At 45.7% G+C, this 144,179-nt stretch overlaps 2 protein-coding genes across 5 annotated transcripts; both read left to right on the top strand.

Annotated features, from left to right (window-relative positions):
* The first annotated feature begins 22,781 nt into the window (after window positions 1-22,781).
* HSPB3 (heat shock protein family B (small) member 3) lies at window positions 22,782-23,213 on the top strand. Its single transcript, XM_088469489.1, has one exon. It carries the CDS (start codon window positions 22,782-22,784, stop codon window positions 23,211-23,213), a length of 432 nt encoding a protein of 143 aa, XP_088325615.1.
* Window positions 23,214-48,885: 25,672 nt separating this feature from the next.
* Window positions 48,886-118,118, top strand: SNX18 (sorting nexin 18). 4 transcript variants are annotated; one of them, XM_088469424.1, is made up of 2 exons: window positions 48,886-50,521; window positions 118,051-118,118. In XM_088469424.1, the coding sequence occupies exons 1-2, from the start codon at window positions 49,018-49,020 to the stop codon at window positions 118,074-118,076; spliced, it is 1,530 nt and encodes a 509-aa protein (XP_088325550.1). In that variant the 5' UTR covers window positions 48,886-49,017; the 3' UTR covers window positions 118,077-118,118. The 4 variants fall into 4 exon arrangements, with proteins under 4 accessions (XP_088325550.1, XP_088325549.1, XP_088325551.1 ...); XM_088469423.1 differs by lacking the exon at window positions 118,051-118,118 and adding an exon at window positions 83,221-84,005; XM_088469425.1 differs by lacking the exon at window positions 118,051-118,118 and adding an exon at window positions 75,607-75,949.
* The last annotated feature ends 26,061 nt before the right edge of the window (window positions 118,119-144,179 follow it).

A 144,179-nucleotide genomic window follows, 5' to 3' on the forward strand; every position in this document is an offset into this window, starting at 1 on the left:
CACACACACAACACTGTTACCCCACTGGACACTCAATTAAGAACAGCGACAGACGGGCAGAAAGGCGGAAGTATAGGGAGCGATGGGCAGAAAGGGGAAAAACGGGGAGACAGGAGGAAACAGAAGAATAGGGGGGAGACAGAAGGAAATGGGGGAAGAACAGGGGGAGACAGAAAAACAGGGAAGAACAGTAGGAGACAGAAAAATAGGGGGAGATAGAAAGAACAGGGGGAGACAGAAGGAAATGGGTTAGTTAGTACAGGGGAATACAGGAGGAAAGGGAAGAGCAGGGGAGATGGGAGGAATGGGGAAGTTGTTATATACAGGACCAGATCACCCTTTAGGTGAAGTATGCTCCTGCCTAGAGTCTGGTGGCACCAAGAACCAGCCCAACAGCTTTTTTTTATATATATATATATATATATATATATATATATATATTCTGCTGTGTCACAGTCTGCTTATTTTGTAGATCTGGCTCGGGACCCCAGGGTCTGGCCAACGTGCTTTTGAAACGAGATGGTTTGATCTAGCTCTTTAGCAAATAGGAGGTCAGACACTATTGGAAGTGTAAGAACCACAGACTAGTGATGTGCAGGGATGTTAAACTGGAACCGGGGTGATTACCCAGGTAACTGGGCACTCCCTCGCCTAGTGACCACGGAGGCCTATAGACCAGGAACATGCTCTAACCTCAAGGGTGACCCCGGAAGAATAGCATAGTACTGGTAGATAGGAACTTAGAACTCAGGGCCTGATTCAGACCCGCTCGCGAGCACTAGTGATGTCAGTGGGAGTGCTTTTGGCTCTGATAGAGCCAAAAGCACTCCAGGGCTTGCAGCAACGAGACCCTACCACAAGGGTCTCGTCGCAAGCCCGATGGTCACGATGGTCTTGACCATCGCGACCATAATTTTGGCCGCTCGCTATAGCTGTGGGTGGTCATGCTACATTACCATATCTGCAAAGGATCACAATTGCAAAGCTGCATGAGTGCATACATCATATATCTATAGCCTGCGTGCATACATCATATATCTATAGCCTGCGTGCATACATCATATATCTATAGCCTGTGTGCATACATCATATATCTATAGCCTATGTGCAGCTTTGCAGTTACGATCCTTACAGAATCAGGCCAACAGTCTGAGGTTGTAGGAAAGGTCTGTGCAGTACCCGGTGCCCTGTTCTCAGCAGTAAGGGATTATCGGGGGCAGCCTTGGACTAAAGAGGGCTGGTCCTGATTTGGCTATGCTTCCTCATGGTTGGCTACCACCCTGGGACAAGACAAAATTGAGTAGCATTATTTTTATAAGCCTGCTGCTAGGTAACATACTGATTCGGAGCTCCCTTCCCCTTCTCTGTTTCTCTAAAAAAGAACACATAAAAGTGTGTAAGAGTAATCTGGGCCTCACAATAACGACATGGCCCTAAGCAGGAGCCTAGATTGGCTAATGGATGATCTGGTTGTGCTAACCCTCTCCTCAAGGCCAAACACAGGATTTCTAGAGGGGGTTTCAATGACGCATAAACCCCATCTTCATCCTCTTTTCTCCAACCCACTCTTTTTACACTTCCCCACCTCACTTAAACAAATTTTACAGGAGATAAATATCGGAGCTCTGACCGGCACAATGTGACTAGGTCAATGATTCCCAACCTTGGTCCTCAAGGCACACTAACAGTCCTGGTTTTAGTGATATCCATGCTTAAGCACAGATGGTTAAATCAAAATCACTGAAGTGCTAATTAAGTCACCTGTGCTCAAGTATGGATATCCTTAAAACCTGGAATGTTAGTGTGACTTTTCCCCTTAGGAAAAAAAAAGATTTGCAGCGCCGCTGCGAGCTCAGTAGGGGGGCACTGTGAGCCCCTCAGCCCGACACAAATCCAGGGGTGCGATCAGTGTGATTTGGTTCATATTCATGTTCCAAAGCACCATGGACTGACTGGTGTGCAATGAAGATTAGGAGATACTGGCATCACAGCATACTTGCCTACTCTCCTGGGAGCCTCTCAAAATTTTGGGTAACCCCCTGCACGCCGGAAAGAGTAGGCAGATCTCCCGCATCCCCTCCACTTCCTTGTTAAGTCGGCAGGATGGGGAGATTTTACGAGAAATTTGTGTGTCCGTAGGGAGGGGGCGTAGGGAGGGCCGTAGGGAGGGGGCGAGAAATTTGTGTGTCCGTAGGGAGGGGGCGTAGGGAGGGCCGTAGGGAGGGGGCGAGGACCCCGCCCCCTCCTCAAGTACCAGCGAATCGCAGGTTTTTCTGTAAAGGAGGTGGGGCCTAATGACGGCTATAGTCTGGCCCTGCCCCCAAAGCTGAGAGCAGCTCTCTGGGATGCTCCTGGGAAGGATTTGTAAAAAGTCAGTAAGTATGCATCACAGTCCCTCCCAGCAGGACAGGCAGTAGTAGTAAAGTTTTTGTGAATGGCCGCAATAGTGTCAGCTGACTTCAGGCAGGATGGTGGCACCCATGCAGCGCTGGATTGCAGAAACAACAGGGGTATCCTGAGATGACTGGCCAGCAGAGACATGCCAGCCAATAAATCAGCAGCACAGGGTGTGGTAAGAGGGTCTGAGTAGCCGCCGTGTGACAAAGCCACAAGACTTTGGGGTCTATTTATTAAGTAGTGTTAGGAGACAGAGTGAAAAATGATAAGAAAGTGATAAGATGCCAGCCAATCAGCTCCCAACTGTCATTTTTCAAACACAGCCTGTGAGATGACAGTTGGGAGCTGATTGGCTGGCACCTTATCATTTTCTTATCACTTTTCACTCTGTCTCCTAACACTGCTTAGTAAATAGACCCCTATGGGTCTATTTACTAAGACTCTGCGTTAATGCCACTCCTGCTTCGCCTGCTACCGCTGAGAAGCAGGAGCTGGCTAACGCAGCAGTTACTAAAAATAGACCAGCCGAGGAGGGTGAACGTTAAGTCACCCCCCGGCGGTAACAGCTGAGACCCCCTTCCCCTACAGCCCTGTGTTACCATCACCGGCCGGCAGCAGCAGCGCAGCAGTGACTTCTTTTTTTTTTCAACAAACTTTATTTACACAACCTGACACAGCTCAAGTCCTGCTTCTCCAGTGAGGAGAAGCAGATACCTGCAGCTACAGGAGGCGATATCAGCGTTGGAAAAGCCTACCCTCCAACATGACCCGTTCCATTAGGTACAAAACACTCTGCTCCTGGACTTTCCACCTAATGTATGATTGCAGTCACCTGTGTTGAACTAGGTAATTGATGAGACAGGTGTTTCAGCACAGGTGTCTGCAATCATAAATTAAGAGGGAAGTCCAGGAGCAGAGCATTTTGTACCTAATGGAATGGGTCATGTTGGAGGGTCTGGAAAAGTCAGCAGACGGTAAGTGACATCTCCTCTTAGTAATACCTGGGACGCTTAGCGCTGCCATAAACACCTATGTGCCCCATGTGCAGTGCGATGTTGTAGCCTGCACTTAGCGCTGGCAGGCTGCAGGTAGAGAACATCCCTTTAGTACATACTGAGAAGCGCTATGTACAGGGATTTTCTCTTGTCTTTAGCGTTTTTCCCCCTCTTCTCCCCTTAGTAACTAGACCCCTATATCCTTATGCTGGGCATCCACTATCCAATTATCGGGCTCGATCAGCTGATAATCGGGCCGATAATCGAACGGTATATTACCATGACTGATCAGTAATTATCGATCTGTCATACATGCAAAATCATCTAGCATGTCCGATAGATTGAGTAATTGGTCAACCGCACGCACCCGAACAACCGACATTTCTCACAGTGTATCTGATCAGTGTTTCAGGCGCTTGTCAGATAAAGGGCCAAATGTAATAGGGTGAGAGTTTAGAAAATGTGAGTTTTCTCACTTTTTAATCTCGGCTAATGTAATGGAGTATGACAACATGCAAATGTGCATATTTTTCCGACTCAAAAAACTCTCACGATTTAAACTCTCATCCATATGTTTTCCCATTTTGAAGATAAAACTCGACCAATGTAGTAGTGTGAGAGTTTACTGCTAAACTAGCTCTAGCTATTCATAAAAACAGGGACAAACCATAAAAATCAGCTTGAATAAGACTTAAGGAGGACACCGGAGCGAGCACTGAGCATATAATTGATTGCCTTTGCTATTTATAGACATAGCTTTCTCTGCTACCTTTTAGACCGGCACAGCTAATGCCCTCCGAGGATATAAAGTGAACAGACGCACTGTAAAAGTATCCCGTCTGTAAGCAGCCTCTGACGTCAGCCTGGCACTAACATGGGGAACCAGCCACTGCTGATATCAGTCATCCTATATATAGAATCAGCTCTGGGAAAGGGACTGTAATATGTCTGGAACGTTAGTGACAAGGTTAAGTAGCTGCTTATAGGCCCCCATTATCTTTTGACTTGAACTTGATCACTTACGCTACAAAAAACTTAATTGAAGAATGGGATACATTAATAGAAAGCACTGATACTAATTCCAGTATAGCTTATCACAGGACGGAGCTTCCTGTAGGTGGATGTTCTGTGTCAGCACAAGGTGGTCAATTGCTCTAGAAACCCTGGCAGTGACTCAAAGGGTTACCATGTAAATTAATTAACCAGAATACCTTTCACCTTTTGAAAATATTACATTGCACAATTCCTAATACTCCTTTCAGACATGAGTCGGGCTCCAACATGGTTTTTGAACAAGGCTGCAACCTGTGTCTTAGCTAGGGAGTCCCTTTTACACTGTATACAGTGTCCAGTATACAGCAGCTGCAGCGGCCGGCAACCCCTTCTACCTCCAGTACAAAGTAGCCATAGGATTCCCCCCTCCACCCCTGCAGCACTCACAGCAGCCATCAGAACCCCCTCCCCATCAGCACACACTAGAAGCCATTGGATCCCCAACTGCACACAGAAAGCAGCCGTCCGATCCCCCCCTCTCTTCCCCTGCAGCACACACTAGAAGCCATCGTATCCCCCCCTTCCCATGCAGCATAGCACTCACAGTACTGTTGCAACTGTTCGATTCCCCCTCTCTCCCCTATTGCCTGTCTCACCACGCACACACACCAGTGCTGTCTCCTCCTCCCTCCCAAATCACCGCAGCTACTCTAGTGAGAAGTAGATCGTCTGGACAGGCTGATTTCGCTTCGCCTGTCCCAGGAGCAAAATTCATATAAATATTGTGATATTAAGCGATAGTTAAGGAGAGAGAAAGTTATGTTTATTAAATAGCCCCCTTCGACTGAAAGGAGTAAACTATTCTCATTGCTCTGAGTCTACCAGTCATTTCAGATGATAACGGTTTGCTCACGTTCACAGACGTATATCACACGTTTCCTATGATTGTTTATTGATTATAGGTTAACCATTGATGGTCGATGGTTTTAAACCATAGGAGGAAAACTATTGATGATCGAACCACTTCTGGTCGCCGGTTGAGCAGACTACCTACACCATCCACCATTGGACTTCAGCAGCCGATGTTCACCAGTGAACATCTATTGATGGTGAAACAATTTTCCATCAGGATCAGACCATCGATGGTTGAGAACCACCAATGGGTGATGGCCATCCCTAATCAGGGCTTACTGCACCATCTTTATTTTGAAAATAAATAATATTTCCTTTGGGCACCCCTGGCTAATGCCATCCAGGTTTAAAGACAGACATTGCAGTGATGAAGCCACATAACAGCATATGCCTATGTGCACGCACAGAAGAAGTGGATGATGCTGTAGTTTGCCTGAGGCCGATGTCAACGGCTACACAAATTCTTGCTCCTTCTGCTGTAGGTGCATTAGGGCTTGATTCAGAGGTGCAGGCAATGCTGATTTTCATGCAGTTGAGCGATTAATTGCTACTGCGCATGAGCAAAACATTTGGAAAACCAATCCGATGCATGCGTCACACTGTGAGTACTCACAAATGCGCTGATGCCTACAGAAGCGCCGGTATCAGAGATGGCAAGACAAAACCATGGGCCTTCCTGGGTGGTGACTGGAAGGTGGCCTGAAGTGTACACCAAAAATTCAGTTGTGCGGGCGTGTTATGGGAGGATCGCAGGCGTACCAGTGAAAGCCGTTCTTAGACGCAGCCACAGAGGCCATATTCAGACGGAGGTACTGAACCTGTCTTAGGGCTGGTGCAAGTATCGATGGTGGAGTGTCTTGAATCATCAGCGCTTTTACACCGGTCAGCAATGCGAAAGTGGGTGTGTCGTTGCTTGCACATACAGGTGCACGCTAGTACACGGGGAAAAGCACCGCTGCCGTGGCTCCACAAGAACACACAGCCGCAGTGGTGACTGCGTGCACCTTACGCCCTAACTCATACTTACCGATATCTGAAGTTTGCTCCCAGGGAGAAGTAGGCAGTGAAGGGGGCGGAGCAGGACTATCGTGTCATTAGGCCCCACCCCCTCACTGTAAAATGATGTGAATCGTGGATATTTGAATAGGGGCAGAGCCAAATGATGCGATTCGCATAGATTTGCGTCATTAAGCCACGCCCCCTCCCTGCAGATCACGTGACCATGGTAAGATTCTCCCCAATTTGCCCACTACACTAGGAAGTAGGCTAAATGCCCGAGAAGTGCCGACTCTTCCGTGGCTGTAGGGGGCTACCAGAAAAATCGGGAGCCTCCCGCAAGTTCTGGGACAGTAGGCAAGTATGCTTTCTTCTGTCTCCATGGCTCTTTGTGCGTTTAAATTGCAATCTGTGTATTACTTCATGTACTGTTTATATAGATCGCAAAGTAAAATATGTTTTCAGAATTCTCTGATGTTTAAGACCTTTTGATTTGGAAGGTTTTCTTTCTACCCCTATAGATTTTACAGGTTGTCTCATGTGATCTTACAAAGCGAGGCGAGCACCTCCATTATTGTCATGAGGTCCGACACCCCAGATTCTGTGCTAGATCTTTAGTACAACAACAGTTTCTATTTGCTTTGACAAAGTGCTGGCTTTTTTTCCTATTTGATAGACTGTGAAATGCATCGTACTCTATGGTAAGGAAAGATCATACTTGCTTAAAGGCAGATATATAAATACTTCATGTCATATGCTGCAAGTGGTGTCAGTTTATCTTAACGTATGTGACTTTCTTATCTGTCATTTCATTACCGGCATTGCTGGCAGGGGTGTATCTACACATTGGCCAGGATGGCACTCGCCAGGGGCGCCGACCAAAGGGGGGGGGCGCCGTCCGGCAGTGCCACCAGCAGCCAAGGGGTGGACTAGTCCCCCGGCCCCACAAGTGTAGGGCAGACCGGTCTACACTTCAGTTTACAAACACACAGCCACCAGCGGCGGCAGTGTGTTTGTAATAGCAGCCAGCCAATGAGTGTCGGACAGACTCATTTGCTGCTGTGTCGTCCGTGGAGGGAACCAGCTGGAGCTCACTCATGAGCTCCATCTTCCGGCTCCCCCCCGCAGCATGTGATGGGAGAGACGTCATGACGTCTCTCCCATGCAGGAGAAGAGCGGGCCAGGGCTCAGAGCGGACAGCAGCGGTCGAGTCATGAGCGGGGTCGGGTAAGTTGTATTTTTTTTCTTTGTGTGTGTGTGTAAGCCTAGCACATTAGGCGGGGCACTGATATAGGGGGTGGCCGCTACTGGGGGCACTTTATGGGGGAGAGCCCACTACTGGGGGCACTGTATAGGGGTGGCCACTACTGGGGGCAATTTAGGGAGGGAGGCCACTTCTGGGGGCACTGTATAGGGGTGGCCACTACTGGGGACACTGAATAGGGGGGACTACTTGGGGCACTGTATAGGGGGACTACTTCTGGGGCCACTGTATAGGGGGACTACTACTTTGGGCACTGTATAGGGGGGACTACTACTGGGGGCACTATATAGGGGGACTACTGGGGGCAATGCAGCATTGGAGGGACTGCTACTGGGAGCACTGTATTGGGGGACTACTACTGGGGGCAATGCTGCATAGGGGGCACTACTACGGGGGCACTGTATAGGGGGGCTACTTCTGGGGGCACTGCATAGGGGGGACTACTACTGGGGACACTGTATGGGAGGGACTACTACTGGGGGCACTATATAGGGGAGACTACTACTGGGGGCACTGTGTAGGAGGACTACTACTGGGGGCAATGCAGCATTGGGGGGACTACTACTGGGCGCACTATATAGAGGGGACTACTACTACTGGGGGCACTATATAGGGGGGACTACTACTGGGGGCAATGCTGCATAGGGAGGACTACTACGGGGGGCACTGTATAGGGGGGACTACTATTGGGGGCAATGCAGCATAGGGGGATTACTACTGGGGGCACTGTATAGGGGGGACTACTACTGGGGGATTACTACTGAGGGGCACTGTATAGGGGGGACTACTACTGGGGGATTACTACTGGGGGCACTGCATAGGGGGGGAGGGGGCGCCAGTTACATTGCCAGGGGCGCTTGGATCCCTAGATACACCCCTGATTGCTGGTTATTAATAATCAGCAAAAATAACTACAGATAGTTCACCCTGACATTGTCTTGCTCTATGGGCCTGATACAGAGATGGACAATAATACATAAGCAACGGCATATTATCACAGATCGAAGTTGCTAAAATATGCTAATGCTTTCCAAAGCCCAGCCCAGCATAAGGACGCCCACTGCTGCCTTCTCATATTCATACAACGACGTACATAAGCGTAAACATCAGTAACATCTATGCACAGCATGCAACCATACTTCATCTGCGGCAGGTCTGACCAGCCGCAGACTCGGCAGTTCTCCTGACAATCAGTGAGCTCTCTTGCCGCTAAAACACCATACGGTGTTTAATCGGTCAAACACGCCTGCGTTTATCTAACCCGCAGACGCAGCATCGGAACCCCAACATAATCATCAACCGTGATGACTGCAGTCATCAGACATCTAAGTATGGCCGCTGGAACTCCTTTGCCGGGACCAGGAACTCTGTGTGGGTAGACACAGACCCTGGCCTCAGCATGCCTACAAAATGGAGATGACACACCACTGTTTTGTAAAACGTACCCCGTGGATGCCCCCTCCCAGGCCCCAAACGGCGACAGCCTGTCAAGCAGGCTGCGGCTAAGGGGGCACTGCATGATGCACTCGATGGATTTGAAATCAAGTTTGTGTCTTCTCTCCTTAGGTACATGAGTGTAAACTCTACTTCCAAAAGCATGTAGATGACTGATATTTTGCTTGTTACCAATGGTGTCATCTACTTGACTGCCAGTGTAGGTGACCGATTCTTGTGATAAACAACTGTTCTTACTGCTCCAGCCCAACATTTCTTGTCAAGATTTGAATCATTCAGCATCGAGTTATCTCAACTATTGTTCTTTTTGCTCTTTCACGGAAACCATTTTGTTCTGGTGTACAGGCCATAGGCCCTGATTCAGAGCCGGACGCTCTGACCAGAGCGCGACGCTCTGACCAGAGCGCTCGCTCTGAATCAGAGCCCACCTCCATTAAAATGGAGCGTCCTCCTGGATGCTCGTATACCTGTGGGTCACCACCCACAGCATATACGAGCGTCCAACAAGATGGTCGCGATGGTCTTGACCATCGGACTTGCAAGAGAAACCCTGTGGTCGGGTTTCTCAACCACAAGGCCAGGAGTGATTTTGGCTCTATCAGAGCCAAAATCACTCCCACTGACATCACTAGTGATGTCAGTGGGGCCGGCTTCAGACGGTAGGCGTTCCCATAGGAACGCCTCCGTCTGGCAGGCACGCCCCGGGACGCCCACCAAAGGCGTGCTGTCAATCAACATCGACAGCACGCCCCCTTTGGTGCGAGACCCGGAGCGATGGAAAGTCCTTCGCTCGCCGGGTCTCGCGCATGCGCACGACGGAGCTCCCTCCGTCGTGTGCATGCGCAGTGGGGAACATCGACCCACTTGTGAGTGGACTGCCGCTCGCGAGTGGGTCTGAATGACCCCCATAGTTCACTGATGCTGGATGCCATTTTCTTTCAGGTACTTGGTTAGTACTCTGGGTCTGATTCCGCAAGGATCGCTAATCTGCTTATATGCATGCAAAGCAGTTGCTAACATCAGCGGTGATATGCATATGCCTGGATTCACATTGCGATTGCAGCCTGACATAAGGACGCCCACTTCCCCTTACTCACATCCATATACTTGGCCAACAAAGTGAAACAATCGCTAAAAACATTGAGTAACATCGGACCCAGACACACAGGTAAGGCAGGTCAGACCTCACTCAGGAATTGTTTACTTCGGCGTACGCTATGAGAACTCAGGCTGCCTATGGCCACGCAGTGGATCATTTATGCATGCCCATGCAATGCCGTTGAAATGCACTGGCACTCCTGCGTTCATGAGTGATGTCAGTGGAGAGATTCCGGCTGTTAGAGCCGAAATCTCTCTGGGGCTTGCGGCCACGAGACCCTACCACAAGAGTCTCATCGCAAGCCCGATGGTCGCGATGGTCTTGATGGTCACCCACAGCTATGCGAGCGTACGAGATTCTTGTACACTATGATCTAACTTGTTACTTCACTTCTGTTTCTTAGGAAATAAATGTGTTATCCTTGTAGCATTGTCGATAAGTTTCATAACGTAAGGCCTGCCACTAATTAATTCAACCTCCATTGGTCTACACACATCAGTATGCACTAACTCCAATGGCACTTGTGCTCTGGGTGCAATGTTTGCCCCTCACACAGCTCTCACAAGCTGGTCTTACAGGACTGTCCATTGACATCCCAGTCACCATACCACTCTGAAGCTTCTGTACATTGCCATAGCCTAGGTGTCCTAGCCTCCTGTGCCACAGTTTCATTGATTAATTGGATTCATCGGTGACCATTGCATGGCACTCCACAGTGTCTAGGGTACAGTACAGTGGTCGAAGTGGGGCGGTATGTGGCGGTATGACATACCGCCACTTCCCGGCCCCACTTCATTTTGCATGTAGAAGAGATTGCACAAGCGCTGGGATCCAGTATGGGATCCCAGCGCTGGAACAGTGGCGGCAATGTGTTAAGATGTGTCCCGCAGGGGACACATCTCAATCGGGGCAGTGGAGGCGCTGACATGTAGCCGGGACAAAGTACCTGGTCCCGACTGCACTGTAAGCACGACGTACTGGGCGGCTGCCAGCCAATCACGAGGCTCGCAGCCCGCCAGCCAATCGCAGGGCTCGCAGCCGCCAGCCAATCGCAGGGCTCGCAGCCGCCAGCCAATGAGAAGCTGCCAAATGGCTGCTTCTCATTGGCTCGCAGCCGCCAGCCAATGAGAAGCTGCCAAATGGCAGCTTCTCATTGACTAGCAGCGGAGCCAGATAAACTGCAGGGAAGACCCGAGGATCCCGGTGGCTCCACTTCAGCAGCGCAGGTAAGAGAGGATTAGAGAGAGGGGAGGGTGTGATAGAGAGAATAGAGAGAGGGGCAGACAGAGGCAGGCTAGCTATTGTAGGGGGTGAAAGAGAGAGGGAATCAGTAAGGGCAGGGTGTGAGAGAGGGGAGCAGGCAGGGAGAAGTGTGTGTGTGGGGGGGGGGGTTAGAAGTACAATGGAGTGATATGGAAGCAGGGGCCTATGGGGGGGGAGATTCAATCTCCATACCCCCACCTCTAAATTACCACTTCGAGCACTGGTACAGTATATAGGGGTGATTCAGCCTCAGACGGTATCACAGATCACATCACCTGCAAAATGGAAGGCGCAATTTATATGCGGACAGACGCGGACAATTTATATGTGGACAGTACGTCGGACAGACGAAAGGGAAGATTAAAAAAAGAATATCCGAACATATCTACAATATGAAGAGAGGACTGACCACGCATAGCGTATCCGCACATTTTCTGGAACATCACAATTAAAACCCCAAAGGTCTGAAATTCAGAGGCGTTCAAAAGGTAGTAACAGATTGGAGGGGTGAAGACATTGTAACAAAATTGAATAAGTGTGAAACCAAAAGGATTTTTTTCCTTGGAAACCTTGAGCCAAATGATATAGAGCTGAAGGCTTTCCTATATATTTTTTAAGTTTTTATTTTTTTATATATATTTTACATATAGTTGAGTATATATATTATTATATTCTTATATATATTTTATGTGTTCTTGAATATAGTTTTAACATACATAATATTTATGATCTCAAAAATTGCTTGTTCTTCTTATAACACTTTTTTTTCAATACAAGAGAAAGCATAAAAAGAGGCACATTTTCAGACATTTCTAATTATTTTTAATCATTTAATTTTTTTTCAAGTTAATGGAGTCTCAAAAGAAACATGCGCAAGCCGCCAATTTTTAAGTACTTCCGGTTTTATCATTTCCATTTTTTATATAGAGTTATCCTATATAAGGAAATCAAGTGTATCCCCCACCTCTTCTTGACAAAGCACCCTAAGTGGTCCAAAGTGCTTTAGAGTGAGTAGGGAGAAAGAACGGGACCAAGCGGTAATTAATAGAAGCACTGGCAATTTGATCCGTCGGTGTCTGACGCCATCAGAGGGCTCCGCGGTTCCACACGCCAGACCTCCGGCAAAAAACACCGAAGCACACGGTCTGAAGGAGAATCCAAACCCTGGACTGAGGTAGGATATGTGAGGGTCAGTAGTAGCCTCACTTAGAAGACTGTCACGATCCGTGGTACTGAAGTCTCCTTCTTACCTCTCCGGTGCCTATTCAGATTGGCACAGAGGGCACTTCGGGTCGCGCACCATGCACGTAAAGTGTCAGGATATACACAGTGCTCTGCGGCCTTCTACTACAGGCAGGTTTCTCCAGGTTGTAGACATATAAATGCATGCTGGATCTTCCTCTAGAACATAGACAAGGGGGCACTACCAGAGCGGGAATATTACTACTGGGGGCAGTACCAGGGGGGGATTACTACTGGGGCAGTACCAAGGGGGGATTAATACTGGGGGCAGTACCAGGGGGGGGATCACTACTGGGGGTACTACCAAGGGGGGTATTAATACTGGGGGCACTACCAGGGGGTGATATTGCTACTGGGGGCACTACCAGGGGGGAATATTACTACTGGGGGCAGTACCAGGGGAGGGATTACTACCAGTAGCTGCTGCATATCCCACCCTAGGCTTATACTTGAGTCAATAAGTTTTCCCAGTTTTTTGTGGTAAAATTAGGTACCTCGGCTTATATTCGGGTCGACTTATACTCGAGTATATACGGTACGTTATATATATATTTGCAAATACATGCATACGTATGAATTATTAATTATGATTCCAGTGAGTTCAGACGTAAAGCTCAAGCTCTGATTTCTGATATTTATTTACAGTCAAATCAAATTATACAGAATGAGATATACACAGTAGTGACATATATACTAGTTATATTTATGCTTCCTAAGACATGAAACTTAACAAACAATTAACAAACTAGACAATTAATAATAACAGAAATTCTATACTTGCAAGTATTTATAGTTACCGTATTTCCTCCTGCACAAACTTTATGTTTCCCTGGACTTCTGTGTTACATTGTGCTGACCTCTCTCCAGACTGACTCCTATACTCACTACACCTCACTGACTTTCCATCTCCTCTGTCCTCTCCTCCAACTAACTAAACTATACTTCCAGTGCTGTCTTTTATCCCAAATCTGCAGGTTGAATTTTGCCATCTCCCACTCTATCCAATGTGGCAGATAATTGCGGATTTCCCTAAAACCAGATTCTGAAGTGTTGTAAAAGTGTCAGCTGGACCAAGTTGGCTATTTCTGCTCAAACAACCATGGTGTCATAAAATTTGGTATTTCTATTCATTAATATTCCTTTGTGTTTGATGTGTAAATAGATCTGTTAAAATATCTATAAATATAGCAGCCATATTGCCCTATTATCATTGCCCCTGGCTTGGACAATGGATGAACTGGTTTTATGATTGCCCCAGGTCTGTTATAGGGCCCATACACTATGATTCTGATCTTAATTGTATGCATACCAGTGTCTGTAAGCAGTAAAGACCTGTTTCTTGTACAATTACTAAACCTTACAATTAAAGCAAATATTTAAATACCTGTTACTAAACATTTAACTTATACAGTATATTCAAACCTATTTAATGTATTTCTCACTTTAAAATATATATATATCTATATATATATATATATATATATATATATATATATACACTATGGTGTAAACCACATTCAATCATTAATGGTATTTTATTCAGGCAATGTCTCTAATCCTCATATTCCTAATATATGAATAATTACTGAAATGTCAACAGTTGGCCCCTTGTGGCCATGAGAAATTATTTTGATTGGCCACCCATAAATCTAACGTAATTATTCCCAATACATTTTGAAACATTTCTTTAAACCATACTTTTCCTTCCCTAATCTTTATTTTAAACCATAAAGATAACAGTAATAACCATTGTGATGGTTGCATATATGTTTAAAGTCTTTAAAATAGCTAAACTACTCTATTTATCCTATTGTAATTAAATATTACCATTACTGCGGTTTTATTCAGTATTCATGAGGGAAATATATGATCAGTCATTTAAAATACCATAGCATAGCTTGATTGTAGATACAATATCCTTTTCTCTATCTGTGCTGATGTCTTTAAGATACATCTTCTGTCCTGTGCCAACAACAATTTTGCTCCTGTGTGGACTGTCATCAGTGTGTCTGGCGTGCCATTGGAGACGCGTTACCTTTGCAGTATGAGACAGTAGAATTCTTTGTGGAAGCTGCCATTCTGCTTGCTGTGCAGAGGGCTGTGTACGTTGAGTGCTGTGGTCTTTATTCATTATTTCCTCTTCACCACAATGCTATAACACTCAGTACCTTCAGTGTCACCTCGGTAATACGGTCTTTCGCAGACGTGCATTGTGCGTCCTTTACGATTATCCAATGATGCAGTTATGACAACTGTCCATATAATAGTCTTTTAAGGTTTTGGTGTTGAATAGAGAGCAGGTATATATATGAAACAAAGTCTCTTCTCCTTTCTTGGTTGTAAATAATCCATCTCAATTTTCTTTGGCCAATGGCAGTCCAAATGACTGGGGTAGATAATGTCTACCATATTGTATTTATTCTATATAATTTTCATCACTGAATAAACTTCAATACTGTAAGGTCACCTTCTTTCTCCTATATAGGATCTATTTTATAACTTAAAACTAAAATAAGGTGTGACTACTTTTATTCTTGTTTATTTTAAAACTAAAATAACCCTACACCAGAAAAACCCTATTCAATGGCTTTCTATATTTAACCTACAATAAGATTAGCAATACTATTTGGAATGCTTTGATGTGTTTATCATAACATCCTATCAATAAAATAAATATATATGCTCCATACAGGCTGGTTGTAACATTTCTGTGTGTGCAGACTGCTCTCCTTCCCACAGTGATTAGCCACCTGGACTCTCCTCTGTCTGTGAGCATTGCTAGTCTTAATTGGAATCGCAGGTGTGGTCCTGATTCTCAAGGGTTGCAGAGATGATTACTCCCTCTGCATGTTGTGCCTTCCACCACTCAGACTACTGCCAGACCACCTGTCTGTATCGTTCAATTGCTGCCAGACCCAGGGTATATATATCCTGCCCTGATAGCATTCTGAGCCTGAACATCTCATTATGTTCTGTGGTGTACAGCTTATGCTATAGCTGTACCTCTGAGTACAAGTGTATCCCAGGCTCCTGCTGGTTCCTAGACCAGTTCTATCTGAAAACCTGCCGTGTCCAGCAATCCTGCTACCGCCATCTCCATTTGGCTTCCCAAGCCATAACCAGTAGCTTCCACGCTACCATCTATCAACTACGACTCCCAAGCTGCAACAAGTAGCTTCCACGCTACCATCTATCATCTATGGCTCCCAGGCCACAGCCAGTGGCTTCCACGCTGCCATCTATCATCTGCGGCTGCCAAGTCGCAACCGGTAGCTTCCATGCTACCATCTATCATCTACGGCTCCCAAGCCACAAGCAGTAGCTTCCACACTACCATCTATCATCTATGGCTCCCAAGCCGCCACCAGTAGCTTCCACGCTACCATCTATGAACCACGGCTCCCAAGCAGCAACAAGTAGCTTCCACGCTACCATCTATCATCTACAGCTCCCAAGCCACAACCAGTAGCTTCCACGCTACCACCAACCACCTATGGCTCCCTAGCAGCGACAAGTAGCTTCCTCGCTACCACCAACCATCTACAGCTCCCTAGCCACATCAAGTAGCTCCCGTGCTACTATCGCTCACCTCACGGTTCCCTAGCCGCTCCACGTAGCTCCCGTGCTACCATCAGTCTCTACAAGGCTTCCAAGCTGCACCAAGTAGCTCCCGAGCTACCACCGCTCACCTTACGACTCCCTAGCCACTCCACGTAGCTACCATGTTACCATCAGTCTCTACACGGCTTCCCAGCCACACCAAGTAGCTTCCGTGCTACCATCCATCTGCAAGCCCATCTACTAGTACCCCATCCAGCTCCTTCTGGTCCCACTCCAACATTTCAAATTTCCAGTTCCAGTCATTCATCATCAAAGGCAATTCTCACTACATAATTCTTATGTTAAAAGAGCTATTCACATTACCCATGGTTCCAGTCAAGTCGGTCTCCGCTGAATCCGGTTCATCACCAGAGTCCGGTAAATCACAAACACCAATTGTGACAATGTGTAACCCCATTCAGCATTATGCAATATGCCACAATGTGCATATGATTACAATGACCCTTTTTGTGCTAAAATTAAATTCTCTTAGACTCCATGCGGTCTGTATTAAGAGAATAATAATTTCTCCCAATTAATAAATTTGTCCCAATAGGGTATACCATCTTCACTAGATACTTAATTTATGTTTGAAGCCTTAAAGACGGAAGCATAAATATCCTACTGTGTAATACAAAATAAAACAAAATAAACTATTTACAAAGTATGTTCTGATAAAAAATGTACAGCGGACATATATACTGGCATGTGATTTCAAAGGTATATGTAAAAATAAAACAATTTTGTATAATTGCAGTGATGAAATGTACACTGTCATTGGTGTGTACATGTATGAGTTGAAAACAATTTGACAAAAACAATTTTAAATGATTGTAGTGATGAAAGGGTTAATGGAAACTTCCCCTTCCTGGAACTGAAAACTGATTTTGGGATTTGTTCATGTGTCAGTATTTATGGCAGGTATCGACTGCTGTGCTAATGATCTTCTGTTGTGTCGCCAATCACCGACATCATGGGTTCTGCAGCGAAGCTGAATTTGTAAACTAAAATTCAAACAAACAAAGAAATACAATGAATATAATGGCTATTTACAAAGCGATTTAGCATTGCTTGCTATGCGTTCTGTCCTGTCTCCTGCATGTTATATGAGGTACAGAATTTACATTTCTGGGTATTTAAAGATTTACTAACATCCAGTTTCTTTTATCTCTGTAATATTGTGTATCATTGACAATCCAAAGTTTGCAGTAGGAAATCTGCAGGTTGAATTCAATCATGAAATGAGAGATTATTTTACCATGTGGGATTCCTATCTCTAATTTCAAACCCCATGGTGAGTGCATTTGATCTAAAAGGTAAGCCAAGTAACGAAGTGATACTACCATCTTTCCTTGTGGACATACTCTCCCTTGTGGATTAGTCAGGATCCAGCCATTCTCCAATCGTGGATTTTTCTTGTCAGTGGGACTCCTTAGCCATGACAAATTTTGGATATCCTGGAAAATATTCTCATGCGATGAAAAATTTATTAGACTGGGCCATATATAGTTTGATGGTTCCAGGGCTTTGTCCAGAACCGCAATAAAATGATTGTGGCCCAAAGGCACAAAAATATTTTTCCCCTGGTGATTCTTTTTGTCATTTGGTGTGGTGTTTTCAGAATGACACTCTGCATGTGGTCTCTCTGAGAGACTGCAAACATTTGCTCCACCACTAGATGGCTCTGAGTGCTGTGTGGGGTTTACATAGGAGTTGGAGCTATGTGTCTGACTAGATGTCTGCACTTCTGAATTAATTTTATAGCTCAGCTCTGTCAACATGTTTGTGGCTGAACTCATTTCAGGGATCTGCACTTTAGAAAATGTATCTACCCCTGTGTGCACTTCTTTGCTCTTGTCTGTGTTTAAGACTGTCTGTTCCATTTTTCCTAATGGTGCAACTAATTCTTCAATCACATTGGGGCCTGTGAGTGTGTATTCAGTAAAATCACTCTCTTTCTCACAATCTGAGCTCCATTGATCACTCACTTCAGCAAAAATTGTATAGGAGACATATGACATTGCTCCTACCTTCTTTGCATCAATTTGCTCCCTTTGGATTAATACATCCTGCACCATGATTCTCTCTTTCTCAATTACAGGAACCTGATTGATTATATTAATCCTGACTCCAGTAGACTCTGTGTACAAAGTCTCAAATAAATCTACAATATTCTCTTCTGTAGTTTTGGGTGTTTCTATAATCTCATCAGAGGTCTTGACAGTTTGAGTACAAACTGACAGACTTTTTGCTTCCAAATGTTTCTGTTTATTTCTCTTCCCTTTGCCCTTGAGGCATTTTAACAATGAATGTATTTTTACATTAAGTCAGGCATACTTTATAAAGACTTGAGCCTGATTTCTCATTACATTTCTGTTTAGCCTCTTTGGCTGAATTAGCACTTTGGTGCATTTTACTATATGCCACAATAATTTTGTGCATATTTGAATTAGCATTAATTTTACAATGCTATATTTATTCCCTCATATAATTTCTATATTTTATATTTATACCATGGGTTGTCGATTATTGAAGATGGAGTCTCCAATAATATTATTTCTTTACTATATTTATAAAGATATTATAAATATAAAGTTCAATTAACATACATCATCTATATATTTGCAAATACATGTCAACGTATGAATTATTAATTATGATTCCAGTGAGTTCAGACGTGAAGTTCAAGCTCTGATTTCTGATATTTATTTACAGTCAAATCAAATTATACAGAATGAGATATACATAGTAGTGACATATATACTAGTTATATTTATGCTTCCTAAGACATGAAACTTAACAAACAATTAACAAACTAGACAATTAATAATAACAGAAATTCTATACTTGCAAGTATTTATAGTTACCGTATTTCCTCCTGCACAAACTTTATGTTTCCCTGGACTTCTGTGTTACATTGTGCTGACCTCTCTCCAGACTGACTCCTATACTCACTACACCTCACTGACTTTCCATCTCCTCTGTCCTCTCCTCCAACTAACTAAACTATACTTCCAGTGCTGTCTTTTATCCCAAATCTTCAGGTTGAATTTTGCCATCTCCCACTCTATCCAATGTGGCAGATAATTGCGGGTTTCCCTAAAACCAGATTCTGAAGTGTTGTAAAAGTGTCAGCTGGACCAAGTTGGCTATTTCTGCTCAAACAACCATGGTGTCATAAAATTTGGTATTTCTATTCATTAATATTCCTTTTTGTTTGATGTGTAAATAGATCTGTTAAAATATCTATAAATATAGCAGCCACATTGCCCTATTATCATTGCCCCTGGCTTGGACAATGGATGAACTGGTTTTATGATTGCCCCAGGTCTGTTATAGGGCCCATACACTATGATTCTGATCTTAATTGTATGCATACCAGTGTCTGTAAGCAGTAAAAACCTGTTTCTTATACAATTACTAAACCTTACAATTAAAGCATATATCTAAATACCTGTTACTAAACATTTAACTTATACAGTATATTCAAACCAATTGAATGTATTTCTCACTTTAAAATATATATATATATTCGCTATGGTGTAAACCACATTCAATCATTAATGGTATTTCAGGCAATATCTCTAATCCTCATATTCCTAAAATATGAATAATTACTGAAATGTCAACTCCCCACCTCACCCAAAACGGCAGCAGACTGTCAATCACTGACAGTCTGCTGTTGCTCTGCGAGCGGAATAGCAGACCCGTACTGCACATGTGCAGTACCAGTTGTGTGCCTTCTCACTGCACTGTCCATCGGAGATGTGTGCTAGCCATTGGGTTAGCGTGCATCTCTGAATCGGCCCCATAGTTGTTGGTAGTGGGTTGCTGCAGCATTTACAGTCCCTCTTTGGTTTCTCTCCTTTCAAGAACACTTATGGTAATTAGATTAGTTCCTAGGTTAGGCACAAATAGTACACCTTCCACATCAGTGATAACTTCCTTGCCTTCCACTTTTAAGCACAATGTAATTGTCCCAACATTAGTGCAATTAGGACCTTGCCTCCAATACCTTGGACTTTGATTGACTCACATGGCTTTAATGACTTGAACCAACTTTCATTACAACTGAAATGCCTCATCTCTCCTAAATACATGTACCAGCAGTCCTTACAGTGGCTATCTGTAAGAGACATTGCATTGCATATACCGGCCATTTCCACTGAGATTTTAAGAGACTGGATTTAATCCAGTAACTAATTGGTTTCTGTGGCACGTTCCCTATGCTGGGAGAATCACTAACAAAGGTCTTGAAGATCTGACATTAAACCAAAACAGTGCCCCCAGTAGTGCCCAGTATATAGTGCCCCTTATATAGTGCCCCCTATGCAGTGGCCAATATACAGTGCCCCCAGTAGCAGTGCTTTTGACACATAAAACATACAGACACAAACACACACACAAGAATATTATACTTACCAAAATCCCTGCTTCTGCGCTCACCACTGTCCGCTGCTCCCATTCCACTCGCACCCAGTGTGGGAGCCGGAGTGCATGTGTGAGCTCCAGCCCGGCTCCGGCCCTGGGTGCAGCAGTGCATAATTTATGCATGCCTCTGCAACAGCGTTCAAACGCACTGGCATGCCTGTGTTTTGCCGACCACCCCTCCCCTGTCACCTCCTCCAAACTGCACTTCCTGTCAATCACTCTGCAATGGGCCTGCGTAGTCACTGCGATCGCAGTCACGATTGCAGTGTCTGGTTTGCGCACTGCGATGCATACGCAGAATGCAACAATCAGCCGATTGCGTGAGTAATCACATAAAGAATCAGGCCCCAAGTTACATGTGGTGTTGAATATGTAATGCAGTTGTTAGTGCTAGTGGTGGTTAGTCCAAACGTGGTATAACTCAACAAGTTCTTAGATTCTTTGAATCAGGTAGAACAATAACTAGCATAAGTCTCAGGGATGTCACAGGTATACCAGGGGTATATATTTATAAAAAATTAACCTCGTGGAGCTTAGGGAGTTGCTGGGTGTTGTAGTGTTCTGGGCGTTATAGCAGTAAGTACACCGACAGGTGGTGATGATACAGTGTACTTGTGGGTTCTGCTTGGCTTTGTGGGCATCTCCTGAGTCTGTCCATTCTCATGGAACACCAGGGAAAAGACATCCGGAGACGCTAAGCATGCACATGTCAAAGGCTGGGGGGATCTGGCTGAGCTCAGGCAGGTCCTAGCAACCACCGAGTCCACTTACCTTGCAGAGTACTGGATAGGGGGCAGCACAGGAGTGTACTCCTACCAACAGATCAGAGGTCACATGACAGCCAGATGATCACATGACAGCTGGAACCCGGAAGCCGTCAAGAGCAGGCAAGTGACAGATAGGCCACCAGGGACTTTAGGTCAACATTCTATCATGTCAACATGTCATCCGTGATGGCATGTTGAATGTCCACATGATCACTGTCGACACTGCATGTCAAAATTGCGACCATGTCGACATGAGAAATGTCGACTTACCATACCACACCCGTGTTGAGAGGCTGAATTCTTACAAATATTGATTCAGTCCACAATGTGGAAGTCTCCACTATGTGTAGACAACAGGTATATTTTGAAGAAAACATGTATTAAAGTGGAATCAGTATGTTATACCGCCGACCGTATGGCCGGTGGTTCAAATCACGACAGTGGAAGCCCGACAGGGGTGAAGATCCCGACAGCGGATTAAGGTAAGTAACCATAATCCTCCCCCCCCTAACATTCCCTAACCCTAACCTCCCCTCCTAGTTTCTAACCCTAACCCCCCCTAAGTGCCTAAACCTAATCCCCCCGTCCCCGCAGCCTAAACCTAAGTCTCCCATTGGGTGCCTAACCCTAACCTCCCCTGTGGGTGCCTAACCCTAACCCCCCCTTCCCCTAGCCTAACCCCAAGTCCCCCCAGGAGCCCTAAAACCTAACCGTCCCCCCCTCCACGGCAATCCGCACCCGGCGCCCGGCTTACCTTCATTCGGTATGCAGGGCATTGGGCTCTCGCTGTAGGTCTAATGACAGGCATCGGAATTTCGACGCCTGTCATTAGTGCCCTGCCGGGATTTGATAGTCAGGAAGCCGGCGGTCGACATTTCGACCATCGGCTTCCTGACTGCATCCCATTAAAATAACTAAATAATAAAATTAGGTAACTAATTAACAGGCTTATCTAGCAAGGTAACAGTAAAGTGCAGACATTTCCTCTTTGCCTCTAGCACATTACAACAATAACTGGTTTAGGAGCTATGTATATTTGCTAAATATCCTGAACAATTGTATAGGAAGTATGCCCCAACTACCGTAGAAGCTTTTATTATCCCTGCCATCGCTGACAAACTAGGCTGCACAGCAACCAACAGACTCTGCCAGACAATAGCTCCAAGTCTTAGAATAGAATTTCCATGTATTGTTTATAAATAATCAATGTTAATCCTGATGGCTGTAACTGGGTCCAGGAAGACATGGCAAAAGCTCATTGTCTATAAATAGAATAGCTTAAATGACGGGTATTGCGAGTAGCACAGCTTATTTTAATTTCGACAACGCAAACACTATACTTGCTGACTGTGGTCCTCTTCTAAACCATGGAAGGAATAACCATTAGACACTGGATAGAAACCCCAGTACGACACAAGGACATTTTTGAGAGAAGAGATCTTGAAGATTGTGTACTGGATAATGTGCTGTATGCTCTACCAGGACCTCAGTGCCCTCCTCTGCATAGACCGGTCATGCTGGAAGGAAATGAAGAGCCGGAATATAAATCCAGAGGCGAAGGCACCGCTCCCTTCCAGGTCTTGCTGGATCTGGTCCAGTTCCGTCCAGAAGACATCATTATTCAGATACTGGAAGGATGGCTCATAATCAAAGCCGAGCATGGGCGCAGAATGGATGAGCACGGCTTTGTTGCAAGAAGCGTTACACGAACATATAAATTACCTTCTGGAATTCAGTCAAAGGATTTGTCTGCCACCTTCTGCCATGACGGAGTTTTGGCTGTTAACATTCACCAGTGACTTAGAACTGCTTAAAGTCAACCCATCACCCGCACCCACCCTTCATGGGCTGACTCAATGCCTAGGGTGTATATATATGTATAGGAACTCCTTCCTCACTGATATCACTGGTTCCTGGGAGAGTGATGAGAATAATAGTGATTTAACCTCCACTGCATGTAGGTGATGGGCACAAATTTATAACAATAATGATCAGCAATTTGCTCCTAAATTCCAGAAACAGATGAAAATGGTCGTCAGACAAGTTTGATCTAAACAATTTGTTCAAACAACAGTTTTTGTCCATTTTCTGGCATTTAGGAGCAAATTACTGATCATCAGTTACTCCCATACGTTACCAGATCTTCATTCCAACCAATCAACTAGTTGGCTGGTTGAACAGATAATCTTTAGATGTGTGGCCAGCTTAAGTGATGATTGCAGCCACCTGTGTTGAACTAGGTAATTGATGAGACAGGTGGTTCAGCACAGGTGGCTGCAATCCTCAATTAGGTGGGAAGTCCAGGAGCAGGGCATTTTGTACCTAATGGAACGGGTCATGTTGGAGGGTCTGCATTAGGCTGAGAATTTGGTTAATATTGCATCAAATAGCTTTCTTTGCTCAGTTTTACATGATATATGGCAGTGATTCTCAAACTCGATCCTCAGGGCCCCCAAACAGGTCACTTTTTCCAGACCACTTAGCTGGTGCACAGGTGTATTCATTACTCACTGAAACATTTTAAAAGATCTACAGGTGGAGATAATTATTTCACCTGTGATTCTGTGAGGAGACCTTTAAAACATGCACTGTTTGGGGTCCTGAGGACCGAGTGAGTTTTTTTTTTTTTGCTTTTCTTCCAACTCTGAACGAGCCGCATTGTGCGTAATATGTACAATGCCTAAGTTCCTGCTGCTTCAGGGTTTAGATGGAGGCTCTATGGAAGTGAAGATCAAGAAAACCAGGATAAAAGACTGGTGGTTGTGAGAGAAACAGCTAAATTCATGGTAAGCACACCTCATAGGTGTATGGGGAAAACAGTGTTGTATGTAATCTAGCTGTGCACAATGGAGTATGTACACTGATGATGTTGAAGTGATAGTTAATGTTATAATTTTGCAGTGTACTTACTGTATATAACATGCTGTGTATTAAAATGTAGTCGACTTGAGAGTAAAAGCAGCTAAAGTTTGTATCTGTCTTGCTTAATATATATGTTTCAGCACTGACACCTTCAATATGACACTCACACTGTAACTTTGTTGTATGATTCGGCTTTGTCAGGACAAACTCAAACAAAACAGTATCTTTCATGGTGATCTCAGGTCCGGCAATAATCATTAGTAGGGGAGTCCTCATGACTGAGGATTGGGGGGAGAAGGACTGTACATATGGACTGGCGCAGCACAAGCGTAACATGAACATTTTGTTGCCTGAATTTCACACATCAAAATTTGTTCTATTGTGAGATTTTGCTGCAGCTTTGCTCATCTCTATTGCTGGAAAAGGAATCCGAGGGAGGGAGGGTAAAGGCCCCCATACATCAGCAATCTGAAAACCACAATTCAACAATTTGAAGATTTATTGCCCGATCTTAGGATTTCCCAATCGAGCAATCTGCGCCCATACACTACAGATCTTTTTCAGTGATTTGCAGATCGATTGCAGCAAACACAGATCTGGCAATCTTGAAAGGCCCATCATTTTACTAGTAATGGTCTGCAAATCTGCTGATCATGTCCATACACTAGCAATCTACAGCCCCAATCGATCTGTGAAATCCAACATGTTGGACAATCTGATTAAACAATTCCAATCACTTTTTGCAGGCAGATTTTTAGACACAATCGATTGCAAATTGCACGCTTGCTGCAATCCATCTCTGATGTATGGGGGCCTTTAGAGCCATAACTTAAGGCCCCCATACATCAGAGATGGATTGCAGCAATCGTGCAATTTGCAATCGATTGTGAATAAAAACTGCAATGTATGGGCTTCACAGATCGCAGATTGCAACCAAAAAGTGATTGGAATTGTTTAATCAGATTGTCCAACATGTTGGATTTCACAGATCGATTGGGGCTGTAGATTGCTAGTGTATGGACATGATCAGCAGATTTGCAGACCGTTTCTAGCAAAATGATGGGCCTTTCAATATTGCCAGATCTGTGTTTGCTGCAATCGATCTGCAAATCACTGAAAAAGATCTGTAGTGTATGGGCGCAGATTGCTCGATTGGGAAATCCTAAGATCGGGCAATAAATCTTCAAATTGTTCAATTGTGGTTTTCAGATTGCTGATGTATGGGGGCCTTAACTTTGTACAACAGCTGGATTCATCAGAAAACCAGCAGTTAAGACATTTCTAATATGTGCTGTATTTCTACCTGAAGGCTTTTACAAAACTAATACATATATTAAGCAATACACATTACAGTCAATAATGCAAGGAGCATATTCAATATCACTTAGGGACCTGTTACACATGCGTATGTTTTAATTAACATTGCCATTCATTATTAGGGGCCCATTGTAGCCAACCTATATTTAGCAAACTCTGAAAACATGCCACTGATACCCCTTTTACACCAGAGCTAAAACCCGGGTTATTGCAGGGTTAACCAAGGGTTTTCTTGGTGAAAAAGGAGACAGGGTTGGATCCCCGGGTCGAGTGACCCGACAATCCAACCCAGGTAACTTGCAGGGTTTGACACGGGAATGACCCGTGAAACCCTGCAGTGTAAACGGCGCGATCCGGGTCACAATGACCTGGAGCACACCACATGCCTGCTGATTGGCCGACTTCAGTGACGCTTGGAGATAACGTCGTCTCCAAGCGTCCACTCCACGCCGGTAGAGTCACTGCAGACCCGGCTCCGGTGTGAACGGTGCTGACTTGGGAATATCCTGGGTCCGCGCTAGCTAAATTGTTTCCCCTCGGTTATACATAGACTGCCAAGGAACAAAAACGGGTGATAAATGAGGTGTTTTTTTATTTTTATTGCTCAGTTAATAAAAAGTTCATCACAATAATTTATAAATTTTTCCTGCTGCCTGAAAAAAAACAACCTATTAAAAAACACAAATGTTATAGCTTTTTCCATTGAGGATTAAGGGCCTGAAACAGAACTAGCCACAATACTGCATCCTTATAACAGGTGTTAATCACACTTTCCAGAGGCGGTTACAGCACAAATAAGTTCTGGCATATAGATGCGGCCGGAATAAAGATACACCAGCAATTATTAGCATCTTCAAATTAAATGACGGCCATATCTTTACTATTATAAATACAAGAACCAGTATGCCCAAGTCAATGACTGTTCCACACTAGTACTTACATTTTTATTTTTTTTATTTTATTAGTACTATTTTTCGCTATTACTTTCTCACCCATAGCGGTGCCTGCCATAGCCCACGATTACGCCCCCATAAATATAAACTAGTTGCAAAACCAGAAGGCAGCAGAAAACTGCATTGTTAACTGAGGAAGGTAAAGTTACCAATGGATAGAACTGATTTTAAAAGCATCACAAAATTATATATTTCAGTAAAAAAAATACACTAGGGTTATATTTACTAAAGTGCTTTTTTTTTAGAACTGGAGATCAGATTTTAGTTATTATCTTCTAGAAGGTGCTAGCTGAATGATAAGTAGAGTGTGGTTGTTATGGGCAAAAACTCTACAGTACTTCTATAAACCTGCACTTTAGTAAATATACCCCTAGGTGTCAGTATGTAGTTTCTAATGTGTATATGTTTATACATTAAAGAGCATCCAAGTATTCTCTCTTTGGGTGGGATGTACTAAAGGTAAAAATGCGGTAAAACCCCCCAAAATTCAGTTTTCGGGGGTTTTACCACATTCCCTGAATGTACTAAGCACTTGGAATGCAATGCATTCTGGTGCTTTGTCCCAATGGGTAACGCCACCTTCAGGTGGCATTACCCAATAGAAGCCTATGGGCTTCTTATCGGGACGCTCCAGGCTGGGAGGGATCTGATCGAATCCCCCCCATGGCCGCCGTCTTTCTGCGCATACGGACGCCAAAGGGACTTCTGGGTGTGTGTTAAACCCAGAACTCCCTCTGCACTGCAGCATCACAAAGGACAGCTCTTATCGGGAGAGCTGTCCTTTGCAAAATTATTGGTACATACCTCGGTAATGAGCCACAGTATGTACCCGAAGTCAGGGGGGATGTACCACATTGTGGAAGCGATGCTTAGTACATTCCGCCCTCTGGATAAGAATTTCCGTTTCCGGGGTTTTACCGCATTTTCCGTACATGTGCCGACGGCGCTACGATGCGGAGGGTAACGCCAGCTTTTGCTGGCGTTACCCTATAGAAGCCTATGTGCTTCTACCGCATCTCAGTGGTATGAAGGATCCGATCGGATCGCATATGTGATCAATACAAATGCGGTATCTGGCGGTAAGTAGTGCACTATCTTAGTGCATCCCGCCCTCTGAGTGCTGCCATCAGCACTGCTGTTGAGGTGTGTGTGCGTATATACACACACGAGTGGTTATTTGTAGCCCGCACTCAAATGCTAATAATGAATATTGGCATCCAGGTATTTAGATTTTAAAAATACCCACATGATGACAGAGATGATAATGATTCTAATGTACTAGCCCTGGGTCTCTGGGTATATTATAATGCAAAGTATAAAGTAATAGTCCGCACAAGTTCAATATAATTTTAGAATAATGATTATCAATATGAAGTATTCAATAGATACATAGAAAAACCAACATTTAGGTCTATCCCAACTGTAGAATTCATTTGATGACTCCAGGTTGGTGGTGCACCCACACAGTTTGCGTAAAACACATAAAAGGGGGTTTCGAGATATTTCTATGCAGAGAGCACAGAAGTATATCCAAAAAAAGACAAAAAAGCCTAGGGTGGGGCACCCTTGAGAAAAACAATATAAGTAATATAAACAATCTGAAAGTGATATGGTGAAATAAATTAAAACTTAATGTTTATTCTTACCTAAAATAAGACTCTCTCCTAGCAGTAATTGCAATGTATCGCAAATAACAAATGACACAATAAGCACCTACAAAGGGTGTATGAGAGAGATGAAAGAGTAATTGTTAACCAGGATCAAAAAACAATTAATAAAAACCTTGTATATGATGCAATCAATGGTTGCAAAGATAATTGATATGTAATATATATATAATATATATATATATATATATATATATATATATATATATATATATATATAATGTTGTAATCACTGTCAATATACAGGAAGAATTAACTTGGTGTGAGTAGATATTCAAGTAAATGAGCAACCAGAAGCATATAATCTTAACAAGGTAATATGGGCGAATATATAAGAAGGACCTCAAATCTCTAGTTCTCCAATGAAAGTTCACAGAGAAACTAGACAGACCACCTTAAAGATTTAAGTACAATTGTAATGATTCAGTACATCTTAATAGGGGAACCTAGATAAGTGTAAGTACCCTCGATTGTGTGCAGCCTGGTGAGCTATTTTTAGCAAAATCAAAAATACAGGTAAGATAATGTAGTTGAGAAAACCCATTCAATAGTTCTTGTCCATCATATAGGACAAATTACACATATAACCACCTTTTTAAACAGTGCTAGGGTTCTAAATGTGGGTTTATGACATATACCACGTCGAGATAATATGGGGTAAATAAAAATTACACACAAGTTATAGGCACAATAAAGGTGAGTAATTATGAAGTGTCAATAAACATATTGAGTCAGCATACAAATGAAGAGTCTCTGTCACCTGATTAAAGAATAGGGTTAGTGAAATCACATAAGGTCCCAGCAGTGACTTTACTAGTTTAGTTGTGCTGTATCGTAATTCTGCATTCATTTATGTATGACATAAAAAAATCACAATCATAATTGGTTATTATATGAGGATATCAAATGCCTAAACCAGAGATGGTAATGAAAAAAGTAAGGTCTGGAATAAATGGACGCAGCGTCACTTCTGCTATCCCCTCTCTGGATCAAATAGGGAATGAGAGAGTGACAGCAGCGTATATGCCAGATGAAACAACAGACAGCGCTTCTGCTGTCTCAGATAATAGCTGCGTCTCTCCCCTGATACCAGTTGACATTGCAGGGGAAGTCAAGCGCTAGGGACTCAGATGAGAGAGCACTTATAGAGCGATAGAAAGATACCTGTAGGTAAAGTCTTATTCTGTAGGGCTGCAGTGAGGTGCGTATGAGGTCCTTGCTGCTATGAGCACTGGAACGGACGCGCGTTTCGCCGGGAAGGCTTGGTCACCTGATCACCTGATCACCCCTAGGCTTTTTTGTCTTTTTTTGGATATACTTCTATGCTCTCTGCATAGAAATATCTCTAAACCCCCTTTTATATATTATAATGCACACTGTATGTTACAATATGGATCAAAAGCCATAGGATCATACACCGGAAAAACTGCACCCCCCCCCCCCCCTTCCTGTAATTTGCCAGAACAAAGGGGGCAACCCTATCTGGGACTGAGGGGCCTAGTCATCAAACAATAATTGTCCCATTAATCATGTGGAAACGCTGCATATTTAGGTTACTGGGCCATTCATCATCGTGGGTCCAAATAGAACCACCTGATATTCGGCAAACTCTGAAAACTGATGGTTTTCGGAGTTTGCCTGTGAGAACAAATGACATCTTCACTGTGAAACCACTTAGCGCATCTATGTGCGCTCCCGATCCATGACCAATTGAAATAAGCACATGCTTGATAATTCTGGTTGTAAATAGCCATGTTAAATGTTGAGAAAAATGGGAAAATCAGCTTGTACCCTAAAAAAGTGCAAATAAATATTGGCTAACAGTAAAGGGTGAAGATTCAATTATTTTTTGCACGCCGCTCAGTAATGGGCTGAGCAATTAAATTGTTGAAATAAATTGAGGAACTACTTTCTAAATGAGACTGTACATAAATATTTTATACTTAGGGGAAGATACGGTGTTAGTAGGGAGATATAGGGCTAGATGTATCAAGCATCACATTATAGATGCAATACATCCCGCCACCTACTGCATGCATACCAGCGTTAATAACATTAATAATGACAGTATGTGATTAAAGGACAGCTCTTCCGAAATCAGCTTTCCCTTGTGAAGGTGGGTCTTTCAGGTTTATGACCCAGAAGTCCCTCCACACATGAGCTGAAGCGTGAGCCACAGGCGCCCCTGGGAGGGTTAAAATTGGCAGTGGCTTCACTAGGGCGTGTGGGCACACCGGGTGATGCCATCCAAGGGGATGACACCAAAATATCAGAGCTACACCCCATCGGATGGTGTCACCAAGCAGAGCAGCTGCAGTGATGGATGACGAGGAAGGAGCATGATAAGCAGTCCTGCCCCCTAACTGGCACACATCAGGGGGCGTGACCACGCGGAAACAATATCACGTGCCTTTCTGAGGGATCTGGAGGTGCCGCACCGGATGTCACAACCCATTGTGACGCCTCTGGCTATGGGATATCTCTAACTCCATCTATAGATGGCGATGCCAATCGGGTACAAGCTATGGAAAGTTTTGGTTTCCAGAGCTTTATACATATGGGGAATGCGGTTAATACTCAGAAAACAGCAGTTTTCAGAGTTTTGGCTGCATTTTCACTTTAGTACATCCCGCCCACAAAGAGATGCAAAAACAATAAAAAGGTTGATTGAAAGTGGCTAAATTTATGTGAGCCTTTGCCTTATTAAAATTTAAGATTCAGGTGCACATTTATTATCTGGTTCTAGATCCGATTATTAACGTTTCTTATCGACGCCATTCGTGGCAATAAGAAATTATTGTTCTCCAGAACGTAATAAAAATCACATGCAGGCTTACAGGGACTCCAAAGGGAGCCTGACCCTGCAATATTAAGTGACTGCTAATGCGATCTCTTATGCTGGGTACGCACTATGGCCCTGATTCAGAGCCGGACGCTCTTTGTGAGCGCTCGCTCTGAATCTGGGCGGCCTGTTTGTTTTTTTTGGGGCCGGACTCCAGGCCGCTCACTAAGCTGTGGGTGACCACCCACAGCTTTTGCGAGCGGCCAGGTGATGGTCGCGACCATCGGGCTTGCGACGAGACCCTTGTGGTAGGGTCTCATTCCCGCAAGCCCCAGTGAGCTTCCTGCTCTAATAGAGCAGGAAGCTCACTACTGACATCACGAGTGATGTCAGTAGGGCCGCCCTCAAACGGCAGGCGTTCCTTCAGGAATGCCTCCTTTTGGCCAGCCACCCCTCTTCCCCGCCTACAAAACGGGGCGAGCTGTCGATCAACATCGACAGCCACCCCGTTTTGTTGCGAGCCCCGGAGGAAGTGATTTCTCACTTGCTCCAGGGCGTGTGCACGCGGCGTGTACGCACTGCCTGGCCATCGACCCGCTTGCGAGCACATAGCGCTTGCGAGCGGGTCTGAATCAGGCCCTACATAATATGTCGTCCGATCCGGACAGCCTCTCTGGGGCCTATCCGCGTTTTCACAGAATAACCACACATGCAGGCTGGAAGCGGCCATCTTCCTAACACATTCACCACATGCCTGATCATGGTCTGATTGGTATTAGATTATCAGGCACCGGCTTAGAGATAGATTAGTTAGTGATAATGGCGTTCTTAGGGGAGTTAAAGTGGCTGCAAATAATGAAATGAGATATACCATTGGGTACATTATAGTGGCTTTAGTTTATACAGATTTGCTGAATCCTGGGATTAGTTCAGGAGAGACAAAAGGCGCGGCTTGCCTTATATAGTGGCTGTAGAGACGGGAGATCCTGCAGAGGTATAGTGGCTTTGCAGACACAAAAGAGATCTGTGAATGGCATATTGTCAGACTAGTCAGAAAGAATACAAAGTACAGGAGAGGAAACCACATATCCCGAAGCGTGCACTGTACTTTAATTACAGGGTGCTAAATTGGATTATGAAAGTTGCTAATAAAGAAATGGTCTATTAAAAAAAAAATTATATTTAATATACAGTAAAATATTAAAATTCTCACTTGAATTAAAAGGTCTTCATATATTGGGGCCATTTACGAAGAGCGGCTGTAGTTGTGGGCATCTGCGTTAGCCTGATTTACTACCTGAAAGACGTCGTTCACAGACATATCGTGTCGGCTGTGCTGCGCAGCCAATGCCCAATATATTGCTGCAGAAGTAGCAGGGAGGAGGTCGCGACACCCCCCCGACCAGAGGTACCCGTGGCCAGATCACAGATGATGGTTGGTCAGCGTGTATGAACAACCATCATCTGCAGATATATCTGTAAGGTGCTTAAGACAGATCATGAAAAGGTCATAGAGGAATTGAAGAAATATACTGAGGTTTTGGGAGTGCTGCGTAAGTTAGAGAAAGTGGAAGACCCCAGGATATTGGAAAAGGAGAACCAGAGGGGATACAAGTATACAGCTTGGAGTGGAGGAAGACCCTGGAAAGGAGTGGAAGCTAGGAGGGATACCAGAGTCATGGGAATAGAAGAAAATCCCAGCATATTGGAGGAGGATGATGAGGGGGAGAGGTAGCATAGGGGGCACCTGGTTACTAGGAGTGGAAGAAGATCCAGGGATATTGGAGCAGGAGGGAAACAGAATAATGTAGTGGAAGGAGACTCCAGAAAATTGGAGAAGCTGGGGGAATGCCCGAATAATGGAAAGGAAGAAGTCCGGGAATATTAGAGGTGGAGAAGCTAGGCTGATACTGGGATACTGGGAGTGGAGGAAAGCCCAAGGATATTGGATGTTGATGAGAAGCTGGGGATATACTGGGATACTTGGAGTGGAAAAAGGGATATTGGATGAGGAGAAGCTGGGTGATATTAGGATACTGAAGATGTTCCCAGGATATTGGAGGAGAAGCTGGGGGTGTCCGGTATACTGCAGTGGGAGAAGTTCCTGGGATATTGGATGAAGAGAAGAAGCTGGGGGTAGAAGAACCAGGAATATTAGGAGAGATGCTGGGGAATACTGTGGTGGAAGAAGTCCTGTGATGTTGGATTAAGATGAAAAGCTGGGGTATACTGGGAAGGGAAGAAAACCCAGGATATTGGATGTTGATCAGAAACTGGACAAGGAGCAGCTGGGCGATACCAGGTTACTGGAGTGGAAAAAGTCCGCAGACGATGCTTGGGGATGAAATAGAGGAAGAAGACCCAGGGGTTTTGAATAGGGAGAAGCTGACGAATACTGAGAGTAGAAGAAATAAGCAGTGATTCTCAAACCCGGTCCTCAGGACCCCAAACAGTTCACGTTTTCCATGTCACCTAGCAGGTGCACAGGTGTATTCATTGCTCACTGACTTATTATAAACGATCCACAGGTGGAGCTAATAATTTCACTTGTGATTCTGTGAGGAGATCTGGAAAACATGCACTGTTTGTAGTCCTGAGGACCAAGTTTGATGTGAACTAGAATAACGGAGGAGGAGGAGGAGGAGGAGATGCTTGGAGATAGTGGACTGGAAGAAGAGCCAGAGATAATGGATGAGTAGGAGAACCTGAGGATACTGGGAGAGGTAGAAGTAACTGGGTTAATGTAGGGGAAGGAGATGCTTGGGGATAGTGAACTGGAAGAAGACCAGGGATATTGGATGAGGAGAAGCTAGGGAAAGAAGTAACTGGGATAATGGAGGAGGAGGAGAAACTGGGGATACTGGAGAGGAAGAAGTAACTTGGATAATGGAGGAGGAGGAGGAGGAGAAGCTGGGGATACTGGAGAGGAAGAAGTAACTGGGATAACGGAGGAGAAGAAGCTGGGAATACTGGAGAGGAAGAAGTAACTGGGATAACGGAGGAGGAGGAGAAGCTGGGGATACTGGAGAGGAAGAAATAACTGGGATAACCGAGGAGGACAAACTGGGGATACTGGAGAAGAAGTAACTGGGATAACGGAGGAGGAGGAGAAGCTGGGGATACTGGAGAGGAAGAAGTAACTGGGATAACGGAGGAGGAGGAGAAGCTGGGGATACTGGAGAGGAAGAAATAACTGGGATAACGGAGGAGGAGAAGCTGGGGATACTGGAGAGGAAGAAATAACTGGGATAACGGAGGAGGAGAAGCTGGGGATACTGGAGAAGTAGTAACTGGGATAACGGAGGAGGAGGAGATGCTGGGGATACTGGAGAGGAAGAAGTAACTGGGATAACGGAGGAGGAGGAGAAGCTGGGGATACTGGAGAAGAAGTAGTAACTGGGATAACGGAGGAGGAGGAGAATCTGGGGATACTGGAGAGGAAGAAGTAACTGGGATAATGGAGGAGGAGAAGCTGGGGATACTTCAGAGGAAGAAGTAACTGGGATAACGAAGGAGGAGGAGAAGCTGGGGATACCGGAGAAGTAGTAACTGGGATAACGGAAGAGGAGAAGCTGGGGATACTGGAGAGGAAGAAGTAACTGGGATAATGGAGGAGGAGAAGCTGGGGATACTTCAGAGGAAGAAGTAACTGGGATAACGAAGGAGGAGGAGAAGCTGGGGATACCGGAGAAGTAGTAACTGGGATAACGGAAGAGGAGAAGCTGGGGATACTGGAGAGTAAGAAGTAACTGGGATAACGGAGGAGGAGAAGCTGGGGATACTGGAGAAGTAGTAACTGGGATAACGGAAGAGGAGAAGCTGGGGATACTGGAGAGGAAGAAATAACTGGGATAACGGAGGAGGAGGAGGAGAAGCTGGGGATACTGGAGAGGAAGAAGTAACTGGGATAACGGAGGAGGAGGAGAAGCTGGGGATACTGGAGAAGAAGTAGTAACTGGGATAACGGAGGAGGAGGAGAATCTGGGGATACTGGAGAGGAAGAAGTAACTGGGATAACGGAGGAGGAGAAGCTGGGGATACTTCAGAGGAAGAAGTAACTGGGATAACGAAGGAGGAGAAGCTGGGGATACTGGAGAAGTAGTAACTGGGATAACGGAAGAGGAGAAGCTGGGGATACTGGAGAGGAAGAAGTAACTGGGATAACGGAGGAGGAGGAGAAGCTGGGGATACTGGAGAAGTAGTAACTGGGATAACGGAAGAGGAGAAGCAGGGGATACTGGAGAGGAAGAAATAACTGGGATAACGGAGGAGGAGGAGAAGCTGGGGATACTGGAGAGGAAGAAGTAACTGGGATAACGGAGGAGGAGGAGAAGCTGGGGATACTGGAGAGGAAGAAGTAACTGGGATAACGGAGGAGGAGGAGAAGCTGGGGATACTAGAGAAGTAATAACTGGGATAACGGAGGAGGAGAAGCTGGGGATACTGGAGAAGAAGTAGTAACTGGGATAACGGAGGAGAAGCTGGGGATACTGGAGAGGAAGAAGTAACTGGGATAACGGAGGAGGAGGAGAAGCTGGGGATACTGGAGAAGTAATAACTGGGATAACGGAGGAGGAGAAGCTGGGGATACTGGAGAAGTAGTAACTGGGATAACGGAAGAGGAGAAGCTGGGGATACTGGAGAGGAAGAAATAACTGGGATAACGGAGGAGGAGGAGAAGCTGGGGATACTGGAGAGGAAGAAGTAACTGGGATAACGGAGGAGGAGGAGAAGCTGGGGATACTGGAGAAGTAGTAACTGGGATAACGGAAGAGGAGAAGCTGGTGATACTGGAGAGGAAGAAGTAACTGGGATAACGGAGGAGGAGGAGAAGCTGGGGATACTGGAGAAGAAGTAGTAACTGGGATAACGGAAGAGGAGAAGCTGGGGATACTGGAGAGGAAGAAATAACTGTGATAACGGAGGAGGAGGAGAAGCTGGGGATACTGGAGAGGAAGAAGTAACTGGGATAACGGAGGAGGAGGAGAAGCTGGGGATACTGGAGAAGTAATAACTGGGATAACGGAGGAGAAGCTGGGGATACTGGAGAAGTAGTAACTGGGATAACGGAGGAGGAGGAGAATCTGGGGATACTGGAGAGGAAGAAGTAACTGGGATAACGGAGGAGAAGCTGGGGATACTTCAGAGGAAGAAGTAACTGGGATAACGAAGGAGGAGGAGAAGCTGGGGATACTGGAGAAGTAGTAACTGGGATAAACGGAAGAGGAGAAGCTGGGGATACTGGAGAGGAAGAAGTAACTGGGATAACGGAGGAGAAGCTGGGAATACTGGAGAAGTAGTAACTGGGATAACGGAAGAGGAGAAGCTGGGGATACTGGAGAGGAAGAAATAACTGGGATAACGGAGGAGGAGGAGAAGCTGGGGATACTGGAGAGGAAGAAGTAACTGGGATAACGGAGGAGGAGGAGAAGCTGGGGATACTGGAGAAGTAATAACTGGGATAACGGAGGAGGAGAAGCTGGGGATACTGGAGAAGAAGTAGTAACTGGGATAACGGAAGAGGAGAAGCTGGGGATACTGGAGAGGAAGAAATAACTGGGATAACGGAGGAGGAGGAGAAGCTGGGGATACTGGAGAGGAAGAAGTAACTGGGATAACGGAGGAGGAGGAGAAGCTGGGGATACTGGAGAAGAAGTAGTAACTGGGATAACGGAAGAGGAGAAGCTGGGGATACTGGAGAGGAAGAAATAACTGGGATAACGGAGGAGGAGGAGAAGCTGGGGATACTGGAGAAGTAATAACTGGGATAACGGAGGAGGAGAAGCTGGGGATACTGGAGAACAAGTAGTAACTGGGATAACGGAAGAGGAGAAGCTGGGGATACTGGAGAGGAAGAAGTAACTGGGATAACGGAGGAGGAGGAGAAGCTGGGGATACTGGAGAAGTAATAACTGGGATAACGGAGGAGGAGAAGCTCGGGATACTGGAGAAGTAGTAACTGGGATAACGGAAGAGGAGAAGCTGGGGATACTGGAGAGGAAGAAATAACTGGGATAACGGAGGAGGAGGAGAAGCTGGGGATACTGGAGAGGAAGAAGTAACTGGGATAACGGAGGAGGAGGAGAAGCTGGGGATACTGGAGAAGAAGTAGTAACTGGGATAACGGAAGAGGAGAAGCTGGGGATACTGGAGAGGAAGAAATAACTGGGATAACGGAGGAGGAGGAGAAGCTGGGGTTACTGGAGAGGAAGAAGTAACTGGGATAACGGAGGAGGAGGAGAAGCTGGGGTTACTGGAGAGGAAGAAGTAACTGGGATAACGGAGGAGGAGGAGAAGCTGGGGATACTGGAGAAGTAATAACTGGGATAACGGAGGAGAAGCTGGGGATACTGGAGAGGAAGAAGTAACTGGGATAACGGAGGAGGAGGAGAAGCTGGGGATACTGGAGAAGTAATAACTGGGATAACGGAGGAGGAGAAGCTGGGGATACTGGAGAACAAGTAGTAACTGGGATAACGGAAGAGGAGAAGCTGGGGATACTGGAGAGGAAGAAGTAACTGGGATAACGGAGGAGGAGGAGAAGCTGGGGATACTGGAGAAGTAATAACTGGGATAACGGAGGAGGAGAAGCTGGGGATACTGGAGAAGAAGTAGTAACTGGGATAACGGAAGAGGAGAAGCTGGGGATACTGGAGAGGAAGAAATAACTGGGATAACGGAGGAGGAGGAGAAGCTGGGGATACTGGAGAGGAAGAAGTAACTGGGATAACGGAGGAGGAGGAGAAGCTGGGGATACTGGAGAAGAAGTAGTAACTGGGATAACGGAAGAGGAGAAGCTGGGGATACTGGAGAGGAAGAAATAACTGGGATAACGGAGGAGGAGAAGCTGGGGATACTGGAGAGGAAGAAATAACTGGGATAACGGAGGAGGAGGAGAAGCTGGGGATACTGGAGAGGAAGAAGTAACTGGGATAACGGAGGAGGAGGAGAAGCTGGGGATACTGGAGAAGTAATAACTGGGATAACGGAGGAGAAGCTGGGGATACTGGAGAGGAAGAAGTAACTGGGATAACGGAGGAGGAGGAGAAGCTGGGGATACTGGAGAAGTAATAACTGGGATAACGGAGGAGGAGAAGCTGGGGATACTGGAGAAGAAGTAGTAACTGGGATAACGGAAGAGGAGAAGCTGGGGATACTGGAGAGGAAGAAATAACTGGGATAACGGAGGAGGAGGAGAAGCTGGGGATACTGGAGAGGAAGAAGTAACTGGGATAACGGAGGAGGAGGAGAAGCTGGGGATACTGGAGAAGAAGTAGTAACTGGGATAACGGAAGAGGAGAAGCTGGGGATACTGGAGAGGAAGAAATAACTGGGATAACGGAGGAGGAGGAGAAGCTGGGGATACTGGAGAGGAAGAAGTAACTGGGATAACGGAGGAGGAGGAGAAGCTGGGGATACTGGAGAAGTAATAACTGGGATAACGGAGGAGAAGCTGGGGATACTGGAGAGGAAGAAGTAACTGGGATAACGGAGGAGGAGGAGAAGCTGGGGATACTGGAGAAGTAATAACTGGGATAACGGAGGAGGAGAAGCTGGGGATACTGGAGAACAAGTAGTAATTGGGATAACGGAAGAGGAGAAGCTGGGGATACTGGAGAGGAAGAAGTAACTGGGATAACGGAGGAGGAGGAGAAGCTGGGGATACTGGAGAAGTAATAACTGGGATAACGGAGGAGGAGAAACTGGGGATACTGGAGAAGAAGTAGTAACTGGGATAACGGAAGAGGAGAAGCTGGGGATACTGGAGAGGAAGAAATAACTGGGATAACGGAGGAGGAGGAGAAGCTGGGGATACTGGAGAGGAAGAAGTAACTGGGATAACGGAGGAGGAGGAGAAGCTGGGGATACTGGAGAAGAAGTAGTAACTGGGATAACGGAAGAGGAGGAGAAGCTGGGGATACTGGAGAGGAAGAAATAACTGGGATAACGGAGGAGGAGGAGAAGCTGGGGATACTGGAGAGGAAGAAGTAACTGGGATAACGGAGGAGGAGAAGAAGCTGGGGATACTGGAGAAGTAATAACTGGGATAACGGAGGAGAAGCTGGGGATACTGGAGAGGAAGAAGTAACTGGGATAACGGAGGAGGAGGAGAAGCTGGGGATACTGGAGAAGTAATAACTGGGATAACGGAGGAGGAGAAGCTGGGGATACTGGAGAGGAAGAAATAACTGGGATAACGGAGGAGGAGGAGGAGAAGCTGGGGATACTGGAGAGGAAGAAGTAACTGGGATAACGGAGGAGGAGGAGAAGCTGGGGATACTGGAGAAGTAATAACTGGGATAACGGAGAAGCTGGGAATACTGGAGAGGAAGAAGTAACTGGGATAACGGAGGAGGAGAAGCTGGGGATACTGGAGAAGTAATAACTGGGATAACGGAGGAGGAGAAGCTGGGGATACTGGAGAACAAGTAGTAACTGGGATAACGGAAGAGGAGAAGCTGGGGATACTGGAGAGGAAGAAGTAACTGGGATAACGGAGGAGGAGGAGAAGCTGGGGATACTGGAGAAGTAATAACTGGGATAACGGAGGAGGAGAAGCTGGGGATACTGGAGAAGTAGTAACTGGGATAACGGAAGAGGAGAAGCTGGGGATACTGGAGAGGAAGAAATAACTGGGATAACGGAGGAGGAGGAGAAGCTGGGGATACTGGAGAGGAAGAAGTAACTGGGATAACGGAGGAGGAGGAGAAGCTGGGGATACTGGAGAAGAAGTAGTAACAGGGATAACGGAAGAGGAGAAGCTGGGGATACTGGAGAGGAAGAAATAACTGGGATAACGGATGAGGAGGAGAAGCTGGGGATACTGGAGAGGAAGAAGTAACTGGGATAACGGAGGAGGAGGAGAAGCTGGGGTTACTGGAGAGGAAGAAGTAACTGGGATAACGGAGGAGGAGGAGAAGCTGGGGATACTGGAGAAGTAATAACTGGGATAACGGAGGAGAAGCTGGGGATACTGGAGAGGAAGAAGTAACTGGGATAACGGAGGAGGAGGAGAAGCTGGGGATACTGGAGAAGTAATAACTGGGATAACGGAGGAGGAGAAGCTGGGGATACTGGAGAAGAAGTAGTAACTGGGATAACGGAAGAGGAGAAGCTGGGGATACTGGAGAGGAAGAAATAACTGGGATAACGGAGGAGGAGGAGAAGCTGGGGATACTGGAGAGGAAGAAATAACTGGGATAACGGAGGAGGAGGAGAAGCTGGGGATACTGGAGAGGAAGAAGTAACTGGGATAACGGAGGAGGAGGAGAAGCTGGGGATACTGGAGAAGTAATAACTGGGATAACGGAGGAGAAGCTGGGGATACTGGAGAGGAAGAAGTAACTGGGATAACGGAGGAGGAGGAGAAGCTGGGGATACTGGAGAAGTAATAACTGGGATAACGGAGGAGGAGAAGCTGGGGATACTGGAGAAGTAGTAACTGGGATAACGGAAGAGGAGAAGCTGGGGATACTGGAGAGTAAGAAATAACTGGGATAACGGAGGAGGAGGAGAAGCTGGGGATACTGGAGAGGAAGAAGTAACTGGGATAACGGAGGAGGAGGAGAAGCTGGGGATACTGGAGAAGAAGTAGTAACTGGGATAACGGAAGAGGAGAAGCTGGGGATACTGGAGAGGAAGAAATAACTGGGATAACGGAGGAGGAGGAGAAGCTGGGGATACTGGAGAGGAAGAAGTAACTGGGATAACGGAGGAGGAGGAGAAGCTGGGGATACTGGAGAAGTAATAACTGGGATAACGGAGGAGAAGCTGGGGATACTGGAGAGGAAGAAGTAACTGGGATAACGGAGGAGGAGGAGAAGCTGGGGATACTGGAGAAGTAATAACTGGGATAACGGAGGAGGAGAAGCTGGGGATACTGGAGAACAAGTAGTAACTGGGATAACGGAAGAGGAGAAGCTGGGGATACTGGAGAGGAAGAAGTAACTGGGATAACGGAGGAGGAGGAGAAGCTGGGGATACTGGAGAAGTAATAACTGGGATAACGGAGGAGGAGAAGCTGGGGATACTGGAGAAGAAGTAGTAACTGGGATAACGGAAGAGGAGAAGCTGGGGATACTGGAGAGGAAGAAATAACTGGGATAACGGAGGAGGAGGAGAAGCTGGGGATACTGGAGAGGAAGAAGTAACTGGGATAACGGAGGAGGAGGAGAAGCTGGGGATACTGGAGAAGAAGTAGTAACTGAGATAACGGAAGAGGAGGAGAAGCTGGGGATACTGGAGAGGAAGAAATAACTGGGATAACGGAGGAGGAGGAGAAGCTGGGGATACTGGAGAGGAAGAAGTAACTGGGATAACGGAGGAGGAGAAGAAGCTGGGGATACTGGAGAAGTAATAACTGGGATAACGGAGGAGAAGCTGGGGATACTGGAGAGGAAGAAGTAACTGGGATAACGGAGGAGGAGGAGAAGCTGGGGATACTGGAGAAGAAGTAGTAACTGGGATAACGGAAGAGGAGAAGCTGGGGATACTGGAGAGGAAGAAATAACTGGGATAACGGAGGAGGAGGAGAAGCTGGGGATACTGGAGAGGAAGAAGTAACTGGGATAACGGAGGAGGAGGAGAAGCTGGGGATACTGGAGAAGTAATAACTGGGATAACGGAGGAGAAGCTGGGGATACTGGAGAGGAAGAAGTAACTGGGATAACGGAGGAGGAGGAGAAGCTGGGGATACTGGAGAAGTAATAACTGGGATAACGGAGGAGGAGAAGCTGGGGATACTGGAGAACAAGTAGTAACTGGGATAACGGAAGAGGAGAAGCTGGGGATACTGGAGAGGAAGAAGTAACTGGGATAACGGAGGAGGAGGAGAAGCTGGGGATACTGGAGAAGTAATAACTGGGATAACGGAGGAGGAGAAGCTGGGGATACTGGAGAAGAAGTAGTAACTGGGATAACGGAAGAGGAGAAGCTGGGGATACTGGAGAGGAAGAAATAACTGGGATAACGGAGGAGGAGGAGAAGCTGGGGATACTGGAGAGGAAGAAGTAACTGGGATAACGGAGGAGGAGGAGAAGCTGGGGATACTGGAGAAGAAGTAGTAACTGGGATAACGGAAGAGGAGGAGAAGCTGGGGATACTGGAGAGGAAGAAATAACTGGGATAATGGAGGAGGAGGAGAAGCTGGGGATACTGGAGAGGAAGAAGTAACTGGGATAACGGAGGAGGAGAAGAAGCTGGGGATACTGGAGAAGTAATAACTGGGATAACGGAGGAGAAGCTGGGGATACTGGAGAGGAAGAAGTAACTGGGATAACGGAGGAGGAGGAGAAGCTGGGGATACTGGAGAAGTAATAACTGGGATAACGGAGGAGGAGAAGCTGGGGATACTGGAGAGGAAGAAATAACTGGGATAACGGAGGAGGAGGAGAAGCTGGGGATACTGGAGAGGAAGAAGTAACTGGGATAACGGAGGAGGAGGAGAAGCTGGGGATACTGGAGAAGTAATAACTGGGATAACGGAGAAGCTGGGGATACTGGAGAGGAAGAAGTAACTGGGATAACGGAGGAGGAGGAGAAGCTGGGGATACTGGAGAAGTAATAACTGGGATAACGGAGGAGGAGAAGCTGGGGATACTGGAGAAGAGGTAGTAACTGGGATAACGGAAGAGGAGAAGCTGGGGATACTGGAGAGGAAGAAATAACTGGGATAACGGAGGAGGAGGAGAAGCTGGGGATACTGGAGAGGAAGAAGTAACTGGGATAACGGAGGAGGAGGAGAAGCTGGGGATACTGGAGAAGAAGTAGTAACTGGGATAACGGAAGAGGAGAAGCTGGGGATACTGGAGAGGAAGAAATAACTGGGATAACGGAGGAGGAGGAGGAGAAGCTGGGGATACTGGAGAGGAAGAAGTAACTGGGATAACGGAGGAGGAGGAGAAGCTGGGGATACTGGAGAAGTAATAACTGGGATAACGGAGGAGAAGCTGGGGATACTGGAGAGGAAGAAGTAACTGGGATAACGGAGGAGGAGGAGAAGCTGGGGATACTGGAGAAGTAATATCTGGGATAACGGAGGAGGAGAAGCTGGGGATACTGGAGAACAAGTAGTAACTGGGATAACGGAAGAGGAGAAGCTGGGGATACTGGAGAGGAAGAAGTAACTGGGATAACGGAGGAGGAGGAGAAGCTGGGGATACTGGAGAAGTAATAACTGGGATAACGGAGGAGGAGAAGCTGGGGATACTGGAGAAGAAGTAGTAACTGGGATAACGGAAGAGGAGAAGCTGGGGATACTGGAGAGGAAGAAATAACTGGGATAACGGAGGAGGAGGAGAAGCTGGGGATACTGGAGAGGAAGAAGTAACTGGGATAACGGAGGAGGAGGAGAAGCTGGGGATACTGGAGAAGAAGTAGTAACTGGGATAACGGAAGAGGAGGAGAAGCTGGGGATACTGGAGAGGAAGAAATAACTGGGATAACGGAGGAGGAGGAGAAGCTGGGGATACTGGAGAGGAAGAAGTAACTGGGATAACGGAGGAGGAGAAGAAGCTGGGGATACTGGAGAAGTAATAACTGGGATAACGGAGGAGAAGCTGGGGATACTGGAGAGGAAGAAGTAACTGGGATAACGGAGGAGGAGGAGAAGCTGGGGATACTGGAGAAGTAATAACTGGGATAACGGAGGAGGAGAAGCTGGGGATACTGGAGAGGAAGAAATAACTGGGATAACGGAGGAGGAGGAGAAGCTGGGGATACTGGAGAGGAAGAAGTAACTGGGATAACGGAGGAGGAGGAGAAGCTGGGGATACTGGAGAAGTAATAACTGGGATAACGGAGAAGCTGGGAATACTGGAGAGGAAGAAGTAACTGGGATAACGGAGGAGGAGAAGCTGGGGATACTGGAGAAGTAATAACTGGGATAACGGAGGAGGAGAAGCTGGGGATACTGGAGAACAAGTAGTAACTGGGATAACGGAAGAGGAGAAGCTGGGGATACTGGAGAGGAAGAAGTAACTGGGATAACGGAGGAGGAGGAGAAGCTGGGGATACTGGAGAAGTAATAACTGGGATAACGGAGGAGGAGAAGCTGGGGATACTGGAGAAGTAGTAACTGGGATAACGGAAGAGGAGAAGCTGGGGATACTGGAGAGGAAGAAATAACTGGGATAACGGAGGAGGAGGAGAAGCTGGGGATACTGGAGAGGAAGAAGTAACTGGGATAACGGAGGAGGAGGAGAAGCTGGGGATACTGGAGAAGAAGTAGTAACTGGGATAACGGAAGAGGAGAAGCTGGGGATACTGGAGAGGAAGAAATAACTGGGATAACGGAGGAGGAGGAGAAGCTGGGGATACTGGAGAGGAAGAAGTAACTGGGATAACGGAGGAGGAGGAGAAGCTGGGGTTACTGGAGAGGAAGAAGTAACTGGGATAACGGAGGAGGAGGAGGAGAAGCTGGGGATACTGGAGAAGTAATAACTGGGATAACGGAGGAGAAGCTGGGGATACTGGAGAGGAAGAAGTAACTGGGATAACGGAGGAGGAGGAGAAGCTGGGGATACTGGAGAAGTAATAACTGGGATAACGGAGGAGGAGAAGCTGGGGATACTGGAGAAGAAGTAGTAACTGGGATAACGGAAGAGGAGAAGCTGGGGATACTGGAGAGGAAGAAATAACTGGGATAACGGAGGAGGAGGAGAAGCTGGGGATACTGGAGAGGAAGAAATAACTGGGATAACGGAGGAGGAGGAGAAGCTGGGGATACTGGAGAGGAAGAAGTAACTGGGATAACGGAGGAGGAGGAGAAGCTGGGGATACTGGAGAAGTAATAACTGGGATAACGGAGGAGAAGCTGGGGATACTGGAGAGGAAGAAGTAACTGGGATAACGGAGGAGGAGGAGAAGCTGGGGATACTGGAGAAGTAATAACTGGGATAACGGAGGAGGAGAAGCTGGGGATACTGGAGAAGAAGTAGTAACTGGGATAACGGAAGAGGAGAAGCTGGGGATACTGGAGAGGAAGAAATAACTGGGATAACGGAGGAGGAGGAGAAGCTGGGGATACTGGAGAGGAAGAAGTAACTGGGATAACGGAGGAGGAGGAGAAGCTGGGGATACTGGAGAAGAAGTAGTAACTGGGATAACGGAAGAGGAGAAGCTGGGGATACTGGAGAGGAAGAAATAACTGGGATAACGGAGGAGGAGGAGAAGCTGGGGATACTGGAGAGGAAGAAGTAACTGGGATAACGGAGGAGGAGGAGAAGCTGGGGATACTGGAGAAGTAATAACTGGGATAACGGAGGAGAAGCTGGGGATACTGGAGAGGAAGAAGTAACTGGGATAACGGAGGAGGAGGAGAAGCTGGGGATACTGGAGAAGTAATAACTGGGATAACGGAGGAGGAGAAGCTGGGGATACTGGAGAACAAGTAGTAACTGGGATAACGGAAGAGGAGAAGCTGGGGATACTGGAGAGGAAGAAGTAACTGGGATAACGGAGGAGGAGGAGAAGCTGGGGATACTGGAGAAGTAATAACTGGGATAACGGAGGAGGAGAAGCTGGGGATACTGGAGAAGAAGTAGTAACTGGGATAACGGAAGAGGAGAAGCTGGGGATACTGGAGAGGAAGAAATAACTGGGATAACGGAGGAGGAGGAGAAGCTGGGGATACTGGAGAGGAAGAAGTAACTGGGATAACGGAGGAGGAGGAGAAGCTGGGGATACTGGAGAAGAAGTAGTAACTGGGATAACGGAAGAGGAGGAGAAGCTGGGGATACTGGAGAGGAAGAAATAACTGGGATAAAGGAGGAGGAGGAGAAGCTGGGGATACTGGAGAGGAAGAAGTAACTGGGATAACGGAGGAGGAGAAGAAGCTGGGGATACTGGAGAAGTAATAACTGGGATAACGGAGGAGAAGCTGGGGATACTGGAGAGGAAGAAGTAACTGGGATAACGGAGGAGGAGGAGAAGCTGGGGATACTGGAGAAGTAATAACTGGGATAACGGAGGAGGAGAAGCTGGGGATACTGGAGAGGAAGAAATAACTGGGATAACGGAGGAGGAGGAGAAGCTGGGGATACTGGAGAGGAAGAAGTAACTGGGATAACGGAGGAGGAGGAGAAGCTGGGGATACTGGAGAAGTAATAACTGGGATAACGGAGAAGCTGGGAATACTGGAGAGGAAGAAGTAACTGGGATAACGGAGGAGGAGAAGCTGGGGATACTGGAGAAGTAATAACTGGGATAACGGAGGAGGAGAAGCTGGGGATACTGGAGAACAAGTAGTAACTGGGATAACGGAAGAGGAGAAGCTGGGGATACTGGAGAGGAAGAAGTAACTGGGATAACGGAGGAGGAGGAGAAGCTGGGGATACTGGAGAAGTAATAACTGGGATAACGGAGGAGGAGAAGCTGGGGATACTGGAGAACAAGTAGTAACTGGGATAACGGAAGAGGAGAAGCTGGGGATACTGGAGAGGAAGAAGTAACTGGGATAACGGAGGAGGAGGAGAAGCTGGGGATACTGGAGAAGTAATAACTGGGATAACGGAGGAGGAGAAGCTGGGGATACTGGAGAAGAAGTAGTAACTGGGATAACGGAAGAGGAGAAGCTGGGGATACTGGAGAGGAAGAAATAACTGGGATAACGGAGGAGGAGGAGAAGCTGGGGATACTGGAGAGGAAGAAGTAACTGGGATAACGGAGGAGGAGGAGAAGCTGGGGATACTGGAGAAGAAGTAGTAACTGGGATAACGGAAGAGGAGGAGAAGCTGGGGATACATGAGAGGAAGAAATAACTGGGATAACGGAGGAGGAGGAGAAGCTGGGGATACTGGAGAGGAAGAAGTAACTGGGATAACGGAGGAGGAGAAGAAGCTGGGGATACTGGAGAAGTAATAACTGGGATAACGGAGGAGAAGCTGGGGATACTGGAGAGGAAGAAGTAACTGGGATAACGGAGGAGGAGGAGAAGCTGGGGATACTGGAGAAGTAATAACTGGGATAACGGAGGAGGAGAAGCTGGGGATACTGGAGAGGAAGAAATAACTGGGATAACGGAGGAGGAGGAGAAGCTGGGGATACTGGAGAGGAAGAAGTAACTGGGATAACGGAGGAGGAGGAGAAGCTGGGGATACTGGAGAAGTAATAACTGGGATAACGGAGAAGCTGGGAATACTGGAGAGGAAGAAGTAACTGGGATAACGGAGGAGGAGAAGCTGGGGATACTGGAGAAGTAATAACTGGGATAACGGAGGAGGAGAAGCTGGGGATACTGGAGAACAAGTAGTAACTGGGATAACGGAAGAGGAGAAGCTGGGGATACTGGAGAGGAAGAAGTAACTGGGATAACGGAGGAGGAGGAGAAGCTGGGGATACTGGAGAAGTAATAACTGGGATAACGGAGGAGGAGAAGCTGGGGATACTGGAGAAGAAGTAGTAACTGGGATAACGGAAGAGGAGAAGCTGGGGATACTGGAGAGGAAGAAATAACTGGGATAACGGAGGAGGAGGAGAAGCTGGGGATACTGGAGAGGAAGAAGTAACTGGGATAACGGAGGAGGAGGAGAAGCTGGGGATACTGGAGAAGAAGTAGTAACTGGGATAACGGAAGAGGAGGAGAAGCTGGGGATACTGGAGAGGAAGAAATAACTGGGATAACGGAGGAGGAGGAGAAGCTGGGGATACTGGAGAGGAAGAAGTAACTGGGATAACGGAGGAGGAGAAGAAGCTGGGGATACTGGAGAAGTAATAACTGGGATAACGGAGGAGAAGCTGGGGATACTGGAGAGGAAGAAGTAACTGGGATAACGGAGGAGGAGGAGAAGCTGGGGATACTGGAGAAGTAATAACTGGGATAACGGAGGAGGAGAAGCTGGGGATACTGGAGAGGAAGAAATAACTGGGATAACGGAGGAGGAGGAGAAGCTGGGGATACTGGAGAGGAAGAAGTAACTGGGATAACGGAGGAGGAGGAGAAGCTGGGGATACTGGAGAAGTAATAACTGGGATAACGGAGAAGCTGGGAATACTGGAGAGGAAGAAGTAACTGGGATAACGGAGGAGGAGAAGCTGGGGATACTGGAGAAGTAATAACTGGGATAACGGAGGAGAAGCTGGGGATACTGGAGAACAAGTAGTAACTGGGATAACGGAAGAGGAGAAGCTGGGGATACTGGAGAGGAAGAAGTAACTGGGATAACGGAGGAGGAGGAGAAGCTGGGGATACTGGAGAAGTAATAACTGGGATAACGGAGGAGGAGAAGCTGGGGATACTGGAGAAGTAGTAACTGGGATAACGGAAGAGGAGAAGCTGGGGATACTGGAGAGGAAGAAATAACTGGGATAACGGAGGAGGAGGAGAAGCTGGGGATACTGGAGAGGAAGAAGTAACTGGGATAACGGAGGAGGAGGAGAAGCTGGGGATACTGGAGAAGAAGTAGTAACTGGGATAACGGAAGAGGAGAAGCTGGGGATACTGGAGAGGAAGAAATAACTGGGATAACGGAGGAGGAGGAGAAGCTGGGGATACTGGAGAGGAAGAAGTAACTGGGATAACGGAGGAGGAGGAGAAGCTGGGGATACTGGAGAAGTAATAACTGGGATAACGGAGGAGGAGATGCTGGGGATACTGGAGAATAAGTAGTAACTGGGATAACGGAGGAGGAGATGCTGGGGATACTGGAGAAGAAGTAGTAACTGGGATAACGGAGGAGGAGATGCTTGGGTGTACCGTTATACTGGAGGATAAAGGAAGGGAAGTGTAAAGCGCTGGCGGCTGCGAGATCCCGGCCCAGTGCTGAGGCGAGATCCAGAGACGCCGCCGCCTGACACACTGGGGCACAGCCCAGCCTGGGAGCCGGGATGAGGGACGGGGAGGGGGGATATGTGACAGAGACGCAGGAGGCCGGCCTGGGGAGGAGGAGTCAGGGCCGCGGACACCACCAGCTCGTTCCCTCCACACTCTCCTCCTGACTTCAGCATCACAGCAGCGGCTCCGAGTCCTCCTAGTCTCTACCCCACGCCCGGCCCGGGTGCCCGCCCGCCAGCCTCCCTCCCCGGCATGACCATGTCGCTCCGAGCCCGCGCTCTCTATGACTTCCGAGCGGAGAACCCGGGCGAGGTGTCGCTGCGGGAGTCAGAGCTGCTGAGCCTGTGCAGCGAGCAGGACATCGAGGGCTGGCTGGAGGGGGCGAACAGCCACGGGGAGCGGGGTCTCTTCCCAGCCTCCTACGTAGAAGTCCTCCGGGGAGAAGTGGCCGGTCCTCCCCCGCCGCCGCCACCGCCTCCCCCCGTCCCGGCAGCCGGGGACACTCGCTACGCCAACCTGCCCCCGGGAGGCTACGAGCCGGCGCCGCCGCCAGCAGCAGCTCCAGCCCACCCCTTCCAGAGCTTCTCTTACCGGCCGGGCTCCCTCCCCTACCAACCCAGCCAGGCCAGCGATGACGACTGGGACGACGAGTGGGACGACAGCAGCTCCGCCACCGCGGACGAGCCCGGCGGGATCCCGGCCGCCGCCACCCCCCATGACTACGAGAGCAGCAGCCGCTACCGGCTCTCCACCCGCTCCGAGATGCCACCGGGCTCCTACGGCAGCATCTCCTCCCGGGGCTCCTCGGCCACGGTGGGCCGCAACCTCAACCGCTTCTCCGCCTTCGTGAAGAGCGGCGGCGAGGCATTCGTGCTGGGCGAGGCGGCCGGCTTCGTGCGGGATGGGGAGCGGCTGTGCGCGGTACCGGGCCCGCACGGCCCCGAGTGGCAGGAGAACCCCTACCCGTTCCGCTGCACCATCGACGAGCCCACCAAGCAGACCAAGTTCAAGGGCATGAAGAGCTACATCTCCTACCGGCTGCTGCCCAGCCACACCGGCCTGCCGGTCCACCGCCGCTACAAGCACTTCGACTGGCTCTACGCCCGCCTGCTGGAGAAGTTCCCGGTCCTCTCCGTGCCCCGCATCCCGGAGAAGCAGGCCACCGGCCGCTTCGAGGAGGACTTCATCTCCAAGCGGCGGAAGGGGCTCATCTGGTGGATGGAGCACATGTGCAGCCACCCGGTGCTGGCCCGCTGCGACGCCTTCCAGCACTTCCTCACCTGCACGGACGAGAAGGCTTGGAAGCAGGGCAAGAGAAAGTGCGAGAAGGACGAGATGGTGGGGGCCAACTTCTTCCTCACCCTCAGCACCATGCCAGGGGCACAGATCCTGGAGCCGCAGGAGGTGGAGGCCAAGCTGGACGCCTTCAAGGCCTTCGCCAAGAGGATGGACGAGGGGGTGCTGATGATGAACCAGACGGCCGGAGAGTTCGCCAGGAAGCAGGCCTCTGGCTTCAAGAAGGAGTACCAGAAGGTCGGGATGGCCTTCAAGGGTCTGGGTCAGGCCTTCGAGATCGACCAGCAGCCCTTCTCTGGCGGGCTGAACCGGGCCATGGCCTTCACGGCGGAGGCCTACGAGGCCATTGGGGAGATGTTCGCCGAGCAGCCTCGCCAGGACCTGGACCCAATCATGGACTTGCTGGTGGTCTATCAGGGCCATCTGGCCAACTTCCCAGATATCATCCACGTCCAGAGAGGTAACCACCCAGTTCATTCATTTATAGACTTACACTGATGGTCTGTAGGCCCCCATACACGGTGAGATATAGCAGCCGATCCGACGGATTGGTATGAAGTCGCTGCTATGTCGTACCGTATGTGAGCATGAAATCGGCCAGTGCGCGCTCCCGTGGGGTCGTACATCACATCTCCAGAACTTATTGCATGTTCACTTGATCTGGGGATGCAATGTACGACCCAATGCAGTGCTATACGGGAGGGGATTCTGGCATGTTGGGCAGCGGATTGCTCAGTGTGTGGGGAACGCCCGATATGTCGGTTCAGCCGTCACGTCGCAAGGTGCATATTGCACCGTGTATGGGGGCCTTGAGAGGTAATACCAGGACACTGTTGGCCTGTGAAGTAACCTTCCCATTCATTCACTGATAGTCTGACACTGCTGGTCGTCTGAGACCCCCATTCACTTATAGCCTCACACTGCTGGTCTGTGCTGTAACCTACCATTCATTCATAGCCTGACTCTGCTGGTCTGTGCGGTAACGTACCCATTCATTTGTAGCCTGACATCGATGTTCAGAGAGGTAACCTCCATATTCATTTATAGCCTGACACTGGTTGTCTAAAGCTGCATAAACACAGAAAGATTTTCTGTCCAACCATCCAACTAGTTGATTGGTTGGAATGAAAATCTGGTAAGGTATGAAAGCAAATGACAATCAGCAATTTGCTCCCAAACGCCGGAAAATGGACAAAAACTGTTGTTTGAACAAATTGTTTAGATCAAACATTTAACAAACTTGTCTGACGACCATTTTCATCTGTTTTCTGGCATTTAGGAGCAAATTGCTGATCATCAGTTACTCCCATACGTTACCAGATTTACATTCCAACCAATCAACTAGTTGGATGGTTGAACAGAAAATCTTTGTGTGTATACAGCTTTACAGGTAACTCTCTCCATTCATTTATAGCCTGACACTGGTTGTCTTAGAGGTAACCCTTCTGGTTTGAGAGGGACCACCCCCCTTCCATTCATTTATAGACTGACACTGTTGATCTAAAAGGCAAGTAACCCCCCCCATTAATTTATAGCTTGACACATCTGTGGTCTGTGAGGGAACCCCCGTCATTAGCGATTTAACCAAGCGATTGCACGATAACGACGTAGATATTGTGCAATCGCTTGCAAATTGCGCATGCATCGGGCATATTTTGGTCAGAAGCGACCAGCGATGCATGTGCCTGCTGGTTGCTTCCGACATCGCCCGTGCATGCTGGTCAACCTGACGATCTCGTCAGGTTCAGCATGTGCGGGGATGAGGGATGTGCCTGGACTGAACGAGTGAACGTTCAGTCTAGACACATCACTAGATATACAAACGAGAGCACGGCAGCAATGTCGTAATCATGCTCTCGTTTGTATATCTAGAAGTGGATACCCGCCTTAACACTGCTGGTCTGAGAGGGAACCCCACATTCATATATAGCCTGACACATGGTTTCTCTTTGGTCGGAGAGGATCAGTCTAGCCAGACATTTTTTACAAAGTATGTGCCATGGTAGCAGCTAGTGACATTCATTCATTGCCACCTATACACTGCTACAATGATTGTCTAGAAGTTGGATACAATTTTCTGTTGACATACTCCTAATACATTGATACAGACAACCTGTAAGTAGGATGATGCTCTGATGATCGCAGTCTCTGTCCCTCCATCAACTAGCAGCTAATTTACCTTACAGGATATTATTTATCAAGGTTTATTGTACCTGTCAGATGTCTGACCGATATCAGCTATTTACTGTCCTCTTTGCATGTGAGACTAGTTACTCCTTCTGCTTATCTGATAGGCAGGTTGAGACTGATAGTTTATGCCTGTAAAATATCTGACACAGGTTGAAAACTATTTTCATAGTCTATAAAGTGACAGGAGCATTACAATGCATATCAGTAATATAGTAATAAAACCATAGGATGTAAAATGGAATGGGAAAAGTTTATCTACAGTGATTTAGGTCTATAGTAGTTTAGTACATTTTGAAACCATTCATCCTTCCTCCTCTCCTATAAACTGTAACCACCTGCATCTGCTCTATCCTACATACACCTTATTTGTGTGACTAGAACTATGCTAAAAAAAAAACAAAAAAATAATCTGTTTAGGTTATTGAATACCTGTCCCGCATAAGCCTACCCCCATTTACCATGAATTAATAAACAGTCGCATTCTAGGAATATATAAAATTCTTTACTATAAACATTGCCCTTTAATTTGTGCTTTACCTATACATGTCTTCCAATACATTTTTAAAATCGCAGTAAAATTAGGGTAGTCGGTAACATCATATAGGTGAGGCGACAGGTGTTTTTTTTTTTTTTTTTTTTTAAATTGGTTATAAGCAACCGGGAAACTTAGGTATTCGTATCTCTACATCCCAGCTGCTGTATGCCCGGCTAACGCGTTTCTATTATGTCAGAGGTTGCCCGACCGGATATTAGTGGCTTAGTGCTGTCATTGGGTGGTATCACACAGGCTCTTTAAAATAGTCTGGTTGCTCCAAATTGAAATGATTATTTGTATGAGTAATATCACTCCAGTGCTGTAATGACTCAAGTGGCATTTAAGAAGCTGTCAGCAGTGTGTTGGACAAGTGTCCAAAGTGCCTGATTAATAATACTCTTCAATTAAAATTCATTATATTTGAGCTTGTGTGATAAATGCCCATGTTGCCTAAAGACTTTTTGACTTTTATCAAAGCTAATTTGAGTTTAAAATGTAACTATCACTGCAGACGATGAGTGGGTGTCGTCCTCATCATGTACGTTTATGGGGTCAATTCAGTTAGAAGCGATGTGCCATTGTGACAGTGTCGGGATACAGACTTGACACCCAACATTGCTAAAAAATTACCCTGACGTCACCCCTAAATTAGTTTGCAGATCCATAGGGGAAAATGATGGTAACATATATGTACGGATATGTGCACATCGCCCCTAAAGTGCGCCAGGACAGTATAATTTAGTATCGCTCCTAATTGAGTTGATCCCCTAAAACAGAAAAGGTTTGCAGTGAATGGAGAGGGGGGCGATGACTTAAGCCGCATACACACTTAACAATATTGCTCATGGAGCATATCGTTAAGTGTTTCCCCTGCACTGCTGGGCTCAATGTCATTAACAACATTGAGCATACACACTGAACGATATCGTTCAGTGACGGTACCCTCCCTCATCCCCGAACTTGCAGAATCTGATGACATCATTAGGTTGCCCTGAAAGTACGGGCGATGATAGACATCGTTAACGTTCCGCAGGAGCGCACATCGTTAACTATGTCTTGCATACACACTGGACGATATAGAACACAATGAACGATAACTATATAATTATCGTCTACTGTGTATGCACCATTATCTTGCTCCACCGGTTACCGACTCTGGTGGGGAGCCATACGGAATGTGGCATAGTAGTGACACTGGTGTGTGATGTCACTAAGCACGATGTGCTCCACTTAACTGCCCCAAAGGTTTTCTATAAAGCAGGGAATCGGGGACTTTCTGCCCCAACCTATCTTCCCCCTCGTACCTACAAAGCAGAGGCCTTCCTCTTTCAGACTAGGTGCCTCCAAATAAGTTATTTGTATCTGGTGAGTGTGAAGAGCAATAGCCTACTACACTACAGAAACTAAGGACGTCCAGGCATGGGGAGAAGATTTCTTATCCTGTCCCTTAGGGGGAAATTCAATTGTTTTTGGGGCCCGATTTGCTTTCTAGCGTGACTTGGATCTGTTCAATTGTTGATGCTAATAAGTGCACGTTCCGCAGGCACCCATTTCTGCTCGCACCCTCCTGAGGTGGCGAGCAGAATCCTCAAAGTCGGGCTTTTGAACGCTTTAACTGCCATTACTTTGCATGGCCAGTAACACAGACTGTTGGATAGTTCCTGTCGGGAACCCATTAATTATGGGTACGAGCCAACCATTGAATCCTTCCTGGGTTACCAGACAATTGCACTCACTACAGAAAACATCTTATTTTCCAGAGAGGGATCTAATGCTTAGATCTCCATCCCGGGTCACAAAAAAAACAGGTGTTCCCTAATGTAAAGTGGTAGGGTTTCTTGTTTTTAAAATGTTATTCCTTTCATGTCACTTCTACACACTGGGCAAGATGCGGGCAAATGTCAGAAGCAATTGAGCAATGTTTTTCGCCTGCGCATGCGTCCTGCTTTTGTTTGTACAGAGTCGCAGAACAGTTTCAGACGCACGGTAGCAGAAGTGTTTAGGAAATGTGTGGGAGCGTTCCTTGGCGGTGATGGGGAGGTAACGGTGGTGGCTAATCAGATGCACGAAGATAAGTCTTATGGGAGTCACACTGATAGTTTGCGTACAGCGACGCCGATTCGTTCACACAGGGCCATATTCAGATGTATAATCTGTACCTGCCAATGGTGTGTATACAGATGCACTAAGCCAGGGGTCTTCAACCTTGGCCCTCCAGCTGCTGTGGAACTACACATCCCAGCATGCACTGCCATAGTTTTAGCATGTTGTTATATCAAAAAGGTGGCAGTGCATGCTGGGATGTGTAGTTCCACAACAGCTGGAGGTTGAAGACCCCTGCACTAAGCGGTATTTCAGCATCTCAAAGTGGGCGTCTCCATCATTGCACGTTCATATGCACAAATGTGCGCCAGGGAAGGACTTTGTAGTGGCATTAGCTTAAAGTTGCAGATATCGTGGTGAACTTTGAGTCCACTTCCTTGCAATTTCAATTACTCACACACACTCACTCACTCACACACTCACTCACACTCACTGATTCACTCACTCACACACACTCATTGACTCTCACACACACTCACACACACTCACTCACTCACACACACTCACACTCACTGATTCACTCACTCTCACACTCACTCACTCACTCTCACACTCGCTCACTCTCACACTCACTCTCTCACTCACACTCACTCTCTCACTCACACTCACTCTCACACTCACTCTCACACACTCACTCACTTTTTTTGGTCATTTTGAGCAGATTTTATTTTCCGTATGGCAAAGTATAAACAATAGCATCTTCTTAAAGAGCAGCCACAAAGTGAAACCTCTATAGAACTGATACAAGTTCAATTCCCATATCAGTTTAACACATTAATGTGTATGCATAAATGATGTAAATCTTATGTATATACACTGAACATATAGTAGGATTATAATGCCTGCTTCACTCCCAGAATTTAGCTTCTCTCAGCATGGGCACTGCTGGAATTGTGACAGGACACTGAGCTCACAGATGCAGATGAATGTGCTCTGTCCTCATACAGTGATCTCACACCGCCCTGCTGTTATCTGTGCAAATAGCCCTCCTATTCTAACCTCCCTGTGGAACACAGACCACACGTAGTAAAGGAATTCCACACCCAAAACGTTTGTTTATCTTGTGTTCTGTGTGTGGAGTGGTTATTCAAAAAGAAAAAAAAAACATAAAAACGTACCCAGCTTTTCATTGGCTTTCTAAGTACAATCTGATGTCTTGGCAGTGACATGCTGGTGTTGGAATGCATTGGTATGAGCGTAGCAGCAGGAACAGTATGAAAGTAGCCTCCATGACATGCGCACTTCTTGTGTTTAATTTGCAGCAGTGGTGTCACATGACTGTAACTTGACATTCCTTCGGGATGTCTTTTGCTGCTAGTGCTGCGTACACACGGTACGATGGCAACGATCCGACGATCGTTGTCTGATCGTCCTGCATGTGTTGGATGTTCATCCAACACATGCAGTAATCTCTTAACGACTATAACGACCCGCGAATGTCCCTATAGTAAGCAGGCTAACCTGATCGATATCGACCAGGTCTGCCTGCTTTGCACAGACGACGGGAGTTGGTCGATCACGACCATACGTGGCCACGCATCGACTATCGTATGATCGTTTGCGGGGGCCAGAAACTGTCAGATTTTAACGATAGGATCGTTATCGTTGAAATCTGACTGCTTATCATACCGTGTGTACGCAGCATTACAGCGATCTGGCTTACCCGCCTCCAAAACTTCCTGATTGGTGAAGTGTCTTTCATCCATGGATCACAGAAATATTCGCTCTGGCGAATGTTGCCAGTGGTTTTTTGTTTTTTATAAACTGCTCCACATGTCTTACATTAGGCAAGCAAGCGTTGGCTGGAGAACCTCTCCCACCACTATGTAAGCTGTCACTAGAGTGGTAACTGGTGGGCCAGTTCCTGTTATGGCTTGCATATTTGCAGGGTAGTGAGAGTTCCTGACTGCCGCCGCCTGTTGACTCAGTTCTCTTTGGTCTGCACGTTTTCCCAGTTGAGCACGTGATGTACAATCACATAAGTCACTGATGCATTTATACCTGCAAAATACACTTTCTGTACAAAGGGATATTCTATCACTCCATACTTTCAGGAGGAGCAGTGTAGTTACATTTCCGTGGAGCGCAAGAGCGTAATATTGTAATTATGCTGAAATATCCATATGATACAAGTGGTCCTATGTTTTTAAAGACTCTTTGGGCTCAATTCAACGCGAATTGAATAGCGCGCTGTTATGTCTAAGAATGTCCGTTCTCGCGCATTAAACATGGCGTTCTATTGGACAATGCCTGTACTCGCGACTAAAGTGCCCGGCACGAAGCTGTTTCCGCCCTGCTAAGGGCAGAAAACAGCGTCGCGCCAGCAGTTTTGTCGGAGGGGTGCGAGCAGAAATCTTTCAGTCGGGCTTAACCGTGCGCTGAATTGAATAGATCCGAGAGCTCCTTCCCGGTGCTATTCAATTCGCGTTTAACTGAGGCCGTTGTACAAGTAGCATTTGTAACAAGAAAACGTTTTAGATCTCTAACAGAACGTGATGTGTGTTATAGAGTTAGATATATATACACAATAGCATTTATAGAACATTTCACAGCAGCAATTTCCAGGTTCAGACCCAGTACATTGCTAAAGTGCCTCTATACTGTGATCTACCACATGGATGCAGGATACGCTCACCTTGTAGACTTTCTAAACCAAAAGTAGATATTTTTGCAGAATGCAGAACACCTACAACCTGATCACCTGCAGGGCAGGATTTCCAGGCTTCATTAGGGGCATTCTTTACCTATATTCCCATTTGTTTAAAAAAAAAAAAAAGCCCAAAAGTGGCCGCCTCTCTCCACATCATTCATCCACTATGCCCTCAGACCCGACGTGCCTCAAAGGGAGGAAATTCTTTATTTTTGGCCCCCCGATGGGCAATATTCAGTTGCTTTGCCGATAGGCGAGTGCTTTGGACGCCCATTGTTTATTGCCTATGTTGCACCCAAACGCACTGGGATTAGCCTGCATAAAGCTGCAAAACCTGTGCAAGCTACTGGATGCAATGACTTTGGGTGGATTTCTGCTCAACACCTCAGCAGGGTGCAAGCAGAAATAACGCACTTACGCTCAACTGCACAAACCATTGATTAGCTCCAGTCACTTTAGAAGGGATTTGCGTGCGCGAGTAAACCATTTAATTCCCCCCACATGACATGAGCTTTACTTGCTACAAAATTTCCCCACATGCCCTCAGACCCTCCATTTACTACAGTAGGCCACGCTCGGTCTTCCTCCTCTGATTGGGTGTGCTGTGCCTTCATTGTGCTGACTGCTTTCATCAGGTCCAGTTTTATTTTGTGTTGTGATATATAGAGAATAAAATAGTTCTGTGACTTATAAATGTTCGACTATAAGGAGAAGAAAGCAAAAATGTTGTCTCTATGGCACACGTAGAGAGATCACTTTTTCTTTCTTCTCCATATCTTCTAATATTCTCTTGTCAGTTGGCGGCACCCCCGGATTAGATATAATTTTCTGGATTATTAATACAGGGTTTTATTTTGATTGTGTGCAGATGTATACGTTCCTTGGTTTTGTTCACTCGTAATTGTTTGACAGGTTAGTACTGACTGCTGACTGTTTAAAATTGCTTAAAAGAGGATGTAATTTATGAGATTGACACAGATTTGGCATCGGGCATTGATCTAAAGCCGGTGGTATGAAGGCAACATGAACGTGACAGCGGTCATGTGCTTTCTCTTGTCCTATGGCTGCTTCAAGCAGAAATTGTCTTCAGTGACTGTACCACGTTCATTTGAAGACTCTTGTTCTGTACAGGTCCATCAACTATTTTTTATTTTACCTGGGGCGACCTTAGGGGCTAATTCCAATACAAGTTGTCTATCTAAAATCAGGGTTTAGATGGTGAATTTCTGCATTGCAGAAGTAACAAGTTAGGGGCTAAATTTACAAAGAGCCACCACTTCTGTGTGTTTTGACCTCAAAATTTAAAATGTTTAAATCTAGAACCGAGGGTCTTTCTGAGTAGACAACCACCCACCATTCGCTTTCCGAACCTTATGGATTGCTTGTCTCTTGCTGTCAGTAAACTCGATCTCTGACACCCAGAGCCAAGTACTAAACTAAAATTTGGTGAAACCTCCGAACACTGCCATTTCACTGCATTTTCCATATCTATCAAGCTCCAGATACTGAAACTTTCCAGAGCTTGCAACCAATAGCCAATGCCATCTATAGAAAGTGTTACCTAATAGAAGCCTACAGGTTCTTTTTTTGCATGATTCCACGGGATGGATCCAATAGGATCTCTCCTGGGGTCCCCCACGGCTTGAGTATGAGCTAGCCGACAGGCCCGCATAGCAGAAGGACACCTGGTCATAGACACAGAAGTCAGTCCTCGCACCGCAAAGGACAGCTTTTATTGCAAATCTACATACGCCATTAATAGACGCTATGCATGTATCCCAATAACAATGAGATGCTTGATGCGTCCTGCCCCCAATGTGTAACTTCCTACCTGTGACCACAAGGAGTAGAAATAAAAAAAGCATCTTTAAAAGGCTCCACCTGGTGAATTGGGGTGCGAGCTGAAATGCGTGAAAAGTAACCCCAAATGGCAGTTTTTGTGATCGCAGACAGCACTTGGGTCGGGTGCAGCCGTTTTACGCTCAATCGACGCGAAGATCGCCATCAATTGAATAGCGCCCCGCGAACTCCCATCACTTTAGATGCGAGATCTGGCGCGCTAAAACAATTGAATACCGCCCGCTGAGTATCAAGCCGACTAACCTCCACCTCTAACAGTGTAGTAAATAGAAGGAACCCGTATGTGTAGGATATGTAAGGAGAGTGGAAGGGTGCAGTAAGATGGGGTATTCCGACTACGGGAATAGTGCAAAAATGAGGGCATCGGAGAGGTGGTATGTTGGGATTGGAGATCACTGACCATGTGTGAAAGAATCTGGCTAAGGGAATGGAAGGGTGATTAAGGATATGCGGGTGACACCGTAAACGTGAGCCAGATGAAAGTGAATTCCTGAATATGGCCTGTTGCTCAGAGGGTAGTACACTTGCTGTTTTTAACTGCAAACCTCAGTTTCACAAACTACAGAGGCTGCAGAAAATTGTGCTCCTGCTGCAGTTTTTGTATAGTTGCCAACAATGAGAAAGCACCATATGTATTGCTTAGTTCAGAGGTACCCAAACTTTTTGAACTGGGGCACTTCTAAACATGCTTTCCCTATGTATTCACTGTACTTTTAGATAACACTTGGGGAAAGGGGAGCATGCTGGTCACAATGTGGGTGTGATTGATGTATGCTGACTTAGGTGTGGCGTCACGGTTACATAAATTCACTGAGCACGTTTTTGTTTTATTCTTGTGGGTTAATCATACCTCACCCTTCATACGGGTCAATAATGAGCTATAAATGGTAACTGGCCCCCAGGAGTCATTGGGGCAACGTGAATGACTAACAAGTAGCAATGCGCATAAATGAGTCCCGATTACGATTCTGTGCTAGTTAACACTATCGTAATTACTTGGCACTTATCAGTGGAGAAAAATGGCAGCTGTAAGATCTTGCGCAGCTATGATTTCTTAATTGATGCTACAAAAAGTTTAATGGCAAGCCATTTAGAGTTCTGGGATCGATGACCTATGTGTGGAGCTAAACAATGCTGGCTACCAAAACCACGTGGCAGGCGTCAGTTTGTGCACCCTTTATTGCTGTCTGTCGGTAGCAATTACCTGCCTATAGCAGCTGTTCATGCTGGTACTGTAGTCCTGGCTTGAGAACAGACATTTCTGTGAACTAACTAGTGTTCTCTCCATCTTAATAGATGGTTTCCAAAGCTAAGGAATACTATGTACCATTTTCAATAGTTGCACCCATTCTTTCTTTTTTTTTTTTTTACTGTATTTATAGAACGCCATCCTGTCACTCAGGGTTGTAATATCAGAGCATCTTGTTGCACATAGATCCTCGCTGCAGTGGTGACTTCAGTCTCATACCCCCGTTACATGCATGCAATACATCTTGGGAACATTTAAGTCAAAGGGGTCTATTTACTAAGCAGTGAAAAGTGATAAGTCTGGGATAAGTGCCAGCCAATCAGCTCCCAACTGTAATTTTTCAAACACAGTCTGTGCGATGACAGTTGGGAGCTGATTGGCTGGCCCTTATCCCAGACTTATCACTTTTCACTCTGTCACTAATCACTGCTTAGTAAATAGACCCCTATGTCCATAAACCGTCCAGTTTCTTTGCACTATGAACAGTCAAAAACACATAGAGACTGTCAGACAGTGCCAGGGATGGCATTGCCCCTGAGCCTCTGTGCAGCATGCTGTCAGCCTCATTTATCAACGAGTTTATAACTCAAAACTAGTGATAAATATCACTTTTTATGATAAATGTTGCTCCAACCAATCAGCTCCCAACTGTCATTTTTCTAACAGATGACAGTTGGGAGCTGATTGGCTGAGCACCATTTATCATAAAAAGTGATATTTATTACTAGTTTTGAGCGATAAACTCATTGATAAATGAGTCTCTTATCACTGATTGCCAGTATGTTATGGTTTTGCAGACCATAGCTTTCTTTTTAAAATGCTGCCTCTTTAGAAAATAGCACCCATCTATGATACGTGAGGTCTGATGCTGGAAGAGCTCTTGGTTGCATTGATTTCGGACTGTCTTTCAGTGTAGCATACAGGCAGAAGCCTCTCCCATCGTCTGACCTCAGCAGTGAAACCCTAGATTCAGCTTCCAGCAATTATTCATTACATAGCTGTACTTTATGTGGAGAAAGCCAATTTCTTTTTTTCTTTGTCTGTCTGCTATGGTGAAATTCCAGTTAGACTTGGGGCTAAACGTGCTAAACTGCACTTTTCAAAGTCCCTCTGTATTTGGCAATTCTGTCCGCTAGTTTTAAAAAGGCAATAATATTAAATGCAAAACACACCTGGTTTCGCATATAATATTACTTTAAATATTTAGTGGGGTCAGACCAAAGTGATTAGTTTTTGTTTTGTTCTTATGGGTGAAACATCCCCCACACTTCACTCAGTTACAGGAATGCAGCCACCTGCCCTGTGGCACCGAGGAGGGACGTCTCAACAGTGATGGGGTTGAAACCCCTTGGTCCTCAGTACCAGAGTAGATGTGACCTGAGGACTATCTCCTCTCTGTCAGTGCTGGTTTGTGACAGAAGCCGGCTGCTCTGGTAGAAGCTGGAGTTTAGGGTGGGTTTATTTGGGTAACATCTGTTGCCGCAACAAGAGACAGCAGTTAGATTAGATCATTCAATCAGACAATTGTAGACCCAAGAGTTCACTCCAGTATATAAATCTCTACACACCTGTCCATTTATTGCAACACAATCCCTGCAGATCCGAATTTACAGCTCATTCGGTGTGAAAAGCAGAGAAATAACCACATATTACTTTTATGGCTGTAAATAGACAGATTATTTTTTTTTTATTAGTCACAGCTTCCCAAATTGTAAGAAAATACAGTAAGTGAAACTGTCTCCAAAGAAGTAAATATAATAGCCATGTTCTGTGAATGCATGAAATGGAAATGACGCCATGTAGCGTTTTGAATTTTGCAAATAAAAGTTGTATAACTCTTGAAAGGAAGAGTTTTGTGACCAACTCGGAACACTATGGTGCATATGCGATGCCTGATTAATAACGTTTTCCCTGAAGGTATTTAGCCCAGCAAAAATGGTAAAGTCGGGTACACACTAGTCGATATGTAATCGGGTGGTGTGTACCCGCTATGTCGCTGACTATGCGCACTCCCGCGCCTCTTCAGCGGCATCGTCCGTCAAGACCGAATGCAGCATGGCTGTTGCGGCATCGGCAAGTGTGTGTACGTACTTGCTGATGCCGGAACCCGCCGCATGAGACATTGGCAGGGTACACATTAAGTGTGTACCCTGCATTAGAAGACCTATACAGTGCACTCACAACAAAACTGGAACATCTAAGGTGTCAAACTTCAAACTCGGGCCCTCCAGCTGCAGTGGAACTACACATCCCAGCATGCAGTGCCACAGTTTTGCTATTGGGACATACTAAAGGTGTAGCAGGGCATGCTGGGATATGTAGTCCTACAAAAGCTGAAGGGCCCGAGTTTGACACCACTGATCTAAGGAGATGCCAACCAAAAAACATTTAGGAATAAATAGATTAGGTGGACAATTCACCCTTAACTGTTTTAGCAGAGAACCCTTTGTAACCCTAATTACATAACCCACGGCCATGTACATTCAGATTGATCTACTTTCGAAGCTGCTGTGTCTTTGGTCTAAAGGCACACATCCACTAGCAGACATAGAAACGACTGTCGTGCAGTCGTTTGACAGTCTGGTGCTGTGCCTACACTGAACGATCAGTCGTTCAGTGTAGACACATCAATCATCCCCTACCATGCTCAACCTGATGTTATCAGGTTGACCAGCATGTTCAGGCGATGATTGATGTCGGAAACGACCAGTGGGAGTGCGCATCGCTGGCCATTTACAACATGTACATCCCCGATGTGTGTTCGATTACTGAACGATTGTACGATTACGATGTCATAATTGTGCAAACGCTCTGTTATCGGGTAGTGGTTACACGACATAATAAGTACTCCTACCTGCTTCCATGGCAGGGTAAGCTCAAAACATAGTCTTTTAGGCGCAGCCACAGTGGTAGGTCTGCTGCAGCCATCTTTGCAAATAATCCTAAACACAGACAGACTTGGAGATTTGTAAGAGGGCAGAAGCCAAGTTTTGTCAGATTACGTGTATACAATCAGGTGCATAAATATTGGGACATTGACAGAATTTTCATATTTTGGCCTCTATTCACCACCACAATGGCTTTGAAATGAAACAAACAAGATGTGCTTTAACTGCAGACTTTCAGTTTTAATTTGAGGGTAATTACATCCAAATCAGGTGAACGGTGTAGGAATTACAACGGTTTCTATATGTGCCTCCCACTTTTTAAGGGGCCAAAAGTAATGGGACAAACTAAACAATCCTAAATCTAACTTTCACTTTTTAATACTTTGTTGCAAATCCTTTGCAAGCAATTACAGCCTGAAGTCTGGAATGCATAGACATCACCAGACGCTGGGTTTCATCCCTGGTGATGCTCTGCCAGGCCTCTACTGCAAATGTCTTCAGTTCCTGCTTGTTCTTGGGGCATTTTCCCTTCAGTTTTGTCTTCATCAAGTGAAATGCTTGCTCAATCGGATTTAGGTCAGGGGATTGACTTGGCCATTGCATAACATTCCACTTTTTAGCCTTAAAAAAACTCTTTGGTTGCTTTTGCAGTATGCTTCGGGTCATTGTCCATCTGCACTGTGAAGTGTCGTCCAATGAGTTCTGAAGCATTTGACTGAATATGAGCATATAATATTGCCCGAAACACTTCAAAATTCATTCTGCTGCTTTTGTCAGCAGTCACATCATCAATAAATACAAGGGAACCAGTTCCATTGGCAGCCATACATGCCCACGCCATGACACTACCACCACCATGCTTCACTGATGAGGTGGTATGTTTTGGATCATGAGCAGTTCCTTCTCCATACTCTTCTCTTCCCATCACTCTGGTACAAGTTGATCTTTGTCTCATCTGTCCATAGGATGTTGTTCCAGAACTGTAATGGCTTTTTTAGATGTTGTTTGGCAAACTCTAATCTGGTCTTCCTGTTTTTGTGGCTCACCAATGGTTTACATCTTGTGGTGAACCCTCTATATTCACTCTTGTGAAGTCTTCTCTTGATTGTTGACTTTGACACATATACACCTACCTCCTGGAGAGTGTTCTTGATTTGGCCAACTGTTGTGTAGGGGTTTTTCTTCACCAGGGAAATAATTCTTCTGTCATCCACCACAGTTGTTTTCCATGGTCTTCCGGGTCTTTTGGTTTTGCTGAGCTCTCCGGTGCGTTCTTTCTTTTTAAGAATGTTCCAAACAGTTGATTTGGCCACACCTAATGTTTTTGCTATCTCTCTGATGGGTTTGTTTTGATTTTTCAGCCTAATGATGGCTTGCTTCACTGATAGTGACAGCTCTTTGGATCTCATATTGAGAGTCGACAGCAACTGATTCCAAACTCCAGACCTTTTACCTGCTTAATTGATAATGAAATAACGAGTGAATAGCCCACACCTGTCCATGAAATAGCTTTTGAGTTGATAGTCCCATTACTTTTGGCCCCTTAAAAAGTGGGAGGCACATATAGAAACCGTTGTAATTCCTACACCGTTCACCTGATTTGGATGTAATTACCCTCAAATTAAAACTGAAAGTCTGCAGTTAAAGCACATCTTGTTTGTTTCATTTCAAAGCCATTGTGGTGGTGAATAGAGGGCAAAATATGAAAATTCTGTCAATGTCCCAATATTTATGCACCTGACTGTATGTACATTTTGATTCTCCTTCTCTATGAGATTGTTTAGGTAGTTTTCCCTTAGGGCAGGGCTTTGTGTAATATAATGTAGTCTGCTTGCAGGCATTTTAAATAATTATACTTTCAGTTGCTCTTAATTGCTGAGTATTAGAACAAAATAGATCACATTTCATAGAACCTTTTTTCCTGTGCAGCAGATTGTGGGGGAAATTCAATCAGCCGGGATAACAATGGCAGTTAAGTTATCGCACCGTTTTTCCACGCTCTGCCGTTGTTTGTGCAATCCAATCCCAAAAGTCGCGAAGTGGCGATATCTGCCTGTACCCCCCACAAAATGCAAATGGATAGCATAACTTTATAGAAGTGTATTTGTATTGTGTCAAATGGCTGTTATATGCATTTTTCTGAAACCGTCAAATAAAGATAGAAATAAATTTTCTACTTAAATTGGTGGTGCATAAAAATGCCTGTAAGGATATATTTGTGTTATTTAAAGTCATTTCTTAAAAAAAAAAAACCTCATCAACAATATTACATCAACCCAGTGTAGCTGCAGCCACAGTTTGTGGTCGACAGAAACCATTACACTGCCCAATTGGATTTTGATTCAATATGGAGGTTTGATGGATTGATCGACTCGGCAGTAATGATCTCATCTCCAAGTGCCGGCTCTCCCTATGCAGTGAAATGGACCCGGGTCGCTTCGACCCGGTTACCCGTTCACACCGCACCACGAGCCAGGTCGATACCTGAGTTGAAATGCAGAGTCGCTCGACCCGGGTTATTTCAACTGGCCCCTTTCACACAGCACAGTAACCCAGGTTGCTGCGCGTTCATGCGCATTAACCCGGATTATTTTATGGCGGTGTGAAATGGGTATTACTATTACATATTCTATTTGGGAAAACAAAACCTGTGTGCTAACAGGTTCTGCGAAGAAGCAACGTGAACCTTTATTTTGGGTGACAGTAACCTGCAATTAAGTGTAAATCAATATGTAAACGTCTACCATTATTTTCTTTAGTTTCTTTCTGTAATTGTATTGAAGTGGTTTTGGTTGGTGACTTAACTCTTGTTTTTATGTTGTGTTGCTGAAAGCTTCTTATTCTGCAGTGGTTGAAATCAGAAATATCTAGCCTGACACAACTTATACATAGACTGCAGGGCTACACTAGCCTATACCTGTGTCACGTGGATGGTACAGTAGATAGTCAGCACTCTAATTAGAGCATAAACAGGGAATAATAGATAGGAGACGCGCCACATCCTTTATTTTGTGTACGATTACAAAAGCAGACCTACGTGGTGTACAGTTTAAGAAAAATAGCCGCATTCATGCGTTGCACTCCCAAATCATCTGCCACCTTTGAAATGATGTTCAACCAACTGGCCCCCAAGATTGCTAAATCTAAGAGGTATATTTACTAAAGTGCTGATTTTTAGAAGTGGAGATTTTTCCCATAGCAACCAATCGGATTCAAGCTATTCTCTTATAGAAGGTGCTAGATAACTGATAAGTAGAATCTGCTATGGGCAACATCTCCACTTCTAAAAACCTGCACTTTAGTAAATATACACCTAAGTTTGATTTAGTAATGATCCTAAGGGTGTGCTTACGGTATGCCGACTATCGGCGTCCCGACTGTCTAATCCCGACGCCTGTCATTTTACCTACGCCGGGAGCCAGACTCCCGGCATGCTCACTTATCTGCGGTTATTATGCAAGCACCTGAAGTCTACATTACTAATCAAATTTAAGTATTTTTACTTTTTATGGGCCCCGTCTCACAGTAGTGTTCTAAAATGTGAATGCCTTGTTTATTGTAGAACGTGGCATGACCTATTTTAACGGTACAATAGATTGTATTGGCAAACACAGAAGGTATGAAAATGTAAAACGTGCCTAAAGGGTGTTCATTTAGGTTTTCCCGTTTCTCCAGGACACATGTGAGAACAAGCCCTAGACTACATAACCTATTGCATGGCCACTACAAAATCCAATTGGGAGGTGAAAGGGCTTCTTTGAACCACAAACTGTAGATATAGCTATGTTGCTAGCTGAACCAGTATTCCTGGGCAGCACAGATGGTGTAATGGTTAGCATTACTGCCTCACAGCATTGAGGTTGTGGGTTTGATTTCCAATACGGCCCTAACTTTGTGGAGTTTGTATATGTTCCCTGTGATCGCGTGGGTTTCCTCCGGGTACTCCGGTTTCCTCCCACACTCCTAAAATATACTGGTAGGTCAATTGGCTCCAAACGAAAACCCTAGTGTCTGTATGTGTGTGAATGGCCAAATATTCTCTGTAAAGCGCTGCGGAACGTGTGCGCTCTATTAATAACCGCTATTAAATAAATGCCGACTATTGCTTCAGAATGAATACAGGTCACAGAGTGCCTCAGGGACTGGTCACTGGTCTCTACTCAGTAGGGAGGTTGAATTCTCATGTATATCTGTTCATTACACACTGCTTCCTCCTCTGTGAAGGTAACTGGCTAGCTAATTGTGACCGATAAGTTCATATGAGTGGCTGGTAAGATATTTGAATAGATAAAGTTAACACTGAATATGGAATCATTTTTTATTTTTTATATATATATATATATATATATATATATATATATATATATATATATATATATATAATCTTCAGTCAGTATAGGCAAGATCTGCTTACCGAGTATGGTAGCAACATCTTCTGATGGTGCCTGATGTCTCTTCCACCTAAAGGTTCACATTGGCACATGCTGGAATGGGTTTAGGACATTGAGGGGAATTCACTAGAGCACGTGTTTATTAAGCTCCTGGGATGAGTGCCAGGAGCTATTCAATTGCCCGTGCTGTAAACCGGCGACAAGTTAATTTCTGCTTACACCATCCTGAGACGTGAGCAGAAATCCGCGCTAACTAGTGCCTCGGGGTTAGCCCCTGTGTGTGGTAACGGATTAAAGGTTGGCGATATAATCGGAAAATGCAGTTTACCAGGACAAAGCCCCGGGCAGTAGTCCCGGTAAGCTGCATCTTCCAAATTAAGTGGGCTTACACAGCACAAGCAATTTAATGGCTCCGGGCACATATCCCATAAACTTAAACTTGCTCTGAATTGAATCCCCCCCCCCCCCCCCCATAACACTAAAAATGTGAAAAGTAATAAAGCAGACCTGAATACATAAGACAGTCATTCATTCATTCATTCGCTCTGTATCTACAGTATGAGGGGAATTTAATTGTTAGAGCAACTCTGATGTAATGGGCGCCAGACAGTAGTTCAATTGTTGCTCTGTTTGGGTGCAAATAGCGGCGAGAGCACACATCTGCTCGCATCCTCCTGAGATGGCGAGCAGAAATGTTTGGGCGCCCAAACTACTGTTTGCGTCCGCTAGCCAGGACATTAGATGGATTTAGCAGTATTACACAGCTAATTCAGGTCTGATTGAACACGACAAACACAATAGACAAAATCACCCTGTCTAATTAGATGGGGGGGATATGGCGTGATCAGGCGAGCAAAACGATTGAATCACCCCATATATGTTGTAAACCCTAATTCTGTAATAATATACAAATTTAGGAATAGAAGAATTTTACAAGGGTCTCCAGGGGTGGGATTCAATTAGGACCGTTTACTGAACGGGTGCTAATTGATCGCAGGCCCAGATTTAATTAGCCATGCTTATCGGGGATTTCTACTCAGGTCTCCTGAGACCCGAATTAAATCCCTGTTGGCACTGCTACATAGATTCTGGCTGCTGTGTGCCATTCTAGGCACCCTGCTAGCCAGATGAGGCTAGCAGAAAAAAGCTCAGAGGGCCAAACCAAATCATTCCGGGGGGCCTTATACACCCCCCCGGGCCTGAGGTTCCCCATCCCTGTTGTAGATGAACCAGCTGTAGATTTGCAGCTTTCACAACTGGTCAAGGTCCATATCGCTTTGAATTCATTGAATATATTTATCCTGTAATCATGTCATACCCGTGTAATTTGTATCAAATGACATCTGACATCCCTGATCTTTTGAAAGGAGATGGATGTAATTTCCCCATACATTGTCATCCTCCAAAATAGGATTGTTACTTCTCCATTTGGACATTTACTTGTCAACAGAAAGAGAAGTTGTTAAAAGTAAAGCACAGTAAATGGTCCATATGGGTTTTTATGGAGGAGCCACTAGGAGAGTTTTCGCTATGATTTCTCGTTATGCTTTGTATGCCTTATCACCGTCTGCCCTTTTTGTAATCCTAATGTATGTCTTAAAAGACCACTTAACCGGACAGTCTAGTTGACTATACAAGAAAAGCTACAAATCTCTTATCACCTGGGAACTGAAAATATTTGAGAGATAAAGTTGATTGTGTAGGTAGATATTTCCAGATGCACAGCAAACTTCCTGCCCAGTAATCTCTTGTCTGGATCACTTCCTGCAAATACAGCTACTGTTATAATATCTAAGGGGAGATGGTCTAAGCCTTGGAGAGAGAGGAGCTGATTGGTTGATACTGTAGCTCTCTCCAAACTGTAACTTTACAGGCTGTTTGAACAATGGCAGGAACTGATTGATTGGTACTTTATCTCTCTCCTAATTATCTCTCTCCAAGGTTTCGTACATCTACCCCCTAGTGCTTTATACAGGTGAGCTATAGCAGCCCCTATACTGAATGGTTTTAATTCTAGCAATGGACATCGGAAGCTCGCCATAGATTGATGGCTGGGCTTTCACCATAAACTTTCAATGCAGTGGTAATTAAGCGTTGCATCATAAGAATTAGATGAAAGCGAATAAAGGTTCGCGTATGTGCAAAGAACCATATTTACCTGTAGCGGTTCCTATTGTTAAGCAGCTGAATTCAGCTGTATTTTAACATCGACTGTCCATCGCATCCACACCAATCGATGGCAGCTGCTATCGATTGGTGAAAACACTACCATCATAATAAAAACATTGATGGTGTTAAACCATCGGACATTGATGTCCATCCCTAATTGGTTGCAGAGCTAAGTAGCACCATATAAGTAAGCTTAGTTGTTATATTTGGTATTGCACAAAGTCTTTGGCATTTTCTCCTGTTGTCACCGAATAATCCTTTTTAAATCCTCATATGTGCATGTAAAAAAGGGTATAATATAGTGTAGTGCATTCAATTTGATCACACAGCACCATATGTGGCACTGCACACATGTTCCTAAAGGGAAAAAGAAACCCCCCACATCCAATATAAAGTAACAGAATTCTATTTGTTCCTGACAACGGGGCCAGTTGGGCCTTGAAACATTGAACTTGTGAATAAAGTCTGTATTACAAAATCCCAGAGTGACGTGTGGTACTTATGCGGTTTTTCAGCCACCTATGTACCTATGCTGCTATATATATATATATATGTATCATTAAACACACTGCGCTATTGGAAGTGAAGCAAATGTGCTCAGACAAGATCATCGCAGTGCATCCAATTTACTCTACTAAAACCGTATGCAGTCGGGAAGCTGGCGGACCTAATCCCGACAGCCGGCTTCCCCACTGCTTAATCCCAGCGAGGGTTAAATGACAGGCGTCTATATCTAGACGCCTGTAAAATTACGGAGACCGGTGCCCGGCATCCCGATCGAAGGGACGCCGAGCGCGGTTAGCCGCGGGGAGGGGGGTTAGGTTTAGGGGTCCCGGGGGGGAGTTAGAGTTAGGCACCCCCCCCGTTAGGTTGGGGTTAGGCTAGGTGGAGGGAGGGTTAGAGACCCCCCCCCCCGGGGGACTTAGGTTTCGGTGGCAGGGAAGGGGGGGCTAGGGTTAGGCACTGGGGGAGGAAGGTTTAGGCACCCCTAAGGGAGGGATAGTGGGTAGAATAGGTTGGTGAATACTTACCTGGGGACGATCGGGATTTTCATCCTTGTCGGGCTGCCGCTGTTGGGATTTGAACAGTCGGGCATGGGTCCGGCAGTAAATCATACCCATTCTACTAAAACAGCGGCACCAGTATTTGTACAGCATGTGGATGCATAAGAGTCTCCTCCGCCTTGGTAAATGATAATGGACTAATATAATAGACTGTGCGTCATAGTCCAGCCGTTGTATACTATAACAGTTTGAAGGTCAATAAAGTAACATGTTTGGTAACAAATAGTAAAAACTAGAGGAAAGGTTTGTGTCCCCATCATATCCTCTATGAATTATATTGATATGAGAATAACAATGGGAAGGTCGGTAACCTTCGTGTGCCTGGGACACATGGAAACGATTTTAGCCCCTGACAAAGTTGTAGGGCCTGTCTTACATAAAGACTAGCCTAGTGTGCAATTGGTTAGAACTTGGTCAGGGCCTTGGAGTGATGGCTTTCAGCTGTCATTTGTGCCCTTGCCTGGCTCTTGTATAGAGAAAGGAAGGGCACACAGGGTTATGTTATTTATATTAAACACAGATGATAAGTAGGTAGAGGAGAGTGTTTCCACTTAACGTCAAAAATGATAATTACATCTGTTTTGTATTTTCTTAGCCATTGTCTGTATCCACTTATATAAATGCTAGCTGAGTCAGAACATTGACGGCTTAAAAAAAAAAAACAGGCTGGCAGGCAGGTCACAAACATTCCTAAGTCTTATTTCACAAAGGGGACAGCATGTAGAATGACTGTAATGTGGGCTATATGCAAGGTTTGCCTCTTTCCCCGAAGGCCCCATCTAATATACTATGCCTTTCCTGCAGTTACACATTTTTTTGCTCCCTTGGAACCTACATTCCTCAGGTACAGTTATCTGTACTGGTTATAATAATATCTCCCACCGCTTGCCCGCTGACCACAAAATATAGTAAAATTCACACAATGGTATAAATAAAAGGAAGTCGTTTTATTAAATCAGAATGAAATTATACATCACTTTAAAAAACTATAAAATAGTTTTAAAATGGTTCCAGCATAAAAATGATTCTATATAACGAATACTGGTATACTGTAACAAACGTTTACAATACAAACACCTAATAGACACAGTAAAAATGTTTGAGGATGGGTGTAGTTAATACTTCCTCTCCTACTTAGGAGGACAATCAGGTGTGTATTTGTGTGGGTGAAAATAGTGAATTACTCTTCCTCACAAGTTTAGGATATCTGTACAGGATTTGTAGTAAACCATCCATGTGCATATGTTCCAAACACTATGCTCTCCAGTGTATAGGTTTTTTTGATGTGGTTGAGATTCCAGTGCTTTGTATCTGTACTTTAAAGTATGGCAATAGTCTCAAAGTTAGGTGCATTTGCAGTATGGGGTTGTCCGTCTGCTCTACTTACCCCTCCGCGCTGCAGTGATATCTTTGTATCGCGCTAAAGGATTAAGGGGTCTATGTATTAGTAATCGTTGTAGTGCTGCGATTATTAACGGTCCAACTCGCCAGGGATATTTTCATATGTACTATCGAGAACTCGCAGGGACATCGGTTGCGGTAACCGCTATCCCCGGCATTTAGGAGAAGTCTTTCACAGAAGTGAAAGACTTTCCCCGGGGATAGCTGACACTGCTCATGTGCACAGCGTCAGCTTCTGGGACCGGCCAGGGGCTGCAGGGGAGAGATAAGGTGCCCATACACGGTACGATTTTTTTTTACCCGATATGGACAGTTTTGACGGGTTGTACAGACCAATCGTATGAAAATAGGTGTTTTTTGTGTGTTCTGCGACCCTGATGCGCGTCCCCGCCGCGTTGGATCGCAGATCAGATGGTTTTGCAGAGAGATCTACGATCTTTTTGAGTACAATGTGAGACACTTCTATGCATCTTATCCTATGATCGTACACCATTTGACCACATCATATGAAGAATTTCAAGGGCAATCGTACAACACATCTTACCAACTTTGAATTGCACCGTGTATGGGGGCCATAAAGAGATCTCTCTCCCTCCCCTGGAGACCCCATAGAAAGACAGTAGTTCACACCATCTGAAAATGGTGTAAACTACTGGTGCTAAACTCCGAAAAGCTTTGCTTTTTGGAGCTTAGTACATAGGGGTCAGATCGTAGTCCCCCATTGATAAAAATGGGGACTGCGATCTGTAGTGCTAATTAGCACTTTACTGGAGATCTCTGTGAAATCTCCTGCATTGTGCTATTAGTACATAGGATCGGTACCTAAAATTTAAGTTTCTGTATAATTGTATGTAAAAATCAGCTTGATACATATGCCCCTGTGAGTGGTGACCCAGTGTTGTTGATAGCAGCGGTTGCTCCTTATGTTGTGATGGCAATTCCTTTTACAGGTTACTGTAATTACACAGTGAAGACAGTAGGAGAGAGGGCCAGCCCATGAGAGCTTACATTGTAGGGGAGCTGTGGGCAGGCAGCAGATCTGTGTGGATGGGGGTTGTAAGCTTGAATGAACATGTGAGTATTAAAGGCTGGTAGGTTATGACAGTATGATTGAGAGGGAGTTACAGAGCTTGGGAGCAGCACAGGAGGAATCCTAAAGGTGGGAATTGGTAATCGGAGTAGAGGAGAGAAAGCGATTTGGCCGAGGGGGCGGGAGCGAGTATGTGTGGTAATGGTCCTGGAGATTTAGGGAGCAGATGAGAGGGTGACGGCTTTGTCGGTGAGCGAGAGGCATTTAAACTTCTGTTTACGATGGGAGCCAGTGCAGCAGAGGTGGGGCGACACGAGAGGACAGTCAGGAGGTTTACTGTGTTGAGGATGGACTGGAGGAGGTCGGCCAGTGAGGAGTATAATAGAGTTATCTAGACGAGAGATAAGAGTGTGAATGATTGATCGCGGCTTTCAGTGAGCTAGAGAGAGCGTGATCCTAGAAATCTTCCCAAGGCAGTGGCAGCAGATTGGGACTGGGTGTTGGTGTGTGAAGGACAAGGACTGTACAGGATTCGATGGGGGTTGCTCTGACTGTGTGTTGTTTTTCTAATACCTGGGATTTGTTAGCTATGGGGCTGATGCAGAGATGAACAGTAAAGGCATCGCCGCTGTGTCTTTGTGCTAAAATACGCAATAGCCGCAGGAGGAGTCTTGTGTAAAAAGACGCCGACTGCCGTCTTCTCTGATCGCTGCTGCGTCCAGAGACGCAGCATCGGATCAACTGCGAGAACGTTGCCGGGCTTTCGGACATCTGAGTAACAAATGGTGCATACTGGAGAAGGTAAGTACGAACGCATTTCTTTACCCTCAGGTCAGTTCATCAGAGGATGTACAGTAGGTGTATGGAATGGGAATAACTATATCCCCCACATAATTAAGATAACTGTAAAAATATACACAAATCTCTTAATTGGACTGATTTGGACATAAGTAAGAGATTGCTATACCTCAATTAAAGCAATTGCACTAAATGTGTTTAAATGTAATGCCGAAGTATATTAAACATAAATTTCACAATCCTACTTGGAAAATAATTAACTTTAATATACATTAAATAAACATTAAACACACACGCCTCAGCAAAGAGAAGAAAAAGAAAAGGGGTGTTAAGGGTATATATCAAAGTTATCCCCTTGAGAAGCAGAGTGGATCTATTCACTGCTCAGGATATTACCTGCAAGGTTACAGTGAATGTCTTGATGTAGTCTAATGGGGCACATCCACTAGCAGACTTTGAAACGACTGCACGATTACGATATTGTAATCGTGCAGTAGTTTCACAGTCTGTGCTGTGCCTACACTGAACAATCATCCCCTAACATGCTCCACGTTATCGTCAGGTTGATCAGCATGTTTGGCTGATTGATGTCAGAAACGACCAGCGGGGAGCGCCCATTGCTGGTCGTTTCCTACATTGATGAGCACGATTCCTGAGCGATTGAACGTTAACGATATTGTTCAATTGCTCATAGAAATCGTCAAGTGGATGTGCGCTTAAACACACACAGGTTCTCCAACCTCAGGACCCCAAACATTGCATGTTTCCGGGTCTCCTCACAGAATCATTAAAATGTCAGTGAGCAATGAATACACCTGTGCACCTGCTGGGTGACCTGGAAAACTTGACCTGGTTGGGTCCTGAGAACAGAGTTTGAGAAATTGTTTAGATCAAACATTTAACAAACTTGTCTAACGACCATTTTCATCAGTTTTCTGGCATTTAGGAGCAATTGCTGATCAACCAATCAACTAGTTGGCTGGTTGGACAGAAAATCTTTAGGTGTGTACCCAGCATGACAGTTATGTATAACTACAACCTTCATCATCCGAGTATGGTACTCTGGTTATAATTAGAGACTGTTTTAGACTTTATTTGGTCACTAAGATTTTATGGCCTCCATTCCATATACATATTTATTGGAAGACTAACTGAAGTTAACGATGTTGCCCGGGTTTAAATCTTCAAGTTAAGTTTTATTATGTGATGTCGTCCAGATACATCCAGTTGAAGGCCCAGACCAGGCACCACGAGTCAAAGTTCTGCCTGACGCACTCAGCCGTGAGGTCCGACCGGGACCCCAACCACTCCATTAGGCATCCCAGACCAATTGCCACCCCTCTGTGAAGTTTTCATCCATATCCATCCAGTGGAAGGCCCAGAACAGGCTCCCGGTTCTGCCAGCGTACACCAACGGGAGGTCCGACCTTGACCTTAACACCCCTAAAACCTGGCCGGTATCCAACTGGACCACCTCATGTTGCTTTCATCCCAATCGGTGCAGGGGTGTCTGAATGCATAACTGGACAAACAATAAACAGATTTTTGCAATATAGTATACTCAAGGTGTATATTTATTTGTTATATACTGTACATTCTAGTTGTCGTGTTTTTTTTTTTAATCATTTTTTATTCAGATTTGTCTGAACCACAGTCCTATTGCAGGTACTAGGTGCTTGGACTATTAGTGTAACATGGTAACGTGATGCATGATGCTTGGAAATATTTCATGGACCTTCTCGCCTATCCCATGCAATATTTCATATAGTGATAAATTCTAAAATAGACTACAGAAATGCTACACCTCACCGCAAACTTGTCATTCTTTTTATTTTCCACATGTACCAGGAAATCTGTCTGACTCTATAAACCCTTTACTTCCTTATTGCATTGCTTCGTTGGAATAAATCCTTTATAGAGAGATACTCCAAAGGGTACTTCTTTTATAAACCAGTTATGTTTTTAACTGGCTTATAAAACAATATAGTATATAGTCCATACTTGCCCACTTTTGAAAAAGCATTTCATGGAGATTGTGAAAACACCACCTAATGAGCATGGAGGTAAAGTGGGCGTGTACTGCTACATCTGAGGGGCGTGTACTGCTACATCTGAGGGGCGTGTACTGCTACATCTGAGGGGCGTGTACTGCTACATCTGAGGGGCGTGTCATAACATTTACTTACATCCAAATGTAAATCAGCCCCAAAGCAGTTAGTAAGATCTATTTGTTGATGAAACCACACAGATACTTTTCAGAAAATGCATGTAGCCATAGGGATCATTGTGCCTTATAACCAATGTAGGGAAATTATACTAAAGATCCCATTTGAATGTGTGTGTGTGTATATAAGTCTGTCTACATAACTGCCAACGGGCCTGATTTTTTTTTTATTTTTTTCAGTCAAAAGTGGTGTGAACTTTCCCAAAAAAGGGGTTGAACCAAATGGTTGGTTTGGGCATATTTGAGGTTTATATTTCATTTGTCCTTGGTTGTGGGCAAAAAAATAGTCAAACATGCTTTTATTCCACTATAATTAATGGCAGCATATCTGAGAACACCTTTGTCGCCTGTCACAGTAGGGAAAAGACCAAACTGACTACTAATAAAAAAAAAAAAAAAATGATGATGGAATGAATGTGGATTGCTACAAAGTTGCTATTGGTTACAGAAAGAGATGGCCTAGTGAGCAGAAATACAAACCCATCAAAACAGCGATGAACTAATAAGAAAGAGGGCGGAAGTATATCCTGTCCAAACACAGGGGCCAGTGTAGAGTTGCACACATCGGCCGTAATTGCTTCTGCATTGCATGCATGGAACTAAATACAGCCACGCCCATCGTGCACTTGGTTTTATAGCCGCCATGATTATCAGTGCACACTTTCACCAGCCTTTTCCTTGGTGCAAGCCTGCAATGGTACCTTCTGAAAACGGACTCTCTTCTATGACTGCACAGCTCGGCATAGCCCACAATGCCGTGAACGCTCCGACCCTAAGCTGCCCCTACATGCCAGCATCCCCATTACCACAAACTGTAGAGGTCACCGAGCCCACCATTAAATGCTGCCTCGCTACTAACAAGCTGCTTAGAATGAGAAAATACTTACCAACAGCTGGAGACAAATTAAAGAGACACAGGGGGAGATTTATCAAATATTGGCGAGAGATAAAGTGCCAACCATTCAGCTTCTAACTGCCAATTGCTATAAAAACAGAAGCTGATTGGTTGGTACCTCATCTCTCTCTCAGATTTGGTAAATCTCCCCCACTGATTGGAACTTGGTGCTATAATCAGATTAATGCAGGGAAAGAACCTAGCCAATGGGAAATATAGCAATGGGTTGCTGATGATGTGAACCTGTGTCACTGGGACTGGCTCCATATACAGTGTTAAGATGAAGAACGACGTATGCTGAATAAAGCTTTTTGGTCATAAACGTGGCTACTTGCAGCATTTCTTCTCCTGCGAATTCTATATCTGGCAATTAACGCTCATCGTTGTCAGCCAAATCATTTTGTAGACCCGCGTTCAAATGGAGCCAGGCTCCATCTGGCCGACCAGTGTTAATGCTAGCTGATAGATGTACTACTTTCTGCCTTACATTATATTTTCGCATTGTATAGCATTTGTCTGCACAGTATATACTGTACAATGGGTACGTGTGATCTTGGTAATAGAAGTCCAATAACATTGGTTTCCTAATAATTGGTGGCACCCACTGTTGCTGTTAAGGCACATTAGAAAGCAGATTGACAGTGGGCATTCAGGAGGTATTGTGCATTGCCTTTATAGGAACATTAAAAATACATGTTGTGATGTCAGCAGCAGTGAATCTATATATGTTAGGTCAGTAGCTGTTATAGGGTTAATGGCTAACGTCCTTAGCAATGTAGCGGCACTAATCCAGAGCAACAGACATATTGCAGACTTTTATAGCTCAGTGCTAATATTTTCCTCTCTGACAGAGCATCAGTCTCATGTGTCCTAGCTGTGTAAGGCTTCAGAGATACCCGTAACTGCGATCACTGGTCTGTAGGGTACAGTTTTATTTAGGGGGTAATAGGGATGCCCACCTTCAAACTTCTAAATCTATTGTGATTTAAGCATCTTTCAAACATGGAAGTACCTATGTTTCCTTCAGAAGACAAAGTCAGCATGTACAGATAACCCGCACTGATACAGTGATCATGGGCCCCATTTACAAACGAAATATAACCCCTTTAGCGCTCGCTAAAGGGGTTATACCTTCTTGCTGTATTTAGTAAACAGCGGTAATCTTAGATTACCGCTGTTTGCACAGCATCGCTCTCGCCATCTAAAAAATGGCGAGAGCGATGCGGGCCCCATTGCCGGCAATGGAGACCCGGCGGTGCCTTTCCGGCTTCAACGAAGCCTCTCAGGCGCTGCCGGGTCTCCCTGTCATGTACATGCGCATGACCCTGGAGCCCCGTCGCTGGCAGCGTTAGGCTGCCAGCAGCCCAGCAGAGGACCTCGTCGAGGACGAGGATTCCGCTGGACTTCGCGGGACCTCGCCGGAGGGGTAAGTATTACTAAATACCAGTGGAATTTTCGTTTGCATCACAGTGATACTAAACAAAAATTCCCCCTGGTATTTCCCTTCGTTTGTAAATGGGGCCCAAAGTCTGCATGTACAGATAACCTGCACTGATACAGTGATCATGGGCCCCATTTACAAACAAAGGGAAATACCAGGGGGAATTTTTGTTTAGTATCACTGTGATACAAACGAAAATTCCACTGGTATTTAGTAATACTTACCCCTCCGGCGAGGTCCCGCGAAGTCGATGAGCTCAGCGAGGTCCTTCGCTGTGTTGCTGGCAGCCTAACGCTGCCAGCGACGGGATCCAGTGTCATGCGCATGCGCGACGGTCCGTCTGCGCATGTACATGACAGGGAGACCCGGCAGTGCTTGGAAGGCTTCGTTGAAACCGGAAAGGCGCCGCCGGGTCTCCATTGCCGGCAATGGGGCCCGCATCGCTCTCGCCATCTTTTAGATGGTGAGAGCGATGCTGTACAAACAGCGGTAATCTAAGATTACCGCTGTTTACTAAATACAGCAAGATGGTATAACCCCTTTAGCGAGCGCTATGGGCCCCATTTCGTTTGGAAATGGGGCCCATAGATTCCATTTTAGAGGGAGAGTTGCAAGGTAAGTAACTGCTGCCCGCGATGGGGCTGAATTGTGACCGTACCCTGGCAGCGTATTGCAGATCAGAATATTTTGTATTGTGACCACATTGGAGGCTCTGCTTTGGGTGCATGATTGTACATAATATATATTCACATTTTAAAGCCCCCTTTTTATGTGGGTCGTTTTGACAAACAGAGTAGTAGGAGTATCTTGTCTAGGGTTCCAGAGGGTCTTAATCATCCTCTGCCACATTTAGAGGAGATCATAGCAAAGCCTTCTGACCAACTAGGACTAGCCAATGGGTACAGCCTTTCCTTATGTTGGACTTTACTTGCATTAAAAAAAACAGTTAATGAGTTGTGACAAGAACTAAGCATTGCTGGGCATTCCTGTCTCTTCAGCGAGACTGTATGCTCTGCGCTATAATGCTGCTGTTAGATGTGATATCCATTTATTAAGTGCATCTATGCCATGTATCAATTACACACCAGTCCTATCTTTTTATTGTAGTCTGGTTTCCCTCCCCTTTTGTACTTTCATTTTATTAGGTTAGTAATGAGTCGTAATGCACTTTGACCCTAATTGCTATAAAAGTTATTTCAGGTTAAGCAAGATGGAAATTTGTGCTGTCTGCCTCAGGTTCTTAGAAGAAATCTAACTTGTGCACGACTGTAATGCACCCTCACCGTACACACAATGTAGCTGTCATTTGTGTAACAGGTGTCGTCAGGTCATTGTGAGATGTGTAGTTCCACAGCAGCTGGATTAGTGCCACTGGTTGCCTATCCCTGGTATAACATAAGCCATATGTTATTATGGATTTTCTGTTGCCAAGGGCGATGGTATTTAACATGCAGACCCCCAGCTGCTGACCTACAGCTCTCAGCATGCTCTGTCACACTTTTGCTATCAGGGCATGCTAAAACTGTGGCAAGGCTGGCCGGGATGTGTAGTTCCACAGCAGCTGGAGGGGCCACATGTTAAATACCCCTGCCTAGGGCTTTAGGTTGTATTCTTGGCGTTCTATTCCATTACATATACCAGCTGACCAAACATGGATGCAACTTTCAAAGACCCCACTGTGCTCGGTATTCTAAGGATTCACTAGATGTTAGATGTGCCAGGATCCTAACATGACTGGACAATGTTTAGATACAGAGCTAACATCAGTCTGTTGTAGTCACAATTCCCCGGGGAATGCACTCTACATCGTTTGTAGGACAGAGGGGGAAAATAGTTCCACTCTCATTTAAGTAGTAGTTTATAAGTATGTGTACAGTTCCATGGTTTATCTCAGCATTAAAAGGAAAAAAACTAAACCAGCAGTAACAAACTTTGGAATCTAAGCTTTCTGGGACGTAACAGCATATAAGCTGTCACAGGCAGGGCCCTCCTTCCTCATGTTCATCTAAAAGAACTAGCCTTGCTTCCAGTGCTCTGTCCTTTGTTTCCTAGTCCCTTTCAGCGACTCTGTTGGATGGAGGCTCATTGAGTACTGATCGGATAACTCTTCCATTGACTCCCTTCCACTTACCTATCAAGATACAGGGCGGGATGCATGACGCATGGCATCCTGTCACTCATTGCATGCATGCCGGTGTTAATTATGCTGCTATGCATGAAGCAAACGCAAAGGACAGCTATACCGATAAGAGCTGTCGTTGGCGAGTGAGGGACTTCCGGTTCTTCGACCCAGAAGTCCCTGTGGCAGGCGGTGCTGGGAGGGATTGGATTGATTCCATCCCAGGGAGGGCATTGCAAAAAGAAGCCCATATGCTTCTATTGGGCAGGGCCATCTAAAGATGGCGTTGCCCACCGCATCCATACATTCCAGAGCTTGGTGCAAATGAGAAATGCAGTCAAACCCCCGAATACAGCATTTCTGGCTTTGGTGCATCCCCCCCACAGAGAGTTCCCCCAACCCTTGCCTCTATTCTATCTAGTTGTCAGCTTGTTGCCTCATGGTGTTACAAAGGATATGTCAACCTGAGCAGGGAATAAATCGGCGCCGTGATTCCCCCGACGGCGATCCAAAAACGCAGACATCGGTCTGCGATCCATCAGGGAAATTCAACATTCATAAATGCACAGACCTGTTTTCAAAATGGGCAGAACGGAGCCATCCGACTTTGGAACCAAAAAAATTGTATTTATATAGGTCTGTGCATTTGTGAATTTTGACTAACTTATTATCCATTATTGGCAGCAGTATTGGGAATGTATTATTGACATTATAAACTTAATTTGTATGCATTTTGAAATAAATGTTTTTTTTTTCTGTTATATACAGTATAGTCAGAAGAAGCTTGTATTTAATTGGTCTATCAAGCACCATCACTATATATATATATATATATATATCATTTCTCACCATTGCAGTGCAGTTTTTTCTTCCTTTCTTTATAGTCATTCTAGCACCCTGCACCTGTCACAGCCCGTGCAGTTCCTCTTTCCTGCCTGGGGTGTCCCTCTCTGCCCTGGTGCTTCTAGCACACTCAGCTGATGCAACAAACTGCTGAGATACAGACCAGAGTGTATAGAAGTGTCAGAGCAGAGAGCAAGGGAGGAAGGAAAGAGGAACTGCACAGGTCGTGACAGGTGCAGGGTGCTAGAAAGAACACTGTGTGTGTAAACGGATTTGAGGGAACGCCGATGAGCTGGTCCGCTGTGGGGCGCTTGTGTGGCAGTAGGTGTGGACTTGGTGCCGCGCCAGCAGGCAGCTGTATCCCTTGACAGAGACAGCGCTGCCGTTATGCGAATCTGGCCTCTGACGCCGGTAGCAAGCAAATCTGAGCTCGCGGACCAGCCGCTCCAATTGGCTCGCGACTGGCTCCAAATCCGCACCTGCTAATGCAGGTCAGAGGATTCTGGAGGAGGGACATGGCGAGAGGCTGCTGAGGAGGGACACTGGGAGCGAGGTGAGAGGCTGCTGAGGAGGGACACTGGGAGCGAGGTGAGAGGCTGCTGAGGAGGGACATGGGGAGCGAGGTGAGAGGCTGCTGAGGAGGGACATGGGGAGCAAGGTGAGAGGCTGCTGAGGAGGGACATGGGGAGCGAGGTGAGAGGCTGCTGAGGAGGGACATGGGGAGCAAAGTGAGAGACTTCTAGAGTAGGGACACTGGGAGCGAGGTAAGAGGCTGCTGAAGGAGGGACACTGGGAGCGAGGTAAGAGGCTGCTGAAGGAGGGACACTGGGAGCGAGGTGAGAGGCTGCTGAAGGAGGGACACTGGGAGCGAGGTGGGAGGCTGTTGGATGGAAAGTCTATTGTTATGGTGTTGTGGGGGCGCCAAATTATTGTCTTGTCCTGGATGATAAAAATCTATGGAAACACCCCCCTTTCAGGCTTTCTTGACCCATGGCGTCTAAATCTTTCAAGGGGAAGTTACAGACCTAAAGGATTATGATCTCAGCATTAGTTGCTGATGTAATATTGAGTGACAATTGCGTGTGTAAAATAATTTGACTGCAGTGTTCAATTGCATTACTGACAGGAAGTCTCCTCTGCTTATGCAAGAAAAACCCCTTCCCCCTAATGGCCTAGTCTTCTCTATTTTCCTTTCTGATAAGCTCCTGGAATGGAATGTTCCTGTATATATTTGTGAATACTGTTAGTGGCTCTATTCTTTAAACTGAATAGAATCTGACCTGTAATCCTTCCCTCTCCTCTACTGCAGGTGCACTAGCCAAAGTCCGCGAGAGTAAGAAGCATGTGGAAGAAGGCAAGATGGAGCTGCAGAAAGCAAGTGACATCCAGGAGCGCTGTAACGTTGTCTCCTACGCCACCCTGGCAGAAATCCAGCATTTTCACAAAATCCGCGTGCGGGACTTTAAGTCGCAAATGCAGCATTACTTACAGCAACAGATCACATTCTTCAAAAAAGTGACACTAAAGTTGGAGGAGGCGCTACAACAATACGACGCGGCCTAGCGTTCTTGTCGGAGACTCTGGACTTGTTCTCCTCATTTTTCGAGGTTTAGAACTGGGGTTATAGTCTTAAGCCCCCCTTAACAACCTGTTGCCAATAATTGGCATTGGTACACGAATGGTCCTACACCTATTTTTTAGTATACTGTGATGAAGATAAAAATGGAACCATTATCCTCATAGATCCAGCATAGCACATTTATATTTAAATTATATTATCTATGCTTACACACTACCATTGTACCTGTCTTCAGGAGTATTGAGCATGCAGTTTGCCTTATCGTTTCCTGAAGTATATCACAGCGCATACTTTGAAGTGGACTAATTGACGCGTGAAATGTCATCAGTTGCCTTTTTTTTTTTTTCTTTTTACATTTTCTGGATTTACCAAAATCCACGGTTTACAAAACTTTTACTTGAGCAATTATTCAATTCTTGTGCCTTTCTTTTTTTTTTTTTTTTTTCTTTTTAATTTTTTTTGTAATAAATACATATTTTACCACAGGAGACGAAAGCATCCAATGTGACTTTAAATTGTGTTCTGTTCCCGGTCTTTGTTCCTTAGTGAAACATTGCACGAGTTCTTTTTCAGTGTTTTTTAAGGTTTATGTGCGTTCAGTTATCTGTCTGTTTGACTCCCAGGTTTATGTCAGCCAAGATATGAAGTCGTTGCCTGGTCACACAAAATAACGAGCCTAGGACCTAAAGGAGTGTTATTTATTTTCCTCTTAACATCTGCATATAGTGTTCCACCACGTTGTGATTAACCTGTTCAGTTTTGGTGTTTGTTATATTTTTTAAATGTAATTTGGGACTTCAAAGACCACCTGGTGACTAAACTCAATGGAGGCAGCCATTTTGTTGCCCCTGAGAATGCGGCCTATTTTCTCAGGATCAACGCCTTGTGATCAGCAGCCATGAAGTGCCTAAGGGATTTAACTGGTTTTACAAGAATTCATAAGCTACATTCTAATGGCTGTCTCCACTGTGTATGACTGGTTGTAATGAAGTTGCAGGAAAAGCTTTTATTGCTAGATTAATGAAGCACAATTGTAAGAAAACACAATTCCTCCCACAGACTGACCTGTTTCCAAAATGGCTGTGTTTAATGATAATGCAATCTTTTCCAAATCACAAAATGCTCCCCTTTATGCAGATATTGATTGCTTGAATAATATTTATTTTGTATGTTATGTAACCAACCTATTAGTTTTTCTATATTGTAAGTTTCAGAATAGAGATTTATATTTATATGGCAGGTATACAAATCTGCAATTCTTTTCATTTTAAATGACATTTTTGGCTGTTCAGTAGCTCTACCGCCTCTGTAGCACAATGCAGGGTATAGAGTTTTTAATACTTTTTCTAGAACTGTTTGTTTTATATAAAACGTTTATACATTCCTCCCTTGATTTTGAGCAGACAACATGATTTCTCATTATTCAGTTTGGTGACGTGTGGTCACTGTTTAACAAATTACAGTGTGGCCTGGTCATTTCTCATGTCTTCAGCTTTTATAGTATTAGTAGTTGCTTATTTTAGTTCTCAAACTTGTATACAATTTACTCTGAGAACACCATCCCTCAAACCTCTGCCTTTTTTGAATTTCTCTTTAAAAAAATAAATTCTAAGGGCAACTTAATATAGTTCAAGGGTTGCATGTGTGGCCTTCAAGCTTTGGATGGGGCGCATATTAAACATTCCAAAATGCCCACATACCTGTCATTTGTTTCAAACTTCTACCTCTTTACAGACCTCCCACTTATTCCAAAATGCCACAAGCTGACATAAAATGCACCCAGGTGCCCTCCGAGCACCACACACACTCCTATACCACATGCACAAAAGTCTCCCTTATGCCATCCAGACATCCACGTAAGGCCATGACTTAGAGGCACACTGCACATGCCAGCCACTCATTGACACCCTTGCATGTCCCTCACTCTCTAACAATCTAAAACAACGAGAGTGGTTCAATAAATAAAGTATCAAGACCTCATTGCGTAAATGTATTCTACTCGTTCATGTACGTATAATCAGTAGTGTGGCCTTGGTACAGATTATTTTTCCACATAGTCCCTGTACTTGTCTAAACATTTGTTCCAACGGTACACCAAGGCATCTATCCCGGCATAGAGGAAACTGGTGGCAAGTGCCTGAAGCCAGGAGATGGCGACTTGCTGTACTTCACTGCCGGTTGCGAATCGCCTTCCACCAGAAACTTCTTCAGTGGTCCAAAGAACTGGAAATCACTCTGTGCCAGATAGGGCTGTAGGGTGCACCTCCCAATGGTTGCGCCGTGGCAACTCTCCCATACGGTTGGTTTTAGTGTTGCCTGGCGTTACCGTGCAGCAGTACAATGCCTGTTCACCCATGTTGTTGACGAATTGCCCTCAGTAACCAGCTCAATGTGCCACAATAGCGGACAGCATTCACAGTATCTCTTTTGGGCCGCGATGTACTAAGGTTGCGGTGTACATTCCGCTAGTCACTGCAACCTTGCTAATCGCATATGTACTAACATAACTGCGTTTTTACCGCATTTTTCCTTTAGTACATCCCGGCATTGGTGAGGAAATCAATATTGGAATGAAATAGAGAGCACTACACATCTGAAGTCTTGTTACCTTACTTATTGAACCTCCCTCGTACTTACCTTGACAGCTCCAGCCCATGGCAGAAGGAAGGCGGGCATGTAGCAGGATACACAGCCCTCTCTCCTTGTCTGAATGGATGTGCTGCATGATCTCCCTGCAGTGTATGCGCACAAGCTGGTGGCTTCTGTTCAGTCTACTTATCTGCTTAATAACCAGCTGTATTGGTAGCAGCGGCTGGGGGAGCAGGTGATAGCTTGTTAGTCCGCCTGTTTATCACCATGACGCTTGTGTGTGCTAACATGTCACTTCCAACATTTTGTCAGCATTTTTACAACCAAGTATTTAGTTATAAGCAGCAGAGTTACAGGGTTCTCCAGAGGCAATAATTTCTTGTGCACTTTCTAGACGTGTGTGTTCTATAGTTTATTAAACACAATTGTCTTACACGTTCACTAATTCTAGGGATGTGTGTTTTTTTTTTTGTGATCACTCACTTGGAATCCTAATCATCTAGAAATACTTAAATATGAAAAAGGGGGAGGAAAATATAAATCGCTATATTCCTCGGGTGGTCTGCTCGGCAAATTTTCACTGCCACCCGTTAAACATCAAAAACGGCAGCACAGCTAGACTTATCGGGTGTGTCACTGTGCCGCTCACTGCTCTGAGCCATCCCTGCCAGAAAGAGGACACCGGCAATCGCCTCCACCTCGATTCCTACGCACCCTGCACTGAAGGCAAGCATTGCAGCCCTCCCCATTGTCTGGCAAACACCAAATGAGATGGGGGCACGATGGGCTGCTGCTTACCTGCTGTGTAAGGGTCCTGTACACCCCCCAACCCCCCCCCCCCCTGCTGCATGCATTCTAAAAGAGCTGTTTAATGTCAAATGTGTGTAATATTTGGAGCAGATCTGCAGGAAAAATGCAAGTTTCACATATAAATTGATGCCCGATGAAGTATGCATTGCTCATGCAGAATGTAGAGAAATCACGTTTCTTTCACTGCTTGTGTTATTTTTTGTTTATTTTTAAAGCCAAAACATTTTTGGACTTTCTTGTGCCATTATCATGGGTCAGTTGTTTTCAGATACACTGGTCTCCATCATCTAACTGTGTTTCAAATCACAAATCTGTATAAATGCTTGTTACCTAGGTGACTGCAAGTTAATAAAGATTTAAAACTGGAGGATTTTGGACACCGTACCCCTGTCCTTACCTATTTCACTGTGGTATAAGAAAGAATGAAACTGGTTTCAACACACTTTTTATTACATTTGCTGATCTAAGTTAGATAGGAACAAAAATTATGCCAGATTATTTTAAAAATAATAATCTCTAAACCTAAAGTACAAATTTGTTCTCCATAAGCTGAGTTATCAATCTGTTATTGTCACGCCATGTCATAAGTTGGTTTGACACTGCAGTTCTTTTTCCTGTAGTGCGCTGCCTTTAGGTTTCTATTGTCAGTCTAGGGTCACGGTCTGTTAGAGTAGGTGCAATGTGATCTACAGTACCTGCCTTCGCTGGGCTGGAAGGAGCGGAAAAGATAATTTTCTTTAAAAAGGAACATTGATACCCATGTCATGAAATGGGTCATTCACATGGCTGGTGGGGAAATACTCTGACGGGAAAAAATAATGTACCGTAACTTTTTCACAGCATCTCAAGGGTTACATTGTATTTCTCCGGCCAAAATAATATTTATCAAACCTAAAGAGCACAAGTGGAGGTGTTGTCCTTGGCAACCTAACATGTTCAAGCTATTGTTTATCTAGTACATTCTTACAAATAATACAGTAGCTAGAATATGACTGGTTACAGTGAGCACCGCTTTATATAGTTTGATAAATTCCCCTCCCTAAGTGTGTCATAGATGAATGATAGTTATAGGCATTTGCATGTTATGTGTATGTGATGGGCACAGTTAGTGATATATTTATCAAAAATGCTCATCCATTGAGATGTAAAATACAGGTTCTATTCATTTCCAGGATAATCTGATATTTACATGTCGTCTGGCTCTTAGTACACTTTATCTATGTAATAACATTTCTCTGCATTTTTTAAAAAAAAACAAACCATTTTTAGTATGATTATTTTTGGGTTTATTTTGAGAATGAGAGGTTAGGAACTGCTGTAACTAGCATGTTAGTGTGGAAGAAGAGAAATATTTCTTGATGCCTTTACACATTTCTGAGAGCATATACTCAGCTTGTGGTCATTCTCATGTCTCTTGTCTTGATCACACTTGAAAGGTTACAGAAGATACAAGACTCTGATGTTTAACCACATCCCCCCCCCCCCACCACCACCACTGCTGCTCCGTAACAAAACTAATCATGTACAGATGGGTGAGGTTACGTATGACATGACAGGGATTTTATTTGTTTTTTGGCCTGCGACCCATAATATAAGGTAAGACTCCAACACCATGAATATTAATTCAGTCCACAAAACAGTTCCTCCCGTAGCAATTGGGAAAGTTGAAAACTTAAGCTGGGTACAAACTTAACGATGTGGGTACCCAGTGACGCGACGGACGACCGTACCCCTGACGGGACGACTTATCGGGCGGCCGGTACAAATTACATGATCCGGTACCCGATACGTCGGCACCAGCCGCATCCCGCTGCATGGGGTCATCAATCGGATTGTCAGATTGAGCTACATGTAGGGATGATCTGACGATGCGACTGACGACCAAGGCGCTTGGTCAGTAGTAGTGCGTACACTGGCTAATAGGTCGACCGGATCAGATGACATATTGTCTACACATTGGCTAATGTGTAACCAGCTTAAGGGGGAGATGTATCAAAGCTTGGACGGTGATAAAATACCAACTAATCAGCTCCTAACTTTCAATTTTCAAACAGCCTGTAAAGTGACAGAAGCTGATTGGTTGGTACTTTATCTCTCTCCAAGGTTTGATTTATCTCCCCCTTAAGTTTTTTTTTGTGTTTTTTTTTTTTTTTTTTTGGGGGGGGGGGGGGGGGTCCACTCATTGATAGTTTCTTAAACTATATGTGGCTGCCTTTTATATTTTACCATCCCCAGAACAATTCATTTCAACTTTGTCATTGTGCAAAAACCTAATCTTGCATTGACAATACAAATGAGCAAACTACCATTGACAATAGCGCAGTAACACTGCAGGTGCTAGAACATTAAACACCGACGACTTTAATAAATAAAAATACATTAATGAAAAGAATTGTGCACTTTTGTTTTAGACCATGTTACCGTGGAATGGAATTCTTGAGGTTTTTCACAAGTCTTTCTTTGTTACCCTCAGATCAATAAAAATAAAATATTACATTGATATTTGTTCTCCATTCTTGCTACTTCCCAGTAATAGTGGATGCTCAGCCTTGTCTAAAGCCGTCATGGGAGTTGTAGGAATGACCTCAAAATGTAAAAATCTAGTATGTGGCCCTCCCAATACCCAACCTCAAAACTATTTTCCAAAAACATGAAACACGTAGTTCTAGATTCTTTTATGCAGAAAGCTTGTATCCAAAAAGGAAAAAATAAATAAATGTTGATGTTTAGTGATAATGCCATTCAAATCTACATTTGTTATTTGGTGTTTCTACTATAGTCACTGCGAGGAGCACTGCTTACAATTTTGATAGGAATGCAAGGTGCTGTATGTGGAGGGAGAGTCATTTTAAATGTAATTTAGTCTATTTAAGATCTGGTGCTCCATATTCAAAAAACACCTGGAGCAGGACGCAAAACGCATCGTATTTTGACTGCAATGCATTCTGTACTGATCACATGCATAGTGGTGTTTATTAATAATGTAGATTACGCAAAGGACAGCTCTCCCGATAACCGCTGTCTTTTGCGATGTTGGGACTTCCGGGTTTATGACTCTGCGGGGGACCCTGGGATAATTCCTATTGGATCCCTCTCGGGAAGTCTCTGAATAGAAGCCCATAGTCTTCTGTTAGGCAATGCCATCTATAGATGGCATTGCCTATCGGTCCAAGTCCCAGAAAGCTTTGCTTACCGAAACTTTGTGCATATGGGACATGTGGCCAAACCGCCCAAAATGCCATTTTCAGAGGTGTGACTGCAATTGTGTTGATGCATCCTGCCTCTGATCTGGAAACCCCGTTTATCCATTTATTTATTACCGTAAGTTATTTGTTTAGCGCCAACATACTCCATTGCGCATTATAATTGGGAGCAAAATAGTATTACAATAAGACTGGGTAGTAACAGACAAAGAGGTAAGAGGGCCAAGCTAGCAAGCTTACAATCTATAGACTTTGTGGCCATTTCCCTACAGAGTATTAATATAGTTGGACAAGTCCTATAAAAATACAGGGCTTATGAGCTTTGGTACAGGCTAAATTAGGTCTCAACAAGATTTTACAAGAGTTTGGATCCCGGGCCAGAATTGTTAAAGGTAGGTTCTGAGAGAGAGCAAGACTCGTCTGTCAGGTGACTGGTGTGGCCAGACCGCAAGAAGGACACTATGTAAACTGAACAGGCCAGCTATTCTGATGCGGGGCTAAGCTTAGTCATGTGACATGGGACTTTGATATGCGATTGGATGTTTCTCTCGCAGAATGAAGAGCTCTGTAGTAGTTTTATGAGTTGACTGAGTGAGTGCCCATCTGGCAGCGAATTAAAGTGCAGCTGCCAGACTATCAACCCAGTGCATCCACTTCTGCGGGAAGAGACCCATCAGGGGCATGTAATGGCTGCAGCTGGGGCAGAAGAATTGCAAGGAGACCTTTGGATGATCTGGTGCCAACCATACCCCAGTTGCCAGTGTGTATTTTCTTATTGCTATGGAAACCTGGTGACCATATTTTGTACTGAATTAAGTAGTAAGACCAGTATGGTGGTAAAAACGTGTGTGATTATATACCGCATGCTGGACATTATATTAGAAGTCATTGAGGAGTTCTGTGATCACAACGCACCCAATATATCATATACAGCATTGGGATTGTGGTCACTGGCCTAAATGGAAATACAATTTAGAGACCTAGTATATGAATAAGTCCATCAATAAAAAAGTCATAATTATGTGTGTTGTCTAAGCCCAAGATTTACTGGAAATAACTTCTACATACAGAACCTATGGGCTGGATGCAGCAATGTGAGAAATGCGGTCAAACCCCTGAAAATGCAGTTTTCGGGGGTTTGTCCGCATTGCTCATATGCACCAAACCTTACCCTATAGAAACCTATGGGTTTCTATTTAGAGAGTAACGTGAGAGGGATCCAATCGGATCCCTCCCATCAACCCCCGCGGAGCAGGCGTCCTGCGCATGCATGGGAGGAAGCCAGAGGGACTTCTGGGTCATAGACTCGGAAGTCCCTCATTCGCAAAGGACAGCTTTTACCGAGAGAGCTGTTCTTTGCGGTCTCCTTCATGCATACCGGAGTAATTAACGCCGGCATACATGTGAAGAGTGAAAGTGTTTGTGAGTCACTAATTTGTTGACATGATTGTTGACAAACCTACATGTAATTGGTTGATGTGTCACAAAGTAAATTTTAGATTACGTTTAATTATTGCAATTGCTTAAAATCCAAATTTTGTGCAAAAAAAATTTTGGTGTAAAAAAAAAAAAAAATGTTTGAGGCCCAATATCCCAGTTTGCTATAAAATCTATTTTTATATTTTTACAGTTATGAAAATAATTGATAACATTTCTCAGTCGAGGCACTCTTAGGTTCTCCATATTTTTTTCAAGGCACCTAAGCCAAAATAATTGCAGAGCAGTCCAGTTTGTTAAGTACAGGTTGAGTCTCCGTTATCCAAAATGCTTGGGACCAGGGGTATTTTGGATAACGGAATATTCCGCATTTTGGAATATTTGCATATCATAATGAAATATCTTGAGAAAGGGACCCAAATACACACACACACAATGCATTTATGTGTTATATACACCTTATACACACAGCCTGCAGGTAATTTTATACAATATTTTCAATAATTTTGTGGCTCAAACAAAGTTTGTGTACATACATAAAATTCAGTTATGTTTCATATACACCTTATTCACAAAGCCTGAAGGTAATTTTATACAATATTTTTAATAATTTGTACCTTAGACAAAGTTTGTGTACATTGAACCATCAAAAATCAAAGGTTTCATTATCTCAGCCATCCCAAAAAATTCCGTATTTCGGAATTTTTGGATATGGGAGACTCAACCTGCAGTTGGGTCAAAATAACGTAATAAGTATTTAGGTCAGGACAGAAATACAATTTTTATACTCATTAAGTTGGTTGTAAAAATAATACACATATGAAAGATGGAGATGGTGCAGAGATGGGAGAACACAATACACACATACTTGCCCAGACAAGTCTCATTGACTTCTACAGACATTGGGTCCATATAAGATCCATACTGCGTGTCTGGATGCCTGTATGAGAGACAGTTGGAGGTTAACCGGGAACTGCAGAGGTGTTGGATGTTGTCCTCCCACAGCAGTGGTTTCAGGTAGAGATTTCCCCTTATGTTTAATTTCTCTGTAACTCATACTATATTATATTAGTATGAACTGAATTGCATGCAATTATTGCACTACTATGCAGTATATACATTTTGGGTCTGAATCTGAGTCGGACACAAAGCGTCTGCAAGTCCGGAGCAGCCAGATCTACTATTTTATGCTTATGTGAGCATCAGTCCATCTATGCGAGTAGTGTTCCTGCTAGGCTGTTTCTGCAGGGCGTCATGCGCTGGCCAATTATAAAATGGTAAAATGCGCTCTGCCCTTAAGGCGGCATCCCGCTGATCACAGCCTCATGCACACGGGCCCATGGCGCCCAACTTCTCTGCCACTGCGCCTCTCCCTGTTCTCGCTGCCCCCAACCAAACCCCCCCTCCCCCGCACTAAGCATGTACGCAGCCTCTGTTCACAGTGTGAGGAGAGTTTGGGGGCAGTCCAGCATCTCCAAAAGTGTTGGACATGCCTGCTAGAGTGATGGAAAGGGACATGCCATGAGGCCACACCCCTCCCCTGAGAGGTCACACCCTATTTTCAGGAGGCCCTCTTTCATGATCGGCAGCTTACCTTTTCAAGAAGCAAGAATAAACAATAATGAGTATGAGTACGGCTTCATGAATATTGCTGCACTGCCCACTGTTTTCCCAGCTACAGGAATAGCTGTCATAATTAGTATCAACACTTGCAACCACCGCATGCTGGGTGCAATAGATCCTTCTGAAACAGGTGCCTCATCTGCATCAGCATGCCTCAAAACAAGCAAGGAAGTCTGGCTACACACCCACAAAACTCCCATCACACTTCCATCCAGTTCCACACAGAAACGACCATTTCAGGGAAAACTTGGGTCTATTTACTAAGCCTTGGATGGAGATAAAGTCAACGGAGATAAAGTACCAGCCAACCAGCTCCTGTCATTTTTCACCTGTGACATGGCATTTAGGGGCTGATTGGCTTCTAATTTATCTCCGTTCACTTTGTCTCCATCCGAGGCTTAGTAAATAGACCCATTAGGGCCTGAGGGATGTAGTTAACATACTGGCTGTTATGCCAGAGGGGTGACTCTGAAGGTGTAAACTGATTATCGCCTTGAGGGCGGGTAAGTCTTGGCAGGATGCAGCAATGCTTCAGCTTTGAGAGCTGGACGATGTCTTGGCAGGATGGGCCTAAAGGCGTGATGATGATGAGGCGGCCTTTGGGCAGTGCAGCAGCTTTGAGGGCTGGTCAACCTTGGCTAGTTGCAGCCTGAGGGCTGGAGGTGAGATGCAGCCTTTGGGCTGTGGAAGCAGCCTTGAGGGCTGGTCGGCCTTGGCTATTTGCGGCCTGAGGGCCGAAGGTGAGATGCAACTTTGAGGGCTGCTAGCAGTCTTGAGGGCTGGTCGGCCTTGACTAGTTGCGGCCTGAGGGCCGGAGGTGAGATGCAGCCTTTGGGCTGTGGAAGCAGCTTTGAGGGCTTGTAAGTCTCTGATGGGATGAATACAAAGAGGAGACGTGTTGCTGGGTTGACAGAGGTGCAGGCACGCAAGGACACTGGATTGCAGCCGATGTCCCCGGGTTGACACTGGTGTAACAATACTGGAGTGCGCCCTTGGGACGCTAAAGTGCGGCCAATGTCGCCACGTTGACACTGGCATTGGTATACTGAATAACTTTCAAAGGATGCTGAAGTGCGGCCAATGTCGCCTGGCTGACACTGGCGAGGATGTGCAGAATAGCGCTCTGAGGACGCTAAAGTGTGGCTAATGTCGCCGGGTTGACACAAGCCCCCGGAGGCTAACATGCACCTGGGGGTGCACTCTGTACCGCTAGGATGGCACACATGGCTGAGCGCAGAGATGAATGCTGTGCTGCCTGGATGACTCGAGCAGCACACAACAGGTGGACTGCAGATCATGCCGCCTGGATAGAACACACCAACCGAGGTAATTTATCACGACTGGAACAATGGAGAGGCTGGAACACTGGAACTCTATTGGCATACAGGAGATACAGTCACAAACCGGAATACAAAACTCTATCACCAGCATGAAGTGAAGGGCTGGCTGGAATTTAACAGAAACAGGGCCCAACCAGAGCAAGTCTCCCTAATGACAGACCAGTGAGCACCTGGGCTGTGCAGAGACAGGATAATCAATCAATGTGCACCTGATAGTGCACACATACAGGCAGTAATTATTGCAGAGGCTCAGCAGAAACTGGAATTGCAAACAATATGCTGCTAACCACAGATCCAAACAGGAAGAAGGAGGAGAATTCAGCGAACACTAGTCCGGCGTTCGCCTCGCATGGAATTAGCAGTGCGGCAACTTGTGACACTGGCATCTGGAATTCCGGCCGTCGGAATCACAATGCTGGAAGCCAGACCCGGGACTAGTGATAGGCGTCTAAATCCCGACTCCTATCTTTAGCCAGATGCCGAAATCCCACAGCCTCCATGCCGAAGGTAAGCAGGGATTGTTAAATTAGCCGCGGGGGAGGAGGGTTAGGTTTAGGCACCCCCAGGGGGGCGGTTAGCCAGCCCCAGGGGAGGGTTAGGGTTAGACTAGGGAAAGGGAGGGTTAGGTTTAGGCACCCCCCCCGGGAGGGTTAGGTTCAGGGTGCGGGTAGGGGGGTTAGGGTTAGGCACCACCGGGGGGAGGTTAGGGTTAGGCACCACTGGGGGAGGTTAGGGTTAGGCACCAGTAAGGGAGGGTTAGAGTACTTACCAGCCCCAGTCGGGATGTAGAGTGTTCGGGCTTCCAACATCTGTATTTCAGCCGCCGGCATTACATACCAGTTCCGGGCCTGATTCAGAGATGGACAGTATTGCACAGCTGCACAGAAGTGTCTGTATATTACTGTCCAACAAAATGTAAATGCAGCAGGAGGTGTCTGTATGAAAGACACCTCCTTGCTGCATTTGCGTTCTGAGTGCAGCGTCCGCAGACATGCCTCCATTTCCGGTAATAGTGTCTAGACATGTCCCCGCTCAGTCCCCCAAACACCGCAGCATGTCAATCATGCTAAGACTAGGGGGGGACTGAGCGAGATCGCAGGACCCCTTCTGCACATGCGCAGAACAGGTCCTGTACAACAGACCCCAAAACACTGGCTAACCATGGGGTTAGCGTACATCTCTGAATTAGACCCTAAGTCTGTCCACGATCTGACATGTACGGAGCTTTTCACTACTGTGGACGCTTCATTCAACGTTTGCTGTTTTTGAATTTGCATACAACTCAGACTCAGGTCCTTTATGTCATGATTTAAATTGTTGACCTGACAATCCTAACACAATCTACGGGTCCCATTCATCACAGAAGTGTGATTGTGGTAGTGCCCGGAGCAGGACAGTTTTCTGCCCTGACATGTGACAGGACATGTGGCATGACACCCTCCTGACATGTGACTTCTTGATGTCACGCTCAGGGGGGCGGAGCTGCCAGCACCAGGAGAAAGAGATATGTCTGGAGCTTCCTGGCGCATTCTTAGGGCCAAATGTAATAGGGTGAGAGTTTAGTAAATGTGAGAGTTTAGCAGTAAACTCTCACATTGGTTGAGTTTTATCTTCAAAATGGGAAAACATCTGAATGAGATTTTAAATCGTGAGTGTTTTTTAAATCTAAAAAAACATGCAAGTTCACTCTGTTACTTTGCTTTTGGACTCTATTACATTAGCAAAGTTTAAAAAGTGTCACAAACTCTCACTTTTCTAAACTCTCACCCTATTACATTTGGCCCTATGTGTCCCAGGCAGGAGCCATGGGGCAGTGTCAATGACACCCCCTGTGCTCTGGGCGGCAGCACCATTTGCACACCCATACTTACAGCCCCGGATCAGTGAAATATCTCTATTGTGAACTCCAGGTTTCTTACTTTCATGCAGGGGCGAATCTATAATGGGTGTAGGGTGTGCAGTGCACAAGGGCCCCTGGGTCCAGGGGGGCCCGCACCGCACACCCTGCACCCATATTTTATTTTCCAACACTTACCTCTCTCCGAGGTCCCGCGTCGGGTTTCTCAGTCCTGCACAAAACAACGGAAAATGGCCGCCGCAGCCATTTTCCCGGAGTTTTGCATATGCGGAGTGAGGAAACCGCCAGGAAAATGGCAGCCGCGCCATTTCCCCAGCGACCTGCACATATGCAGTAGACTCTGTGCCCAGAGTCTACTGATGCTGCAGCCACCGGCGGTTAGCCTCCGGGGAGCTAGGAGGGGGCTCATGCATTTTTCTAGGAAGAAAGCTAATACAATGATATCTGTGAATATTGATGCATTTCTAAGTTACTAGATGGGTAATATAGTATTAGATTACAGGAACCAGGGGATACTTTCACTTCCTTCATAACCAACAATTGAATTTAGATTTTGATCACTGTCTCAGATTGTTTGACCTACAATATCCTTCCCACACAATCCAATTTGTGGAACTCTCTAGCTGTTCTTTATACTAAATTATAACATAAACTAGTGAATTCTATTGGCTTATTTGCCACTGATCTGCAAATGGGGAACTGATTTAAACTTGTGGGTATTTTGCAGACAAATCATTATATTTTGTGTTACAAAATAATGCTTTACAATTTGTGTCATATTTATTTGACAACTGATTGCGACTACAAAATTGATTTGGTTCTGACATAAGCTTGATAAAACTTATAACCAGTTAAAACGGTTATAAAGGCTATTTTGTATTTAAAAAATCATTTTGAATGCCAAAATAATGATGAAGTCGTTTTGTGTCACATTGGGATGCAATTGATTTTGTGCCCCATTTACTAATTTTGGGTGCTGAATCATTCAGGTAGTGTCTAGTTTCCCTTTGCGGAGAGGACCCTGACGTCATCAGCTACTGTCCAACGTCATTCACTACAATCCATGTGGGCATAGAGGGGGAATATAACCTTGTAGCGAGCGCAGCGAGCCCGCGAGGTGACAACTTTCTTCTTTAGATGTCCTTTATGGGCATAGAACCGCACTTCCGCCCTCACTCACGTCACTACCAGGTCCTTAGCGAAGGAGAAATGAGCTCTACCGAATTATTCGAGGACTAAAGGAATTGTTTTTCCTGCCACCATGTGTTTGTTATATGTGTTTCTAAATTAGCTTCTGTTATATTTCCCGTACAGTATAGAATGGAAATGACAAAAAGCAAAGTGGGTTTACGAGATGCCGGTCTTCGGGATCCCGGCCTTTCCATATCCCCGACGCTGGCATCCCTCTCAGTCAGTATCCTAACCCTTCCCCTCTCACTACCCTAACCCTCCCTTCTCAGTGCCTAAACCTAACCTCCCCCTCCCCGCACCCTAAACCTAACCCCTAACCCCGTTATTTACCTTCAGAATTCTGGCGGGATTTTGAGAGGGGTCGGGATTCAGGCGCCAGCATTCTGACTGCTGAAATCACATCTGCCGGGATATTGAACATATCCCCTACCAGTTTAGCAGGGGAGGTCTAACAGCTTTTGGCCCATGGGATTATCGTTAGTAAATGGACTATGGCTCCACCTCACAGGATAACATTTCATGAGCAGGCAGTAGTTTTATTCCTCTGAGGTGTAATCAGGACTGTAAATATATCCTGTATGAGAATCTACTGAGAATGTATGATGGGTGACATCATGAGAGCAAGTAAGTAGCCAGACAGCTACATAAATACTTTATACAGTGATTGCGCACTGCTGAATAAGGGCCTGATTCAAATCCGCATGCAATGCCAATGCTTACACAGTTTGAGTGACTGTTCGCCATTGTGCAGGCGAGTAATCCGCTCTGCGCATGCGCCGCATTTATTTTGCGATTATGCATACGCAGACGATTAACTTTCAAAGTGAGTGACAGGCAGTCAGCGTTTGGGGGAGGTAACACGGTGACTAGAGAAACGCAGACGTGTTGGACCGTTTAAACACTGTTTTCTGAGTGTCCATAAATTAGCCACTGCATGCTTGCTTGCAGCAGGAGAGCCCTCTGAGTGACTAGAGGCCCGCAATGCCTGCCCCAGCTTAGACTTACTCAGAAGGCTGACAGTCGTCTGATCTGCGTCCAATGTTTCTGATTTTGTGCATGAGCGGGGGATGGGAGATGCTTTCAGTGGGTGTCTCTAAGCCCTGGACCCTGAGTGGGTCATCAGCATATTTTCGCTATTACGTTCCGTGAGAAATTGCAGCTGCGATGACATGTGCATGCAGATCTGAATCAGGCCCAATTACACTAATTACAGCAAGGGAAGGGGCCCCATCCTTCTCTTGGCACTTGAAAGTGCCCTCATCCAAACCTTGCCGAGCTTGGTCTGATAAAGAGCCAACTTCCTTCTGCTGCAGATCACTACATTGCTGCAGGCTGCAGACATGATTGGATCAATAGTTATGGAGCTTGGAAAATAAGGAATAACACCTGGGAGGTAACACTTATTGTACTGGATACACAAAATCATGCACACACTTTCTGGCAAAACATAGCCAATCAATCTGCTTTTAAACCCATAAAATGCTGCTGAGCTCTTCCAATCAGGACTCGGCGCAGGCTCCTCTTCTTGGTGCTTAGCCTTACCTGATATGCTCAGTGATAGACCAGTATTATTCAACAACATGTTGCAAATTCCAGCTTGCCTGGTAATCTGGTGCTTGTAGTTCTACATCTGCTGTAGCAGACTGGCATGATTGTTAGGGGAGTCCTCTTTAGAAATATGATGCCTGACTGAGTGACTGTTGGGGCGATGGGTAACAGGTATATAATTTCTGTGGTACTGTGGCTGTAGATTAGGTGAAGGTATTGAGGGACGGAGTTATGTGTATATGACTTTGTGGTGGGAGTGTTCTCAGTGCTAACTGTCTAGAGAACTATGGGCCTGATTCAGAGCCGGTCACTATTTGCGGTCGTTCGTTCAAAAAAAAAGGGGTGGCTATTCAAATTAACCGTTCGCTGTTTGCGGTCTGTTCACGCCTCTAGGTCTGAACGAGCGAACAAAACTTGCGGTCGTTTTTTGGGAAACTACGCCCCCCTGGCCGCTCGCATCCTACGTCATGTCCGCTATTTATTAGATTAATCGAGTACATCGACCAGGGTATGAGCTGCTCGCTATTCTTGTGGTTGGTGTTTGGTACCACAATTTTGCGAGCAGTTCTGGCTATAAAATAACCTGTTTTAATTATGCACACCCACAAAACGCCCGTTTTGACCTGTAAGCACACCTGTGATCGGATCTCCACTTCCCGTTTTCAAGCACCTTCCCCAGTTACCACCCTCATACGCCTCTTTCTGTCACTCAAATTATCAGGCATTCGCTATTTTGCGAGCACATGAATTTCGGCCGCACTGACTGGTTCGCGCATGCGTATAACGATTCGTACGCATGCGCAGTTGGGCAACATCGCTTGGAGCGAACGAGCGGCCGCTTACGAGCGGCTCTGAATCAGGCCCTGACTATATATGTATACTTGACGACGGGAGATCCCAGAGGTGCGGAAAGGAAGGTCCATGTTGGAGGTACAGAGTGCGTAGTACCACAAATTGCATCATTGTGACCACACCCTCATTTGTCAATGCCACAATTCTCGGCATAGTACAGTGGGGGTGCGTGGCCACGATTCTGAGATTCACTGTACTTCATATCATCAAGCACTTGGGCAATCTCCCCACCTCTCCCCCTGAAACAACACAAGGAATCTGGGAGGATGATCTTTTCTGCAGGAGTGCAGGAGAACCTATACTTCAGTAGTTTCCCGGTCATTCTGGGAGAGTTGTCAAGTATGATTAATTTATCTGTACATATATGCTGTATGTGTCAGAGGGGCCTATTCATCAACACTATAAAAATGGTTTTAAGGAAATTTTCCTTAATTACCGTTTTTTTTAGTATTTATTAACACACTTAACACAGGAGATATCACTGATATCTCCTGGTTAAGTGCGTTTGTGTTAATCTACACACTCCTCATACATTAGTACATTAGTATGGGGATGTAGAAATTAGGCTATTCATCAAATTCCGAAAATTATGTATTTTCGGAATTTGATGGTGTCACTATACGCCACTCTCAGGTGGCGTATAGTGGGTTACACTTACCTGCTGTCAGCGTGACCAGGTCCTCCTCGGCTCGCTCCATCACTCCCTGGTCCCTCCTCCGGCTCCGGCAGCTGCTCTGGCACAAACTGTGTTCTCCCAGCAGAACACAGTTAAGTTTAAAAATAAATAAATAAAACAGTAAAGCTAAAAAAAAATAATAATAAAATCTTCAGACGGGAGGTCGGAGTTCGCGACTGCAGCTAGGCGGCCAAGTAGGTGGGATAGGGTAGCGAAGGGGGTTGGGGGTGGAAGACAGACACAGAATTACTGCAGCTATAATCTGTGCTGCGCATGCTCCACTTTTGTGAACGTAACGGTACATGCGCAGCACTGATTACAGCTGCGGTAAGTTACAGTAGATAGGGAAAAGCTGTCATTGCAAAAAGCAATTTTCGGAATAGATAGTTATGGAGAGGAGGAATGATGAATTCCTCCGGTAATTAGGTAGAACCCCATGCGAGCTCTAAACCTAATTACCTCCATCGATTTTTAAGTAATGATGAATAGGCCCCATTATGTTGAATGTCAGGAAAGAAAAAATGTTTAGTGTGAGTACTGTAGTTAGTCATGAGAAATGGTGTTAGGTAATGCCATAGGAAAGTAATTTTCCTGAATCGATCGGAGAAGTGTTTAGTCTCAAATCAGTATCATGCCTAATGCTGGGTACACACTGGCCAATATATATGAGTACAGACGATACGTCGTTCACAGAATATCGCGTTGGCTGTGCAGCACAGCCGATGGCAAATACTGTATATCTGCAGGTATATCTGCACATCGTGCTGTGCTGATCGCTCATACACTTGCTGCAGATAGTCCACTGGGAAGGGGGGAGTGGAACATATCCCTGCCAGCGGATCTGCCGGCCGGATGGCAGTAATGGTTGTTTAGTGTGTATGAACTATTATCTGCAGATATCTTTTAGGTGTGTACCCAGCTTTAGGCCCCATGGAGTCTTACAGGTCAAATGTATCAACTTCTGATTGATCTCTGGGCCTGATTAAGACCCGCTCGTGTGCCGGGGGCGTGGCTGCCCAGACGGAGGCGTTCCCATGGGAACGCCTACCGTCTGGAGCCGGCCCCACTGACATCACAAGTGATGTCAGTGGGAGTGCTCTCGGCTCTGATAGAGCCGAAAGCACTCCAGGGCTTGTGGCAACGAGACCCTACCATCTTCCTGGCCACTCGCTATAGCTGTGGGTGGTCACCCACAGCTATACGAGCGGCCAGGAGGCCGCTCTAAAAATTAAGAAGGACGGCCCTGATTCAGAGCGAGCGCTCTTTCAGAACATCCGGCTCTGAATCAGGGCCTCTGTGCTAAGGCTGGGTACACATTAGGCAATATATTGGATGCTATATCGTTTTGAAGCAAATCAGAATGATATATCTGCTGGATTAAGTTGCTGCCCAAGGTGTTGGCAGTGAATACAGGAGGAGAGGATGTGTGTCTGGGTGCTGCTGGGATGTCGGCAGTAAATTTAGGAGTGGAGAGAGTGTGTTTCTGGGTGCTGCTAGAGTGTTGGCAGTGGCTTCATAGGGAGATGGTGTGTGTCTGGGAAGTGCCGGGGTATTGACAGTGAATGCAGGGAGGAGGGTGTGTGTCTGGGTGCGCCTGGGGAGTTGGCTGTGAATGCAGGGGGAGGAGAGTGTGTGTCTGGGTGCTGCTGGGGTGTTAGTAGTGAATGTGGGTTGTGGGGGCACAACAACTATCTCGCCACTGGGCTCTTGGTATGAATTTAAGCTGGGTACACATTGAAGATGTGATGGCCAACAGAATGGTTCTGGATGCGGCAGGGGAACAACATATCAGGTGGTCATACACCAGATTGTGCAGTGTGTATCATACTTGCTTACTTTTATTTTTCCTTCCCGGGCTTCGGGCAGCGACGAGGGGTGCAACCCCCTCGCTGTAAATTGCTGCAATCAGTGCATATTTCAATAGGGAGCAGAGCCAAATTACGCAATTCTTGAGGAATTGCATCATTAAGCTCCGCCCCCTACTCGGATGCCCCCGATCACCGTAGAAATTCTCTCCAGGAAGTGGGCAGGAATGCGGGAGAAATGCCTACTCTACCGGGAGTGTGGTGGGTTACCCGAAGAATCGTGAGCCTCCTGCAACTTCCAGGAGAGTAGGCATGTATGGTGTGTATGGACTGCCCGATATATATCGTCCAGTCGCATCTGCCATCGCTGGGTACATGCATCGTCTAGTGTGTACCCAGGGTTCCAGCGGCAGTGCAGCCGGTGCCTTGCACTGGGGCTGCAGGTGCCCATAGCCGCCTGCATCCAACAGCGCCATGGCACCTGACACCAGTGGCTCCCGCAGATGGTGAGGGGAGAGATGTCATGATGTGCACATTGTGCAGAGCGGGAGGACAGAGGAGCTGACGGTGGCAGGCGCAGGAGCGGGGATTCAGGTAAGTGTGTGGTTGTTTTTTTTGTGTGTGTGTGTTTGTCTTATATATGTAGGGGGGGCATTACTGGGGGCACTGCATAAGGGGGACCACTACTTGCTGCACTGTATAAGGGGCACTGCATAGGGGGGACCACTACTGGGTGCACTGTATAAGGGGCACTGCATAGGGGGGACCACTACTGGGTGCACTGTATAAGGGGCACTGCATAGGAGGGACTACTACTGGGGGCACTGCATAGGGGGGACCACTTCTGAGGGCACTGTATAAGGGGCACAACAGGGAGCAATGCATAGGGGGGACTACTACTGGGGGCACTGCAAAAGGGGACCACTTTTGGGGACACTGTATAAGGGGTACTACATAGGGGGGGGCCACTACTGTGGGCACTGCATAGAGGAGACTACTACTGGGGACAATGCATAGGGGGGGACTACTACTGGGGGGGGCACTGCATGGGGGGACCACATCTGGGGGCACTGTATAAGGGGCACTACTGGGAGCACTGAATATGGGGGACCACTACTGGGGGCACTGCATAGGGGGACCACTACTGGGTTTACTGTATATGGGGCACTGGTGAGGGCACTGTATAAGGGGCACTTCTGGGGGCACTGCATAGGGGGGCCCAAAGCATATTCTTGCACCTGGGCCCACCACTCTCTAGTTCCACCACTGCAGGGTTCATATCTGAAAATTAACATTTTGGGGTTAAGTGGTTCCTTAAAATAGTAAAATAGTAAAACATATTGGAGATTTTCTCACTGCAACTTAGAGCTACAGTATTGACAACAATGAAGTATTAAGTAGAGTCTTCTTGGCAAAGTATTTAAAAATAATTCAAAATATCATTTTAAAAATGTCCCATGTCTAAAAATGTTCATGCAAGTATTATTATTATAAAATAGAACCAACACTAAAGAATTTTCCATAGTCCTATCTATTTTTGGAAGATTTTCCTCATGTAGGCACACTCATGTTTATTTTTTTCTTTTGTTTGACAGTCATCATATCTTTTCAAATCTCTCCTGATGGTCCAGGATGTTTTGTGTCTCTTTAACAGCAAATGTAAAAATATTTTTTTTTACATTACCCCCCCGGGAGGTTAGGGCTAGGCTAGGGGAAGGGGGGGGGTTAGGGTTAGGCACCCCTGGGGGTAGGTTAGGGTTAGGCACCCGCACGGGGGACTTAGGTTTAGGCACTTAGAGGGGGGATTAGGGTTAGGCACCCCTAAGGGAGGGTTAGGGGGTAGAATAGGGTTAGCAAATACTTACCTTGGACGATCAGTATTTTCACCCCTGCCGGGCAGCGGCCCGCGGTAAATCATGCTGAATCCAAGAAGCTCTTATCAGATCCACTGTCAGGGCAGAGGTTTTTGTTTTTTTGTTACATACCCCTATTAAATCTTTTCTAATCTCTGAGATTTGTAGCAACAATAATTAATATATTTTATTGCCCCTCCTGACACCAATGATAAATAAATCCCCTAATTTAGTTATTTAATCCAAGCTCCATGGCCAATGGGCCAGTGAGAGCTCTAGTGCTTTCTAGCCTCTGAGAGAAGGGACATGTTTCTTTATGCCACCACATACAGTAGATGGACCAGCTCTGTCTTGACCAGCCTATAGCTGTTTTTTACTATAGCTGACATCACACAGGACAAATACCCAGCACAGAATGGTATATTACATTTCACAATTCTGAGATGACGTGGTAAAGATTATTTCAGATTGTGTACCATAATACATTGTTTCGAGACATTTACATTTAAATAAATTACTACAGTTTTATGGAATATGTCACAATTGCTTCCCAAAAATAGCTCAGGCAACTTCCTAAACATATAAAGTCAGAGTTTCAGAAATCTCGTTTTCTAAATCTGCACCATTTGAAATGCTGAGCCAGGGGCATAGTGGGAGTAGGTTCGGCCATTTCCTTTCCCAGTCAGATAAGAGCAGGAAACAACAAGATAAGAGAGAGTCTGTCACTTGCGACCTTCGCTTTACAATATGGAAAGCCCTGTCCTCCAGTACTCTATGTATAATATTAGCGTACACTTATATTTCCTCCATAACCACTTAGAAGCTTATGGAACTTAAAAGTTGCTTGTATATGGTAAGCAGTCTTGCAAGAGTCACATATATGGTAAGAGGCATAGACCAACCTGCTGGCACCCCACTATATTGTGCTAACAATAAACAGCTCAGAGACATGTATTGGGCAAAAATCGTTCACAGCTTTATTTTTGCAATTACAGAATTGCAGGTCGAGGAAGAGGTGGGAAAGGTTGGCATAAATTTTCGAGTTCCAAAAGCACGGTTCTGCCTTCCATGGAAGCTTCTTCATCCTACCATGTAGTACGTTGCAACCGTAAATTCTCGAGCATGTGTCCTGCCTACCATGTAGGTATCTTCAGCCTATAGTGTAGGCGCTGCCACACGGCATCCATCAAAGAGAACAGCCCCCTGGTGCAGATACCACTCTTTTGCTTGTACTTGGCACGCAGCCCATGGGGGCCCAAATCTTAAAGCTGGAACCAGGTGAGCAGCAGTGTTCCCAGAATCTTTGTGAAAGACATTGCTGGCTCCCAGCAATTACTATGCCTTGTGCTCCGCTTTCCCCCACTCCATATATGGGATAAAGTAACTTGTTATTACATAGAAATTTCAGTTAAGCTGGGTACGCACTAGACGATATGTAGTCCGATTCCACGACATATCGATGTGCTGGATATTGGGCACATCGTCTTAGTGTGTACCCACTATGCATGCTCGCACAGGTGAATGATATATCGGGCGGTGTGTGCACTAACCGCCCAATATATTGTACATTGGTACCATCGGGCGTCGCATTAGTTGGTCGCTAAGTGTGTACCCAGCCCTACTTCAGACCTGACAAAACAAAGAAGCACAAAATTTGAAGCTGGCCATATGCTGCCAATCTAAACCCAATGGTGTAAAAAATCCCACCAGCATCTTTATGCTGGTGGTGTGCCTGTATATATATATATATATATTTCCGAATAGGTCCACACTCACGTCTTCACAGACACTTTGCTGGGGTAGCTTACCCAAAAGAGAGTCACAAAAACACCCATAAAAGACAAAAATTTGTAAAAAAAATGGGGTGCACTCACCAGTCTTCTGAATAAAAAATCCTTTATTAAATTTATGGCATAACAGGTTTCACATCATATCGATCTTTTGGTCCCAAGTTTGGACCTTTGTCCAAGCTTGACAAAGGTCCAAACTTGGGACCGAAACGACGATATGATGTGAAACCTGCTATGCCATAAATGTAATAAAGGATTTTTTATTCAGAAGACTGTTGAGTGCACCCCATCATTTACAATTTTTTATATATATATATATATATATAGCGTGGTTGGGTATGAAATATCGGCTGTTGGGATGCCGCTGGTCAGAATACTGTCAGCGGCAACCCTACAGCCAGAATCCCAACACACATAGGAAGTAATGGTACATATTTTTCTAACCCCTACCCTAACCCACGGTCCCCGGTGCCTAACCCTAACCTTACCCCTAGTGCCTAAACCTAACCTCCCCGCACCCTAAACCTAAAACCCCTTCCCGGTGCCTAAACCTAACCTCCCCCCCTAGTACCTAAACCTAACCTCCCCCTCCCCGCACCCTAATCCTAAAACTCTCTACCCGGTGCCTAACCCTAACCATTTCTCTAATACCTGACCCTAACCCGCTACCTAACACCCCGATACTTACCTTTAGGATGCTGGCGGTTGGGATACTGCTGCCCCTTAGGGCATGGCTTGCTGACGCTTCCATCACGTGTCCCAGAGTCCTGGAGGTCGGTTCCTTGTCCTGATGCGGAGAGGCGTGCTGTCCGCTCTGGAGAGAGGTGTGCGTTATGTGGCTCATCGCTGGTGGAGAAGGACCACCTGATGGTGATTGCCTGGGATTTAATATAATGCCAAGTGGTAACCAGTCCACTCCGTGAGTTAAATGGTATGAGTGTACACAGCAGAGGTTGAAAATTTACTGTGTGTTTTTAATAAATAAATATTTTATGCACTATGGAGCACCCCTTTTTCTTTATATTTCAACAGAATATATATATATATATATATATATATATATATATGAAAACAAATATCCTGACTCACTGACTCATCAACGCCTAGCCCAAACTGCTGGACCCAAAAACATGAAAATCAGGGAGTATGGACCTGATTCAGAGCTAGACGCTCTGACAAGAGCGCTCGCTCTGAATCAGGGCCCTCCTACCTAAAATTGGAGCAGCCTCCTGGCCGCTCGCATAGCTTATGCGAGCGGCCAAAAAGATGGTCGCGATGGTCAAGACCATTGCGACCATCGGGCTTGCGACGAGACCCTGCGGTAGGGTCTCGCTGCCGCAAGTCCAGGAGTGCTTTTGGCTCTATCAGAGCCAAAAGCACTCCCACTGACATCACTAGTGATGTCAGTGGGCCGGACCCAGAGGGTAGGCGTTCCCATGGGAACGCCTCTGTCTGGGCAGCAACGCCCCCGGCACTCCCACCAAAGGGGGCGTGCTGTCACTCACCATTCGGGTCTTGTGCATGCGCACGACGGAGCTTCCTCCGTCGTGCGCATGCGCACTAGGGCACCCTCGACCCGCTTGCGAGCACTCAGCGCTCGCGAGAGGGTCTGAATCAGGCCCTATATTCCTTCCATGACATAGGCACCCACTAAGCATGGAGTTTTTGATATTCAACTCCTAAGGAGGTGAAAAGTGCTGTTACCTTCCCCTGTGCGATGTCCTGACTCACTGCCTCATCAACGCCATGCCCCAACCCCTTGACCTAGAAACATAAATTTCAGAGAATATATTCCTTCCATGATGTAAGCACCCACTAAGCAGGGCTTTTTCGAAATTTGACCCCTTAACGGGGTGAAAAGTGGTAAAATGTTTCTTCTCGACCGAGGTGATTGGGTGATAAAGCAACATGTCCCAAGTGCTGTGGGACTGCAAGCTCATTGTCTGGGTCGAGTGGCGGCTTCATTGTTGGGGTGGCAGTGCAGTCCAATATTCAAATGGGGGAGCCACACCAACTGCCAGTGATGTTTGGCAGCAGTTGGGGTGACAGTTGGCATGGCTCCCCTATTAGGGACTAGCCATTTTACAAACTTCATCTTGTCTTAAAAAAACCTGCATCTGTTTGTATCCTGTGACTATCATAGGAGCACCACTCCGCCATTTTCCGGCTGCTCTGGATTGTGCATATTGGTGGTCTATGGGTGGAATTTACATTTTCTATTTATGTTTGTTTGGGTTTCCTCCATTTGTAAAAGGATATATGGGTAGGCTAATTGTTTTTTTGTGTATATTCGGCCTTGAATGTGAACAAGGTGAGCTTTAAAAAGAAACTCACGCTATATTAAGTGTCAGGATTATTTAATCAGAATAAATGGAAAAAGTCTTCATTACATTCTTAGGGGGGGCATATAACTTAGGTAATGTAAGTAAAGTCTAAGAATATGATGGCGTTATGGTATTCACGAGTGAGGGAGGGGGAAGTAGGAGGAAAACTGTGTGGATATAAATGGAACCTGTCACCTGTTATGTTGTAAAGTGACCTTGATAAAGCTGCTTACACGCGAATCGCACGCCGGCAGATTCCCGCTCTGTGTTGAAAATGCAACATTGTTTCTATTATAAAAAAATGTGTGTGATCAGCTAGTAAACGAGGGTCCCTGTGAGTCATAGAGCAGACAGTGGATGTATGTGAATGTATTGAATAGAAAAAGCTGCGACTATTCAAATGGCATCACATGCTGTGAGAGCTTTCCCAATACAATTACATAAACCACAGATAAGACCATGCTGATCTAGCAGTGAAAAATAATAATATATATATATACAGTGTATATATATATATATATATATATATATATATACATATATATATATATATATATATATACATATCTATATACAGTACTGCAAAAGTTTTAGGCAGGTGTGGTGAAATGCTGCAAAGTATGAATGCTTTAAAAAATAGAAGTATCAATAGTTTATTTTTATCAATTAACAAAATGTAAAGGGAACAAACAAAAGAGGAATCTAAATCAAATCAATATTTGTTGTGACCACCATTTGCCTTCAAAACAGCATCAATTCTTCTAGGTACAGTTGCACACAGTTTTTGATGGAACTCAGGGAGGTGGTTCCAAACATCTTGGAGAACTAACCACAGATCTTCTTCTTTGGATGTAGGCTTGCTCAAATCCTTCTGTCTCTTCATGTAATCCCAGACAGACTCAATGATGTTGAGATCAGGGCTCTGTGGGGGCCATATCATCACTTCCAGGACTCCTTGTTCTTTTTTACGCTGAAGATAGTTCTTAATGACATTGACTGTATGTTTGGGGTTGTTATCCTGCTGCAGAATAAATTTGGAGCCAATCAGACACCTTCCTGATGGTATTGCATGATCGATAAGTACCTGCCTGCATTTCTCAGCATTGAGGACACTATTAGAGCACTAGGACATTATTTCTGACCAAATCCCCAACTCCATTTGATGAAAAGCAGCCCCAAACTTGCAAGGAACCTCCACCATGCTTCACTGTTGCTTGCAGACACTCATTATTGTACCGCTTTCCAACCCTTCTGCGAACAAACTGCCTTCTATTACAGCCAATTATTTCACATTTTGACTCATCAGTCCAGAGCACCTGCTGCCATGTTTCTGCACCCCAGTTCCTTTGTTTTCATGAATAGTTGAGTTGCTTGGCCTTGTTTTCATGTCAAAAGTATGGCTTTTTGGCCGCAATTCTTCCATGAAGACCACTTCTGGCCAGACTTCTCCAAACATTAGATGGCTGGTTTCTGTCACTTCTGAGCTGATGGCACTGCTGGACATCTTCCGATTTTGAAGGGAAATAAGTATGATGTGTCCTTTCATCTGATGCACTAAGTTTCCTTGGACTACCACTGCATCTACAGTCCTCAACTTTGTCCATTTCTTTCGCTTCTTTAAAAGAGCTTCAATAGCACATCTTGAAACCCTTGTCTGCTTTGAAATATTTACCTTGGAGAGACCTTGCTGATGCAGTATAACTACCTTGTGTCTTGTTGCTATGCTCAGTATTGCCATGGTGTATGACCTATCTTCCACAACCTCGCATTTGTAGCAGAGTTTGGTGGTTCCTCACCCAGTTTCAAGCCTCTTACACAGCTGTTTCTGTTTCGGTTAATGACTGTGTTTCAACCTACAGTACATATGAAAATGATGATCATTATTACCTGTATGGTATGATTGGTTAATCATATACCTGACTGTAATCCTACAAAAACCCTGACTTTGTGCAAGTGTACCTGAAAGAATTGTTTTGAAGGCAAAGGTTGGTGACACCAAGGGGTATATTTACTAAAGTGAGAGTTTTTAGAAATGGAGATGTCGACCATAGCAACCAATCAGACAATCAGATTCTTTTAACAAAAAAATAAACTACCTGTATTTGCAGCATGTTTTCCACACCTGCCTACATCTTTTGCACAGAACTGTCGTTCGGTGCTGCATGCCAAATTTCAAGGCAAAAAAATTAAAAATGAGGATTTGGGAGTAATCTAAAGTTCCAACTGTCACTTTTTTCTGACACTCTGAGTTAGGACCACTTTTCTGCTGCTCTCTATGGGGGATTTTAGGGAAGGCATAACTCAGGGTAGGGGGCAAATTTAGACTTGGGATTTGTTTTATTAGGTAGCTATTTTTCCAGAATAGGGCCTTTTGGAGTTCAGGTATTTGAGAAAGTTACAGTTTTTAAACTATTACATAACGAATCCACCACTATAGAGATAGGAAATTTCAATTCTTTGCGCAGCCTCAGTAGGAGCCTCCAGCAGATGGACTCATTGTGTCTTCACTTGGGTGCAGTAAGATGGCTGCCTTTTGTGGGCAGTAGCGGGGGCCGGGACTGGGAGGAATAAAGCCGGCCTTAACTGTGAGCTTCAGCTGTGGCCAGGACCAGCGGACTGTAGCGGGCATTAGCTGGTCCTGGCCATTAGCGGCGGTGCGGGCGTTAGGACCTGGGGGAGGTAGCAGCACACAGATGCAGGCTTGGATGTGTTAGATCCGTGATACTTGCATCTGTGCTTAAATATATAAATACAGAAGCAGTGAGACCTGTCTGTGCTTCTGTGTTTAATTAAAAAAAAAACCTGTGTAAAAAAAAATAAAATGGTGTGGCCCCCTCCCCAAAAACAACAACCAGCATCGGGCTTTGGAGCCCCAGTACTGGTTGTGCTAAATAAGGGGTACAAATGAAGCACAACCAGCACCAGGCTTTTAATTACTCCGAAGTCCTAATTTTTTATATTTTTGCCCTGAAATATGGTATGCAGCACCGAGCAACAGTTCTACCAGCCCATGCCAAATTTCAGCTCCGTACCTCTAATAGTTTTTGAGGTGTAGCCCTTTAAACACCATGCCCCATCGGAACTTCTCTATGGGAAAATATTTTTTTTTTCCGAGAGGACCCCTACGATGCTCGTCCCCTGTATTTTGGCAACCAAGACTGGCTCTGATTAGCCTGGTGCTGGTTGTGCTTAATACAGGGAACCCCTATGTCGTTTGTCCCCTGTGTTTAGCACAACCAGCACTGGGGCTCCAAAACCCGATGCTGGTTGTGCTGTGGAGGCACATCATTTTTTTTTTAATATTACACATTCATTTCTTTAAAACAATACATGGATGGATCTCACTGATACGTCCATGCATCTGTGTCTTATTGATTTGATTTTCTCAGGTGCATGCCCATCACCAGTGAGTCCCTCTGTCGCCCGCTGATGCTTCTGTGCACGCCTGTTGCTGCCACTGCTCCGCACCCCCACTGCTGCCACTGCCCCACACACCTGCAGCCTGCCCCAGCAGCCGTCTTTCCCTCGGCACCCTTAAAACACCTCCTGTATGCTGTCTGCTCCTCCACCCATGTTAGTGTACCTATTTGTTGTCCTTCTGCCCTGCAGGTGACCCGGTTTGCTCGTCAAAACCTTGATGGTTAATAAATTATAATAAAGCAATGAAATTCCATAGACAAAAAACCTTACAGTTTTACATGTCCCATTAAGGCTTCTTAGACATGATCTGAAATTGTGCCACTGAAACTAAAAAAAGCAATGAAATTACGGTCATTAAGGCTGATGCCTTAATGGACGTGTTCCTTGTGCAATACAGATATGGTATGCCATCACACCCTGTGGTTAACTGCAGATTCAGCAGAATGCGATTGCTGTCACTCAGAAAATGGTGGAGCTGCTAATTCACAGAATTGTGTGCTCATTGGAATACACACATGCAGTCTATGCAACTGGGGTCTAAGCAAAAAATAGAGCTGTGCAGATGGGATAAAAGTAGTGTGGATGGGAGAAGGAGAAACAGCAGTGTGGATAAGTGAGACAAAAAGGCGTGTAGAGGAGGGAAGGTTAAGCAGTATAGAGGGGTGGGGGTTGCCAATGTGATGGCGATGGGTGAAAAACAGTGGTGCGGATAGGGTGGAGGATCAAATGCAGATATCAAATGCAGATATGGAAAACAGTGGTGCTAATGGGGGGGAAACAGAGTGGCACAGTTTGGGGGGACAGCGACGTGGATGGGGTAGAGTGTGGCATGAACATGGGAAGACAGAGCAGTGCAGATGGGTAAAGACAGATTGGTGCAGATAAGGGAAGACAGACTAGCACAAATAGGAGAACACACAACAGTAGGGATTGGGGAAGACAAATTAGTGTGGATGGGTAGGAAGACAGAGTATGGCGGGTGGGGGGAGGAGACATAGTTGCACAGTTGGGCGGGACAGAGTGGTGCAGATGGAGGAAGAAAGAGTGCCACAGAGGAAAGGAAGACAGAACGGTGTGGCTTAGGGGAAGGCAGTACTGCAGAAGGAAACAGAGTGGCATGGATGCAGGGCAGTGCGGATGGAGAAAGACAGATTGGTGCAGATGAGAGAACACAGACTAGCACAGTTCGGAGACCACACAGTAGTAGGGATTGGGGAGGAAGACAGAGTGGTGCAGGTGGCGGGGGGAAACAGAGTTGCACGGTTGGGGGGACCAGAGTAGTGCAGATGGAGAAAGAAAGAGTGCCACAGAGGAAAGGAAGACAGCGGCGTGGCTTAGGGGAAGGCAGTGGTGCAGAAGGAAACAGAGTGGCACAGATGCAGGGTGGTGCATATGGAGAAAGACAGATTGGTGTGGATGAGAGAACACAGACTACCATAGTTCGGAGACCACACAGCAGTAGGGATTGGGGAATATATAGCAGCATGGAGGCATATAGGGGAAGAAAGTGTACATGCATAGACAGAGTATGATATTTTGAAAAATATGGGAGCTGAACGTGTATTCTAAATGAGATAAATTTATGCAGTAAGAAGGATGTTGGAATCCAGTGAGATTGTTTTGGTGATTAAATGGGAAGATTGTGGGCACTGAGTGGGATGTGGGAGCCACATAACTGCTCAAACCTCAGTTGCATTGACTGCATGTGTGTATTCCAATGAGCACACAATTCTGTGAATTAGCAGCTCCACCATTTTGTGAGTGACAGCAATCTCATTCTGTGAGAGTGCAGAATCTGCAGTTAACCACAGGGTGTGATGGTATACTATAATTGTATTGCGCAAGGAACACGTCCATTAAGGCATCAGCTGTGCACATTACTATTCGATTCGTGGTAGATTTGAATTATTGGACCTGAGTGGGATTACCGGGTTCGGTATATGAAACCAGAAGTCGGGATGCCGGCTGTCAAAAGACAGACAGCGGCATCCCGATGCTCAGAATCCCGACAGGGAGTAGGTAAGTATCCTAACCCTCCCCCCTTCACCCTCTAACCCTAACCCTCCCCACCCCTCATCCTATCCCTCCCGATTAGTGCCTCAACCTAACCCTCCCCCCTTAGTGCATAACCCTCCCCCCCCACCATGGTGGTGCCTAACCCTCACCCCACCCTGGTGGTGCCTAACACTAACCCACCCCCGAGGGTGGTGCCTAACCCTAACCTCCCAACCCCGCAGCCTAACCCTAACCCCTCCTGGTACCTAAACCTAACCCTCCCCCCCCCTCCCCTGGGGCTAACAGCTAACATGGGGTGCTAAACTTACAATCGGCATGCCGGCTGTCGGGATTGCAGCGACGGTGTTGTGGTCACAGGTCGGGATTATGGCACTGGGATTTTGCACAACGCCATCCCGATTATAGGTAAACTAACTACATACCGGATTACCTATACTTTAATCTGAGGTTCCCAAACTCCGCCATCACAGTCCAGGTTTTAAGGATATCCATGCTTAACTCCTGATGGTTAAATAAATTTTTCTGTGGTACTAATTAAGTCACCTGTGCTCAGGCATAGATATCCTTAAAACGTTGACTGTAGCTTTGGTTTAACGGAATGGAACAACCTAGAAATTTTAAGCTCTGGCATACCTTTCTGACTAATGCGGTTTATCCTATGACCAACATGTTTTGTGTGGGAATTATAGGTTTCTGTTTATATTTTGTTAATCTATATTCTGTATACCACTGTTACTGTTATGTGACAATCATTTGTACCTGACTTTGTATTTTGATTTTGATTTCTTTGACAATCTGTCAATAAAACTTGTATTAAAAAAAAAAAACATTGACTGTGGCGGAGTTTTGGAACTTCTGGTATATAATGTACAATGACAGCCCATATTCTTATGGTAACATTACTCCTTGGATTATGCTAAAGATTATTTAATAGCACAAAGTGCAAGGCAAATGGTGATTTACCTAACCCACACACATATAATCTGTATGACGGAATAAATAATAATTATATATATATATATATATATATATATATATATATATTATATATATAAAACACAACTGGATTGTCTTGTTTTTTAATTTACATTTTCTTTATTTCACTATCACTAGCATATTTCATTTGTCTATTGGTTTTAATGTAAGTGTAAGCATATGATATTTTATTGCAGCTACAATAAAAGTTGCATTTTAATTTCCTCTGTGTGCCATCCAATGAGAACGCTTTCTCTTTGGTCCATGACTTTACCTTGTTGTCATAAGGCGGCATCCCCAGATTGATTATTCTTATTTTCTCAAGTAAATATGAGGTTTCAACATAAGTACAGAACAGATAATACTAGTGCAAGAGGTTTTTCTTTCTGTTTCAAGTTGTAGAATGACTCAGTGTAGGTGAAATTGTGCTGGGAGTTAAAGTTTCATATTTAGGGCCAGTGGCGTCACTATGGGGGTGCGGGCCGCACCCGTGACAGCAAAAGTCGGCTCCTCCTCTGAGACAGGAGCCTGGTTCTGCTGTGTGACATTCTCCTGCAGCACTCGGCTCCTGTCACAGAGGAGGAGCGGGCAGTGCAGGCACTAGCCTCCAGGGGCAGCTGGGCACGCCCCCAGAGTGACAGAGTGATGCCATTGGGATTTCCCACCAGGCCATGCCCCTTTATGGTAGGCCTATTCATCAACACTAAAATAACGTTTTTAAGGACATTTTCCTTAATTACTGTTATTTTAGTGTTCATGAAGAGACTTAACAGTCCCCTGCGTTAATTTCCACACTCCCACTACATTAGTAGTTTAGTACATTAGTATGGTGATATGGAAATTATGCTATTCATCAAATTCCGAAAATTGTGTCTTTTTGGAATTTGATGGAGTTACGATCCGCCACTGTGAGGTGGTGAATAGTAGGTGGCACTTACCTGTGTCAGCGTGTGCAGGTCCCCCGGCGTCTTCCTCCGGCGCTTTCGTCCCTCCTCTGGCTCCGGTGTCTGCTCGGACACTGTGTTCTCCCAGCAGAACACAATAAAGTTTAGAAACTGTACTGTGGTCTGCTGGGAGAACACAGTGTCCAAGCAGACGCCGGAGCCGGAGGCAGCTGCATCGGGCAGGTAAGTCGGGGATGTGGGGGCAGGTGAGCGGAGGGGGTTGGGGGTGACACACAAAATTACCGCAGCTGTAGTTAGTGCTACGCATGTGCTGGTATTACGAATGTAACGGCGCATGCGCAGCACTGATTACAGCTGCGGTAAGTTAGTGTAGAGAGGGATAACTATCTATTTCCCGAAAAGCTGTCATCGCAAAAATGACAGCTTTTCTAAATAGATAGTTATGGAGAGGAGGAATGATGAATTCCTCCGGTAATTAGGTCTCCGGTAATTAGGTAGAACTTCATGCGAGTTCTAAACCTAATTACCTCCAGAGAATTTTAAGTTATGATGAATAGGCCCCTAGGGCTCTATTTATCAATCTTTTTTTTTTACTAAAATTCATGTGAATACAAGAATTCTCACACCCTTTTCACATTATTTTAGATTCACTAAAATGTATTAAACTGCTTTTGGAGCAGTTTTTGTGAAAAACTAGTCCAAGCCCTTTAATTCACATTTCTTTAGCAAGCAGATCTTATTTTCCATAATTGTAATGGGAAATGCGATCTGCTTGATATTTACTAAGGGGGAATTGGGAAAATATCGGATGGGAGCTCTGCTATAGCATCGTCATCTGGAGATGGTGTTATCCAGGGTTTCCTCCTGGTTCCCCGTCTCCTGCTCTGCTCTAAAGGTGCCCATCCACCTAGCAATATTTGCAAGTGATTGCACGATAACGACGTCGTTATCGTGCAATCGCTTGCAAATCGTGCATGCATTGTGTACATTTATGTCGGAGACGACCAGCGATACGCGCACCCGCTGGTCGTTTCCGACATCTATCATTGTGCAAACAAGCTGGTCAATCTGAAGATAACGTCAGGTTGAACTTGTTTGCAGATGATTTATTGTGCCTACACTGAACGTCTGCTCATTCAGTGCAGGCTCATCACAGACTAACGACTGCAAGATTACAATGTCGTAATCGTGCAGTCATTTTCAGCTCGTCTAGTGGATGGGCAGCTTTACAGGCAAAGCAGAGTCTGCCCCCTATTATCAGCTTTGTTGTCTAAATAGACCGCCAGTTGATTACTATAATAAAAAAAAAAAAAAGCACCTCCCTGCAGCCGGGGGTCCTCTGATCGGTGGTTTCTCTCCTACGGTCAGCTGGTTGCCGGGACTACTGCACTGTGACCCCAGTCAGCTGTGAAACAAACCGGGATCTCATGCACCCCAAATTTAAACAGAGCATTTATTTGCAAAAAGAAAATTATTTTCTATTATTTTTAACTGTTATTTATAAAAAATTAAAAAATCAGTCATTTGACACATTTTAGGGCCCCAAATACTTTGCTTGTGGCCACTAACAGACTTCTGTATAATAGTTTGCACTTTTTTGGGGTACATGTTGATTTCCCCAGTTTTCATCACACTTACGCGAGTATTACCAACCAGAAATACAGCACGGCCACCGCAATAAGCCTTTTCAAATTGAATTGCGCTTTAAGCGAGAATGGACATATAGGCGGTAAGCGAAATTACCATGTGGTATTCACATTACGGCATAAATCTTCCCCTTACTGGCATTTGCCATGTGTGTTATTTTGCATGTAAAACCACGTATAAATTCAGGGGTGCAGTCACTGCCAATGTTAGCTAACATTGGTAGTGAGTGTAAGCTGTTGCGTATGGGTGCGCTGACATTAGAAACGGCAAGGCAAAGCCATGGCCGTTCCTGGGTGGTGTCTGGGAGGTGGCCCGAAGTGTACAGAAAAAAAGGCCGTCTTATGGGCGTATCATGGGAGTGTCGCAGGCATGTCAGCCAAAGCGTGTACATTCAGAGCCACAGAGGCCATCTTCAGATACATTTTGGAAGGAGACACTGCGTTTACCATATAGGCTGGTACAACGGTCGATGTTGCATGCGATCTTGAGCTGATGGTGGAGTGTTCAGGACCACCGCAGAGCTACACCATTTACGGGCACTGAAAGTGGGCGACTGAAACTAACAATTGTATATGATCACCACTGCGACTCGGCAAAATGTGCCATTCGCGGCTGCAGTCAACCACTGAATCAGACCCATTGTGTTTATGTATGCATTTTTCATGCATTTACAAGTGTGTTTAATCTGCATCTTTTAGGGGAAAAAAATACTGTGCATCTGTGAGGAAACAGGAAATCATTAGCTGGCTCAAGCCAAATACCTGGGTTTACCATGCTCGCTGCAGTGCATTACAACAGAGGATAAAAAAAAGCACTGTGTGCAATGTAAGTTGAATGCACATAAAAGTGCTAATATTTGATGTAATAATTGATATACTTATTTTTAGTGTCATGTCCAATGCTTGCAGTTAGGCCCTGAAGTAGAGTGTCCCGTCCGTCAGTTTGCAGACTGTCGAGGAATGTCATAGACTGAGACTTGTGAGATCTTGGAGAGGCTGCCCAATATTTTAAAGTGGCAATCATTTAAAAGGCAAAATCAGGTTGGTTTTACCTTATAAATGATTGACACTTTTAAACATCGGCCAGACTTGCTGGGATCTGGCCGATGCCTGCAAGTCACAGGCATTTACACCGGTATCTGGTGTGACTGTGCATGTTCGAGGACCAAGTGTACGCAGCTACAGTATAAGCATAGTTACCTACCGTTATGATTTCCTCTGCGGGGAGCGGCCCCCGGAGAGGAGAGGCAGATGGGAGGTGATGGGGATGGGGCCGGGCGATTCGCGTCATTAAGCCCCACCCCCTCGTGATTTGGACATATTTAAATAAGGGCGGGTCCAAATCACGTGATTATGGAATTGCGTCATTAGGCCCCGCCTCCTGCTCGCGGATCAGCCGATTGCAGGGTTCTACGTACCTTGCTCACTTCTCTAGGACGTGGACAGGATGCGGGAGAAGTGCCTACTCTTCCGGGGGTGCGGGGGGGCTACCAGAAAAATAGGGAGCCTCCCGCAACTTCCAGGAGAGTAGGGAAGTATCAGTATATGCTATGCTTAGTCCTATGATTTCCAGTGCATCCCCAGCTAGGGCATTTCCAAGTAAGCAGTGTTCAGCAGGGGTGTATCGGCAGAATTGCAGAGTTGACCGGCAGTGTAAATAATCCTGTTGTTAGACATATTCCTTGCGCTGAGCACAGGGCTGGTGCAAGTGTTATGATAATGGTGATGATGGGTAATGGTTATCGAACCAAGGGCGTGATTCAGAGCCGCTCGCTATTTGCAAGCGCATGCTCTGAATCAGGGCGGGGAGTATTTTTTTTTTCTTGTCCGCTCGCTAAACTGTGGGTGCCCATCCACAGCTAGTGCGAGCGGGCAGGAGATGGTCGCGATTGTCGCAACCATCGGCATTGCAAGGAGACCCTAAGGTAGGGTCTCAGCACTCACAATGCTGAGTGGACTTCCAGCTCTAAGAGAGCCGGAAGTCCACTACTGACATCACGAGTGATATCAGTAGAGACACCCACAAACGGCAGGCCTTCCTTCGGAAACACCTACGTTTGTTCAGCCACCCTCCCTACCCACCTACAAAACGGAACGAGCTGTCGATCAACATCGACAGCCGCCCCTTTTTGCTGCGAGCTCTGGAGCGAGTGAAGGTCTCACTCGCTACGGGGCTCGCGCACGCCATGCGTGCGCACTGGGCCACCGTCGACCCTCTTGCGAGCGCAATGCACTTGTGAGCGGGTCTGAATCAGGCCCCAAGTGTACGGATAGAGGTAATCCACTCGTAGCTCTGCATACCGCCAAAAATATACATTTAGTTCAGTGCACACAATGTGGTAACAATTATGGCGAACTCATATTAAACTCTACATCGTCCACTTAATGTCCGGGGACATCCCTGGTTTTGTCCCTTAAAATTGTGATAGTGACCCATTTTATACTCTGACATTTTAATGGCAATGTGTATATATAGCTTTAAGTTACAGAACAGTCATACACTGAAACCAGTGTTATGTTGCAATATCTCCAAGGTCACAGTACCACACATGAGAAGGTTGATTAATAGTTCTGTTAACAGGAGATAAATGCTCACACACATTTAGATACAGGCCCTCATTCAGAGGCGCTCGCAAAATGCGAGCGGTCTCTCTGAATGTGGGCGGCCGCTTGTCTTTTGAAGTGCGGCCTCCTGGTCGCTAGCTAAGCTGTGGGTTACCACCCACAGCTTTAGCGACCGACCAGGTTGATGGTCGCGATGGTCAAGACCATCACGACCATCGGGGCTTGCGATGAGACCCTTAAGGTTAGCTCTCGGCAACCGCAAGCCCCAGGGAGCTTCCTGCTCTGATCGAGCAGAAAGCTCCCCACTGACATCACTGCTGATGTCAGTGCGGTCGCCCACAAAATGGCATGCGTTCCTTAAGGAACACCTCCGTTTGTGAAATCACCCCCCTTCCCCGTTTACTTAACGGGGCGAGCTGTCGATCAACATCGACAGCCGCCCCGTTGGTAGCGACCCCTGGAGTGAGAGAATTTCTCTCTCGCTCCGGGGCTTGCGCACGCGCAGTGCAGCCGCTGCGCTGTGCAGGGCCTAAACATCGACCCGCTTGTGAGCGCTCAGCGCTTGCGTGCGGGTCTGAATCAGGTCCACAGTGTATAAAAAAAGCAAATGTACCCTTATTGAAATAGCAGAAATTTTCCACCTTTAATGTAAATACTAAATAAAATGTCACTACGGGAGGAATGCTTTATAGATTAAATTTTTTCACTAGTTTAAAATCAAATATAGTCATCATAAATTGCCTAAAAAAAACCCTCACATTCTCAATGTCCAAACAGGGATTGTCTTTCAAAATCAAGCGTATTGGATTTTCCAGAAAAAAAAAAATGGTTTGCTTTTACAACACTGAAGCATTCAATGGGTCATCCATTTCAATGGACTATTCATTTTTATGAGGTTTGCAGCGTTTGTGTAGAAACTCCATAAAAATGAATTAGCCATTGATTTGAATGAAAAAAAGCTCTGTGCATGCGTGAAAAGTTTAGTTTATAACTAATCGCACTGGTTTTGAGGCAAAATGGACTGTCTGAATCCTGTGAATTTAGTTTAGCCAATTTACTTTATTGAGTTTTCAGAGATTATCCCTGTCCTACACAGTGTAGACATCAGTATCATGGTGATTTTGGGGAGGATGAATTATAGTGGCACAGATCGTGCCATAGCAGGAAGCAGCACCGTTGAGATGTATGAACATCTCAGCTGCCGGAACGGGGGAGTGAAAACTCCCCCCTCCGATGATCCCAGCAGAGCACACAGCCATGTCTCCCTTCCCAGCCGGCTCTCGCGTGCAGACCGGAGCCGACAGCCGCTGCAACAAGGACAGTGATAGGGCAACAACAGCTGCAGCTGTCGATATGGATAGCTGCAGCTGTCGGAACGGGCAGTGGAACTGACTATTCATAGTTTCATACATTGCCCATCATATCAGTACTGCTATCTTGTAGATAGCAGCACCAATAATGACAGGGGCTTATTTAACACCCAACCCCACAATGAAACATGGGGGAGGAGCGGTATCAGTGCACATAACATTCACTGATTCCTCTCTTCCCTCATATCGACAGATATTACATCTACCCACTTGTATTTTTTAGCTGAGGTTTGAAAAACAGGTGATTTCCTTTAAGAGGGTTGGCGATAGGAAAATCACCATGTAAATCTCCTAAAAACAGTGATTTATTAATACAAATTAGTGTTGGACTGGCCCACAGGTGTACAGGTGAAATCCCAAGTGGGCCCCACTGCCTGGGGGCTCCACCCCTCTTCTAGGGGTCAGGTTCCTGACCGTGCGTTCAAATTATACATTGCTATTCTACTATAGGGTCAGTAACTAGGTGGAGCAGCATCATGGATGAACTTGGGTGCTTGGTTCATTTCTATGGAAACTACACCAAGATTAGCCCTCCTTCCAAACAGAGTGGGTGGTTCTATCCACTCCTTTATAAAAGGACCCTGTTCTTTGCAGGCTGACTATGACATCTCTAATGGTTGGACTGGACAAGTCCTTCTATGGTTGCTGGTTACAACCCCTCTGGTCACTGGCCACACCTGTATAGACTAGAGTTTGTGCCCTTTCCACTGCATTCCCTGGTGAGCCCTTCATCCCCTAGTCTGACACTGATGGAAATTGAGCTTTAGTAGATTGTCCCCTTTGTCTGATTTTCTTTCAGGTCAAAAATTATAATGTAATAATCTAACGAGAACAAAAGGTCAACAGTTTAAATAGGGTCAGCAAAGTTCTGCAGAGAGCGAAAGCTGCAGTATGGACACCATGCTGGTAGTTTGTTTTCTTGACTCTACTTTACAAGCATTTCTGACATTCTTCAGGGTCATCTAACTATCTGGGGCAAAACTCACAGGAACTGGCACAGGAGACAGAACATCACGTGAATTGTTCCTGTGACAGATATCGCTTCCTCCATATCCCCTCGTCCTCATCAACAAGATGCTCAGGCGTCACAGCGTTCATTCCTAATTCCAAGGTTAGCATTGTTTGTGATACATTTGTTTAACAATGTACAATAACAATCATCTGCTGAGACATTGCAAAATGATTTTATCCACATGGCCTTTAAACACGAGACCTGTTGATGTAAATATGGCATAAGTTTAATCCTTTTGTAAAACAAAGGATATAGTTGAGATTTATCAAACCTTCTATAGAGGACAAGTGGAGATATTGCCCAACCAATCAGATTCTCAGGATTACATACATACTGATCAACATTCATACTGTCAACAAACAATATGCGCACCCAAAAACGTCGGCGCCTGGATGGTGACAAGTATTTCACACTTGTCAATCTCCTGGCGGCGGCGTCCCAGGGTCAACTTTGCAAGCTTTATGAATTCCGACAAGACCACTACATACCAATTCTAGCTATTATTTTATAGAATGTACTAGATAAATTACAGCTAGAATCTGGTTGCTAGAGGCAACAGCTCCACTTCTCTTTAGACGTTTTTGTAAATAACCCCCATAGTGGGGTATCACCTTGGATAATCACAGCTTTCCCACTCCAGGAACTATATTGTTCTCTTATGACCATGTTACATCAGCTCATAGTATTTTATGTGTTCTCATTGGGGGGCAGATGTACTAAGCAGAACCGTAACTAGACTTTTTGGTGCCTTTGGCCAGAAAGAGCATTGGTGCCCTCCCAACCCCCTGATTTTCAATTTCAAATAGTGTCATCAGACACGAATCCAAAATTTCCACAATTTCTGATGGCGGCCTCGTGGGCTGGCATCAGAAATTATGGGGCATATAGCTCCATGTGTAAGGTGTCTGACTGCCATGTGAGAGGTGATGGGTTTGAGTCCAGGGTATGACAGTATTTTGAAATGTGTCTGTAAATAAAAGAGGATGTGACTGAAGGTGCTTGGGGAGGTGGCCAGATGGAGGGGGAGTCGGCCTGGGAGGAGATAGGGGTGGGCAGGAGATGCTGGGGATAAAAGAAGAGGAAGCTACAAGTGAGAATGATTCTAAACAGAAAATTGACAGGCCCGAACAGAGGGCCTAATTCAGAGCCGGACGCTCTTTCAGAGCGCTCGCTCTGAATCAGGATGGCATGTATTTTTTTTGAACCGGCCTCCAGGACGCTCGCTAAATTGTGGGTGACCCTACAGCTTTTGCGAGCGGCCAGGTGATGATCGCGACCATCGGGCTTGCGACGAGACCCTTGTGGTAGGGTCTCGTGCATCACAAGCCACAGTGAACTTCCGGCTCTAATATAGCCCGAAGATCACTACTGAGGCCGCAGCCAAATGGCAGGCGTTCCTTTGGGAACGCCTCCGTTTGGCCAGCCACCCCCCTGCCCGCCTCTAAAACGGGGCGAGCGGTCAATCAAAATCGACAGCCGCCCCGCTTTGGTGCGAGACCCGTAGCGACACAGCGCCCGTCGCTGGCCGGGTCTCGCGAGCCGGCTCCGACATGCGCAGTGGGGGGCCATCGACCCGCTCGCGAATCAGGCCCAGAGCCCCCTGCCCTGTGGTGCCCTGTGCCATGGCACATGTCGCACCACCCTAGTTATGGCCCTGGTACTAATCTCTGGAAAGTGATAATTTGGAAAGTGATAAACTGGCAACCGATCAGCTCCTAACTCTCATTTTTCAAACACAGCCTGTAACATGACAGTTAGGAGCTGATTGGCTGGTACTTTATCACTTTTCAATTTATCACTTTCCAGAGCTTAGTGCATCTCCCCTCGACTGATTCAGAGGTGGACGAAGATGCAGTAGCTGTCTGTGACTTTATGCAAATGCCGCTACAAATCCCTTCCTCATTGTACATCCGTGCATATGAATACAGGACGGGATGTACTAAGGCTAAAATGTGGGCAAAAAGTCTAACTGCAAGTTACTTTCTGGAGCTTGGTCCTGTAAGGCAATGATATCTACTGATAGCGTTGCCTCATAGAAGCCTATAGGCTTCTCTTCTCAATGTTCACTGAGAGGGAATGCTCAGAGTGTTTACACTCTATTCTGTTATTCTGTCAAGTGAGTCAGAAGGGAAATTCACCGACAGCTCCAGGAATAACTGCTATCATTCATTTATACTCTGTCTTAAGGAAAATGGTCTAAGAAGGAAAACCATTATATATCGCATCCCACTATATAGCACATAGTAAATGGCTCTGTCTATTTATGGGAGAGCTATGTAAAGCGATGCTCTGGGTAGTTACAAGCATCTGTTACTTTTATATTAATCTACACGTTTTCTTTTGGCCTCATGATCATTAACATTTGACGATGCGCTTGTCTTCATCCCAATAGTAGAAGAGATCAGACTGTAACTACGGACTGATGCTTGTATTTCGATGCTGATTATTCTGTTATTCTATCTTTTGACATCATTTGTTTGGAAATATGTCAGTATATGGGCACTTTATAAGCTACAGAAGACATGCAACCGCACAGCTTCTGTAGTTGCTGTAGTGCTGTTCATTGTTCACTTTCAAAATGCCCTGGCGGTGCCCAGAAAATCAGCCTGCGTTGGGCTTACAGAGTTGCAGGTGCCTGTGAAAATGCATATGGTGAGAATAGTGAAATGTTACTTCATAGAGTAACCTGCTATCACCTGACTTATTCTCTCTCCCGTAACATCTGTAAAGACTCCCAAATATCTGGAAGTTTTCTCATCACACTCCGGATAGGCAGGGCACCTGCCACACTCCCATATCCCGCCTACTTCCCTAGCGAAATGTGCAGGAAGACATGATTCGCTGGGTATTGTGTGCCAGGGGCAGGCCATAATGAGACGCAGGGGTGCTGAGAGGGGAGGGTAGCTGGTACTAATTGCCCAGGAATGATGGAGGGGGCTGGCAAGGACCCAGGCCAGATGCTGTGGGAGACAAGTGTTACCCTTTGTAGCACTCGCATTGTATTCTACACTCATTAGTTTTTGTTGGGGCGTGGCCATTCCTCTAAGATTAGGTCATGCCCAGAGCTGGATTAAGGCGTTGGGGGCCCTAAAGAGCAAGATCTGAGGGGCCCTAAAGAGCAAAATTTAGGACAGGGATTGGGTCCTCATACGTGTGCCTTAGGCACGTACATAAAAGATGGGCATGGCCATGTGTCACACCACTGTTTTGTGTCATGCTGGGGTTGTGCACAGCGCTTCCCCAGCTGCTGAGCTGCTCCCAGTCTCGCTTACGCAGCAGTGAGAGTTCCCTACATATACTAAAGCGGGACTGTCCTGTCAAAATCCAGACAGTTGGTCATGCACATATACACATGTATACAGTCACGCACATATAGTCACACACATATACACATACAGTCACACACATATAGACATACATTCACACACAGATAGTCACACAGATATACACATAGTCACGCACACATACAGTCACACACACATACACATGTATATAGTCACGCACATATAGTCAACACATATACACATACAGTCACACACATATACATGCACATTCACACACAGATAGTCACACAGATATACATATAGTCACGCACACATACAGTCACACACACACAGACAGTCACACACATATACACATGTGTATACACACATATACACAGTCACATACACAGTCACACACATATACACATACAGTCACACACACAGTCACACACATATACACATACAGTCAAACACACAGACAGTCACACACATGATGGGCATGGCCATGTGTCACACCACTGTTTTGTGTCATGCTGGGGTTGTGCACAGCGCTTCCCCAGCTGCTGAGCTGCTCCCAGTCCCTCTTACGCAGCAGTGAGAGTTCCCTACATACCATTCCCTACACAGCACACTGCGGCCCATTGGTGGGACTGCAGGACTGTTCCTGTAAAGTGGGACTGTCCTGCCAAAATCCGGACAGTTGGTCATGCACATACACACATGTATACAGTCACGCACATATAGTCACACACATATACACATACAGTCACACACATATACACGTACATTCACACACAGATAGTCACACAGGTATACACATAGTCACGCACACATACATTCACACACACACAGACAGTCACACACAGACAGTCACACACATATACACATGTATACAGTCACACACACAGACAGTCACACACATACACATGTATACAGTCACACACACACACAGTCATGCACATATACACATGTATTCAGTCACACACACATACATATATAGTCACATACACACAGTCAAACACATATACACATGTATTCAGTCACGAACATAGACAGTCAAACACATATACACATACACACACACAGTCACATACAGTCACACACATATACACATGTATACAGACACACACATATACACATAGTCACATACACAGTCACACACATATACACATACAGTCACGCACACAGACAGTAACACACATATACACATACAGTCACACAGTCACAAACATATACACATACAGTCACGCACACAGACAGTAACACACATATACACATACAGTCACACAGACAGTCACACAGACAGTCGCACACATATACACATACAGTCACACACACAGACAGTCACACACACATACACATACTGGCCCTCATTCAGAGGCGGTCGGAGGATGCAAACGGTCGCTCAGAAACTGGGCGGCCGCTTGCATCCTGACCGGCCGCCTTTGTTTCGGTCGTTAGGCTGTGTTAACACCCACAGCTCTAACGACCGCTAGGGTGATGGTCGCGATGGTCATTGACCATCACGAACATCGGGGCTTACGACGAGACCCTAGGGTAGGGTCTCACTTGTCGTAAGCCCCGAGAGCTTCTGGCTCTGTCAGAGCCTCCCCCAAACGGCAGGCGTTCCCATGGGAACGCCTCAGTTTGGGCTGCCACCCCCCCGGCCCACCTTCCAAACAGGGCGAGCTGTCAATCAACATCGACAGCTCACCCCCTTTGGAAAGAGACCCGCTACGACCGGCGCTGTCGGTCATAGCGGGTCTCACGCATGCGCACGAAGGAGCCGGCTCCCTCGTGCGCATGCGCACTAGACAAACATTGAGGTGGCCGTGCGCTCGTAAACCGCACAGCCGCCTCTGAATACAGCCCACAGTCTCACACACACAGTCACACACATATGTACACATAAAGTCACACACACAGACAGACACACACATATAAACATGTATACAGTCGCACACATATACACATGTTTACAGTCAAACACATATACACATACACTCACACAGTCACACACATATACACATACAGTCACGTACACACACAGTCACAAACATACACATGTATACAGTCACACACACAGACAGTCATACACATATACACATGTATTCAGTCACACACACATACATATATAGTCACACACACACAGTCACACACATATACACATGTTTACAGTCAAACACATATACACATACACTCACACAGGCAGTCACACACATATACACATACAGTCACACACACAGACAGTCACACATATACACATACAGTCACGTACACACACAGTCACACACATATATACACATACAGTCACACACGCAGACAGTCACACACATATACACATACAGTCACACACACAGACAGTCACACATATACACATACAGTCACGTACACACACAGTCACACACATATATACACATACAGTCACACACGCAGACAGTCACACACATATACACATACAGTCACACACACAGACAGTCACACACATATACACATGTATACAGTCGCACACATATGCACATGTTTACAGTCAAATACATATACACATACACTCACACAGACAGTCACACACATATACACATACAGTCACACACACAGACAGTCACACACATATACACATGTATACAGTCGCACACATATACACGAGTTTACAGTCAAACACATATACACATACACTCACACAGTCACACACATATACATATACAGTCATGTACACACACAGTCACAAACATACACATGTATACAGTCACACACACAGTCATACACATATACACATGTATTCAGTCACACACACATACATATATAGTCACACACACAGTCACACACATATACACAAGTTTACAGTTAAACACATATACACATACACTCACACAGTCACACACATATATACATACAGTCACGAACACACACAGTCACAAACATACACATGTATATAGTCACACACACAGACAGTCATACACATATACACATGTATTCAGTCACACACACATACATATATAGTCACACACACACAGTCACACACATATACACATGTTTACAGTCAAACACATATACACATACACTCGCACAGACAGTCACACACATATACACATACAGTCATGTACACACATAGTCACACACATATATACACATACAGGGCCTCATTCAGAGGCGGTCTGAGGATGCAAGCGGTCGATCGGAAACTGGGCGGCCACTTGCATCCTGACCGCCCGTCTCTGTTTCAGTCGTTAGGCTGTGGATTAACACCCACAGCTCTAACGACCGCTAGGGTGATGATTGCGATGGTCATTGACCATCGCGACCATCGGGGCTTACGACGAGACCCTAGGGTAGGGTCTCACTTGTCGTAAGCCCCGGAGAGCTTCTGGCTCTGTCAGAGCCGGAAGCTCTCCACTGACATCACTAATGGACATCACCTCCATTTGGGCTGCCACCCCCCCGGCCTGCCTTCCAAATGGGGCGAGCTGTCAATCAACATCGTCAGCTCGCCCCCTTTGGAAAGAGACCCGCTACGACCGGCGCTGTTGGTCATAGCGGGTCTCACGCATGCGCACGAAGGAGCCGGCTCCCTCGTGCGCATGCGCACTAGACAAACATCGAGGCGGCCGTGCGGTCGTAGACCGTACGGCCGCCTCTGAATGAAGGCCACAGTCACGTACACACACAGTCACACACATATATACACATACAGTCACACACACAGACAGACACACACATATAAATATGTATACAGTCGCACACATATACACATGTTTACAGTCAAACACATATACACATACATTCACACAGTCACACACATATACACATACAGTCACATACACACACAGTCACAAACATACACATGTATACAGTCACACACACAGACAGTCATACACATATACACATGTATTCAGTCACACACACATACATATATAGTCACACACACACAGTCACACACATATACACATGTTTACAGTCAAACACATATACACATACACTCACACAGACAGTCACACACATATACATATACAGTCACACAGTCACACTCATATACACATACAGTCACACACACAGTCACACACATGTACACATACAGTCATATGCACACACAGTCACACACATATATACACATAGTTACACACGCAGACAGTCACACACATATACACATACAGTCACACACACAGACAGTCACACTTATATACACATACAGTCACACACATATACACATACAGTCACGTACACACACAGTCACACACATATACACATACAGTCACACACGCAGACAGTCACACACATATACACATACAGTCACACACACAGACAGTTACATACATATACACATGTATACAGTCGCACACATATGCACATGTTTACAGTCAAACACATATACACATACACTCAAACAGACAGTAACACACATATACACTGTGACACAGTTAGGTTAGGAGGTCCCTCTCCTGGGTAGAGGACTCCTTCCTTACACACACACACAGCAGCAGGGAAGCAGCACACCAGTCTGGATTCAAGTACAAGCTGGTCGGCGCCAGTCTTTATTGTACAATGTCAGAAACATAAAGAAAACATAAATATAAATCCTAGCCCTGTCGGGGCACTAACTTCACAGGTAGTTCCCTCACTACCAGAACCTGGCAGGGCCTAATGCCCTTGCCAGCAACAAAAGCAAAGCACAACACTCACAGTTAGGTATCCAAGTGTCTCTGAGCAAACTCCCTGTCTGCTCTCCCAGGAGAGACCATCAGCCCTCAACACACTAGGCTTATATTGGCCACTCTCAGGTGGAAAACTAACAAGCCTGATACCAGGCTGCGAGAACCAAAACCTGGAGTGGCCGTGGGTGGAGCCCTCCCTCTCCTCTCACCCACAACCCCCAGGTCCCAAACCGGCTTTTCAAAAAGCTGAAACTCAAGCCTGCTACACTGCAGACTTTCTCCTGGGGGTTTAAAACACAAAAGACAGGAATCTGGGACGAATGTACCTGCCACAGACCACTTTACCAGTGATCCTATCACATATCCCCCCCCTTTGTTTCGACCTGTGGGGCGGAACAACTGAAGCCCCCAAACAATGAACGCGTGACAACGCGTCAGCATTGACCAGCTGGCTTCCTGGCCTGTGTTCCACTGAAAATTTAAAAGTTTGTAAAACCAAGAACCATCTTGTAATTCTCGCATTACTGTCCTTATTTTCAGACATCCACTTCAGAGGGGCATGGTCAGTGATCAATTTGAACTTTCTTCCGACCAAGTAGTACCTGAGAGCCTCTAATGCCCACTTTATGGCCAACGCCTCCTTCTCCACTGTGGCATAGTTTCTCTCATGTACATTCAACTTTCTGCTAAGATAGAAAATAGGGTGTTCCTCACCCTCCTTGTTCTGGGACAGGACCGCTCCTATACCTACTTCTGATGCATCGGTTTGTACTATGAATTCCCTTTCAAAATTAGGAGTCGTCAGGACTGGTTGGGAACACAATGCTACTTTCAACTCCTGAAAAACTTTCTCTGCCTCAGGACTCCATTCTACCATGACTTTTTGTTTGCCTTTGGTCAGGTCAGTCAGTGGGACTGCCATGGTGGCAAAGTTGGGTATAAACCTCCTGTAGTACCCCGTAATTCCCAAGAAGGCTCTCACCTGCTTCTTATTCAGAGGCCGTGGCCAGTTTTGTATGGCATCAACTTTATTGAGCTGAGGCTTTATCTGGCCTCTGCCAATGGTGTATCCCAGATATTTTACTTCCTCCATGCCTAGACAACACTTTTTTTGGTTGGCTGTCAAACCTGCCTTATAGATGGAGTCCAACACTGCTTGCACCCTGGGTAAGTGAGACTGCCAATCAGGACTATGAACGACCACGTCATCCAGATAAGCAGCCGCATACCGTCTATGGGGCCTTAGAATCCTGTCCATCATTCTTTGGAAGGTAGCAGGTGCCCCATGTAGCCCGAAGGGCAACCTCTTGTACTGAAACAAGCCCTCTGGCGCTGAAAAAGCTGTCTTTTGTTTGGCGCTCTCGGTTAACGGTACTTGCCAATACCCTTTGGTTAGGTCAAGAGTGGTTAAATACCTTGCCGTCCCTAGTCTCTCAATCAGTTCATCCACTCTTGGCATCGGGTAGGCATCGAATTTTGAAACACTGTTCAACTTTTGGAAGTCATTGCAGAAACGCACACTCCCGTCTTTTTTTTGTAATCAACACAATGGGACTTGACCATTCACTATGTGATTCTTCAATAACCCCTAACTCTAGCATATTTTTAATTTCTTTCGACACCGATTCTCTTTGTGCTTCTGGTAACCTATAGGGCTTTAGATTAACTTTAACCCCTGGGTCAGTGATGATGTCATGTTTAATGACCGAGGTTTTCCCAGGTACGTCAGAGAACAGCACCCTATTTCTAATCAGAAACTCCTTGACCTCTTGTTGTTGAATTGCTGACAGGGTTTTTGCCACTGTCACTTCGGGAACTAAGGGCCCTGGACTTACTTAAGGGTCTCGGACGGCTGATAGTACCGTTCTATCTTTCCAGGGCTTTAACAGATTTATATGGTATATCTGTTCCGGCTTTCTTTTCCCCGGCTGGTAAACTTTGTAATTGACCTGCCCCACTCTTTCTAAGATTTCAAAGGGCCCTTGCCATTTAGCCAAAAGTTTATTTTCCACAGTGGGAACCAATACTAACACTCTGTCCCCAGGAGCAAAGCTGAGTAACCGAGCATTGCGGTTGTATACCCTCTGCTGTACCTGTTGAGCCTGTTCCAGGTGCTCTCTCACTATCGGCACTACCGCAGCAATTCTCTCCTGCATTTGAGAAACATACTCAATCACCGTTTTGTAAGGACTAGACTGCCCCTCCCATGTCTCTTTGGCAATGTCTAGTAACCCCCTTGGGTGTCTCCCATACAAGTCGAAGGGTGAAAACCCGGTGGAGGACTGGGGAACTTCTCTTATGGCCAACAATAAATACGGCAATAAGTAGTCCCAATCCCTACCATCCTTGTCGACCACTTTCCTAAGCATGTGTTTTAACGTCTTGTTAAACCTCTCGACCAGCCCATCGGTTTGGGGGTGATAAACCGAAGTTCTTAACTGTTCGATTTTGAACAGGCGGCATAACTCTTTCATGACTTTGGACATAAACGGTGTACCCTGGTCAGTTAGTATCTCCTTAGGTATACCCAGCCTGCTAAAGACATGAACTAGCTCTCTGGCAATGGTCTTGGTTGACGTATTGCGCAACGGGATCGCTTCCAGGTACCTGGTAGCGTAATCCATTATGACCAGAATATACTGGTGTCCCCTGGCAGACTTCATTAAGGGTCCAACCAAATCCATCGCTATTCTTTCAAACGGCACCTCTATGATAGGCAATGGAACTAGTGGACCCTTAAAATGTGGCCTGGGAGCATGATACTGACACTCAGGGCAGGATGCGCAAAAGTCAGATACCTCTTTATGAAGCCCGGGCCAGAAAAATCTCTGCATTATTCGCTCAGTGGTTTTCTCTACCCCTAGATGGCCTGCCGTTATATGACCATGGGCCAGATCCAACACTGTTCTTCTGTAGGCTTTGGGAACTATTAGTTGTTCCACAACATCTTCCCCCTTCTTAGTCACCTGATATAACAAATCCTGACACATTGCCATGTGGGGATAGGACAAAGGACTATCAGGGTCTACGGGTTTACCATCAACTACTTTTACATTCTCTATGGCTTTTACCAAAGTAGGGTCATTCAACTGCTCGACGGCAAAGACCTCTCTTCTGACCTCTAAATCAGGCAGACGATCACCTGGCCCAACAACACTTCCCACCTCAATGGGAGGCACATCAGTTGGCGGGCCACCGTCACGTTCCGCATTCTCTAGTTCGCCAACCATAGTAGAAAAAGGGAATAACTCTGACTCAGAAGAAACTCCCTCCTCCACTACATCGACAACCTTCTCAAATGGATCGGGGTTGTTCACCTCTGGAACAAAACGGCTTTCCCACAACTTCCAGAAGTGAGCAAAGTCTCTCCCCAATATTGCATCGTACACCAGACCATGCACCAAACCCACAGAAACTATAGCAGAGCCACATGGTGTCTCGATGTTCACCTCTGCCGTAACATAATATCGAGTATCCCCATGTATGCAGGTCACACCAACAGTTTTCCCTGTATGCCTCAAGGGCTTCACCAGCTCAGCTTTTATAAGTGTCACCAAGCTACCAGAGTCTAACAGTGCCTCTACTCGGTTGCCATCTGCAGTGAGTACACACATGTGCTTATCAGTCTCAGCCTGCCGGTCAGCCGTACAGGCTATCTGTGCAAAGAAAGACTCCCTGCGGTAGACATGAGCAGTATCACATTGCATAGGTTCAGTTGTAAGTGCACAATTAGCGGCAATATGGCCGAAGCCACCACATCGGAAACACTGAGTCATATTAATGTCTAGTCGTTTATGGGGCAAGAACCTTCCCGGCCTGGCAGGCCTGTCTCCAGGTTCTACACCCTCAGTCTTAGGTACATTCCACCGCCCAGCACCCTTCTCCCCTGGAACAGTCTTACCAGTGTCTCTGGGAGTTCGCCGGTGCGCCATCGGGGCTCGGTGGGGCATACTCATCAGCTCCTCAGCCGCCACGTACCTCTCCACCAGCTCGACCAACTGGTCCGCGGACTTAGGGTCTGCATGGCTCACCCACTTGCGCAGAGTCGCAGGTAATGATCGCAGGTACCGGTCCATCACGACCCTTTCCACGATCTGTGGTCCCGTCAGCGTATCGGGCTGTAGCCATTTTGAGGACAGATGGACGAGGTCATGCATCTGTGAACGTGGAGGCTTGTCCATATGGAACTCCCAGCGGTGGACCCGTTGGGCACGAACAAAAGTGGTGAATCACAAGCGAGTTAGGATCTCCTGTTTTAGTTTTTTTATAGTCCTTGGCATCAGCCAGGCATAAGTCAAAATAGGCCTTTTGTGGCTCCCCAGACAAAAAAGGTGCCACCAGACTGGCCCACTGCTCCTTGGGCCAACTCTCCCTTTCGGCCGTTCTTTCAAATGCGGTGAGATAGGCCTCCACATCATCGCCTGAAGTCATCTTCTGGAGGAAGTGACTGGCTCGTACGGAGTGAGTGGTGGTGGGAGGACCAGTACCAACATCTCTGGGCCGGGCGATCAGGTGCTGTACCACCTCTTTTATGGCCTGGCTGTTTTACGCTAAGGCCCGGCGGGTTTCCTCGATAGCAACCTGTTGTTGCCCCTGGGCTGTCTCCAAGGCCGACAGTTGCACCCTGGTGGATTCCTGCAGAGCCCTGGTAGATTCCTGCTGAGCTGCTGTAGCTTGGAGCAGGGCTTTAATAATGTCCTCCATTTTGTCCTGGGGTGTAGGTTGGAAGCTGAACCTTGCCTCTCTGAGCATGGGCTGACGCCTCCTTTATGGGACTCCAAGGACACAGCGTTATTTCCACACTCACAAATTGGGTGTCTGTCCCTTTAATTTTTAAACGGAAAGTTTTCCTCTTGCTGCAACTTCAGTGTGTGTGGGTGCCCGCATTCTCCACCATATTGTGACACAGTTAGGTTAGGGGGTCCCTCTCCTGGGTAGAGGACTCCTTCCTTACACACACACACAACAGCAGGGAAGCAGCACACCAGTCTGGATGCAAGTACAAGCTGGTCGGCGCCAGTCTTTATTGTACAATGTCAGAAACATAAAGAAAACATAAATATAAGTCCTAGCCCTGTCGGGGCACTAACTTCACAGGTAGTTCCCTCACTACCAGAACCTGGCAGGGCCTAATGCCCTCGCCAGCAACAAAAGCACAGCACAACACTCACAGTTAGGTATCCAAGTGTCTCTGAGCAAACTCCCTGTCTGCTCTCCCAGGAGAGACCATCAGCCCTCAACACACTAGGCTTATATTGGCCACTCTCAGGTGGAAAACTAACAAGCCTGATACCAGGCTGCGAGAACCAAAACCTGGAGTGGCCGTGGGTGGAGCCCTCCCTCTCCTCTCACCCACAACCCCCAGGTCCCAAACCGGCTTTTCAAAAAGCTGAAACTCAAGCCTGCTACACTGCAGACTTTCTCCTGGGGGTTTAAAACACAAAAGACAGGAATCTGGGACAAATGTACATGCCACAGACCACTTTACCAGTGATCCTATCACAACACATACAGTCACACACACAGACAGTCACACTCATATACACATACAGTCACGCACACAGTCACACACATGTACACATACAGTCACACAAACAGTCACACGTGACAATAGATCGATATGTAATATATCGAATATCTAAGATAGACAGGTACTGTATTTAAGTACTTAGATGGACAACTAATATGTTAGACAATGTAAAGTCTGACAGTAACAATAGATCGACGCTTCCTAGATTGAAACTAAATAGATAGACAAATAATTGGTCGACATATAAAAGATCGACGAGTCCAAGTTCAACACCAAATAGTTTGAAGGTTAATAGACCGACATATCAAAGATCGACGAGTCCTAGTAAATAGGTCAACAGTTAATAGATCGACAAATAAATTATCGACACGTTAAAGTTAAACAATACAAAAAGGTAAACATCCTAGATGCTGCCCCGCTAATAGCACATCCCCCGCCGCTACTTTCAACCATGGCACTACAGGTCCCAGCCAGCCCTTACATCCCTGCAAGCACTCCTGGCAATGCAAGCCCCAACATCCACCCTGCAGCCCTTGTCTGTAATTGCAGTGCACCCTTTAATCAACCACCCCTCCCTGTGCTCCCCAGTATTCCTGGACGCCTGGACCTGAAGGTATCTTCTCCCCGGCAATAACAAGCTGTCTAGCTTAATACGCTGCCCCGCTACTAGCCGATCTATAAACTGACGACCTATTTAGTTTTGATCTTTATTATGTCTATCATGTGTGTTGTCAATCTTCATATTGTCGGTATGCTTTGTTTCGATCACATGTAGTGTCGATCTAATGTCCGTGTAGATCTCGTGCTTGTCGATATAGAGGTGCGGTCGATCTATCGTTTGTCGACCTATAGTATCTGTCGACCTCGATGGAGTCGATGTACGGTGATCGATGTATGTATTGTCGATCTAACTGAGGTCGATCAGACAACCGGATACCACACATATACACATGTATTTAATCACACTCATATACATATTCATACATACAGTCACACATATACAGACAGACAATATAGTGACCCGCTTCCCTCTTACCGTACAGGCTGGATAGTCATCATCAGATCATCACTTTGGGTACACTCACTGTGGGGGAGACGTACTAAGCTCTGAAAAGTGATAAATTGGAGAGTGATAAACGGCACACCAATCAGCCCTACAGGCTGCGTTTGAATAATGACACTTAGGAGCTGATTGGTTGGTGGTTTACCACTCTCCAGTTTATCGCTTTTCAGAGCTTAGTACATCTGGCCCCAAATGAGAGCAAAGAAAAATGGGAAGGAGGTGGAGTTCGGACAGGGGGTCGGGGTTACACAGTACTGTACAGAGTCATTCAAAGTGCTGCAGCATCTCCTCTCCTCCTATGCTGCTTGCACTGCCTGCACAGTGCCATGTAGCTCTGCCCACCTACTCATCTAATTTGTTACTTCTTCAGCTCGCAGTGCATTTCTGCTCTGCAGCTGAAATCTATAGCAGGGGGTCCCTAAAGAGAGGAGTGCCTGGGGCACGTGCCCCCTCTCACCACCTTAATCCAGCTCTGGCCATGTTACCTCAGTACCTGGGTCCTGTGGATATCTCAATGGCCCTGATGACACAATCTGCATTGGTTCTTCCCCTCACACATGCCACTTGAATCTGAGATAAATTAGTAGGCAAGTATCATTCTTCCTTAACGTCCCTACACTTTTACTGCAGCCATCCCCAAATGTGGGGGCTGTCCCACTATACAGCAGTCGTTCTCATTTGAGACGGGGCTGGGAGGCACTACTTACCCGGGCCTGGGCCGTTTGGAGGTGCCCGGGTGGGACCCAGGTCAGTAGCACATCAGGCTGGAAGAGAACATAGACTGCTGCTGCCACTCACAGCAGCAGTCTCTGAGTCATCTCTCTCCCTGCAAGTGTTATCAACACTGCATTGTCCAATTAAATTAAAACACACTTGCCCAATTCAAACTGTTCCTTTATAGGAGAGTTCCCAGAGGACAGATGTAGCTAATCAATGCGAGTGTCTGGCACAACACGTGATAAGACCACAGCCCCTCATGGCATCATGCCGCTATTCTCTGGTCCATGAAGAATGGGCAGGGCCAAGATGATCTCTGAAAATTGCATCATCAAGGGCTCTATTTACTACAATCCGCATATTGAATGCGGATTGTAGTGTGATATTACCGAGTGAATTCGCATTGCGAATTCAGGCAATATCACAGGGATTTACTATAAATCCCTTGCAGGGACAGAGCTTGCGATAAAGCTCTGTCCCTGCGGATCCCATCCGCACTCTAGTCGCGGTATTTTCGGAAAAAATACAGCGACTAAGAGCCCGCGCAGGCGCCGACCCACCGTCGCTGCTACCCCCCACCGATGCTAAGCCCTGCCCCCAGTGCTAAGCCCCACCCCCCACGATCGCGGACCCCCCCACGACCCCCCCCTCCCTTCATTACACTTACCTGCATCCTCCTGGCCTCCGGTGATCTTCTCCGGGCTTCCCGATCAGGTGATCTCCCATACTGCACTGGGGCCCGATCACCTGATGGCCGGGCAGCAGTGCACTGTGGGAGACCAGCTGACCGGAGAGGAGCCATCACCGGAGGCCCGATCACCGGTCCCTGGATTCAGGTAAGTAAAAAAAAATGTTTCTTTTTTTTTTTTTTTTTTTTTACAGCAATCAGCTTGCGGTCTGTTTAGACCACACAGCTGATTACTGGTACCGGCTCCCGCCTCTGCTCTCCCCGTTAGAGCAGAGTGGGAGCCCGGTAACCGGGCTCCAGGTGGCGTTATTATCACAAGGCTTCCCCCGGTATTTTTTTACAATTTATTTTTAGTAACTATGGTCAGATCACATTTCCCATTACAATTATGGGAAATGCGATCTGCTTTACTAAAAATAAGTGATACTAGGGGTTGGAGTAGAATTTTACTAATTCTACTCCAATTGCCCTATAGTAACTACAGGTGAAACTAAAATAATGTGAAAAGGGTGTGAAAACACCCTTTTTCACTTTATTTTAGTAAAAATGATGTTAATAAATAGAGCCCCAAGTCACCTTCCTGCCCATTTCACTAAGAAGTGGGCAGGATGCAGGAGGGATCCATACTGTACTCTCCAGGTAGTCCATGGGACTCCCCCAAAATTTAGGACAGCAGACAAGTATGATTTAACCCTTTGCTGTTGAGGGTTTTGTCCCCCTTGTGCTGAGGCATTTCCCAATGTTAGCACTCGTCACATTCCAACACCAATATCACTGATGTTTTTATGTGGTACCCACACAAATTATACCTTGTTTATTGTATTCTCTGAAAATACCATTAGTTTTCTTATTTGTTCTAACACATTATTATTGTTATCCTTTATTTATATGGCACCACAAGGGTTCCGTAGCGCCTTACAAAGTATCTAGAGAACAATGACTTACAGTACAGAACATTGCAGGACATGAACCTGGTATAAACATTGCTGAAACATTGGTTGTAGGGCCTGACTCACTACGGATCGCTATTCTGCTTATACGCACGCACCGCAGTTGCTAATATCAGCGGTGATATTTAAATGTTTGCATTCACATTGTGACATAAGGACGCCAACTTCCCCTTTCTCACATCCGTATACTAGGGGAACATAGCAAAACAATCGGTAACATCGCGTAGCATCGGACCCATACGCACACTTGCACAAGCCCTGACCTTACTCAGGAATTGCTACCAGCCACGCACGCTATCAGTGCTATGGCTGCTTATGGCCATGCAGTGTATAATTTATGCACGCCCCTGAAACAGCGTTACAAAGCACTGGCACCCCTGCGTTCACCCGACCATCCCCCGTCACTACCCACAATCGGTACTTCCTGTCAATCACTGTGCTCTGGGTCTGCATAGACTCTGAAATCGCAGTTCCCATCGCACTTGTTTGTTCACGCACGCAGAATGCAACAATCGATCAATTTTGCGCGTATTAGCGTTCCTTTCTGAATCGGGCCCATAATACTTAAATAAGCAGCAGGGCGCCAAAATTCAAGGGTTAGATGCCATTGTAGGAAGTATGGAATAGATGATAGTAAGGGAAGAAAAAGCACATGAGGGAAGAGGCAGGGCCGTCTCTTCCATTGGGCTTTTTGGGCAGCTGCCCAAGGGCCCGAAGCTCCAAGGGGCCCGCCATCCCCCCTGCAGCCGCGGTCAGTTGTTAAATGTTTTTTCTTTTATTATCACTGTGTTCCGATCCGCCATACCCCCAAACCCCCCCCCCCCCCCCGACCTTCCGGGAGCGCTTACTAAGTTGGCTATGACAACTGCACCCTCCCAACCCGCGCTCCGCCTCCCCCGCCCGCTTCCTCAAATCAATGGGCCTTCTGCAGATGACACGCAGCCTACGCGGCGCAGGTGACATGACGATGTCACGCTGTGTATGACCGAGTGCCCACTGCCCATGAAGAAGAGCGGAGGAGCCGGAGCAGCGCGCAATCAACAGGACGCCGAATCTCCTCAGTAAGTGAATCATGCAGAAGGAACTTGTTCTGGTGTCGGCGGGGAGAGGGGGGGGGAGGAGGGGGGTGTTATGTGTATACTGTGTGTGTTATGTGTATACTGTGTGTGTTATGTGTATACTGTGTGTGTGTGTTATGTGTATACTGTGTGTGTATACTGTGTGTGTATGTTCTGTGTATACTGTGTATGTTATGTGTATAGTGTGTATGTTATGTGTATACTGTGTGTGTATGTTATGTGTATACTGTGTATGTTATGTGTATACTGTGTGTGTGTGTGTGTTATGTGTATACTGTGTGTGTTATGTGTATACTGTGTGTGTTATGTGTATACTGTGTGTGTATGTTATGTGTATACTGTGTGTGTGTATGTTATGTGTATAGTGTGTATGTTATGTGTATACTGTGTATGTTATGGGTATACTGTGTGTGTGTGTGTGTGTGTGTTATGTGTATACTGTGTGTGTTATGTGTATACTGTGTGTGTATGTTATGTGTATACTGTGTGTGTGTATGTTATGTGTATACTGTGTGTGTTATGTGTATACTGTGTGTGTGTGTTATGTGTATACTGTGTGTGTGTGTGTGTATGTTATGTGTATAGTGTGTGTGTTATGTGTATACTGTGTGTGTATGTTATGTGTATACTGTGTGTGTGTATGTTATGGGTATACTGTGTGTGTGTGTGTTATGTGTATACTGTGTATGTTATGGGTATACTGTGTGTGTGTGTGTTATGTGTATACTGTGTGTGTTATGTGTATACTGTGTGTGTATGTTATGTGTATACTGTGTGTGTGTATGTTATGTGTATACTGTGTGTGTTATGTGTATACTGTGTGTGTGTGTTATGTGTATACTGTGTGTGTGTATGTTATGTGTATAGTGTGTATGTTATGTGTATACTGTGTGTGTATGTTATGTGTATACTATGTATGTTATGTGTATACTGTGTGTGTATGTTATGTGTATACTGTGTGTGTGTATGTTATGTGTATACTGTGTATGTTATGTGTATACTGTGTGTGTATGTTATGTGTATACTGTGTGTGTGTATTAGGGGTGAGCGGGTTCGGATTTCTGAAATCCGAACCCCCCGAGCCCCCCCGATCCGAGGCTGATCCGAGTCAGGCTCGACTTTTCCCGCCTGACTCGGATCTGAAATCGAGGCAAAACTTCATTATCCCGAATTCCGGGTCTCACGGGTTTTGGATCATATATAAGGTACCCGCGTCGGCGCCATTTTCTCACTCGGCTGTGGACAGTGAATAGGGAGGGTGGGAGTTAGGGCTGGCTGGGCTGTGTAGTGTAGTGCAGAGTAGTGTTGTGCTGTGCTGTGCTGCGCTGTGCTGCTGTTGTCCATAGGGGCTGTGTCCACTACTTCAAAGTCCATAGGGGCTGGCTGTGTTGTGCTGTGCTGCTGTTGTTAATAGGGGCTGTGTCCACTACTTCAAAGTCCATAGGGGCTGGCTGGACTGTGTTGTGCAGTCAGTTGTCCATAGGGGCTGTGTCCACTCCAAAGTCTTGTGCAGTGTCCCAGTCCTAAAGGGGTGCTGTAGTGTTGTCCAGGGGGTGCTCTGTCCGTCAGGGGTGCTCCCCCCAAGTGCTAAAAAAAAAAATATTTTTTCTGTGTTTGTGAATTGTGGCCCTCATTCAGAGCCGCTCGTTAGCGGCAGTACGCTCGTTCCGAGCGATGTTTGCACATCTGCGCATGCGTACGGTTTTTAGTACGCATGCGCGAACCAGTCAGTGCGGCCGAAAATCGTTTGTACGCTATATAGCGAGTGCCTGCTATTTTGAGTGACAGAATGAGGCGTATGTGGGTGGTAACAGGGGATGGTGCTTGAAAATGGGGAGTGGAGATCCGAACGCAGGCGTGCTTAAAGGTCAAAACGGGCGTTTTATGGGTGTGTATATTTAAAACAGCAGCGTCATTGACCACGTCACTGGGTTATTTTAGAGCCAGAACTGCTCGCAAATTTGTGGTAGCAAACACCAACCACAAGAATAGCGAGCAGTTCATACGCTGGTCGATGTACTCGATTAATCTAATAAATAGCGGACATGACGTAGGATGCGAGCGGCCAGGGGGCGTTTTTAACAAATAAACGAGCGTATGTTTTGCTCGCTCGTTCAGACTTAGAGGTGTGAACAGACTACAATGTGCGTACGGATCATTTGAATAGCCACCCCTTGTTTTTAAACGAACGACCGCAAATAGCGAACGGCTCTGAATGAGGGCCTGTGTGCGCAGTAGCCACACGTGCATCAACAAAGTAGTGCCAAGCGTGCGCCTGTGTCATAAGTAAAGGGCCAGCTGGCTTGACCGTTAAAGGGTGCTGTAACCCCCAAAGTACACTCCAAACCAAATAAAAAAATATTTTCTGTGATTGTGAATTGTGTGCACAGTAGCCGCACGTGCATCAACAAAGTAGTGCCAAGCGTGCGCCTGTGTCATAAGTAAAGAACCGGCTGGCTCATTTCTTAAAGGGTGGTGTAACCCACAAAGTGCACTACTCTCCAGCAAAAATAAAAAAATATTTTCTGTGTTTGTGTGCGCCTTAGCCGCACGAATATATCAAATCGATATAACATAAATGGAGGACCAAACTTTCTCCGATAAAAATAAAATAGAGAAAGATCAAGAACCACTTCCTCCTAGTGCTGAAGCTGCTGCCACTAGTCATGACATAGACGATAACATGCCATCAACGGCGTCTGCCAAGGCCGATACCCAATGTCATAGTAGAGGGCACATACAATCCCAAATGGCAAAGTTCAGGAAAATGACCTTGAAAAAAACATTTAAATCATCTGAAGAGAAACGTAAACTTGCCAATATGCCATTTACGACACGGAGAGGCAAGGAATGGCTAAGGTCTTTCCCTATGTTCATGACTAGTGGTTCAGCTTCACATGACGATGGAAGCCCTCCTCCCACTAAAAAAATCAAGAGTTAAGCTGGCAAAAGCACAGCGAAGAACTGTGCGTTCTAAGAAGATATCACAAATCCCCAAGGAGAGTCCAAGTGTGGTGGTGGTTGCGATGCCTGACCTTCCCAGCACTGGACGGGACGAGGTGGCTCTTTCCACCATTTGCACGCCCCCTGCAAGTGCTGAAAGGAGCACCCACAGTCCACTTGCTGATATGCAAATTGAAGATGTCACTGTTGAAGTACAACAGAATGAGGATACTGGTGTAGCTGGCGCTGAGGAGGAAGTTGGCGAGGAGGATTCTGATGGTGATGTGGTTTGTTTAAATCAGGCTCCGGGGGAGACAGTTGTTGTCCGTGGGATGAAAAAGCCCATCACAGTCATGCCTGGGCAGAAGACCAAACATTCCACCTCTTTGGTCTGGCAATATTTCTATCCAAATCCGGACAACAACTGTCTTGCCATATGTACCATATGTAAAGGTGAAATAAGTAGGCGTAGGGACGTTAACCACCTAGGAACATCCTCCCTTATACGGCACCTGCAGCGCGTTCATAAAAAGTTACTGTCATGTTCAGAAACTTTGGCTAAGGCCGTCAGCAGTCCAGGGACACCTAAATCCCGTTGTCCTGTTGTATCCAAGCGCCTGCAAACCACACCGTCAACTCCCTCCTCGTCAATTTCCTCCTTAGTCAGGATCGGAAGTAGTCCTGCAGGCCATGTCACTGGCATGACTGACTCTCCTATCCGGGATTTCTCCGGAGGATCCTGCATTGCTACGCCTCCTGCTGCCGCTGCTGCTGTTGCTGCTGCTTGGAGTCGTTCATCATCCCAGAGAGGAAGTAGGAACACCACTACTTTTACTAAACAATTGACCCTCCAACAGTCCTTAGCGAGGAGGATGAAGTATGACAGCAGTCATCCTGAAGCAAAACATATAACTGAGGCCTTGATTGCTATGTTGGTGTTAGACGTGCGTCCGGTATCCGCCATTAGTGCAGTGGGATTTAGACAATTGATGGAAGTAG

Source organism: Taudactylus pleione, unplaced genomic scaffold (genome assembly GCF_031769625.1).
Source record: "Taudactylus pleione unplaced genomic scaffold, aTauple2 ptg000092l, whole genome shotgun sequence".
Lineage (NCBI taxonomy): Eukaryota > Metazoa > Chordata > Amphibia > Anura > Myobatrachidae > Taudactylus > Taudactylus pleione.

Excerpts from the sequence above, each read along its gene's own strand:
- HSPB3 (XM_088469489.1), top strand. The coding sequence starts at position 22,782 with ATGGAAGGAATAACCATTAGACACTGGATAGAAACCCCAGTACGACAC.
- SNX18 (XM_088469423.1), top strand. The coding sequence starts at position 49,018 with ATGACCATGTCGCTCCGAGCCCGCGCTCTCTATGACTTCCGAGCGGAG. Across the intron at positions 50,522-83,220 it reads TATCATCCACGTCCAGAGAG|GTGCACTAGCCAAAGTCCGC; the intron begins GTAACCACCCAG and ends CCTCTACTGCAG.